The sequence below is a fragment of the Borostomias antarcticus genome (assembly GCF_949987555.1).
Source record: "Borostomias antarcticus genome assembly, chromosome: 24".
Classification (NCBI taxonomy): Eukaryota; Metazoa; Chordata; class Actinopteri; order Stomiiformes; family Stomiidae; genus Borostomias; species Borostomias antarcticus.
Genome location: NC_140257.1, coordinates 10,425,500 through 10,547,395, shown reverse-complemented (window position 1 = coordinate 10,547,395; position 121,896 = coordinate 10,425,500). Strand labels below are relative to the sequence as shown.

At 44.0% G+C, this 121,896-nt stretch overlaps 6 protein-coding genes across 7 annotated transcripts in view; 3 read left to right on the top strand and 3 right to left on the bottom strand.

The window, feature by feature from the left end:
- Window positions 1–5,944: 5,944 nt before the first annotated feature.
- On the top strand, window positions 5,945–18,510 carry st18 (ST18 C2H2C-type zinc finger transcription factor; the record flags this gene model as incomplete). Its single annotated transcript, XM_084457991.1, has 17 exons — window positions 5,945–6,212; window positions 6,953–7,087; window positions 7,981–8,071; window positions 8,168–8,260; window positions 8,809–9,020; window positions 9,540–9,721; window positions 11,432–11,668; window positions 12,172–12,284; window positions 12,952–13,014; window positions 13,367–13,435; window positions 13,600–13,662; window positions 13,889–13,969; window positions 15,496–15,717; window positions 17,657–17,745; window positions 17,900–18,003; window positions 18,082–18,225; window positions 18,370–18,510. The coding sequence occupies exons 1-17, from the start codon at window positions 6,026–6,028 to the stop codon at window positions 18,508–18,510; spliced, it is 2,226 nt and encodes a 741-aa protein (XP_084314117.1). The 5' UTR covers window positions 5,945–6,025.
- Window positions 18,511–21,934: 3,424 nt separating this feature from the next.
- Window positions 21,935–30,602, top strand: pcmtd1 (protein-L-isoaspartate (D-aspartate) O-methyltransferase domain containing 1). The gene is made up of 6 exons (XM_084457994.1): window positions 21,935–22,061; window positions 25,087–25,554; window positions 25,688–25,790; window positions 26,084–26,255; window positions 26,542–26,665; window positions 27,786–30,602. The coding sequence occupies exons 2-6, from the start codon at window positions 25,248–25,250 to the stop codon at window positions 28,181–28,183; spliced, it is 1,104 nt and encodes a 367-aa protein (XP_084314120.1). The 5' UTR covers window positions 21,935–22,061; window positions 25,087–25,247; the 3' UTR covers window positions 28,184–30,602.
- Window positions 30,603–33,222: 2,620 nt separating this feature from the next.
- Window positions 33,223–52,137, bottom strand: sntg1 (syntrophin, gamma 1; the record flags this gene model as incomplete). Its single annotated transcript, XM_084458229.1, has 17 exons — window positions 33,223–33,405; window positions 33,785–33,895; window positions 34,333–34,425; window positions 34,617–34,769; window positions 35,339–35,410; window positions 35,784–35,900; window positions 36,813–36,851; window positions 45,699–45,828; window positions 46,525–46,655; window positions 47,573–47,655; window positions 48,145–48,247; window positions 48,549–48,590; window positions 49,008–49,051; window positions 49,137–49,194; window positions 49,347–49,403; window positions 50,103–50,237; window positions 52,111–52,137. The coding sequence occupies 17 exons, from the start codon at window positions 52,135–52,137 to the stop codon at window positions 33,223–33,225; spliced, it is 1,578 nt and encodes a 525-aa protein (XP_084314355.1).
- Window positions 52,138–63,749: 11,612 nt separating this feature from the next.
- On the top strand, window positions 63,750–65,778 carry snai2 (snail family zinc finger 2). The gene is made up of 3 exons (XM_084457997.1): window positions 63,750–63,880; window positions 64,134–64,655; window positions 65,152–65,778. The coding sequence occupies exons 1-3, from the start codon at window positions 63,802–63,804 to the stop codon at window positions 65,331–65,333; spliced, it is 783 nt and encodes a 260-aa protein (XP_084314123.1). The 5' UTR covers window positions 63,750–63,801; the 3' UTR covers window positions 65,334–65,778.
- Window positions 65,779–109,132: 43,354 nt separating this feature from the next.
- ube2v2 (ubiquitin-conjugating enzyme E2 variant 2) lies at window positions 109,133–114,015 on the bottom strand. The gene is made up of 4 exons (XM_084457998.1): window positions 113,995–114,015; window positions 112,660–112,805; window positions 110,200–110,325; window positions 109,133–109,807 (listed from the first exon to the last, which is right to left on the bottom strand). Exons 1-4 carry the CDS (start codon window positions 114,008–114,010, stop codon window positions 109,661–109,663), a joined length of 435 nt encoding a protein of 144 aa, XP_084314124.1. The 5' UTR covers window positions 114,011–114,015; the 3' UTR covers window positions 109,133–109,660.
- Window positions 114,016–114,672: 657 nt separating this feature from the next.
- Window positions 114,673–121,896, bottom strand: part of mcm4 (minichromosome maintenance complex component 4) — an 8,078-nt gene continuing 854 nt past the window's right edge. Inside the window, exons 2-17 of one of the 2 annotated variants that reach the window (XM_084457988.1) lie at window positions 121,544–121,621; window positions 120,131–120,286; window positions 119,790–119,953; window positions 119,569–119,670; window positions 119,364–119,459; window positions 118,826–118,921; window positions 118,488–118,626; window positions 118,092–118,312; window positions 117,824–117,944; window positions 116,791–117,050; window positions 116,176–116,541; window positions 115,926–116,053; window positions 115,606–115,813; window positions 115,295–115,523; window positions 114,948–115,081; window positions 114,673–114,814 (exon numbers count right to left, since the gene is read on the bottom strand). In XM_084457988.1, the coding sequence (XP_084314114.1) occupies window positions 114,719–114,814; window positions 114,948–115,081; window positions 115,295–115,523; window positions 115,606–115,813; window positions 115,926–116,053; window positions 116,176–116,541; window positions 116,791–117,050; window positions 117,824–117,944; window positions 118,092–118,312; window positions 118,488–118,626; window positions 118,826–118,921; window positions 119,364–119,459; window positions 119,569–119,670; window positions 119,790–119,953; window positions 120,131–120,286; window positions 121,544–121,621 (2,594 nt within the window). In that variant the 3' untranslated portion in view covers window positions 114,673–114,718. Of the gene's footprint in view, window positions 114,815–114,947; window positions 115,082–115,294; window positions 115,524–115,605; window positions 115,814–115,925; window positions 116,054–116,175; window positions 116,542–116,790; window positions 117,051–117,823; window positions 117,945–118,091; window positions 118,313–118,487; window positions 118,627–118,825; window positions 118,922–119,363; window positions 119,460–119,568; window positions 119,671–119,789; window positions 119,954–120,130; window positions 120,287–121,543; window positions 121,673–121,896 lie in introns of those variants that run through there. The other variant, XM_084457989.1, reaches the window with a different exon arrangement.

The window sequence follows — 121,896 nt, the reverse complement described above, 5'->3', positions numbered from 1 at the left end:
CGTAATCTACAGTGTTGGGGAGAGTTGTTTGTCTCAATAGGCTCTAGTAATCAAAAGTAATGAACCTATTATGAGCTGGACCTTAGAGGGCACCGGCGTGGCATTAAGAGTGTGGCACATAAAAGGTTTATTAAAGGAAATTAAGGTCCATCACTGCCACACCTGCTCCCCTATTATAAATGTATGACAGGTCAGTGCCTTCAATCACAACAGCAAACCAGAGAGAGGAGTCATGTTTCCCATTACCAGGGAAAGTAACAGCATATCCTATGACTCACAGATTTCGCTGGCCTGTGACCACTATACTCTGCCATCAGCCTGGAATAATTATGTTTAATAGGTTTTATTTGGGATCCACACAAGCAATGGGTGAAGGGAGAGTGGATGGATTTTAACTACTATTTTGGTCACTGTGTGGAGCCACCACCTGCACTTTAATGTCATTATTTTGCATTATTATGCTTTTCTCACCTCAGAAATGTTTGTTTTTTGTAATAATCTCTACATGTTGTTCACACACTAACATGCTGTATAAATATGGTAGACGTTATACTGTTGGGAGGTTAATAAATATTGCATCCTCCAAAATAATTTCGACCCTGAGGGTCCTCAAACATTTGATGAATCCAGCATCAACTCAGATTGTTTTGTTTCATTGTCCAATCTCACACCTAAAATCTCTGTTTGTTATTTCTCATGATCATTTTTTTGGCACAGATAAAGATTAACGATATATGCTTCATCCACAGATGGACTCTGAGGGTGATGAAAACACACTTCAAACATGTAACAGCGGCCAAGGTGCGTAGCTCGGACATCTGTACCATGTACGAGCGGCCGTATCACCAGCAGAAATGAAGCTTTTTAGCCATTCACACATATTCTCCACTCAGCCATGAGACGGGAGGAGGGGGGCGGGGTCAGGTCAACAATCCAACTTTACAGCTGTCAGTTTTATATATCATCTTACCCATCTGAAGAGCACTGTATTGCCATTACATTATTCAGAGGGGAATTACTTCATTACATTGGAACCCTGGCTCAAATTAGTTAAGGAGTGCATATATATTGTGTGATTGAAAGCCTCTAGACCGGGTACATCATTATGCATGTGTGCAGACCCTCTGAGGCCTGCATGCTCACTCCAGAGCCATTACTGTGTCTAGGAAATTCATGGGAGCTTTATGATTGGTTGTGCTTCATGGGAATACGGTGTAACCTGTGAATGAGGTTTGCATGGGCCTCTGGGAAAATCGATTTACCCTTTTTAGATCATGTTGTCAAAGCTGTCACAAGGACGAGCTACTGTAGGGGTTCTCTGGTCTCATAAAAGGCAGATTGAACTGGACGCTTTTGGGATCAATTAAGAGGCCCCAAGTTCATCCTCTTGATTAAATCCAAGCCTTTTATGTGTTAATAACATAACAATGTACTGTGCAAAATATCTTATTATGAAAGTGGATTAAAATACTCTTTTGATCAGAAGCGGCTAAAATGCACCCAGTTGTGTTCAATATCAGACACAAACCTGCGAAACGAGAACCCCTCTTTAACACAAGTACATGTAAAATTCCCTAACGTCTCATCCAAAAGTAGGGACTTTGATCGGGGATGTGTTTCAATAGACAGATGCAGACAGGGCCCGAGACGCCCACTGTAGTGGAAACGCAAACACCACTATTTACCTGTCTTCCCTCTGCCTCTGTTTACAGTTCCAGCTGAGCGTGTCCCTCAGGCTCCCAGGTAAGGGTTCATGATCTCCCTGCGAAAACACACACTTAAAGACACCCTTTAACTCACCCCAAATTGCCGCTCTCCTTCATGGTGAAAATAGCAATCCTTTTTCAGTCAGTGGACGAGGCACCACCCAGTATATTGCAATGGTCTTTGGAGGGAGGTCTAATTTGCTTCGCCTTCATACTCTCCCCTCAGCCTGTGTGTGTTATGTTCCCGTCATTAAACTACAACCGGCGGCATCTAATCCGGTTTACCGGGGCCCATTTTTACACCAGCACCCACACACACACTCTACGTTTTGAGTGCCTCAGTGAGCCCAGGATATCAACATGTACAATAGAGAGAGTCAGCCCGGTCATCCATCGGCCGTTGCTCATTGCTCTTTTCCTCTGTTCTGCCCCAACCCCGCCCCACCCCCCCTCCCCCCCCCAGCACATATGACCCCACGGCGAGGAAGAGGAGCGCCCAGGAAGGGGTGCAGGGCGCCCCCGTAAACAAGAGGAAGTCTCTGCTGATGAAGCCGCGCCACTACAGCCCTAGCCGGGCCTGCGAGGGGGACAGCGAGGACCTGGCACGGCAGCGGGACAAAGACGAGCCGGGGAGCGCCGACACTCCAGCAGGTAAACAGATGTCCTGTTGTTTTGTCTGTTTTGATGAACAATTGACGCTGAATTTTAAAATCCCATCTGTTGCATTCATATCGTCCCTCCCCTTGCTCTCAGCCAGCAGCCACGCTATCATTGTGCACTGGAAGTGAAAGACTACGCTGCCGGGTCTACAGTAGTTGTGAATTGCGTCCTGAAATTGAAGTTTTGACAGCAATTCTGCCTTGATATTATTGGCACGCTTCCCCCCTCCACTTCTCACGCAGCCAGATTTCAGACTCCTCATTTGCTTTGTGTGCTGTTGTTTTTTAAGCCTTTGAAAAATGGTTGAATAGTGTGGAAATTAAAAACAGAAAGGTTGTTTGCTGTGGGTCTCCCTGATCTCAATCAAAGCTAATGTGTGTTCTTAGTCGAGTTGAGTAACAATCACATATGCAAATGAGGTGCAATGAGCACGTCATGGGCATCCATAGACATTTCTAATTTATCATCCAAAGTGTCTTATTCCCCATGTGTACAGTAGTCTGCATACATTGCCTCCCTATCAAACAGCCACATAATAATGTTGTCAGCAACAACTGATGTTAATTCTGAAGTTTTCTTTTCCAATGGCAAAATATGTTTATTTCCTAATGAATTGAATTTTGGACATTTTGGCAACAATACCCAGAGTCTGCGTGTGCATTCTCACTCACTATAATCTGCACTTATTTGGTATATCTTTAACAATGTAACTAAGCAACAACCATAATTGTCCCTTTCGAAAGCTTTTGTTAGGCCCTCTAACACAGTCCAAATATACGTAATTAGGCATAATGTCTACAGCTCATTATAGTACACATGTGAGTAGTTAAATGGACCTCGCGAGCAGCTCAATAAATTGTGTGGATTCATTGCAAAAGGAATTTATTTGTATCTGGGGTGCATGTTACATTATATTATCATGATAATTCCGATTTCAACATCAGTCTTTCTGTGAAAACATTGTGTTTTATTCATCCCTCTCTCAAGCTATTATCAGTTTGCTATCAGAGATTTGCTTTACGGTCTTGCTCTTTGTTACACGGTGAACTAAGTCAGGCTCCACTCATAAAGTCATGACCTTGGAAGAAAGAGACAGGAGGAAACGTGTTTGGGCTGCAGCAGGTTAATTGTGTAATGGTGCTGGTACTCATTATTTGTGAAAAGAATTAAGAATTGTGTAGTGGCATGTAGTTTACTATATGGATTTTGTAACAAAAAGAGGGGAAAATAACAGAAAGAGGGAAGAACAAGCCACTCGTTTGGCTCAGCCTCAGCCAACATCCCACCCTTCTGCACAGCGCTAGTAATGGCTATTTTGGAGTACAAATTGTTCACCTGTTCCAACACACAAACCACAGGAGGGATCCAAGTTTTTTCCCCCCAGTCCTTTCAGTGCACTCTGCGCGTGTGTGTGTGTGTTTGTTTGTGTGTGCGCGCGCAAGCGCGTGTGCATGTGTGTGCATGAGCGTGTGCATGTGTGTGGTTCAGGCCTGTGCATACATCTGGACGAAAAACAAGTTTTCTCTCACAGCTCCACCAATTGTAACTACGCATAACTGACTAACTTTGAATCCTTGTTGAACGCTGGCTATTTATCCACCTCTGTTGAGATCAAATAGCTCCAGAAAAGGAGTCTGGATTGCAAACCATGTCATCTGTGACTCAATCCAACAATTTTTGAATTATTGCATTCAAAGATTCACCACATATCCAGAGTATTCTCCTTTACTTGCCTTCCTGTACTTGATAAAAATAACATACACTATCCTACTATGTATACTGTACAGTATATAGGCCTACCCATTCTGCACAATAGGCCACAAATCCATACGTTTCCAAAGCCAGTTCTCTTTTGTAAGCAAGCAGACATCATTTATGTCAGAGCTGCAGAATTCTGTTGGCATTCAGTAGCTCTTCTGGGGGGATTAGGGTGTTGCAGTATAACTAGTGTCTGCATGTTAATGCCTGTAACAGCTTCATCCCTAGCCTTCGGAGTGTGATCCAAAACGATTCCCAAATCTGTCAGCCACCTATCCAATGCCACTCTTTTCTGTGGGCTGCTTTCGATTTGGTCTGTGATGTTTAGCCATTTAAGAGGATAGGATAGACCTACTTATAATTCAACTGGTGTAAAAACCTGCATGACCCTAAGAGCTTTAGAATGAGAATAGGTTTCAGTGGTTTTGGAGGATCAAGCTTGCTATTGTTGATCATTGACCATGAATTAATCAGGTGTACTCAATAATACACCTTTTGAAATGCATTGTGGGTGCTAAAAGGATTCTCTTACTGTTCCACTTTAAATGACCAGACTTGATAAACATATTACATGTCATGTGGAATATCCTGTATTTCCCACTCAATTCTGGTGCGCATTAAACCTTTTAATATGTCAATATCATTGGAGGGGAAAGGATGAAAGGATTCCTTCATCACTGGAATGAAATAAGTATAAATCCTTTCTAAGTGATATTTCAATCACAATATTATAATAGTACTGTAACAGATTCACTGTGCATAACTTCATTGCATTGTTGCATGTCTCTCAAAAGTTCACATTATGACATTTCTGTTGTGGTTGGAGATACGTTCTTACCTCCATCTTTGCACATTGTGGTGCTAGTAGAGACTCCTTTGTGGTGCCTTTATCTCCACGTTCCTTCTGTCTGTGATATTGGTTCTGACCCTGAACACAAATACGGGCTCTTGAATGAGTTTCATGTGACTGGATGAATTTTAATATCAAAAGAGCACAAAGCCCTGCTTGGCTTACACTTGGAAACTACTTAGAACTCATGACAAACAGTGCAAATCCTGTCATATTCTGTTCCTTCTAAATCCATATCAACTTGTGTTCTGATTGGAAATTTCGAAGAAGACAATCTTGTCTTTCATATCTAGGTGTGAGTTGCTAGTTTGCTTGCATAATTTTTATTACCATACTTTTTCCTCCAACCCTCTTAAAGGTAATATCCAACTAAAAACATGTTTTAACATGTTAAAAGGGAAAAACTTCAAATGGCTTAGCAAAAGATTGACAAAGCACATGCAATATTGTTGTTCTTTCTGTGTGTAACTCAGAATCCATGAAGAATGTGGCCTCAAAACAGTTTTTCAACCATAATTTATATTTTCTTTACTCTTGTTTCATAGATGGAGACTTAGATATGCTAAACAGAGTCTCCAACAGAAATGGCTGCCAGGATGGGCCAGCGAAGCCCCAGGATACCTTCGGATGGTCTGAAGTTGTGACAGACGTCCCCCCACAGCGTGAAGCTGCTTCCTGTGAAGAACGCGCGGAGATGGGGGAGCACGTGAACGACGAGGAGGACCAGGACAGAACGAGTGGTAGCGCATCGCCACAGAACACCCCGTACAGAGACAGCAGGGAGGCCGAGTGGGAGCCTGCGGAGTTGGACGCTTCAGACAGCAGCCCCTCTGAAGCCACTGAAGACCTGTCAATGAAGATCAACCAGCACATGAGGGAAGACCCAGACTCAGACCTGAGAGGGTCCATCGGCCGGGCAGGCCCTTTCCAGGCAGAGGCCCTGAGGTACAGGCCATCCCCCAGTGAGGAGGACAGCGAGGGGGAGCCCGATGTGGAGAGGCCCCCGCGGCTGGAGGCCTGGGCCCTGGGCCTCCAGGAGAGGGCTCTGGAGATGGACAGAGGGAGGGTGAACCTGAGCCTCCTGGAACAGGCCATGGCCCTGCAGTCGGAGCAGAGGCAGGTCCTCCACCACGCCTACAGGGAGATGGACCGCTTCCTACTGGAGCAGATGACCAATGAGAGGAGACACCAGAGGCTGCTGGACGTGGATACAAGAATGAGCTATCATGGAGGCAAAGGTACACATACTGATTATTACTAGGATATCATGTCTGAGATTTCAACTATACTGTATTTGTAAAGTAATACGTATATGTAGGCTTTCATTGTCATGGCATGTAGAGATGACACTTTTCCTAGAAGCTTAATGTTTACTGTTTATACAGTGTGTATATATATATATATATATATATATATATATATATATATATATATATATCTTAAGTACTAAAAACATTTTGCCAACAAGTGAAGTAATAAATTGCCAGATTAAAATAAAAAATTACTTACATTTCTGATGAAATTGCTACTCCTCAGAATATTGGATTTTGATAGGAATCAACTGGATATTTAACCATGATGACTATAAGTCTTAAATCCTTCCAAAGCACCTCTCATGTTTTCCATTGATTCTTCAAATGACTGCAGCTAAATGTGTAATCCTAGATGTAATCTTTCGATGGATGTGGTGGATGGCATTAAGAAGTGGATGCCCCGCTTTGAACTGCATGCAACCTTAACTTAAATGACAGATTAATAGAAGCATTTGGAAAAAAAAACCTTCCTGGCTTTTCATGATACTGAAATCCGTACTGTATGTTTCCACGCTCTGTATGTCCGCACCACCGGCCATCTCATGTATTTACACTTTGTGTTTCTCTATTAATTCATTCATTTTTTTCTCCCCAACTCTCCCCAAAAAGGCATTTCTCAAGAGAATATTATTGACCTGAGTACTGTAAACTCCCTGTGCCTCCAGACGCCCAGCGGACAGATAAGAAGGATATAAGGTGCCCGACCCCTGGCTGTGATGGAACCGGACATGTGACGGGTCTGTACCCACACCACAGGAGTCTGTCTGGGTGTCCCCACAAAGTCAGAGTGCCCCCGGAGAGTAAGTCATACATGCACACATACTGTAAATCACTCCGTATCACTCACACACACATACAGTAACACACACAAACAATACATGAAGGAAACATATTATTTAAATCCTAAATAACATGTTGGTAGGGTGGTGGTTATGGCCATGCAGGCCTGTATGCAGCACTATACAGAAAAAATATGATGTTTGTGAGACACGTCACTTACAGCATGACCCCTCTTTTCTCCTTCTAATGTTTGTTGTAATTACTGAATATTGAACATGTTTTTTTGTTCAATGGGCGATGGTTGAGTCGTTTGAATGTAACATAACAAACATTCAACATTAAACAGTTACGTACGTTACAAAAGGAACAGAAAAAGCAATTAACTTTTTCCCAAGATGAAAGCAGGTGCTTTTTAGACTGGAGGCTGTATTTGCAAATGAAAGGAGTTTCTAACACCATCGTCCAAAATACACAACTCCTGCAAACTAATTGAAAAATATGTGCAGAAAAGAGAAGTTCCTTCGAATACAGAGTGCAACTCTATCAGTAAGCATTTTATGGGAATAAATCAGCTGTTTTGCGTAATACTCTTCTTTTCCATTAAGCTATTTACTGTACACACAGCAGCACACACTCATACAATAGAGAACCTTATTAGCTAAGGTTGCTTTTGTCTCCATTTGTGTCTGTGGGAACTGACAACTGTAACCACGGTTTCTCTATAGGCCCAGGACATCCACAATGTTAATTAGTTTGACCGAATCCTCAAGAAATAGGCAGCATACTGTAACTACAGTACGCTGCTTGCTGAATGCAATCGTTGTAGATCCATGATCATTGTCCAGTCTTGTCATGTTGCCGCCTTATAACGTGATAACGGAGCTTCCTTCTTCCCTGGTCTTCTCTTGGGCAGTCCTGGCCATGCACGAGAACGTCCTGAAGTGCCCCACCCCCGGGTGCACAGGGAGGGGCCACGTCAACAGCAACCGCAGCACCCACCGGAGGTACAGCCCCCGGGGCCGCCCGTTAGAGACCGCAGCACTGTACACAGGCAGGTCCCAACACCGGACTAACGCGTTTGACTTCCTCACCCCCCTCAGTCTCTCGGGCTGCCCCATCGCCGCTGCGGTCAAGGTGTCCAAACCTCAGGAGGAGAGCCCCAAATGTAGACAAGCGCCCGACCGATCACCCAGGTACCGCTGCAAACCGCTCGGGAGATTGAGTTGATATGAGGCACGAGTGTGCAGGTGAATGCCAGGGAACTCTTGAGATCGAAGGAGGTGTGTTATTCAAAGTGTATGTGGTGGAGGTGGTTAATAGCCACTCGCGTGATGTGGCGGCCGCACTTGACTTGTAAGCCAAAAATGTCCCCTTGCACTTCAAGAAACACACATTTCAAAGCTTCGCCATTTCACACTTGAACAATGCTCCAGGGCCTTATCAGATGTCTTTATTAGGGAAGGAAAGCAACAGAACTTTTGGTCCTTGTGGGAAAATCACAGGCAGAATGCCCACCCATGCTAAATTAATTAGTTTGGCAACATGACTGGGTGCCTAACACACAGATCAGTTCCAAGTATATATGAGTGGATATTGATATGATCCAAACCATCATGTTTATGACTAAAATACACCAGCACTTCTTCATAGCAACCTGCAGAATGTTAATTGAATCTGTGCATTTTATTACCGCAGTCCCCCAAAACCAACCCCTCTTGCATTTTAACCTCTCTCCACCCAGACCTCTTGGCCTGATAAAGAAGTTTGAGATGAATCAGTTCAGCTATAGGTTTCCCCATCCAGTCACTGCCTTGCAAGCCAACCTCAGCAAGGACATGGACAAGTACAGCAAGATCCGCTTCGACTACGCCAGCTTTGATGCACAGGTCTTCGGCAAACAACCACTGATGGCGTCCGCCCAGGACCAAGAAATCTCTTCACACTTTCCTGACTGTGAGTTTCGCACATTTTATTAGATTCAAATGGATGCATCTGCTGCACCAATAACAGCATGTTATGGAACATAAAAGAGATACTTCTGTGACACATCTCTCCCCTGCCGCGAATGTTCAGCGCAATAGCACCCGGGGTACAGCATGTGTACGTATATCAGCTGTCCAAGTTATACAGTTAGCCTACCGTTTTACAATGGATGCCCAGCCCATATGGGATTGCAAGCCACAATTTCAGATACAGGTATCATTTACAGTACAGTGAAGTGCTCACTTGAGACCTTCTCACACAGACAACACATACAGAACATACTAAACAGCTTGATTAGTGGCACCCTACGCTCTGATCAGAGGAAGATCAGGACAAAAATAAAATAAATAAGAAAGTATACGGGGTTATACAAAGTTATACTGTAGCTAGAGTTTCAGTTAAATACACGGAGCAATAATCATTTCCTTGCACGAGATTTCTCATTTCCAATGATAACTCATCATCAACATCCTGCGTCGTGTCCCTCAGCACCTCTGCAGTACCACGGCTTCCTGGGGGCCCCTGGAGGTCACAGCCCATCCAGCCAGTACAGCCAAGGGGCAGAAGCGCTCCAGACCACGGCCGCCACCACCGCCATCCTAAACCTCTCCACCCGCTACCGCAACAACATGGAGACTGTGACCGGCCGGCCCCTGGCATCCTCCACAAAGGTAATCAAATTAGACCACTTGGAAAGATATTTATTATGGTCATTTTAAAGGAACTCTCATTTGGGTATAAAAAGAAAAACACATCAAAAGTGTTTTTGGCAAAGGGAAGCGTGTCTCTGGTGGCAGAAATACAAGAGGCGTCCCCTTAAAGCTTAAATGTACAGTACACAAAAGAAAATCTGTATAATCAATTCAATCAAAATTCTAATACAATCAGCCTTCTTTGTCAATTACAATTAGATGCTTTTTAGTGAAACATGCTAATGTATTTGGCTCCTACTTTCATGGTAATGCACAACAAAATGTGAAGGCCTGTATGAAAGTGTGACTCTCATGCTGCAGATGGTGTCAGGTATTTTGCTTGGCGATATATTATCCAGGATAAGCTGTGTTTCTATCAGATGGTCTGTAAAAGTATTCCATTTGATTAAACCAATCAGCTGAAGGACTCATTAGCTGAAATCATTTATTCACGCAAAAGGGGAATCTCCATTGTGTAGCTTTGAACTTTACAGTAGCAGGAACATGAAAATGAATATAATTTGGTGGCCTTTCTGAGCATTTGCTTTGACAGATTGACAACTGAAATTAGTCACAACACAAGGCCTCTGAAAGTAATTAGTGGTGGAATATTGATCAGATTCTGGGAGACGGGAGTGGTACAGTACATAGATGATACAAGGTTTCCACACCTACACAGTACCCTACAGTGGCCCGGTTCCCGAGCTTGACGAGCCGAGAACATGGCCGTGTACCAGGTACCCGCCTACAGCATGAATAAAAACAGTGTTAGCGAGCTATTTATCTGCTCTTCTCTGCCGTTCACTTGTCCTGGTGAGGGTCTGGCGCTGGAGCACTGTATGTTCCAGCTAAAGTTGTACAGTATGTTCAGATATGAATAACCCATGGACATGGATGAGGTACAGTACACACATGAACAGGACGGCCACATGAAACATCCATGAATATTACATGTATCCTGTTTAATTCATTTGAAAGGCTCGTCTTTGTTACCAAAATAATGGTATATAGCGTTTAATGAGACCTATGTGTTGAATAATTGGTTTCAATTATGCACAGGATTTCAGCGTTTAATGAGGTAAAAACTGCTAATGCTTTAAAACCTCAGCTTTAAACATACATAGCGTTTCAGCACGGAGCTCGTAACACATGTCCGAGAAAACTTATGCTGTATTAAAGCTTTTTTTAACTTTAGTTTTAATGGTGATGATGACCTAAAACCAGCGACCCCAGCTGCCATCGTGGCCATGTGTCCTAGAAAACAGATGACACAGCTGTCACCGGAAAAACGATACACCAGCCATTATTACGTTCAACAGAAGTAACCCTGGCTTAATGCTGTACTTTGCCGGGTGTAAGATAATCACTACAAGTATTATTTAAGTCTAATGTATATGTGCAGTGCATTTTAAAGTTGCATTTCAGATTTATGCTGTAATTTTCAGCTGGGTATACACTTTAATAAATCGCTGCAGGGTTCAGGCATATCGCGATGGTGTACAGCAGCCACTCCGATCTTTGATTTCCACAGAGACAGACGTTACGGTATGTTTTGGGGTTTTTTGCCGTCTGTAGGCCGACCCCCTTTTGTCCGGCTCGTGCCCATGTATCGTGCCGTCGTTGATGTGGTGCGACCGGTGGTGTTGATGTGGTTTGATGTTGACGTGGTGTGACTCTGTCACCCCGCAGGACCTGCCCATCGAGGTGGACGAGAACGGCACTCTGGACCTGAGCATGAAGAAGAGCAGGGAGAGCGTGAAAGCCCCACCGAAGGTGCCTTCGGGAGACGCGCTGTCTCCTCTCGAGTCCGGTCTGCCCAGGGGAGGTCCGCCCGTCAACCCCGCCCTCTACCAGGCCCTGTGTGAGAGAGAGGGGTGGGATGGCCCTCTCAACTTCAGTAAAGCACAAATCATGCCGGACAGAGAGGTAAACACACAGCTTGTTTACCTCGCAGGTGGTCTAGTGTGTCAAAAAACAACAGCCCAAGACACAACAGCTAACTCATAGATACTATTCAGGGGTGGGTGGCCTCAGACCCTGTATGGCAATTCATCACTGTGTGATTCAGTGGAGGGTGTTCTTTACAGCTGGTATCTCCTCGACCTATGCTAAGAGAATATTGTCTTTGTAAGAGAAAAAAGATTCAAATCCAAATGTTTTACATCACGGAAATCCCATCATAAATACTTTGTGGATTAAATGTGACTTTAAATGGATGTGATTTACTGTGAGTATCCTCAAATAAAATCACTCAGTCTGACGCAACCCCCGAGGGGCTTGTGTTTTAACAGTATTACGGGGACATTGTCATTGATAATTGACTTTTAGGGTCATTGTGGATCCTGTTAAAGACTTTGGTTTGGTTTGCTTTGGTTTATTTGAAAGTTAAAAAGGCTTGCCAGGTGGTTAAGGAGCTGTGTCTCTCTCAGCAGGAGGATTTTGACGAAGCGTCTCTGGATGACCAACACTACCCCAGAGACGCAAGCATGTCCAGCCCCAAAAACAAGCTGCTGCCCAGAGATGCCAAGAAGGAACTTATGAGGTATATTGCCTATAGATTTTTGCTCTGTTTGAAGGGGGGGGGGGCAGGAATCTTGAGGCGTCTTTGTCCGGTCATCTGTATATAATGTGCATTTCCCTTTAAAAAGGCCAGTGGACAGATGGTCAGTATTAATAGCAAAAGTGTAATTCCAGACCAGTCCATTGCTTAAATAGGGCACTATATTTTAAGTGAATGAGTTAAAGCTCCCTGAAATTCACTAGCTTATAGTCTATGATATTATTGGCTATCCTATTGCCCATGGTATATTACGTATCATTGTGACTGGTATGTCTGCAGGTTCATGTGGAGAGGAAATGTATCTTTTTAAAAGTGAGTTTTTACATGTACACACTGTGCGTCATCATAACGAGCTTACTGTACCACTCTTGACTTTGTAGTTAGACTGCATGTTCTACTGGTTAGGCTCTTGAGAGTTGCTTTACGAAACTGTAGGATTCAGTAGTCTACACAGCACACCCGCACCCTGTAGGAACAAATATCTGACACACCGAATCCCATCAGAGACTTGGCTGAGCTGAATGTTGGGCATTCAAATCTTTTCTACTAAATTTCCCTGCTGTACTAACTTTCCACCGGTGCTGCTCGGTGTCCTGTGAGAAGGTGAGGTGAAGCTATCAGAGGTCCTAAGTGCTTGTGTCCTCTGCAGCTGTCCAACCCCTGGCTGTGACGGTAGCGGCCATGTTACAGGAAATTATGCATCACATCGAAGGTAATTACACACCAATTAGCACCAGCTAGTAACTAGCAGCCTATAAGAGGGTACCAATTGTTTAATGCTGATAAGTATTATATATGTTGCTGAGAAGGAAAGAGACCATTTTTTGTGTATTTGTAATTTTAATTTTAAAGGGGAAGTTGTCGTTTTAAATATGTAATGGAATTTAAGATGCTACTTTTAGAAATTAAATGTCAGTTACTATTATTCAAAAGGGTTAAAATCTTAATGTATAGGGTTTAGGAACCCATTTTGCACTATGTTTCAATCGTCGTCTGGTTTGAGATCCGCTGTGATCAAATCCTGTAGGTCTTTGAGGTGACTGTCAGCTCTCTGTCCTCTGCAGTGTGTCTGGATGTCCCCTGGCTGACAAAACGCTCAAATCACTCATGGCAGCCAACTCTCAGGAACTAAAGTACGTGTTGTGAGTGATTATCTGGGTGTGTGTACATTATCTACTGGTGCAGCACCAGTACATGTAAAAGGTTTGCATTACATTCATGCATGTAAACATGCCGTTGTTGTTACTTAGCTACCCCGTTTAAGATTCACCTACCATCTGTACCTCTCCACCTGCAGGTGCCCAACACCTGGTTGTGACGGATCTGGACATGTGACCGGGAATTATGCCTCACACAGAAGGTAGCCTTTCTCAGAGTGTGCAATGGTTTGAATCTCCCTGTCAAGGTCTTTTTTTGTTTACTTCAGGCATTTTACCAGAGAAAGTGTAAATATATAAGAACCATAATATTTTGTTTTGAAAATTGATTGATGACATGAGAAGTTTGATGACATAAGATGTTTTATTTATTTTAGACCTACATTGTGTTCATTACTGCTAAACCGTATTGTCTCTAATCATTTTTAGTTTGTCAGGATGTCCACGTGCCAGAAAGGGAGGCTTAAAGCTGACACCAAACAAAGATGAAAAAGAGGACCAAGAAATGAAGTAAGAGACTATTATTAATTGCAGTAATATTTATTTGCTTCTTCTAGTCTATGTTTTTTTCACTGAAACACTTGTGGTTTTGGTTACAACTGAAGCTGAATGAATGAAATTATCTTCTGCTGCACAGCGGGCATTATACCCGAAACCCATTAAGTTAAACAAAGAGAAAATAGTTCTACTCATAACATTACTACATTATCCCTGAAGGATTAACAACATGTTTATATGACGGGTAATTCATTCACTTGTCTTTATCAAATTTTGAGCATATCAGTTTCTTAAACAAATACAAGAAAACTAAAGTCTAAAGTATGAGTGCTATCCTTGCAATCATGCTATTCTCAGATAAAGGAAATGTTTCATAAAGAGCTCTGATGTTGTGGTCAAAGCTTTGCACTCGTGGAAAGCTTCAATATTCCAGATTTCCAGTTTTCTCAGAAATAGTGCCATTGAAAAAAAAAATAATGTAATTGATTCCTGCTGAAATCCAAAGTAGGATGTAACCCCTGTTTATACATCTGGACACAGATTTTTTTTTCTTTTTAATTACTAATGCAAGGCCAAGAGATTAGGAATTAGGCTGGAATAGATCTCATACACATTAAGAGAGCGCGAGAGGGAGAGAGAGAGAGAGAGAGGGAAGGGAGGGGGGTAAAGCTACAGAGCATCTGTAATGTTGCTATGTTATTGTAAATTGTAGGCCATATGGCCATGCTAGCATGGTCCTGATGCCTTGTCTACCTGGGATTGGTGTACAGTAAGTAATGGTTATGGGTGTTGTTTTGTTCTCTACAATATGTGCTGTAGCACTACTCAGGAGCAAAGTGCCAAAACAAGCTTTCCACAGTAGCACTCTAGTGCACATTCACCATTTTGTATCATCTCAGGTTGCCTGTCACCTTTACCAGTAAGGGAAGGGGTCAGTCACCTTAAAATTACATTCTTTCACATGAGGGGGATACGTGACAATTATGTCTAATTCATGTCATTCCATTACTGACCTGCAGAAAACAGCCTACAAATGCAATTACCCAACTCTTAATGATATTCAACAAGACTTGTGCTTATGTTTTGGAGTACAAACACCAATAACCACACATTGTATTCATTCATTGTCGACTACATTTTTAATCAGCATTTGGCTGGATTAATCAACATAATGGTTTATCGAATCTTCCGGTCTAGTTAGTGAGGGAAATTCATGAAACTACGAGAAACGCATTTTGTTTTGAGCACACTTGTTTTGTTTTGCGGATCTAAGGGTTAAAATTCTTTGCTGTTTTTCAGTATTTTACTGTATGTTCTAACATTTACATCTTACCTGAACTAAAGTAGATATATTGTCATTTAGTCTACCTAATCAGGTTCAGTTTATTGAATATTGGATTTCTTGTGGACTAAATCATAAATCAATCTTTTATGGCTACTGCATATTATGAACTGAAGCAGCACAGCATGCGTTCCTTAGGACTGCAAGGTAGCACAGTACAGAATACCCAGTCTTACTCCTGTGTTGTCTCTGTCAGGTGTCCAGTGATTGGATGTGATGGACAGGGACACGTATCAGGCAAATACACATCGCACCGCAGCGCAGGCAGCTGTCCTCTTGCTGCCAAGAGACAGAAGGAGTCCTCCATCAATGGACTGGCCTTTCCCTGGAAGGCCTGTAAGCAGGAGCTGCCCCACTGTCCCCTACCAGGGTGCAACGGCCTTGGACACGCCAACAATGTGTTTGTTACCCATAGAAGGTAAGGTAGCTCGTCCTCCTAGCCTGATATCAGACAGAACTGTCAACTCGTTACACTCCGTTGAGAACTTCAGTCTGACATTGCCTCCACTCTTAACAAGTTCCATGGGGGAGGGAGATTCAATTACAATGCCCCTTTTGATGCATAGAATAGACAACAAATGACAACACGGAGATAAGTGAAATAGTAATGTAATTGTCGTAGTATGCTACTGTACGAACGGGAGGGGGGGGGGGGGGACTACTTTGTTACTTTGTTTCTATTAATGTACCACCTACTACCAGTCGGCGTCCTCTCAAGTAAACTGAGTTCCCATAAGCTATCGCTGTGGCACCTCTCAAGTCACATTGTCCGAACGCACAGCTCCACAATGTTCGACAACAGCTTGCGTTAGTTGCGTTACCTTATTATTGCCATTTCATTTCACTTCATTATTCACTCGGAACAAGCTCCGGTAACACTTTAGAATAACTACCCCTTATAAATAGTTAATAGATCATTCACAAACTGCTAGTTAATGAGTTATTAATGATGTGTTAAACAATTGTTAATAGTCGGTTAGTGATTTACAATTATGCTTTATGAATATTCAATAGATCATCCAAAAACATTTAGTTAATGAGTCAATAATAACATGTTAAATGTTCTTTAATAATTGTTTAATGATTTAAAACTACACCTTATAAATAGTTAATAGATCATGAACAAGCGATTAGTAAACAACTTACTAATGACTTGTTAAGTATTCGTTAATAGTTGATCCACCTGCAGTTGGCCCCATCTGGCCTTCCATCAGGGGACCCACCTAAGACAAATTAATACATGTTTAGAACTGAGTAACAAATCATTAAGCAAATCTTAGTAAATATATTGGGACTATATTCTAAAGTTGCAACTATTCCTCATTTACTAACACTAGTGCACAGATGGATGGATGGATGGATGGATGGATGGATGGATGGATGGATGGATGGATGGATGGATGGATGGATGAAGAAAACAACCAAGAAGGCTCCAGGGGCACTGTACACTAATATTAGTAAATGAGGAATAGTTGCAACATTAGAATAATGGCCCAAACATGTCTATAACTCATGAACATGGTATTATCATATTAACTGACCTTTTACAAATTAGTTGATAATAATTACTTGCCAATTTACTAATATAAAAAAATTGTAAACATCAGAAAATGAGAAATTGCAACTTTAGAATAACATCACAATATGGTCTATAAACTAATTGACATGGTCTTAAGAAATATATTTACTATCCTTTACATAATGATTTGTTACTCACTTCTAAACATTTATTAATTTGTCTTAGGTTTGTCCCCTGATGGAAGGCCAGATGGGGCCAGCTGTAGGTGGATCAACTATTAACAAATACTTAACAAGTCATTAGTAAGTAGTTTACTAATTGCTTGTTCATGATATATTAACTATTTATAAGTCACAGTTCATTAACCAACTATTAACAAACATTGAATAAGTCATTAATAACTCATTAACTAACAGTCTGTGGATGACCTATTAACTATTAATAAGGGATAGTTGTGTAACATTAACTGACTATTAACAAGTATTTAACACATCCTTAATAACTAATTAACTAAGACTTTATGGATGATCTATTAACTATTTATAAGGGGTAATTATTCTGTTGCTGCCTTGCAGCCGTTTTCTGAGATGGGTGTTGCTGAAGAGAGGTTCCTCAGCAACACCCATTAGTTCATCCCCTAACCAATCACCGCACACACCAAAAAAAAACAACAACAATGATTGGCCTGGATGGAATTCCAACCGAGAAATCACTCTAGACGAGAGCCTTCCAGACCCTGAATCACATTTCGAAAATTGAACTGGGCATGTGATTCAGGGGCTGGAGCCAGGCCATTATCTCTCTGTTTCTGACCATCTCTTTCTCTGTTTTCCCCAAGTTTATCTGGATGCCCACTAAACGCCCAGAGTATCAGGAAGAAGCTATCAGGAGAAGAGATGATGACAATTAAATTGAAAGCCAGCAGTGGTACGTTGTGTTGGTGTATAACTTTGTTATTTGTTAATTGAATTTATCTTGGTAGGCATGACAATTTTGACCTCCAGACAGTTTATTTGCTGAACTAACAATGATACAATGTCCTTAAACTGAACAAAACACTGCTTTTTCCCGTTTCAATTAGAAGTTGACAGCAAAGATGACATTCAGCACTTGGATCATGAAATCAAGGAACTGAATGAGTCCAATCTGAAAATAGAGGCTGATATGATGCAGCTGCAGACCCAGGTAAGCATCAACACTGAGGGAATGGGTTGAGATTTTGGCCCATTTAATTTTACAGTTTCTTCTCCTCTCCGAAAGCAGATTTCGTCTATGGAATGTAACCTGAAGACAATTGAGGAGGAAAACAAGATGATTGAACAGCACAATGATAGCCTTCTGAAAGAGTTAGCTCGCCTCAGCCAAGCACTCATCAACAGCCTCACTGACATCCAGCTTCCTCAGATGGTACAGTAAGCCTGGCCTCTGCCCCTTCCTCTCACTCATTACATGGGAATCTGATCTACTGTTTTACAACAGTGAACATGATATTCCAATCCATTGTCATTATTTGTGTTTGTATACTAACAGCTGAATATGTTTGTATTTCAGGGGCCCATCAGTGAACATAATTTTGAAGCCTATGTGAACACATTAACCGATATGTACAACAACTCGGAGCATGACTACTCTCCCGAGTGCAAGGCTCTCCTGGATAATATTAAGCAAGCTATTAAGGGCATCCATGTTTGAGCTGTATAGCTACCAAGAGGTTTCTTTGACTTGGGATAATAGCACCTGTTATCTCAATTTTCTGGAGTGCTGGCTTGGTTGCATGTGTAAGACAAGGCTTTTGGAAATGTGTTCGACATGTCTCTGTTAATACACTGCACTGAGAAAATTACCAGCCGAGATTTGTACTGCTTTCAACGTTTTTGCATTCATTTGATATGTTTATTCTGGTGAGATTTTACCCCCTTGCACTTAATAATTTTAAATTGTTTGCTTGATTTGAACCTGTATTTACTTAATTCTTGTCACTCTTATATTATTGCTATTTATTATCTTTGTTCATCAATGTATTTATTTCAAGAAATGTTTTATTTATTCCTATGATTGTAAATGCTAAATATTGGGGGAAATCCATTGACTTTCTGTACATTGTAAATTACAGCACATTCCAGTTTCAATCATAGCTGTCGTTCGCCATCTAGTGGTGATAAATCTATATAACTTCCTCAAAACAATTAGGATCTCCCTTGAAGGTAAAAACCTACCAAAATAATACATCATCAATATTTTGTAGCCTAATTGTTGCTTTTGCTTTCTATTTCTTATTGAAAACTGAATGTATGGTAAGATGAAATAAACGCTAAAGATCAAAAATGCAATGCAACTGTACTGTACATCCCTGATCCATGTTAAAGGCTGACTGCAACTACAGTAGTAAGTTGTACTCAGTCCTTATCAAAATGCAACATTGTTCTATTTCATTCAATAAACTGAATGTCAGATTCAACTTTGCATAACTTGTTCCTAGAATAGAGCAACTGACAGCACCAAGAAAATCAAAATCCTTTGTCAAGATGTCTTTCTTTTTCTTGAACTATATAGATATTAAACTGCCTTCTGTGCACAAAGTGTGCATATATGTGCCTAAATGTAAATGAATACAGCAAATATCCAGTAATATGTTTTGTGTTAGGACAGTATTATGTGGATGGTGTCTTTATTATACAGTTCAATTCTTTTCAACTGAGGAAATGTTCTTAATGACTGTTTAAATGACATTTAAAATATCCAAGCATTGTCTCAGTAGCTGTAATCTCAAAGTCAGGTCTTGAAGTATCACAGTTGAGATTGGGAAATTGAGTAGGCCTATTTATGTTAAAATTTGTGTCACTTGGAAAAATAGACAGGGTCTTATGGGAGAATGAAACAACAACACAAAAACTTACTGTAATTTTAAATTATGGTATGTTTTAATCAATCAAGAGAGAATTATTGAATTATATCATGCGGGCTTATTTGTGGATGTGCATTTCAGTTTCTGTAAAGTTACACATCCAGTATTTTGGCTATATATAGGAGAAGATTTGATCAGCATTTCAACTAGTAAATAATGCCTATACAACTTTTAATACAATACATTAGTTATATTACACTTTCACTCATTGCAAAAAAAGACAAACATGTGATCTTGGTAATTATTGTTTCTAACCATATTGTAAATTAGTTGCACTTTCACATTTGTAAGTTATATTGCCCTGGGGAGTCAGAAAAATATAGTGTTTTGAGCCATTGCAATTGATGTCACAGTAAAATGTTATTTTTAAGATTTGCATGGATTTATAGTTTTATCAAGTTTAAATTAATTGAGTTTGACTCAGTTGATTAATTTCTTGCAGAGGAAGCAAAGAGCATAATGCAAAAAAGAAAAAAGAAAGAACAGCCAAATTGAGGACAAGTGTTGAGGTATAAAATGACGTATGTCTTTATCACAATACTCAACATATTTTAGATCCTTTCAATCTTAAAAAAATGAATCAATTTTTTTTATTTATAAATTCTGTTGGTTTTCAAGTTATCATATTTAATTCCTATACCACACATTGTTTGCTCAGGAAGTTTTGTGAAGAATATTTATTTTTCCCTGTTAGTATTTGATGTTTTGTAATGTGAACTGGACTTTTTTTGTGGAATGATATTAGTATGATGAAATGGTATTGTATTTTTTTTCATATTCATTAAAATGTAATGCTTTTTCAGTTCAAGTAGTTTGTAAATTAAAGTTCCTATTACTTTTACTATTTCATAATAAGAAGATATGCGCTGTGTTGTACAGTTTGTGTATGGTAGAAATAAACTTTTTAAATGGTTGTGTGGTTCTCAGATAAAGCAGTGTGTTGCCATAAAATATTATCATACACCATAGTCAAAATCTATTTCACAGTTGAGAATAGCTTCTGTTATGTGCAACAGTTATTTGAATGTCGAGAACGTCTGACAAATGAAAATGGACCCCACACGTTTGCTTAGCCGACTGTATATCACAGTGGAAACATTGTAGAAATAAACCATGACTGCACTGAGTGCATCAACAGGGGCCCAGTGCCTCCACAGCAGAGCCTGGGGGCCTGGGTCCACCTAGTGGTGCATTTAAAGAAAACACGCCAGGAAATGCAGCTGAATATCATGCATGCATGAGCAACAATAAATACCTCTAAAAAACCTGTTGGATGTCTAGAAAAACTGAAACAACCTTGGCACATATCAATGCTGCATCTGCTGTAATGAGCCCTGCCAAGTATTTATAGTAGTGTTTATAGTTTTCAAGGAAAGGTGGCTCACGTTTCATACAGGGAAATTAGGGTAGCCCATAACTTATCTAATTTGGCTCGGACAGACGGTCACCTTTCCTTAAGAGCTTTCTAGTGCGTACATCCATCATACACCAGTAGCCTACAGGCTAATGACAGTTCTGACAGGTAACAGTTGGGAGCATCGCTTTCCGAACCAGCAGGGGGCTGAGTGCCTAAAATAAGAACACAGCAATGGGAATACTGTAACGTGACCACTGTATACACTTTCTCAGGATTCAGGTCAGGATATGGACTTGCCCTCAGTAGCCCTGGTCAGCTATGTGACCTGGTAGGCCTGGGGACAAGCTCAACTCACATTTAGGGTTCTTGACATCACCCTGGCCATTACTCGGTTGTATTTTAGGAAAATGTTAGGTCTACATGTTGTTATTGAGCCATTATGAATGACAATAGCCTACACCCGAATGATTCATTCTCCCTATCATGGCAATTGAATTGTTGGCCTGAAACCAGCAACCTAAATTTAGTTGCAAAAGATTAAGCAAAGACAGATGATCTCAACTCCATCTCAGCCTTTAAAATCGGGGAGATAGTTGAGAAATGGATATGCACGGGCTATTGGCCTGGACTGATCACAACTCATGTAGCCAGCTATATTGAAGAAATGTGCAGGTCGTCAGTAACTGTATCACAAAGTTAGTACAATGTCAGAAAATACTCATCTGCCCATCACATATAGCCTAACCATAATCACACTTTGAGTATGTAAAACCACGTGACATGTGTTTACATCCTCAGCTGTTCCGGGTGAAGACGGACGGGTCGCTGGTAGCTGGTCATCAACAACTAGAAAGCTGCAGAACAACACACATCCTCGTTCACCCGCAAACGCTGACTAGGCTAGCCGGAGACTAGCTCAACCTCACCAACCGCCTGGGAAACAACCACGAAGTACATACACCCTATATGGGATTCGTCGCTGTAAGTATAAACGAACACATTTCTCGAAGTTAGGATGAATTCGGCACTATTTGAGCTTTGATGTTTTCAAACCATCTGTTTTCTAACGCGTTAGCTCGCGCTAGCTGGCTCGTATGCTTTGTCTCGAGTTGGTGACGCACGCGGATACTTGGTTAACGAGGCCTACTTGTATGCAAAAGCATCCAAACAACTCACTTGTAGTTCTATAGTCGGAGAGACTATCATCTTTATAAACATTGTGCAAGTTGTCAAATTCGACACAAAGACTACCGTGGTTCGTGCTTGCTAGCAGCTAACTAGCTCTGCCTAGACATGGCTCCTCTCTGCCTAGACATGGCTCCTCTCTGTCCTAGACATGGCTCCTCTCTGCCTAGACATGGCTCCTCTCTGCCTAGACATGGCTCCTCTCTGTCCTAGACATGGCTCCTCTCTGTCCTAGACATGGCTCCTCTCTGCCTAGACATGGCTCCTCTCTGTCCTAGACATGGCTCCTCTCTGTCCTAGACATGGCTCCTCTCTGCCTAGACATGGCTCCTCTCTGTCCTAGACATGGCTCCTCTCTGTCCTAGACATGGCTCCTCTCTGTCCTAGACATGGCTCCTCTCTGCCTAGACATGGCTCCTCTCTGCCTAGACATGGCTCCTCTCTGTCCTAGACATGGCTCCTCTCTGTCCTAGACATGGCTCCTCTCTGCCTAGACATGGCTCCTCTCTGCCTAGACATGGCTCCTCTCTGTCCTAGACATGGCTCCTCTCTGCCTAGACATGGCTCCTCTGTCCTAGACATGGCTCCTCTCTGCCTAGACATGGCTCCTCTCTGCCTAGACATGGCTCCTCTGTCCTCTCCAGTCTTCCTGGGAGCAGGACTAGTTGTGAATGTGATGGCCCCTGTGCTGGCCTGGAATGTTTAAATGGCAGTGAATGGATAGGTGGCAATATAATAATTGTTGTGAGTATATCAGCAAGCTAGCTAGCTAAGGTCCACCATACCAACAGTGTTGAATGTTGCTTTAAATTAGCATTTAGCTGAATTGTTGATTCCGCTAACGTTAGCTGTCATCGTTCGACTGCTCAGTCTTTGTTGTGTGGCTGCTTTCGCCTCGCCACTACTGCTGCTGTCGCTTACTAGCATTACACACCCGTGCTAATCCATCATCTACAGTGTGAAACGATCCATCATATCATCTAGCTTTTATATGTGACGCATACGTCTCAAATTATATAAGGCATTACTTTGGGTTCTCTCTGGTTCACAACCAGTCATCCATTTCCTGTTGTTTATGTTTTGTTTTTCCATCACACGCAGTGCAGATGAAGGCGGGGAGGCTCGTAAGATGATTGGCTAAAGAGCTCCTACCCAGTGGGCGGTAACTGTAGCACCTCACTTCATTGGCTCTGAATTCTGTCAGTTGACGCTAGCAAATACTCATTACCAGAGCTCATAAATGTTCAACCTACAGAGTTTTAGACGTTATTTGTCAGTTACAGTTTATAAAGTCACCATGACTAGTCAGGTAGTCAGTTAGGTCCACTCAGTTTTAAGAGACTGTCAGTCTTTTATTTATTAAATATGCAGAGTGACGAGTGTCTGAGGAACTGATTAGCACTGATAATACTGTACTGTAAAGACTAGCGATTACAATAATTCAGAATTATAATTCGTTTAATTTCCAATGTACCTGTACTTGTTACACATGGCAAATACACTTTATATTCTATTCTATCCATCTGGATGTAAACCTCTTGTTTACTACCCCAGATTGGTTTTTTTAACCCCTTTTTTTTGTTTTTGTCAGGGTTACTCGACATTAAATGTGAGCGGAAAGTAATCTGAAACCCAATCAATCATCACCCTGTTTACTTGACATTCTTTACTGAGCAATGAGTCGCACTATGTGGTGCCAGCTTGGAGCATCGTGGCCTCATTACAGATAGGGTTTCAGTGCGTGCGTGTTTCCGTGTTGTCCCCAGATCTGTTACACGTTTCGTCGTCACCCAGCAGGTTCAGGGGGTTGCCCTCGTCACCGAGTGGGATGGCAGCCAGCCTCCCTGCCTCTCATTCCGGGGGAAGGCATGTGCTCCTGTTCCCACGCAGCATACACGCCTTGAGGTTCACCTCGGTCCAAACTGTTTGAATTTATAAACAGTCCTACTTTTAGCTAACTGTAACAGTCAAAGAGGGGATATTCCTTTACAGCCCAGTCTCCGGCTGATAACATGCTTCTTTTTTTCTTCTTCTGAAGATTACCGTTGGTAAGACTGCAGTGCAGCACTCAGTCGTATGCTCACGAAACACCTCGTCTGACCCATTTCCCCGACTTGTATTTCTGCCGCAGAAAACTCTGAGGACCCACCTATGCATTCCAGGGAGGGAAAAAACTAGGGCAAAAATGCCACTGTACTATCTGTGTTGAAATAAATAAATCAATAAATCTTTTCTTGCCTGTGCGAGAGAGAGAGAGAGAGAGAGAGAGAGAGATAGATGGATATGATGATGGATAATGACTACACCGCCAGGCCCAACCATTACAATGTCACCTCTGGATTTGGTCTTTGTTAGCTGACTCAGACAGGGAGATGCTGAGGAGGCATAGAGAGAGAGAGAGAGATTGAAGACTGTTTTCCATCCCTTCTGCCCGTCTGTCTCCATAGAGGCTTGTGAGATTAGGCCTAGTAGCTCCTCACAGGACGTGCTCATTAACACTATGCATCAGTTCTGTGTTAAACCCTTTTTGTGGAAATCATTTGTTCGCCTTCACACAGACCTAATGGATGTAATCTTTAATTTGCTATGATAGGCTCTAAAGGGCTGTCGGATCTCTCATGAGAAAACGCAGAGGCGGTTGCTCACTAGCGTCTTGGCAGTATCTGTGCCCGTACATCAGTTTTACTATTGTTCTTAAAATAATAGACTTCCCCACGCATTCAGCTGTGCAAACGTCTTAATGATTTGTCCTCCCTACCACATCCATGATCTGTAGTGACCATATCGCTCCTATCTGCGTCCCCCCCCCCTCCGTCTTCAGAATTTCTGACTCGACCATGATCTGAGGTGGCCTCCGGGGAGCTCCGCCGCCTCTGGATCTTTTTGAGGGCGTCACTCCGTTCTCCATGCCACACTGAGCAGACAGCGCACTCCGCCCGAGGACGAGCTCAGCACCTTGGTTCACCGCCTCTTCTCTTCGCCATGGGAGGAGCTGTGAGCGCCGGGGAGGACAACGACGACCTGATCGACAACCTGAAGGAGGCCCAGTACATCCGCACGGACCGCGTGGAGCAGGCCTTCCGGGCCATAGACCGCGGGGACTACTACCTGGAGGGCTACCGGGACAACGCCTACAAGGACCTGGCCTGGAAGCACGGAAACATCCACCTGTCCGCCCCCTGCATCTACTCCGAGGTGATGGAGGCTCTGAAGCTCCAGCAGGGGCTGTCCTTCCTCAACCTGGGCAGCGGGACAGGGTACCTCAGCACCATGGTGGGCCTCATCATCGGTAATCACCTGGCTTTTCCCTGCTTCGTCTTCTTGAAAGTACATGCGTGTGTGTGTGTGTGTGTGTGTGTACTCACTCACACGTGTTAAAAATGACAAACGTGTCAGAGTTCCTTTGTTTTGTTTTTTTGCAGGTTCATTTGGCGTGAACCACGGGGTTGAGCTCCACAAGGATGTGGTCGAATATGCCAGGGAGAAACTGGATGACTTCATAAAAAATAGTGACAGCTTTGATAAGTGAGTTGATGATTAATCAGAATGTGGCTAATGTTATAGCTTACAGGGATGTAATGATGCGTGTGCTGAAACTATGAAACTACAGTTAATATGATGCAGTTCAGTATTCCTGCCAATTTTCCATCTTTCTTCTCCCCATTGCCTGGATGCTTTTGTTTTGCAAATGGAATACATTTTAATAGGTTTTTATTATATATTTTTCTCAGGATGGGGATGTAGCCTTTCTGAAAACAACGACATGATTTTTCATGATTGTCAGATGTGATTTGTGAATACTTCTTCACCTATGACAGGTTTGAGTTCTGTGAACCGGCCTTTGTGGTGGGGAACTGTCTCGAGATCTCATCGGACAGTCACCAATACGACCGCGTCTACTGCGGGGCCGGGGTGCAGAAGGATCATGAAAATTACATGAAAATCCTGCTCAAAGTCGGCGGCATCCTGGTGATGCCTATTGAGGATCAGGTGAGATGTATTAAAGTGTCTTGATGGATAACGTGAGATGTATGAAGTGAGAGGTGTATAGTGTCTGAATGATGTGGAAAATGGCTGTTACTCCTACTCCTGAGGCAAATTATCCATTATGAAAATGATGAGTGGGACCATGTCCCTGGTCCTTCAACCTGCCAGCTGCCGATGAACAGTAACCTGCACTGTTTGTTTTTTGGTCTAAACTGGCTCCTTCTCTCTGCTCCTGGTGGAATGGAGCTCTGATTGATTCACATGGGGATTCTCTTGTCTCTCCTTGCAGCTGACCCAGATAACCAGGACTGGCCAGTGTTCCTGGGACAGCAAGAACATCTTGGCTGTGTCGTTTGCCCCTCTGGTCCAGCAGAACCGAGCTGATGGAGACAAGCCTGATTCTGTGGACCTGCGTGAGTCTCTCCAACCACTACTCTCTGGGAACCAATGCTCATGACAGTTCTGTTTTTGTCTGGTTTTGCATTGTTTATTTGAATAGTAGAGTAAACGTCAAAGCCAGTTGAAGTTGAAGATCAACTTGAAGATTAGATTTTTTTTTCATTCCGGGGAAAAAAGACCTTTGCTTTTACTTTAAAGGGGTAGTGTGCTATTTTGGACTTTTAGCCCTATTTGTGGTCTTTTACCATGAACCTGACACATAGAGACCACAATTTCACTGATCGTTCCAGTATTGAGCTAGCTGCAGTTTTTTTTGTATGCTATTACTGGGCTACAATGGAAGTCAATGGGGAAATATGTAAATGTGTTGGAGAAACTATAATGAATGTGCTTTTCCGAGGCAGGAAGCACAGGGTGTAATCGCATCAGTCTCAGGATGCTCTCCTGTGAAATGTATCGCAGTCCTAATATTTTTACGTTTGGCATGGCTAGAACATGAGCAATCCCCTGGTGCTTGTTTTCACTATGTGCAAGTCATGCCAACCACCTACAAATATTCAGACTGCGATACATTTCATAGGAGAGCATACTGAGACTGGTAAGATTACACCCTGTGCTTCCTGTCTTGGAAAAGCACATTTAACCTAGTTCATCAACACATTTACATAAGCCCTGTTGACTTCCATTGTAGCCCAGTGAGAGCCTACATAAAAACGGCAGCTAGCGCAATACTGCAACGATCGGTGAAATAATTGTTTAAATGTTTTTATTAACCTTTATTTAACCAGGTAAAGAAGCTTGAGATCAAATAACTCTTTTTCGAGCAACACCTGACCAAAAAAATGATGGTCTCTACAGTATGTTTCAGGTTCATGGTAGACAGACCACAAATAGGGCTAAATGTCCAAAAAAGCACACAACCCCTTTAATAGCGCTCCCTGCGGATGGAGCATAACTCTGTACTCTGTATAATTATGTACTACATATTGTCATGGTGTGTTGTTTGTGCTGAGCCTTTTGAAGTGTGGTACAGTATGCTCATATCTCTCACCCACACTGAGTTACTGCCCCAAAATGACCTTGCCTTATTTGGGAGACGTTTATGGAGCTGATGTCATCTTGGTTTCCCCGTAGCCCCTGTGAATGTGAGGAACCTCCAGGACTTGTCTCGGATCTACATCCGCCGCACCCTCCGCGACCTGACCAATGACGAGAGCGCGGCCAGGGGCCCGGCGCAGAGAGCGCCCCAGAAACGCAAGCGCAGGCGGTGCCGGCGGCGACGCATCAACACCTACGTGTTTGTGGGCAACCAGCTGATACCCCAACCTGTGGAGAGCGATGAGGACGAGCGGATCGAAGAAGAGCACAGGGAGGAAGAGGAGGAGGAGGAGGAGGAGGAGAAGGAGGAGAAAGACACTGGAGAGATCCTAAAGCCAGAGGAGCCACAAGTGAACGCACTGAGGGACAAAATCATGACTTTACCTCTGCCTGAGTCGCTTAAGGCCTATCTGTTGTACCACAGAGAAAAATGACTGATGAAGCTCAACGCGGCATTCGTTCCGTATGGATGCAAGGCCTGCTGAGACACGCTCCCTCTCTTTCTTACTCAGTACAGATGTAGCGTTATTTTCATTCACTCTTGATGATAAACCTGCAACGGAGAGAGAGACTTAATGGGTCATCATGGATGACGTTCTGATTATTATATAATAAGATTGTTTAGTTAGTTTTACTTTTACGTTGTTTTGAATTTGTTTATCCAAAATGTAGTTAGAGCCTACTCAACGGAAATCCTCTCAGACTTTTGAAGGATTCTGATTCTACCACACTGTTAATAGTTCCGCAAAATTGTCACAAATCAAAAATTGTATAAACAATACATTTCTATCTATATTTGTTAAGAAGAATTAAAAGATCAAAAGTTTCACTGCACCTTTTTTAGAAGCTTTAAACTTGTGCTATACGCTACCTGAAGATTTACAAGGTTGAACTGACATGAAAAGGCATGTGGATCCTGTCATCCCATCATCCTATTTGAGTCAAAAGACTAGTCAAGCGTTCTCTCATTAGTCATTAAATATCACTGTTCTTTTTTCTCACTGTTCAGTAGTACTGTAGCAGTGGGGCTTTAGAGCCGATTGGTTTGTAATTTCTCATTCAGTGCATCTATAAATGTATTTAAGGTTCCTCTGTGGGATAGTTAAGTCCTTTTGGCTTTTTATCCCAAGTAACTGGCTTGATATGAATAGGCATTTTAATTTGGTTATTCATTTTATGGCCTGGTTCCTCCACCAGACATCTTTCCTTTTCTGCTGACACTCAGAGTCTATAATCGCACCAGTAATCAGGCTGATGAATCTTGTGACAAGTGTTCTTTCATACATTTCTGAAGACTTGGAACAGAATTTCCCACAGAATTTTCGAAGGCTGAATCTTGAAGATATGGAAGCATTTTTCTCAGTCCAAACAGCTCGGTCCATTATGGACATATAGATTAGTAAGTCACTTAATAACCCTCTCCTTTGCTTTGAATCTTCTCTCATGCTGATTGTCAGACTGGTTCACATCCCACAGTTGATCGTTGGAAGTGATGTCCCACCTGATCAAATATGAAGCTAATTCTCCTCTTGGTGTGTCACTATAATCTCATGAAATAGGAACCCACAATATCATTAACTGTACTGCTATTCAATTTACAGCAGTGGAAACTGGGGTTTTGGAAGCTTTTTTTGTCTGGACTGGTAGTCAATGAAGCACCTTATTCTATCAAGCACCTTATTCTACAGCCCTCTATTGAAAAGATCTCTGCTTAAATGAATGTGGTCTTATTGGGGATTAGATTACTGCCTGAGACAGTGAAATATGGGTCAAGCTTTGTGTATCAAATTATTAATTTCTTCTGGAACACCCCTTAGTGATGGCTTTTTAAGTACCAATACACATTGTCACGTTGGGATCTTCATTAGGAGTGTAGATCAATGGCACAGCAAATGGGACTTCTTAACAACGGCGTTCATAATTATGGTGTGGTCTCAACATTCCTCGTAACGTTTGAATAGATAGCATGCCATTGAAGTCACATGTATGTATCACAAACCGGGAACTTCTTTGATCTTGCTTTAACAGCATAATTTAGTATCGGTATTCCAAAAGTTGTAATGAATGTTGTTGGTTTGTTCTTAGTTATATTGTGTATACCTGTAAGTATGGCATTCAGTAGTAGGTGGATCTGAACCCAGCCTGTTTTTCACATTGTATTGTTTTTGGTAAAATCATTAGGATTTGGTTTGATTGTTGTAAAGTTTTCCTTCTGTATCTAGACACTGGGAGATCTGTGTGGAGATCAAAAGTCCACTGCTGTTTGTTTCATGGGTAAACATACTTTTGCCTCTTACCTTGCATCTTGTTCTGGTGATGTAAACAAAGTTTGGGGATATAATGTTGTTGGTTGTCCTGTTTATTCAAATAATACAACTGTGCTTTGTGGGGAGGTGATATATTTTCATCATGATCTGTATGTAGCATTTACACCCTGTGAAAGCATTTAAAACAAGACATGTTGCAGTGATTTCTTTTAACAAATAATGAGAATAACTTTTTTTAGTGGTTTATCTCTGTCTCGAAATTATGGGGTAACAATGTGACTTATAATTCTAGTAAAATTGAAATCAAGATGGACATTCTGTAAAGCTGGGGATCTGATATCAGGAGCTTCAGGTCAAACCTTGCACCAAAGTTAATGGGACTGTCATGTGTGGATTACAGCTACATTTATAGCATTGATCACAAAAATGATCCCCAGAGTAAAGACAATTTCCTCACTAATTTTATGGCCGAATGTTCAATTATTTTTACGAAGCCAAAACTATTGTTCAGTTATTCTTATCAGGCCTGTTTTAATTTTGAAAATGTTAATTTTGAAAATGTGTTCTCTCTGTACACAGTAGGCAAATAAAGGTCACAATCTTCACATTTGGCTTGTCATGTAAATTATCACTGCTGGAAAGTCCTTCATAAATTTAGATTATCAGTATGCCTCCCTCATTCAAGAGTTTTCTACTTTCACCTGCCCAAGTCAGTCAAGAGTCAAGATACCGCCTGGAAAAAACAGGAAGAATTTCTTTTTTTTAAGGTCGGACACATTATAAAAGGTTGTATTTAGTAGTACACTACATACAACAAATACACTACATATTTTGTAAATAAAACAATTATCATTTGCCAAAAAAATGAAAACCAGCCTTTTAGTCTTTTAAGAGTTGTCTTTAAAGTCGCACTGAAATGAAAAAAGCATTCTGTCCCATTTTGGTTCACATAATTGGTCATAGTGTTCACCTATTCAACGATGTATGCCCAAAAAAAGTACAAAATTCTACATTTGTTGTAATCTTATATCAAAGTATATGATCTCTTACTTCCTGGAAAACGGTAGGTCACGGGCAATGACGACAACAGGTACCTTAGATTTTAGGCCAATCTCACGACATCCACCCGTCAATCAACGCTATCCTTCTATCGAATCTGTCTAAAGTTCTTAAAACCCGTGCACTTGTCAATGTTCCAATCAAATTCCTCTACATGCATAGCTTGTTTGCGTCGGAAATACATCAAACTGCGGAAGTTAGATGATCTCAAACGTCCATTCTGTGGTATGTCAAAGCACATGAAGCTTCACTCTAACCTCCTTTGCATAGACTCTAATGCACCACTTTCCTTCAGACACACACACACACTGTAATCTTGACTATGCACACTCCCCTGACCCCATTTAATTTCCATCCTATGAGTTTCCTGAACCATAGCTCACTCCTTTGAAACACTACCAAGGGGAATGGTGGCTAAGAGCATGACTTATTTGACTCTGACTCAAACATCTTTCTCAAACATTTTAAAGGGTTGGTAGTCATGACTATGAGCTTTCAAAACAGAACTAACTGAATGTACTTCATGGGGCTCTTTGGGCTACAATGCTAGGGCTTGATATAAAAATAAATATTCAGTCTCACATTTTTTTTTAGGTAACTTGGTCCATAAGGTAAATGGCAAAGAGAACAAGAAGGTATAATCTATTTATTCTGGGGCGCACATCAAATTAACAAATGCAATAATCCCTTAAAGTAATCCCTCTAGTAATAATCACCTATATTAATTTAACCCTATAGTTCATTTGGATGTTATGTATAGTATAACATCATGATCAAGCAGAAAACATAACATCGAAGGTGTCTTCATTTTTGTAAACTATTTCGAAGCAAATGTAATATGAATGCAGAATATAACCACACATATTTTCTGTTTTGATTGCAGCACTCAATTATAATTATAGGTTTCCACTTTTTGTATTTGGCCCATAATCCAGGTCTTGACCAGGTTGAGTGTGGGAGGGATTACTGTGCTCTGAATGCCTTGATTAAAACCCCCTCTGCCTCTGAGTCACCACAGCCCTGTCCTCCACAACAATATAAACCTGGGTTCCTTGTGTTTCAGGAATTTCATTATTGTGCAGGATATGATTTTTTCCTCACTCTTGTTATCTCCGTTAACGTCCCTGTGGCCAACAAATAATCCTGACTGCATGAAAACAGAGGCCAAGGTGTTTTGGATTGATTCATGTCAACTTTGTCTATCAATATACTGTATTGATTGACGTTTTCAAATTAATTTGGTTGGTGAAAAGGGACAGAAATACAAGCAAATAGACCGTGACACTGCATTTTATAACATAAGCAATCATTTTCAACATACAGGCACTAAGAAATTGTGGTAAGTAATTTGATTGGGGAAATATTTTAAATTGAAAGTTACTGACATGTATTGACAGATGCTGACAATGCTAACTGACCACTTTTCCCATGTACTGTAATAAGTCTTTTTATATCTTCTCTTTACAGGGAGTCAATGCTACAGTATATAACAAAGCATCCCCAGCATTGGTGTATTCTGCCATTTCTATATTCTGCATTAGAAACAAACAGAAAGAGGGGGATCTAATTGATCTTTATTGAAGCTGCAAACTGGTTTGCAAGTGTCCTTGTAAGAACAAGAAACTAAAATCAAATTCTACATTTGACTTGTTCTAAAAAGCCACCAAACCTCATGAAAATGATGTAGAAAACTCATTTTCACCTTGATATTACAGCTACATGTATGCGATGTTTATCAACAAGTGGTTTACATGTGAAAATCCAATGAAATATTTCAATTCAGAAACGTAGAATCAGGCCACTGTCCACTGGCTCCAGGAACCCCTGGGCTGGACACGTTATTTACATACAGTTTGATGTATCCAATGACCCAGCGTCCTGTTAACAGATATTCTCCTGTTCTTTAAAAACATCCAATAGCATCCATGTTGTTATGGGAAGAGTTCTTTCAATAAAATAGTTCCACTAGTGGATGGTGTTATCCTCGTTGACTGCATGGCCTTGTAGAGTATACAGAAGCCCACTAATCAATGTTCTTGTCTGTTTCACCCCATAATATAGTGACTAAGTGCAGTGTCTTCTTTCCAGAGGGGTAAGGTGGGATGAAGGTAGCTAGGGGTTCCAGGGGCAGGAGAGAGCAATGTCTGTCAGGTGGAGTATTTGAATTTAGATGTCTGTGCGTTACTGGAGATGCTGGTGAGAGTATGACCCCCACCTGTAGTCACGGTACCTTGACTCTCCACAAAAATTGGATCCAGGCAAGCAACTTTGGCAGCGAAAAATGCATGGATACAGTGTAGCACTGCAAAGAGGTTGGAAAATTCCAGCTCCTGCGAAAGACAAGGGATAGCGGTATTTAAATTTCATTCAGGATTGCTCATCACTCTCAAGTTCATTGGAACCCTTTATTAAACTGAAATGGTAATGCACTTTGTCTTGGCGTGGGTGGCTCTGCTCAAGGGGGCAGACCAACCCTGCCTGAGGCGGGTTTACACTTACATGACCATAATAAAGTTAGGGAGCAGGGAGCAGAACAGAGAGGGTCGAGGCTGGGGTCGTGGTGGGCAAGCATAAAATAATAATGTACCAACAGCATTGCCTGCAGTTTTTCACTCTGACATTCATCTTGACTTCCAAGTCAGTGCCAAGAAGAAATCAGAAACAGAATTAAAGAAAGAAAGAAACCAACAAAAAACACATATCCGTTACCTTAGCTTCAATAACTTTAGAATCCGGATTTTGGAACAGGAACTTGATCTTGCTCTTTCCATCATCGGATGATCCTTTCAGTTGAGAGAACTTGTATCTCCAGAGTACAGCCTGTTAAAGGGCACAGGGTTTCATATGTTGGAATCCTGCGAGGACAGGATAGAAGGCGGTCTCCCCTTGGGGATCATCTCATTCAGGAGTCTCCTCCCGTGGCCTGCTCTACCATGGCAGTTTGAATGGAATTTGTACTCATGGAACAATATGGCTGCCATTGTTTCTTTTTGTCCACATTGTGTGTGTTGCAGAGCAGTGGGGTAGGTATTGTGTCACTCAGGTTTGGAAACAGGCCAAATACAACAGCAGTCAGGAAGGAATAGGATATTCGGGCTGCAAGGAACCAGCCATCTAAACAAATAAACTGTAGGCGCAGGTGGCTTAAAATAGCACAAAGAATGTGGTTGCATTTCGATTCTTTTTGAGGAACGTAGACATTCTTTCCCTCGTCCGCCACAGGAAGTGGTTAACATGCAGTATTATCATTCACTTACCTTCGATGCGGCATCGAAACAAACGAAGCCCATGCTGAAGTCTATGGTCAGTCCCATCAGGTGGCTCTCCATGATGCAAGCGTACGTTTTACACTGTGGGGCCAAGGGCACAGGACATCAACCATTAGAGGCACACGGACAGTCCAACCTTCACCTGCTCCATAAAACATGTCATATATGAACATATATCAGTGTCAGCGAGAGAGACGCCAAGCAGAGACTGTGCAGAACAGAATGTCACATCCGCTGGGGCGCGTCTCATCACCGCCTAGAGATATACGCACTTGTATTCTCTCCACCTCCAGGAAAATAGCCATCTGAAAGGCCTTCTCCCACGTCAGCAGCTCGCACTCCAGCTCCACGCTGAAGAACAAGTCCTCCCCGCACTCCGTCTGAACACTAAAGCAGTGCTTCCGCTTGTCTAGAAGGTCGTTGTCCTGAGAGAACGCAGTTAGCCAGGTTGCCATGCCGATCACGTACAAATGATGGCACTGACTTGACATAAGATGATGTGACTGTGCTGCGGAATGTTCCGGCATCCACAAGCAGCAGCGGTGGGGAGTTGTACTTGGTTCTTTACATGGGTTATCTTTATTTATTTATTTATTTGCAGTAATGACAGTGCTTTACTGTACGTGCAGGTTTAGCCAGTGTATGGGAACCCTCATTCTTTTGATTTCTATCTTTATTTTCGGCCTTTTCATAGAAACAGAAATAGATACAGGACCGGTGCTCTAGTTCATCTAAAATGCTCATTTAAAAAGCAAATCTTTTTGAGAAAGACAAAGGGAATTGTGTAAGAAAGTGGGTAGGGGTTGATTTGATACTGATTCTAATAGCATCGTTAAGCTAATAGTATGAATTCACCGTGGGTTATTGTTATCCATAGGGATTTTCCCTATTCACTGACTGTACTAGTTAGTTTGGATTTCTTCGATGACGGCTTCCTTTCATGGATCGATTTATGATCCTGACATTGTTTACTCCCAAAAAAAGATGGTCTTACCTTTAAAACTTTGCACATGATCTCATACACAGTGAAGCTTTTCTCAGCTCTGGTCCAGTCCCATGTTGTCACCTGTAACATTTCGCAAGTCTTTCTGTAATACATGCACTATAAATAGGTACAGTAGTCAAGGGAAGGTCCCCCACAAGCTGAAAATGTTATTATTACATAACTATGGTGGGAGCATGGCTGGCATAGCATACAGATATCCTGTAAAAAGCAATCAAATGAAGATCAGTGGTATCAGGAGAATTGTGGTGTTAATTCAATCACTGTACAGCTGGATGATATCATGGATTCAACATTGCATATAAATGCTATGTTGTGTGTTTGATTCGCTTACAGCCGGGTCAACAATGGAATATTAATCCATGTTTGGATCATTCTGACTTTTCTGCAAATGCTGGTTTAAAAAAGGATGGACGTCATGACAGTGAACACCTACTGGGGGCGCTGAGAACTTGAAGAGTGAGGAACCTCTCAAGGCAAGGAACTTTGGTGAGTACATTCGGTCCTGAACGGAGTCCTGCTCCTTCTCATCCACCCAGCCCATGTAGATAATCTGTCAGGGAGTGGGATGGAGAGGAGAGACAGAGAGAGAGATGGGGATGGAAGGCAGTAAACAACAGTGTGAAGAAGGTGGAAGGGGTTGGGGGGGGCAGGTGAGGCTAACCACAGCTTGGGCATCAAAGAGGAGGGCAGACCAAGCAGCTCTGGTGAAATGTTTGTTTATATCTCTCTGTGGGCCCTATGATGGATGCCAGAAGCAACTGAGGGAATAGATTCAGGAGGAGTGAAGATGAGGCAGTCTCTTCTAATGTACTTCATTTCTTTGAAGATGAGTTGTGGAATGACTTCACTCTTTATATGGGAGCTGTCACATTCATTATAAAAACAGCAAAACCACTTTCCTTGTCTGGACTGACAGATTAATACTGATAGTGAACTGAGCAAGCAAACATTAGCTAGTCTTATTATTTCTCACTGGTTGGATTTTAATGATGTAAACCATTTTCTTCCTTTACAATAGTTGCCAGGTCAGACAGATGTCTCACACCAATGGAATATTAATGAAAGCTGCATCTGAGGCAGAGTTGCTGATCCTGATTCGTGCTAAGCTTTCACTCTCCCACTATTATTCTACAATGCAAGTGTAACGAGAAGGGTAAAGTATAGTAGTCGTCGACTAGTGAAACTCACTCCCTTAGTATAAAGTATGTGCTAACGACCCTGCCAAGAAAGATGTCTCTCTTGGCATAGTTGTTAGCACATCCAACTTGTAGATGCAAGGTTATAGGTTTGCATCCCACCCTGGGCAATCCCTTAACATGGGTCAGAGGAACGAGCGACACAGAGAACACAATGCAGAGTCAAATTAACACAATGGAGAGTGAAGTTGTCACACAAGTTAGAAAATAATTAAATATCAAGACCTCAGAATTCAGCAGCAGTGGATGTTTTGAAACAATCTTACCTGCTGATTAACTGGAAAGTTTCGGTTGATTTTCTTCACCTGTTAAATGAACAAGACAGAACAGAATCTTCAGTACCACTAATAATTGATGGGTAATTAACAACAAACATTAAGCATCACGTTTACTGATTAGCATACTGAATCAAGATATAAAATACTGGTAAAAAAAAAAAAAAAAAGATCAATTCACAGCTGGCCTGCCTTCCAAAAAACCAACTATAACGCTGCTGTGCAGCACCGAGTCGGGGGCGGACATTTTGCAGAGGAAGAAGAAGGAGGAAGAGGAAGAGGAGACGACAAATGGCAAATACATGAGGGTCTCTGCCCAGATCTATATTATTTAAAACCTCATAAATTAAAAATATCTTTAAAATCATGTGTCTCAAATCCACACAGTGCAATGCCTGAGTAGGTATTAGTATGTTTATTCTGCATCACCCAGGGTTTGAACTCACAACTCAACCCAAGGATCTTATTGAGCTATCTGTCAAGTGAGAAGCTTGGCCTTTGCTTGGCTTTCTAATAAAACTTAGTTTACTGTAGGTTCTAAAAAAGAAAGTTCTCAAACAAACTTAAATCACACATGAGGGGTGAGGCACCCTCCAGATGCTTTTCCCCAGAGCTCTTCTGGCCTGGGTTTTTCTATTGTTCACTGGGCATGCTGGCTAATAGACCTTTCCGACCTGTCAATCACACGTAGAATAATAACCAATAAGGTTGCCTGATTTCTTAAGACCACTCCTCTGATGTCCCACAAACAAAGCTTGTCCTGTGTTGTGTTCATCAATTAGACATTAGTAAAAAAAATAAAAATAAAAGATTCTTAAAACATACAGAAAAACTATGTTATAAGAAAACAAGTTGTACGATACTCCACAACTCCCTCCACACATCAGTTCCCTGCAGCGCCGACACAAAAAGCTACAAAGCTAGTAACATTAGGTGCTTGATGTACAGCAGCCAATTATCCTGTAGCTGGATGATAACAGATCATTCTCACACTCAACACCCAGCATCAACTCTTAAGTTATGTTCTCACCTGCTCCTTCCAAAATCCAAATCTCATGGATATATCCTTGTGCAAAATAGTTCAGGCCTTTCTGTAGAACTCTCTTAGACAACGTAGTGTAATTTGGCAAATAACATACAGCAATATTATCAAGAATCCTCTTGATAGAGAATCATCAGGTATATGCTGTTCAGTGGATATTTTATTATCTTGCTCCAACGCTCGCAGAATTTGTGGCCTGAATAGAAAAGGTCTATTGCTCTTGCTCTATTGCTATTGCTATTCTACTCAGGTGTGCAGGTCAGCCTAGGTGCAATCACTCCCACAGCCTGAGGGATCATGGGAGCTGTAGTTCAGGGATGGGCGCCCATTTTGGTTTGCCACAATGTAATCTATCTATCTATCTATCTATCTATCTATCTATCTATCTATCTATCTATCTATCTATCTATCTATCTATCTATCTATCTATCTATCTATCTATCTATCTATCTATCTATCTATCTATCTATCCATCCATCCATCTCTGCTTAGTGACAAACTGGGAGGGTTGAAATGTTTTTGGCTTGTCTTGCTTGCTTGTACATTGTGTAATGCAGGTGTGCTCAATCAGAGACAATGCCTGAGAAATGTCCCACCATGTTATGAACATCTTGTCATCTTTTTTCATGAACAGATTTATTGAGTATGAATTTGCAGTAGCTGCATACAGTAGTGCTGTTTCCAGTAAAACATTTTGATGCACTGTGGGCTCAATTTTTGATATTTAAAAAATCTGGAATGGATAGTTTGTGGAGGACAGTCTGAAAATGCAGTGTAGCAAAGAATGCGTGGAGATGAATTAGTTTTTGAGGAAAAACAGAGTGACAAGTTTCATAATTCCTGGCAGTTCGAAGCATATAAATCTTACTGCTCACTTTGGCCGACATTTTTGTAGTGGTTCTTAAGTGATAGCACATACTGCTGATTTGTTATGGAATTTCAAAGTTGTAAACTTTTGACAGTTGCTGTAGCGCCACCATCAGGACTATTGGCCCATAATGCCAGTTGAGGGCTTTTGCCATAGGGCTGGACCTATACAGTATACATCTACATAGGTCTACTACATATGTGTCACGTTTGGTGATTTTCATGCATGAGAAGGCTGATTTCCTAGGAAGAAGAATAGCAATAAAAGAGGGATTGGCAGCTGAGCTGAGTCTGGAGTCAAGCGCCACAAAACATGGGCAGAGGGGCAGAGCCAGCGCATTAGCCTAGCTTTCAGATCTGGCTGCATTTGAACATTATTTCATCAGTGAGCGTATTTTGACGACTAAATGAAAAACTAATTTAGGTAATACACTTAACCATTTGTGCAATAAAAATCTCAGTGAAGTGAGAGTTAACGTGGAAGAAAGTCAAGTCAAGTAAATCGCACCTTCTGTGCCAGATATGCTACGACAGCTCGCTAGAGTCCAGGCTACAAGGCTAATGGCACTCATGACTTTCCAGGACAAGCCGCTGAACTGCTGTTTATTATCTGTATTGACTTTGACTGTGGTTATTGTTGGTGATTTTAACATCCATGTTGACAACCCTCAGGACAGAGGGGCTAAAGAACTGTGTTGTGTCCTTGATAACTATGGACTGACTCAGCATGAGACGGAGCCCACACACAACAAGGGGCACACTCTGGACTTGCTCATCACCAAAGGTCTGAATATTTCTAAGGTTGAGGTGTCTGATGTTGCACTCTCTGATCATTCCTGTGTTTTCATTGAGAGTACTATCTCCATGCACACAAATGTTCAAACAGAGGTCATCACAAAATTGTACATCTCTGAAAACACCAGTGAAATATTTACTAAAATTACAAATATTATTGATGTCATTGTGCCCACTAAGGTGAAGGTGGTCTCTGGTAAGAAAATACCTCAATGGAGACACATGCTGGGCAGAATAGAAAAAAGGGAGTGTCGAAAAGCTGAATGCAGGTGGCGGAAAAAATATTTCCATGTTCACTATGACGTCTATAAAGAGAGACTTCGCATTTATAATTTGGAGCTGAGAAATGCATGGCAGTCCTTCTTTTCTGACATCATCACCAAAAACAATAATAATGGACATGCTTTGTTTGCCACCAGCGATAGGCTAGTCTCGGAGCCAGACGCTCTACAGAGGAGAGAGTCTGGACTTCAGCCGCTTAGAATTTGTAAAAGGAAGTTCTTAAAAAAACGCATCACTTCCGGTCTGGACTGTCTACTATTCTCTACAGAATTTTGACAGGATATCCGCCCGTTTTTTCCCCAACTTCCTTCAACAAAATTTTGTGCCTGAATACCTGACGTAGTAGACAATCCGGACCGGAAGTCGACTCGTCTGGCCCGCGAGACTAGCGATAGGCTAACAAACCCTCCTGTGTCAGTAGCCTCTGAACCTCTATCCACCAGGGCCTGCAATGAATTTGCCTCATTCTTCACTGACAAAATTCTGAAAATTAGACAAGCAGTCAGTGCCTCCATATCAGGTACAGGATATGTGTTGTCCCAGTGTTCACTTAAAATTAATACCATGACACAATTTTATCCGATCAACCATAAAACCCTGGAGGACATTATACAATATCTGAAATCCTCCTCCTGTTGCCTTGATATTCTGCCTACAGGCTTTTTAAACAAATGTATTTAACTGCATGGCCTCTGATTTAATACAAATTGTAAACACATCTCTTCTTTCAGGTGTGTTCCCACAAACCCTGAAAACTGCAGTGGCCAAGCCACTCTTAAAAAATAATAATCTAGACACCTCACAAATGAACAATTATATGCCCATATCAAACCTCCCGTTTTTAAGTAAAAAAGCAGTTTTTCAACAGCGAACAACTAAACTGGCACAAAATAATTGTTTTGGTGTCTTCCAGTCAGGATTTCGACCACAGCACTGAGACTGCTCTTGTAAAGGTCTTCATTGACATCCATTTAAACACAGACAATGGCAGAATTTCAGTCTTAGTATTAAAGCCGCAAGCAGCTATACGGGGTCAAACTTCAAGCGACCACGCTGCAACAACCACGCTGCATCGACCACGCTGCAACGACCACGCTGCAACGACCACGCTGCAACGACCACGGTGCAACAACCACGGTGCAACAACCACACTGCAACGACCACGGTGCAACAACAACACTGCAACGACCACGGTGCAACAACCACACTGCAACGACCACACTGCAACGACCACACTGCAACGACCACACTGCAACGACCATGCAGCAACGACCACGCAGCAACGACCACGCAGCAACGACCACGCTGCAACGACCACGCAGCAACGACCACGCAGCAACAAATGAGAGCCACAATGAGCATTCGCAGCAACGAATGAGTGCAGCAACGAGAGAGCGCAGCAACAAGCCCATCAACAGGCCACACTATTACAGCACATTTGAGTTATAACATCAATGAAAATACAATGAAAGTGTGATGGGCATGGCTTTGCACATAGTGCATAATGTACTCCGGTCCCTCCTGCACCACCAGCACCAGCGCGTGTAGGCTACTGACCATGTAGGATAAGTGCTAGAGTCACGCAAATGCTTTTACCTGGTGCAACATGGTAGTGCCTTCTTCGTATCCAGTGAGTTTAATCTCTCTGCCAGTTTCTCTGCCATCTTGGATTGGATTTCTTAGCCGTTAACACCCTATAGGGAGACATCCACCCTAAACATACGTGTGAAATTTCAGACCGATCAGACTTACGGTTTATGGTAACCTTTATTCCTTTATTTTATTTTTCCTGCATTTTGTTTTAAAGCTACATGAGATATCTCAGCACTTTGGCGGCCTCTCTGGTCGTGATAAAATCGGTACTGCGTTTTAAGAACCACACTTCCCACAATTCCCCACTCACTCGCTGTAATGATGGGAAAAAATATGATAACAAACGTGCATGGAGCAGAGTGGATTGGAAGGTTGTAGCTACTTCAATGGACTTTCTGGAAGGATGGCTTCAATGCAGGTAAATACCAGTCTTCTTTATTCTATGTCCACGTAGATAAATTTGCAGGGCGAAGTGTTTGTTGTCTTCCTGATATTGTGACACGCAAAACACGCTTCCACCACAAGATTTCCCACCAGTGTACTAGTCAGTACACCAAAATAAATAAAAAATTCACAGGGTCTCATGCAGTCTCATGTCACGAAAACATTTTTTGGGGTCTTGCTAAGGCCAATTCATAAACTAATAGCACGTAAAGATCAATATTGAACTACAAAAAAGTTCTAATTTAGCTTTAAATGTCCTTTTTTTTTCTTTTTGCATTCCGTTTTATATGACCTTTTATGGGTTTCTTGCATTTTGTTTTGATGCTTTTAATGTCTCAAGAAGCAGCTTGTTGCTGAAATGTGCTATACAAATAAACTTACCTTGCCTTGCCTTGCCTATATGAGAATTAACTTTTGTAGGTTTTGCCAAATTTTCAACCTGCAGCCAAATCCATCATGGTGGAGACTATGGCAAATGGCAAGTTTGTTCCACATGAGGAATGACGTAAGTTTACGTTATGTTAAGTTTCATACATTTTCATCTATGGGCAAATCATGGTGAGTCTTTGTGGCTTAGTTACTCATGGTCTGCAGTTGCAACATGCCGGGTTATAGCAATTTTGGTTGAGGACTTCAAGGGTTAGGGAAATAATAAAACCAACTATTACAATAGGGTTCTACGCACCTTTGGTGCTTGACCCCTAATTACTAGATCTCAACGCTGCATTCAACACGGTTGACCACAACATATTACTAGGCCGACTGGAAAACTGTCTGGAGATTTCTGGCACAGTGCTAGACTGGTTTGAATCCTACTTGAAGGACAGGGACTACTTTGTGTATAGGCAATTACAAATCTGAACAGACAAAAATGACCTGTGGAATTCCCCAAGGCTCCATTCTGGGGCCTCTTCTGTTCAACATTTACATGCTCCCACTAATTATGGAAAACGGCAAAATGTTACCATAGCTACGCAGACGACACACATTTATATCACCATAATCCCATACAAGCGCTGAGTAATTGCATTGAACAAATCAACGATTGGATGTGCCCAAACTTTCTTCAACTAAACAAAGATAAAACTGAAGTAATTGTCTTTGGAGCCAAAGAAGAATGATTAAAAGTCAGCACTCAGCTTCAATCAGTAATGCTAAAAACCACGAACGAAGCCAGAAATCTCGGTGTATTCATGGACTCAGATCTGAATTTCAACAGTCACATTAAGACACTTACAAAGTCAGCCTACTATCACCTGAAGAATATATCAAGGATTAAAGGATTTATGTCTCAGCAGGATTTGGAAAAACGTGTCTATGCGTTTATCTTCAGTAGACTCGACTACTGTACGGAGTGTTTACAGATCTCTCTAAAAAATCAGTCAGACAGCTGCAGCTGATTCAGACCGCTGCTGCTCGAGTCCTCACTAAGACTAAGAAAGTGGATCCCATCACTCCAGTTCTGACGTATTTACACTGGCTTCCTGTCTGTCAAAGAATTTACTTTAAAATACTGCAGTTTGTTTATAAAGCCCTGAATGGTTTAGGGCCAAAATATATTTCTGATCTGCGGCTACGTTATGAACCATCCAGACCTTTCAGGTCATCTGGCACAGGTCTGCTTTCTGTCCCTAGAGTTAAAACAAAACAGAAAGAAAAAGTGCTGACAAACGTTTCGGTCATGCGACCATCATCAAGTGAACATTTTTCCAAGTCTCTAACCAAGGAGTTTTCTTTGAAACATTTTGAGGTGTGCGAGTTCTCCCCTACTTGAACATTTTGATCTTCATTAAGACTACCGCACCCTCTACCAACTATTCAAAGAAGGACCAAGAAAGGCGCAACAGTCCACCCCTGTCTTTCTTGAAATGTGCTATAAAAATAAACTTGCCTTGTCTTGCCTAGAGTACAGGACTCGTTAGCAATACTTGAAAAGTGGAAATCTGCGGTCAGTGACCAGAGGTCAAATCAGCCTCTCTGCACAGCCTACTACTGTATCTGCACAGGCCAATCAGCATCTGGCTGAAAATCAGATCTGATTCTCATTGGTGTCCACGAATATCATAGCTTGTTCCCAGAAGTTCTTGCCGGAGTGAGAGCTTCTGGGTACTCAGAACACCACATCCCTAACAAGACGAAACGTGGTCGTGGTCAATGATTCATGGTCTTGTTCATCCCCTAACCCCCACAGAAAAAGGGACCCTGTTGAACTTAAACCACTTCATGTATTCAATATATGTACATTGAAAAATCTGTCATTTCCACAAGGACTTGAGGCAGTTCCAAAAAAATAAATTTGGCTCTGCTTGGAAATGAAAGAGAAGGGGAGCCACCAGGGGAGCGCTGATTGAAACATTCTGTTCAGATCACAGGTACCAGCTCCTAATCCACACCACGCACCAGGAAGCAAATTATACCTTCAGCACAAAAAAACATCATCACATGTAGGGGAGAGCAATTTAGAAACATTCTATTTTAAAATACCAGGTGTAGTCCCAGAAAAGAAGACATAGTCATCAACATGACTGTTTCAGCTTTCATAATGGAGATTGGAGCACTGCATTTCACTCTGGCCAATGTCTTTGGCTGTGTCATCTACTGTATGCTGAGAGACCACACTGAACCTTTCTTAACAAGTCTCACAGCCAGGATGCCACTTAAAAGGAGATTGGCATTTTACTGTAAGAACCATGCCGCACAGCCCCAGAACTCTCTGCCTTGCGAGGACAAAGCTCTGCCAGAAATACCCGTATGCCATTGGCATTGTGGTCAGGGTGACCCTGACTTAGTCCACTCAAAATTAGCCAGCACTCCATTAGGCCTCGGAGACTCTTGTGTCTCTTACACAGCAGCCCTATGGCCACATTCTTATTACATTCCTACAAGATTTGCGAGGTGTTTAAAATGCTCTTCTCTACGTTCATGCCCGGCTCTCGGAGGAACGCCAACTCAGGACGGGTGGAGATTTATCAGAGCATAGACATCAGGCGTGCATTGCAGTAGCTTAGACCCCCTGGTCCTCATCAAGGCCTAATGAGGACACCATGCGACAACTAATATGGTGATCAGAGAGCGAAGAGAAACAAACTCAACTCTGTCAGAAAGATGTGGTGAGGTCCACCCAGCGGAAAATAGCTTGTTCAGGACTACACACACACACACACGCACACATACACACGCACACACACACACTAGCGTTCCCATGCACGCAAGAATGCACCCACATGTACAGGACTACACACACACACACACACACACACCCAAACACACACACAAGCACACACACGCACGCACGCACACACGCAGGCACACACACGCACACACACACAAACACTCACACACATACACACACACACCCATTCTGATCTTGTTTGTCGAGCACTATTCATCTGACAACGACAAAAGGCGCTAACTTGTCCCCCACATACCCAGAGCGAGTTTATCAAAGATGTTCAAGCTGAGAAATAGAGTACTGTCTTGCCTTTTCTAGTTCTTTTTCATTTGTTTGGCCTCCCTTTGCTTCATACAGTGATTAAAACTGTATTGATCAGACAAGTGCACTGCGTGGGATTTGGAAGTGGTTGCAGAACAATATTAGAAGTGCCAGCGACATTAATGAGACATTGGGCTCTAAAAATAAGTCACTCCTGCACTCAAAGTGTGAAAACACATTTGTATGCATCTGCCTAATAAAGTGTTGATTGAACGATGCAGGTATTTGACTTAACTTGCACAAAACGGACTCGTAGAGAATGCCCTACTTAGGATTGAAACAGATGTTTTTTTAAGGAGCAAAGGCCATCTTTTATTCATGTCTTTCTGCACAGTAATTACAATTAATGCTCCATACTCACATTGTGCTTGGTGAGAGCCGATATGTTGCTTGCTATTGCTTGAAGCCAATCCAGGCAGTCTTCAGCAGTGGGGCACTGGATAACCCCACTGCTAACCCCATCCACTGCTATGACCTGAAACGCATTCTTCCTGCAGAAAAGGACAGTACAACTGTTTAGAATACTGTAGAGGATTTTGGCAACCCTTTTCTGGCGGTAGTAATTGTACTACACATTACCTAAAACCGTTCTAGGACTATGGACCCGAGTTTGCTGCAGCAAAACTAGTCAAATCTGATAAATGCTTACTGCCATAATCAGAGTACTGTGTTTTGGAAATATAATATTGGTCTCCACAACATTATTTCATGATTTCCCTGGAGAGGTGGTAGTCATTGGACCGCACTGCAAAATGTCATGGTATCACTGATACTTTAAACTTTGTTGGTGGTGCTTTGCTGTCTGTTCTGAGTTTTTTTCTGCTGATCTCATATTTTGCATCAGCAAATTGAAGCCTTTGCATAATTATCACAATGTGGGTTTGATGGAGCTTTGTTTTGACAATACCCATTTTCCATACCCTAACTTAATTAAATAAAAGGGTAGCAGCGTGTGTACCTCCATACTGTACAGAGATCACTATTGCCAGGGCTGAAGACTGCTTGGTTCGAATGGCCCAGATTTAGGGGACAAGTGATCTTAACACTATGGCCCTCAAGTGGCTGGCCAGGGGACACTGGCTCAACCAGCGAGTGAGGCCAGCTGAGCCTTCAGCGCCGGCGCCCAGTCGTAGGGAAGCACGCTCTGGAGCGCCGTTTTGACAACGAGGGAACGTCGGGGTGGTCACCTGCAGACGTCGGAGCCCGGGACGTGCTGTGAGAGGCGTGAGTGGAGCAGGGGGATGAGCCGCAGGTCCACCCATCTCTTCTCCCAGCGCAGCCCGGTGGACGTGGTCCAGGACGAGCAGGAGAGGCTGTCCTGATGGAGCCGGGCGCACGAGAGGAATCACTCATCACGCCACAAACATCCGACACAGCGGCCGCGTCGAGACAGCCGGCGCCCTGGCCCCCTTGCGCTAATGTCCTCGCAGCCTGTGAGTGCCCTCACAGGCTGTGTGTGAGCAGGCATTCAGGATTGTGTAGAAGTACTGAATACGCTTTTTTTTTGCTCCCCTGGAAAAAGAGCTGGAGCATCCTTCTGCAAATAACTACGACAGGAGAGTTACAACAAAGCCCCAGAATATGAGACGACGATAGGAAACTAGATTGTTCAGCTGTGGAATAAAATTGTCTGGGCATTGCCTGCCTTATAAATATGGATGACATGGATCCGCTACCAGGGACTGTGTGCCTATATAAATGCTATATGTAATGTTGTAGTGATATACATACAATATATGCTCTAAAAATAAATGCTTGAAAAAAAGACTTGTCGTGTCTGTTTGACAGAGCTCCAGAGGGAGCAAGGCATCTTGGGTTGACATAGTCTGACTGCCTGCCTGTGTGATTTGATGCTCCGGTAACATTTTTTTTAGAACGAAAGAGCAAGAGCCTTAATCATGTTTTGGGCTTTGCTCTTATAGCGAGTGGTGTAAAGGTTATGAAGTTGAGGTAGTTCTGTGAGAATTACATTGCCAAACCGCACTATGGTACAGAATGTAAAAACACTTGATGGTACAGTGATGAAAGTTCACGAGAGCTCTGGTGCTCACATCAAAACTTTTGAGATGCCTCGGAAAGTACAGTCTCTACTGTCCTTGCTTGTGGATGCACTCGGTGTTGAGAGACTATGGGAGGGTGAGATGTGTGCCAAGAAATCTAAAGCTGTCGTCAATATCAACAGATGTCAATATATGTGGGAATGCGATTGTGATTTTGTCGGGGGAGAGACAGTACCGTATTGTTAGGGTGGTAGTTGAGGTGCAGGCCGCTGTCACACAGAGGAGAAGACGTCCCACTACTCTGGTCACTGGGGACGCCTGGGAGAGGACAATTGGAAATCAACAAATCACACACACACACACACACACACACACACAGACAAGCACAGCGGTCAAGATCTATTTCAACTGAAAAAAAGGGCATCCAGCCAATAGGACTACTTGTGAACCTTGGTACATTACTCTTCAAGATGGAGTACTTTTCAACAGTGAGGAGCTTTATTCACTTTCCTCTTCTATCAATCTAATGAGTGTGCGTGGTTGAATTCCAGCCCAGCTTTAAACCTGCCTAATTCAGTCACGGGACAGACTGATCAGGAGGACCATGATGGGTGTCGGCTGTTTGAGAGAGACGCATCAGGGCCGGCCTCGGTAGAGGGGGTTCCCCTAGCACACCTGGCGTGACTTCATGAATGTGCTGAAGCTAATAGCGTGGTGCTAGGCTAGCCCGTTATGTAAGCCAGCACCCCCCAGTACCTCTCCACGACTGCAGTTGCAGAACACCTGCTGTTGCTAAGATACACATACATGTGCAATCTTCGCAGAGGGGCAGCTTGAGGAAAGCGGGCGTCTTCTTGAGGAAAGACACAGTCAGTGTCACTTCTTCCCCAGCGTTCCTCAAAACCTGCACCTGTAATGAAACGTTTGGAACGTTTACGACGGAACAAAACAAAATCTCCCAGTCCGTTTCTCGTTCGGGGTCGTGTGCTCGGATGACGAATGGTGTTCGTCATCCCTCCCGGCGAGCCTACGGGGGCAAATCTGGGTCGGAAAACCTCATGTGCCGTATATAGATGATACAGTAAAGATACAGTACAGTGCCTCTGGCTCTGGCCCTGGCTTTTACAGGTGCTAAAGATCTGGATCACAGGGTGAAAGTAGATTAGGTGAAAAACGTGAAGCCTGAAATATGAGATAAGTTGACAACTTACCACTTCCTCATGGCGATAGCTTCTCACATTTATTCCATTTATCTAGAAACAGAATGTTGTGATGGTAAATATCCAGGAAATACTGTGTCATCACACTGATAAGGTGCTTGCAAAACAATGATACATGCACCAGGTTTCACAGTAACTATTGGCTTGACAGAAAACAAAGAATTTCTGGTGAACAATGAGCTAGCATACTCAGCGGCCATGAGAATCTCCATTATCATTCTCTAAATGGATTCCTTGGCTTCGCCTCAACCTGTAGCTCAGTGAACTAATGTGTTCTTTTTTTTGTGTGTCAAGCCACGGCAGATTGCGAAGGAATCGTAATTGGACAGTGATGCGAACACTGGCAGACACAAGGCATATGATCAATCAGCCATTGAGATAGAACGTGTACAAAGTAATGCCTGGTGATGTACAGCATACAGTGAAACATGAATATTACATGACCCCTACCTGGAGGATACCATCCCCGATGAAGAGCAGCCCTGAGAGTTCGGCTGCAGAGAACAGAGAGTGAATATATGAGTGAATAAAGCCACGACATGATAAGGAAACAAATGTCAGGCTGAGTGGGCAGCTTACCCTTTTGCTCTTTTGATATTTTTGAAATCACAACAGGGATCTTGTGTTCTGCCCCACCCTGTGACAGGAGTGCAGAGCGAGAACCAGACAGAGAAAGATAAAGTACATCTTCTCCCATGCCCCACAGCTATTAATCCATTTTGACGCAATTGCATTAGGTGACTAAATTAAAAGATTTGGAACAGATTAATCAACTGAGGTGCTAATTACCTTGATACTCAGGCCAAAACCTCCAATCGTCTGTCTTCTAATGGTCACAGTTCTCTCCTAGAAAGGGTTAGTCGGTTAGAATAGAGATAATACTGTAAGTTCGCCTTGGTAAACAGAGTAGGTGTGGATGTTAAGTTCACCACGATATAGAAAAATCCAACAGTGAACCTAATGGGCTAGTTTCTGCTGCTTACGGTTGGTCATCAGACAGACTAAGCAAGTGTGTGGCGACTGTGCAGCCAGGCTAAGGGCCTGGAGGTCTGATTGTATAGCCAGGCTAAGGGCCTGGAGGTCTGATTGTATAGCCAGGCTAAGGGCCTGGAGGTCTGATTGTATAGCCAAGCTAAGGGCATGGATGTCTGACGAATGGCCCCCCTTGTCCAGTTTATTAGTCAGACTTATGCCTTTTACCATAGCTCTGGAATATCACGCATTATACACCATGACAAACTTGTCCTTGTAAATGGAACACCCATTCATGCGAACCATGAATTATGACCTCTTGATTAACTGAAGTAGATCCACGCTCCCACATGGTCATTCAGTGCATTTTCAATATCTTTATATTGTCACCTTCAGCTATGTATTATTGATTTCTGTGTGTGTGTGTGCGTGCGCGTGTGTGTGTGTGTGTGCGCGTGTGTGTGTGTGTGTGTCTATGTAGACATAAATACATTATTCAAATGTGTGTCAACCTTCTAAAGGACATGTTTGATGTCAGTGGGAAGTGTTCCCTGGAGAGGCTGGGTTACTCACGCTTGAGTAGAAGGGTTCTCCAGACACACAGATAACATCCTGCTCTTGAATGGTCAGTATGTCTTTAGCCAAGTGCAGTCGAATATTGAACGGTTCCTCATTACCATCTTGCAGCAAATAAATCCCAGTCTTTGTCTGAAAGCAATCAGAGTTACCAAATCGTTCATCACGCCTCCATGTCCGACCAAACTCTCAATGAAATGAAATGCCAGAGACTTTTCACAGGGCTAACATGGTCATTGTGATACAGGCATTGGTTACGCGGGAGTATTTTCTCTGTCTTCTTGGCTTGTTCATTGGAAAGGTTGTGACAAGACAAACGTCGACCTGCCAATGACGTCGCCTTAACAGTCTTTTGAAACCTACAGTATGCTCTCATTATAATGAGTGGAAAAATATTCACCGTGCTAATTTAATACATCATCCATAAAATGATCCATGTCATTCTGTCAAGCATTCTAAAAAGAAACTGTGGGAAAAAAACAGGCTCCCCTCTGCATCTATGTACTGTAAGTGTACTGTAAGTGTACTGTATGTGTATGCGATGTTAAGCCTTGAAGAGCAGGAAGAAGTGCATATCCCATGATCCATTGAGAACATGCTAATCCACAGAAATTTGCATTCTGCATAGCAATTTCCTCGCTGGCTGATTGGAATGCCTGCCCTCTCCTTGAGAGTATGCTTAGGTCTAAATAAAAGCAGCGCCACCTGCCAAGATTACTAATGAAAGAATGCACCAGTCAGCATCGTTGATGATAGTGGACTATGCGTGTCATGCTTGTCACCGGTTACTGTAGCATGGAGATGTAGCAAGGTTAGATGCGATCTCAATTGCACCGTGACATTTGTAAGTTAGTATGTTTTTCAACTGCTGGTGTGAGAAAACATCAGCGGCACTACAATGTGAAAAGTGTAACAGAGAGACAGTAAGCCTACAGTACTGTATGTGAGTGTATGTAACAGAGAGAGAGAGAGAGAGGGAGGAGGGGGAGTGGGAGAGAGACACTGACAGAGAGAGAGAGAGAGAGAGGGAGAGGGAGGAGGGGAGAGAGACACTGACAGAAAGAGAGAGAGAGAGAGAGAGAGGGAGAGAGAGAGAGAGAGAGGGAGAGGGAGGAGGGGAGAGAGAGAGAGAGTAACAGAGATAGAGACATGACAGAGAGAATAAGAGAGAGAGGGGGAGAGAGAGAGACTGACAGAGGGCTCAGAAGTTAGTGTAAATTAATAGTCTTAGAGTCATTAAATGTAGTTTAGATTATGTAGATAAGATTTAGTTATAGGATTGTATTGTTTGTTGTGTTTATTATTTTGGTTATTAAAATGTATTATTATTGTCCCCCTGCCCCAGTAGTTATTGTCCACAGTAATTGATAAGACCATAGAAGGGCCAGCTTTTGATGGTGACCAGCCCCTTTAGTTTAATTTAAGATGAATACATATATATATATATAGAGAGAGAGAGAGAGAGAGAGAGAGAGAGAGCGAGAGCGAGAGAGAGAGAGAGAGAGAGAGAGAGAGAGAGAGAGAGAAAGAGAGAGAGAGATTTAGATTCATAATTTAGGATTCTACAGCCCCCTATAGTTGGTAGCCCGGGTTAGAGGGGGTGTTCATGAACCATGCAGATTCTGTACCAAGCCTGTACTATGTGACTGAGTCAGACCCAGCCTGGCTCTGCTGGGCATTGTCTGGCCTGCTGTAGTACATGAGTGTAATTATATTCACTTTCATCATCAATCTCCCATTGTAATCCCCTCAATCATTATCTACATCAACTCCAATCAGATACTGTGTACAAAAATAATTTACACAGTGGGCGGCCGACATAAGCGATTACGAGGACCTTTTAATGAGCGCCAGATGAATTCAAAGATTTCTTATCCAGGAACACCAGGTGCAAAGGTTAAGATGAGTCAGAACCTGTCAGAACGGGCCATCATAACAGATTCTGGCACGGGCCAATTTGCTCTGGTTATCTCGCAAAGTCTATTCAATTCAAATTAGACGGTACCTCTTCATTTGAAGTCTTGAAATCCATGTGCTACTGTGCAGTGAGGGAAACGGCCCTGCAAAGAGAAGAGGAGAAACTTCTGAATGACACAATCAGCAGTGACATGGCTCTGATCAGTAGCAGCCATTATTATCCAAGCACTAAGTGACAATGTGCTATTTCATACAAAAACACAACAGCTAGCAAAGACTTCAGTTGGGTCATCTTCCACCTGGGGTCAGGAAGATTAAGTTGAGTAGTCGATTTTCATCCGAAGTTGCCTCTTTCAAGCGGTATTGTGCACATAACTCCATTGAGCAATATGGGAGGAAACCAGATACCATTAAACGTTAATGAATTATTCACTGGCTAAGGTGAGAACCCAAGTATGTTAATAAATGTTTCAATATTGAATTCATTGGTCCCAGAAGGTAATCATGTTGCCAGAGCTGTTGCCTTGTTGGGGGTGAGAGAGCGACGGTAAACCCACCAACTCACGAGGACCGATCACACTAGAAGAGAGAGCTGGTAGCTCACGCAGGAAGTTTGTTGGACACATACAGAAATAGAACATTAACACACTGCACAGGGAACCATATGTCTTGTGTCAACGTATATTAGTGACAGAGGAAGCAGATATATGAAGCTCTAGCAGCTGACCTCATTTGTCAGTTGCTGACAAATGAAACCAGCTATTCTTAAGTACACTTTTCACAGTGGGCTCACCTCAGCAGAAAGGCCCCCGGCTCTTTATGTGGAGAGGTCTGGCCATCAAGCAGGGAGGCGGGTGCTGGTTCTACTCCGGACCTCACAGGGCATGGCTCTGTGGTGGGGGTAGAGGGGGGCGAGGGGGAGGGTTGTGGTGCTCTGCTGTCCCTCCCCTGGTGACGGCGCCCAGGGTGATCTGTGGCGGTGGTGGCCGGCTGTACCGCCCCCTGGAGCAGTGAGTGATGGAGCCAGGTGACGGTCGAGATGCTGCCTGCTGCTCCCAGCGCCAGGAGAGGCTAGGCGGGTCTCCTTTCATCCAGTCTGGCGCAAAACCACAGAGATCCAGATCACCACACGCACTGAGAAAACAGACGAGACATGGGATACCATCTCCATTAGTCGATGGAAGAGTAGGGACAGCCAACCCAATAAGCCGAAAGCAGACTGTCATCCCTTGAATGCTACAGATGTCTAACATTTGCAGAGTAGGCTACAAGAGGCTGTGGCTTTGACTGTGAAGATGCTGCATAGTAACTGTAGATCTGTGATCTGGAATTCACAAGAGTAAGATCATTATTTTTATTTGGTTAGTGTAGTGAGGGTTGGGATAAGCAAGAGAGAGAGAGAGAGAGAGAGAGAGAGAGAGAGAGAGAGAGAGAGAGAGAGAAAGTGTGCGAGAGAGAGAGAGAGAGAGAGAGAGAGAGAGAGAGAGAGAGAGAGAAAGTGTGCGAGAGAGAGAGAGGAGAAGCTAGGAGACATGAGTTTCAGAGAGTCATTTGAGATAACAAGTAACCTGTCGTTGCTTGTGAATGCCAATTAACTCATGTTCTTCTTTTTTCTTGCCAACAACAAATTATTTCAAGGTGTTTTGTTGTGTGGTAATGGAATCCACTTGAAAAATCCTGCTCATTAGTATGTCTTTGTTGACACCGCAATGAATATTTGTTGAGCTGGCTGTTAGTAAGTGTTTTGCGTCTGTGATCATTGTAGACTCCTGGCTCATGATTGAAATGCGGCCTTGTATGCTATTAGCTCTCTGCATTACAGCTGAAATTCTCTCTAAAGAAAAGGACCGTTTTTTCTGTTCTCTCAGTACCATGGTGCCATTCCCTCTCGAGACAGACATCTCTCCTTGATGGAGGCAGTCATCAATGCGGCGCCATTTTTGGCTTAAACATGAATGCCTATGGTGAATCCAAGCTGAGCTAATAATGCAGTGGTACGAGCCATATGCTGGCTGCTTGGAGGCAAACATGTCTTCCTATAGGAGGTGCCTTGGAGAACATATTGACAAGAGTGAGCGATTCACTTTGCAGTGAGAACGCAAGGAAACACACCGAGCGAGCAGAACATTTCCTCCCATTTCAGCTGAGTCAGTGAAGCTCTGAGGTATCCTATCAGATATTCCCTAACCCTTTCGCCGAACAGTGGGGCTCACACGCCACTGCTGATACAACAGGAAACACGTGAAATGGTCTGGATGGTATGGGCTGTGGTGTTGACCAGTGACCACCATGTTCTGGAAGATGGATATCTGGAGTAATTTCAACTGATGGAGGAACAGCTGTCTTACTGTCTTAGAGACAGACGAATGCAGGGTTTGACTGGTTTGAAACCCAGGTTATTTTATGTTATAGGCCTAGACTGTGCTCTCGGTCTCCTGTTCAGGATAATGGGAGCTAGTCTTTCATTTGTTAGAAGGCTCTCTTTTTGACAGTGCCAGACAGTTTGACAGTCTTGTTCTGCGAAAATATAATGAGAAACGCCACCCCACCCCCCACCCCACCACCATCACCACCATAAGAAGTGTTTCTTTCATTGCATTGCCCTCTCCAAGTTCCATTGTAATCCATTCTGACACATCTCTTTTACGGTAATAGTTTCTAATGATATTCTCCTGTTGATTCAGGGAGCTCTGCTATATTAGCGCTATTAGATTTGACTGCTGCCTTTGGCACTGTGGATCACAGAATCCTCTTATCATGCCTTCAACAGTGCATAGGCATCAAAGGTACTGCCCTCAAATGGTTTGTCATACCTGTCAGATAGGACTTTCTCTGTTAGGTGAACCTGACTGCGACCTCTCTTTCCTTTGGGGTCCCTCAAGGCTCCATTTTTCATTGTATATTTTCATCTTTCATCTTTTTTCATGTTTTCATTGTATACTGTATGCTGCCCCTGGGGTCCATTTTCAAGAAACACAATTTTCATATTTAATTGTTTTGCTGATGACACACAAATCTATCTGCCCATAAAAGCAAAAATTAAAGATTCTAGAATTAGAATAGAATAAGAAAGTTTATTTGCCATGTGCAACAAGTACAGGTACATTGGAGTTATTGTCATTTCTTGTCCTTATAGTGTCTTATCAGCACTAATCAGTTTTTCATTCCATTCATACGTAAGTACGCAGGTAGACATTTAAAGGTTCCCAAACTGGCCATTTACTACCCGTAGTCCTCATCTCAGCCTTTGTTAAACTGCTTAGAGGATATAAACACTTGGATGGGTTTAAGCTTTCTCAGTCTCAGACTGAGATCATTATTTTTGGACAACCAGACCAATTGAATGACCCTGATAGTACTCTTACCCCTTTATCTTCCTACAATCGATCGCATTGTGTTGCCTCTGTATGAAATGCGCATATATATACAGTTTTATTTGATTTAATCCTTTATAAAGAATCTTGGTGTAATTTTTGACAGCTCATTTAGATTTGATAAACTGATCAGTTCTGTTGGCAACACAAGCTTTTTTCAAGACTTCTAGCCAATAAGGCCTGTCTCTCGCCCACTGACTTCAGGAGAGTTATTCATGCTTTTATTACCTTTCGATTAGACTAATGTAATTCTTTGTATGTGGGTGTAGAACAGTCGTCTCCATCGCCTGCAGCTAGAAGAGAATGCAGCCACTCATCTTTTAACTGGTAAAAGAAGTGCTCACATAACACCTGTATTAGCCTCCCTCCACTGACTTCTTGTCCACTTCAGACTTGATTTTAAGATTTTGTTGCCTGTTTTTAAGGTTTTAAACGGGATGGCACCATCCTATACAGCCGAACTATTGCATCATCTCCCTCCAGTTAGAGCACTGTGGTCGACCAATCAGTTGCAACTTGATGTTCTGAGATCCAGGCTCAAAAATACAGGTGACTGATTAGTTGCAGCTGCTGCGCCTAATCTCTGAAACAGTTTACCTAAGAACTGCCCAGAACATAGGAATGGAATTTTTAAGTTATTGTTAAGACCTACCTCTTCTCGTTAGTTGAGTTAGACCCCTCGACATAATTTATTATGTTGATTGTTAATTTCTTTTATGTCTGTTTTGGTATTTCTGTTCAGCACTTTGGTCAACCATGGTTGCCATGGTTGTTTTGAAATTGGACCAATCAGCAGTGTCTATTTTCTCGTGTTGTTTTGACTTCCATCTCTGCTGATAATTTGCAAGACAACCCCCCACCCCACCCCCCACCTTCATCATTTAGATTCAATGAGATCTAATTAGTTGAGATATTGTACTATTTGCAAATGCTACAGTACTTCTGCTTTGAGTTCAGTGGTACGGTATTGTGCATTCTGCCACATTTTTGTATCCCTTTTGAGCCTGACCAATGTTGCTTTCCTGGTCCGAGCCAGAGAGTATTGTGCCAGAGGTAAATTAGTGATGGACACATTTATGGACCAGCTTCCTGACCTTCCTGATTGTGATGGATGGGTTTTGGCAAAAGTAGTGGCCAGAACAATCGGATCATTTCACAAAACAGTCCCTATTGTATGCCTGAACATAGAGCACACAGATGTTAAATAAACATAACACACATATGTTAAATAAAGGACATAATGGAGGTGAGAGCATTGTTGAGATACAAAACTAATGTAATTAAATGCCGTTAAAGGGGTTACCTGGTACTCTCTGGTGGTTTTCTTAGCTGTAAATAATTGATGGTCTTCCATTAACAACTTATGATACCATCCTTATGAGGATACCATGCCAGGTCCATAGGCACAGTCTGAGCAAGTGAAGCATTTACTCTGGCTGTCCCAATTAACATCAATGAAAAAAACTAATTGTTATTCATGTTCATTACAGTCATATAATGGTATGTTCATTCATAAACTCATTGTTATTAATGTTCATTACAGTCATATATGACTGTATGTTCATTCTATTCGGTTTAGAATCTACATGCTAGTCAAGTATGCTTGCAGGGTAAAACTATACCATGAATATATCATCGTGCACACATAAAAGAAGAACAACCCTAGTCCAATGCAGTATGGGTAGGCTTGATAGAAACCAATTTGAATTGTCAGAGGCAATCCTCCATTACTTTCTGAAACATTTTGGTTACTTTATGAAAAATTGGATTGATGGCGGGGGAACATTAAAAGACCTGAAATAAAGGGCTATGATAGTGATGACAATTTCAAAAAGTAATTTGTTTAAGACAGTTGGCAAATTTCTGTCCGGGGAAATAAGTTAAATGCAATGTGCGATCAAAGGAGAGGGATGTATGCAATTCTATTAAGCTTGAATGAAATATTACAGTGCTCTCATTTAGTACACCTACAGTAATATCCCTTAGGAAGTCTGTGGAGTTGCTCCTTGCTTCCACTCTTTCTGCCACCATTGCTGTTATGCCAGTTATAATCATACATGCCTCAGCATGGTTTTACCTATGCAAGGCCTTAAATCTGACTGCTGAGTGGTGTTCTAGGACAAACTAAAGCTACTGTACAATCCCACTGTAATAACTTAAAAACACTGTAAAAACGTACAAGAAAATAACAAATAACACAGTACACTGTAAGCTACATCATATCAATATTTACCCAAACACAGTGACCAAACACTGTTGGTGAAAACCTGAAATACAAAGGGAGAACACAGAGACAAAAACTGCTTACTGTAGAAAAGCAATTGGCTAACAGGGTTGTGCAAAAGGCCGAGAGCAGCTAGCTACAGTAGATGTCAAGGTACCAGTGCTTACTGAATTGAATAAGCAGGCTATATACATTAATCAGACATGACCTAAAATTGTCCAGAGTGGGTTACTTACAGTATACTGTAAAACATCCAGCAAATACTGCCAGCACCAGACAGAAATCCATTGGAAGAGGTAAAACAGCTCATCTTTAGTCAATGCCTTGTTTGTTGCTCTTTTGTCACTTGCTATTTCAGCTATTTCAACCAGTTTGAGTCATGGTGCAAAAATGAACCCAAATGAGAATCATTCCCCCTGCCTGATCATTCCCACCATAAGAGCTGGTTTGCATTTGGCAGTCAAAGATTTAAGTTTATAGCGCTATGACAAATAAAATAAAGCCTTGGCATCTCCCCCGTTAATTCCAATCAACATGGGGCGATTCATACGGATGGCTGACCGAATCTGCCCAAGTACATAGAAACAAGAGGTGTGATATACAGTAGGTAGACTTCCCTCCAAGAGATTCAAGATTTCTTTGTCACATGTACTGTACATGCACTGTGAAATGTTGCTGCCAGCTCCAAGATTATGCTCAATACAGATAAACTCCAATACTCGAATGGAGTATTTACAAGTTACAAATTTACAAATTTCACAATAAGTACCATTTCTGTACAGTATAAAGATAGGGGTAAGATAAGATAGATACCAGTCTGGGTGGATTATGTATATGCTATAGGACTATATGGAGATTAACAAACAAACAAACAAACAAACAAATAAATACATAAATAAATAAATAACTGGGGGGCTACTCCACCGCACAGCTGCAGGGCTAGGCTGGAATGCGGACATCCAATTTGCCCTCTGAGTATACAGTAGCATTGACTGTATTTTCTTCAGGAGCAACAATGACTAGACGGTACCACCACCCAACACCTTTGTTACAGTGATGCCTTTTCTGCCTTTTCACAGATATTATTCATTTCATTAGAGCTCAGCAGACATGGAAGACACAGTAGTGTTCATCCACAAATCCTTACATATCCCATTCTCAGTGTCCACATTAGTTATTGGCATATACAATATGCTCAAATACCATTAGTAGAGCTACAGCCTTAAAGCAAATAGTACAGTAGCATAACACATGAATGATAGTGCACATTCTCCATAGCCTCTTTGGATTGGTTTACTAAAAGACTAACAGTACATAGCAGCAACATGCATAATTCATGCCAATATGTGGATTCACTGTTACTAAGTATGCTTCTGGGGATAGTACAGTATATCCCTAATGGGCAATGTTAATAAAGATTATTCTGTCAGCATTTTTCCAAAAGGCCCAGTGGTAGAGCTGGTAATTACTGATAGCTGTAGAGGTTAGTAGTTAGCCTAAGCTACTCATTGGCATCAGTTGTGTTGCCTTGCAAACGTCATAAATGGAATCTGAACAGCTCTCAATCAGTTGTTCTTGTGCATATTATAGCCTATCTGTATAAGAACTTCAGCTACATAAAATTCACCACAGTCCTGTAATTAGTTCTTTCTTACCCATGATAAAAAGCAACTTGATGTGATGTGGCAGTTTCTCTAACAGCCATCCAATGCAGACTCCCTACAATTGGGAGTTGAACAAGCACTGCCTGGTCTGCTGTCAGGGTGACATGGTCACCAGCTTTCATGTCACATTTCACTCAAGCCTTGTCACTTGGCCAAACGGTCCGAATGATTTATGCCATAAGATGTATGGGGGAAGGGTGTATGCTCCAAGCACAAAATTGTAAGTGACAAGTCAACATCTTTGAGACCTCTCAGACAGTTTCCTGCATGTCCTATGACCGTTGAACAGTGTTCAGCTCAGGCTTCTCTCCATATGAATCCATAACCACTAGGCCTCCAAAAGCCTACCAAAATCCTGCACGATAACAACTAATGTGGTAATGATTATGGTGGAATGATAGAACGTTGTAAATCAGGGGTAGGTACGTGACCGGAGGAGGTTTCAATACAAATCGTGTCTACTCGAGCTTATCCTATTCATTCATCTTCATTAGGTATTCATTCATGTCCAACTCAAAGCCATTAGCAGCCATTTAGACATCCTGTCAAAACTGACCTTTTCAAGTGATTGAGTTCGCAAGAGTTTGCATTTATTCACGCAAGACATGAGACTGACAATGGGATAGCTATATGATTCCCAGCCGCAAAGCTCTGGATCTTGTGTGTTAAACAGCAGGCGATGCAAGTGTTGCCACAGTTGGACATATCATGCCTTGCTTAGGTTGCTGTAGGTTGTTTTGTGTTAGTTTCTGGGATTGCCAGTTTCAACCATGTTGAGTAATGAGGTATCTGGCAGCATGGTTCGTGGCATCAGAACTATATTTAGTTTACGTGTATTTCAGTAGCAGCAACAGTAGCCTATTGATTGTGCTGTGTGGCTTCTCTACTTCAGCCATATATCACTAGAGATGAAAAGGGTTCTGACACTGGGGGCGCCTAGGGCAGTGTGCTGGCCACTGCAACCTCACATTTTTAAAGAAATTATCACTGCTCAAATAATGGCTGGCCTGGCTTCTATAGTCTATATTAGCGATAGCACTAACTATAGCCTACACAGAAGTGAGAGTCAGATAGTCATGATAGATGGCTACTAGCCTATATTTAATTAATTAGTAAGGCTAACACTGAATTCTGGTGTATAAAAGCACAGCCTAGCCTATAATTCAAAGCAAATTAAATATAGTAAATGTTAACGTATTTAGAGGTCAGTGTTGCACAGCTTGGCTCCAATTACATTAGAATTACATTTATTGTAGCCTATAGTAGCATAATGTAAACTACCCAAAATGCGAGGCTGACTAGTGAAATGTTTTCAAATTGAGACCTTACCTGATTTTAGTAACAGGTGGTGATGTAGTATTGGACACTCGGCCCCTTACATAAATCCCTCCTGAAATGAGTATTCAGTGTGAGTAACGGATGCTAGAAATATCTGCGAAATCATATCGTATCCTTGTGGCACCAAATAGCCCACGGTATCCAGTGCACTGAAGCAATGTGCAAAATCCGTCAAGAATCCCGCACTAAACATGAAAAACATATCTCCACATCGCAGATAGCAGGGCTGGGGTTTTCATTCCGTCGACATCTCTAGGCAGGGATGTTTCACCTCTCCCGTGCGCTCAGCTCTGGTGCGAAATATGACTGGGTACAAATCATATGCGATTTGTTTCAAGTAATGCCAGTCGAGTCAGTTCTTAATTTACTTACGGAGCACTCACGCTACTCACTGTGCATACATGTTGTATTCATTTAGGCTACTTTCACCGTTGAATAAGGACATCTATTGTGCACATGAGTCCAAGCTTAACAGTGTCCTCGCAAAGAGCGCTTCTGCCAATTACTCGCGAGCACTGCGGTATGAATTCGTTAGGGAATGAAACCCGGGGCTCAAATCAAGCTGCGGTTGAGAAACCACCAGCGCAAGAGCGAATTGAGAGCCGGCTTCATGAAAATTCCTGACTGGTTTTCAAAGCAGCTGTCATTTGCCTATACGCATCCCCTCTAGAGGATATGTCTTGTAAACACCCCGACGAAGTGTCTTGTCCGTGCTAATGTGAGCAGTCAAGACTCGGTGTGAAGCACAGCAGATCAGAGAAACTCGCGTTCATATCTTCAATAGCCTATACATCGAACAGCTGTGTTTTTTTGCATTGAGATATGGTTTCCTGCGTGAGCAGCTGTGCAGGTGCGGTATAGGTAGGCTATATTAGGCAGCCTCTAATTCTAAAAGTAAGTTGAATACAGACCTATGACGAAATAGGGAAAGCACTTCTGATAGTTCTTATGACTGGACTAGTAACATTAATTTTTTTAATCACACGTGTGAGGAATGTAAGAAGCCTAATAATTAACACAGTTTCTCAATATTAGAAACACTGTTTAAAATAGGGAACATTTAAAGGGCCCTTCGTGAAGCCGTTGTGGAAAGTAACTATTCATGAGCGTACAGTAATTGTTTTGTGTAGTGCATTTGATTCCAGTCATTCTGACGTGGGTGGCTGGGTGGTGGTGGTCATTATAATGTCATATGTGTCAAGTGTGGCCCTGTGACTGATATAAAGGCAGTCATCAACCATGGAGAAATAGGTCTCCAAAAAGCTCACTCAATATGTGAGCAACACACACACACACCAACAGAGATTCCAGCACCTGATTCACATCCATGTGATCCAAAAGCACAGCATCAGTATGACAAACTGGGTATTGAACCTGTGTAAGAAACAAGGTCACATACTGTGTGCGTGAAAGCCTTTTTCTCTAGTATTTTAGCCCTGGAACACTTCCCATGGCTTCCACCTTGTAGGAATAGAATGTATTAGATCTACTTTTCACGGATGAATTATTTTCCCTTCAGCTTACCTTCAGAATGATTGTCTAAACCAATATTTACAGGAATATCAATCAAGCGATCAATCGGCTGCCCTGACAGATTTAGGAGGCTGCGGACCAAGCTGAAGCACAAGCACTTCATCTCTCTCTCTTGAGAGCAGCACCTGTACTTACCCATGTTGTTATGGTGAATGCGAAGAGCTGGAGCTGGCTTATTTCTCCATGGTTGCATTTGATAAGTCCATTTACTTCAGGGTCCACCTCACTCTCGCGGATATAGGCTAAGGATGAGTGAAGATACACCATTGATTATAAAGAAAATCTCACTTGGAGCACAATGTTTACCATCAAATTATCACAAAACATCTCCTCCTCCTCCACCACCACCACCACCACCACTCACCTACCTTGTTGGTCGTGTGTTGGACAATATGCTCACAGGTGGTGAATCGTGGAGGTATTGGGGTGAATTCAGGCTGCATAAGTCATAGCTTTGGGGACATAGATATAACAACACCCATTAAATATGAAGCTGTTTTGGACAGATAACCCATTCTACCGTTTATAATTGAATAACCGCACAAAGGGAAACCATTCATCATCTGCAAATTATGTTGCATAGATAAGATTGCCTGAGCCAGTTCCCAACTCAGCGCTGCCATACTGTAATGAGGTTCTCATATTTGCTGACCTAGCCAATCAAACAGGGACCTACTTTTAACGCTGCCCATTTAGTCTTCCACGGGCTAATTATTTTGGGACACATCAACCCCCTCCCTTCCTTGTAAGCTGAATGAACACAAGGGGGCGTAGAGTGCTAAGTTTCCCCTCTTCCTTCCCCTCAGCGGAGGTAAATGTGATTAAGCTGTTGAGACTGACCTTGAAAGCCAACTATAGTTAGATTTACATTCTAAGGAGGAATACCTTATTGGATTATTGGCAAGGAAATGCATGATTTCCTTCATACACTCACATCAGAGAAAATCTGTCACTGGACAGACCATGCAGCAGAATGCCAATGTGGAGAGTATAATGTAGTCAGTCTCCGTCTCTCCTTGAGCCTTGCACTGCTATTAGTTTGAAGAGATATTGGATTATCAAATAGCCTATCAATTAGTTCATTATTATCACTTCACTTACAATCTTCACATTAAGCGATGTAACCCCTACAGCAACAACATGATTTCTTTTTTTATTAGTTGCTCAGATATCATTAGGCTATTCATTTTCAGCCTCCTCCTTGTTACAGCATGCAATAAAACTCTCATTAGAAACAACCTGCACATTCCAGTGATTGTACTGGTATGTCTCCCAATATGAGTGTCTTCCTGCAAGCCCATGCACCATAGTTCACCAGACCCAATTTTCCAGCCAACACCTGTCTAGCTACAGAAGGTGGTAATAACCCCGCCCACTCGGGACTGTACTTGAAAGCGCGTTTTAATTGGATTGAGGAGCGCAGATATGTAAATGACTCTGCGTGACTCCTCCCATGCACCTGATGGGGAGTATTTACAGCTCCCTACTGCTGCCCACTGTACTGTTACAACAGCGCTGCGCTACACGATGACACTTCCTTGGACTATGCAATAAGGGATTTTCGTCCACACAGTGTTTTGTAGCGTCCAAAGGGGACCGTTATATTTACTAAAAGTTTACCCAAAGTTTCACTTTGATTTTCCAAGATGCCACGCTCGTTTCTGGTCAAGAAACATATTAATTCTGCTAAGAAGCCAAATTATAGTGAGCTGGAAAGCCCCGGAGGTAAAGTTTTCAAAGTTCCTTGTTCCTGAGTAGCCATGTGAATAACATGTACACGTGCTGAACTGTTACAAGTTAGCAAATTAACTGAGGCAACGTAAACATAGGCCTACGTGTTTGTTTCATTGTAATGTATCTCATATTTCAAAGTGATTGCCTCTCTATCAATCTGTGTTATTCACTAAGGACATGTTTGGCTGGTGTTGTCAGTGAATTTACATCACGAATCTTATACGTTTTTTGTCTCTCTTTTCAGTGTTCATTTCGCCTTATCTCTACAAGGCTCTACCCTTGCCTGTCATCCCTCAACCGGAGATCCTTAGCTCAGTGGCTTACAGTCCGATCACGGTATGGACTACCAGCAACTTGCCGCTCTCCCCACTTCCAAGCGACCTCTCTCCCATCTCTGGATACCCCTCGTCGCTGTCCGACACCTCTTCCAAAGACCACAGCGGGTCTGAAAGCCCAAGAAGTGATGAAGATGAGCGTGTGCTCACCAAGTTCTCAGACCCTCATGGAGTGGACGCTGAAAAATTCCAATGTAGTTTGTGTAGCAAGTCCTATTCCACTTACTCTGGACTGCTGAAACACAAACAGCTGCACTGCGACGCCCAAACGAGGAAATCATTCAGTTGTAAATACTGCGAAAAGGAGTACGTTAGTCTTGGAGCTCTTAAAATGCATATCAGAACTCATACTTTGCCGTGCGTCTGTAAAATATGCGGCAAAGCCTTCTCCAGACCATGGTTACTTCAAGGACACATCAGAACACATACCGGTGAGTATCTAAAAAGAGAATTTCTTTAGAGGTAGAAACACTGAAGATGTCTGAGTGTCCTATTTTTTAGTTAACGAGATGATGTTGTAGCCTATGCAAAATTATAGGCTAACAGATGAATGGCCTCTGGAAGTCAACTATTAGAAGTTTTGTTGTGGGGACTCTTACTTAAGTATACCTCCACATATACAATTCTGCCATTCCCCATACACCTGTCAAAACAAAGTTCAGGGATCGGTTCCCACCCCTCTTCCATTGACTTGGAACATGGATATCTTTTACAATACCTAGGACTGATGTCCATTGTATGTATTGATAGCAATAGCTTGTCCTTGACATGATTCAGGTTTTCTCACATTTCTAAACCTTTGCAGGACACAATAATTCCATGTTCAAGTGTCCCATCATTAGCTGAGCTGGGAGTGGCATGTTACTGTAGGTATCTGTAGGCCTATGTTTGTGATTGTTGACACATTTCTTTTCTCTCATCCTACAGGAGAGAAGCCATTTTCCTGCCCACACTGCAATAGGGCTTTTGCAGACCGGTCTAACCTCAGAGCTCACCTACAGACCCATTCGGATGTGAAAAAATACCAATGCAAGAACTGCTCCAAAACCTTCTCCAGAATGTCTCTTCTGCACAAGCATGAGGAATCTGGTTGTTGTGTAGCACATTGAGCTGGGATACCACCAGGAACCTCTGTTACTCCCCAGCCTTCAAGAACTGTCAGGGGACAGCATCGAGGCTATCTTCCAAATATGCAGACTTTCCCTTGAATAACGATCCATTTCATTTCAGTGTAAAAAGAAAATCAGCTCTGTCACGTGCCTTTCATTTCAGTATTTTCGCCATTTCATCCTTGACAGTGTTGAACTTTGCCTTGTCATATACCCACCTGTCTGTATTCATGCGCTCGGCCATGTCTAGAGATTTGTAATGTGCCTTCTGTAATATCTCTCTCGGAGATTGTGCTTTCTTTTATGAATGAACCACAGTTTGTTATTCCAAATGATGTATTACAACAAACTACACAAGCAGTGCACAGCCAGTGGAATATTTGAAGCCATCGTTACTCGGAGAACAAGTGCAAAGACTTATGTTGAGGGTGAAAGTTTCTCCAAATTTGCACAATCGTGACACAGTAACTATTTGCCAGCACTCAATTTAGCAATACGTTTTCAAATGCCTCAATTTTTGCCTGGCATCTATGTCTTTTTTAAACAATTGTTTGCATTTATATTTTTATATATTTGAATGTAAGTGTGACTGAGATGATTGTATATTGACAGTGCGAACTGTGATTGAATAAATGCTTTTGATATCTTAAGATACTTTTTAAAATAAAAATGTAAAAACTTTTATAAAAAATAAAAGTTTAATAATGGTTGAGTTTATTTCCATTTGGCGCCATACAATATTCTAGTTGCACAAATGATGTTCACATTCGCTGGGTCTTCATTTTATTGATTGAGTAACATCCAAAGAACATGATTGCTTCAGTGAAATGTACAAGGCAAAAATCTGCATCAAGCCATGATTGTTCCATGCCATGGAGGTGAGAGAGGTGACTCAACTCAGACTCAAGGCTGAACCTGTTCCCTGTGAACCTGTCCAGACATCAAACAAACTTGAAATTTAACACATGCCAGTTATATTGATCTGCACTTACCTGCTATAGTCTTTTGAGGACCCGTGGCCCTTTATGTGCCTGAGAGAGTTAAATTTAAATGCAAACACATTCTATTTTTCCTGTGTACAGCTATTGTTATCCTTGAAAAGAAAAGTGACAAAATGTAGACAAAATCTCTTGCCTCTGCATCCATTTCTCATGAGAACATGAATCAGATTGCTTGCTAACTGAGGTAAAGTGAGGTCTGCTGACCTGTTCATTCACAGTAGTTGGGCTCTAAAATGTTTTTACCCCTAGATTCGCATTGCTTTGACAACCTCCATGAATTCTGGGATCTATGCCACCAAGGATTAAATTGACTTCCCCAGGCTACATTTTGTTGTGTTTTTACAGTGTGCTGTCTACTTATGTGAAAAGAATACAAAAAGCCCATTATTGAGAAGAAACAGTGGAAACTAAACACTCTAACAAGCAAGTGAGTTCTAGGCTTTGACCTAATGTACCAAAGCTACTGACCTGGAAGATGTGATTTGACAAATAGACGCCGGTTTCCCAGGCTGAGAGGAGCCGAGCTCCCCTGTAGGTAGATGCTCCTCCGTGTGTGAGTCACCATCAAAGTATTCCAGGTGCTCTCCACGCCTCCTCTGATTGGACCAGGTGGCTCCAGGCTCTCGGTGCGCAGTGTGAGAGAGAAGCAGGTGCAGCTCACTGACACAGACCACAGGAATTCTACAGCAGAGTCAAACTGGGGCATATGATTAATGGTGCATCATTACAAGCATACGATGGGTGGCACCTTAAGCTGTGTATGTTCTCTGCCATGTAATAAGAAAAAAGTGGCAGTCCAAATGTCACTCTTGGTGATATCAATTCACATGAGACACATCAGGTTTCATTGGATTGCCCCACGCCATGTCACCGTGTCACTAGATGAGAATGTGGAAACGTGCTCAGTCTCATTTCCTAGGGAAGTTCCTCTTTAAAAATGAGGATGAACAGCCTGACAGATCTCAGATAGGGACAGGACATGCACTAAATATTTGATTTAGCAGTTGTGGTGGTAGTAGGAGGAGAAGAAGGCAGAGACGAAGTAGTGGCTCATTTGTTTGCAGCATATGGCTATTATATAATGTGTGAAATGAAATATTTGTAGGGGGCGGCAACCAGTAGTCCTGTGTATACTGTAATTAACCAACCTGAAAAGCTTAGCAGTATCTATTCTCAAAATGTTTCCCAGGCTTAAGATATCTGTCCTGATATACAATACATAGCCTAAAGATGAGTTAATTAATAACCTGCTGTAGGTTAGATGTATTTTAATGTGTTATCATATAAGTAGATTGAACTGGTATTCATATGGTGAATTCGCTTAGCCACTACCCACACCAATCTGATTTGTTTGTTCTATAAGTTTTCTTAGACTTATGCTATAGTCCCCACATTGTCCCATTAATAGTATAGCCTACAGTAGACTATATGACATGTATGAATGGATCTTTGACTAAACACACAATTAACAGCCATAGCACAGAGCGCTGACAGCCAGATGTAAAAGAGGGCAGATTTGTAAACCTCCTGACTTAATGGTGAACGGGGAGTATGATTCCTTTATGACCGTCAAGTGGAACAAATATAGTTAAGAGTTTCCTCTGAGGGCTTATTGTCCCAGTCAGAGCGTGATCCACCGGGCCCTTTCCAGCGCTGGCTCTGCAGAATGGAGCTGATTGTATAATTCTCTGCTCCTTCTCCTGCCTGGAGGGAAGCAGGCCTGTTTATAGAGCTCCCCGCATCTTGTTAAAGAGAATACTCTTTCATTTCCACTGTCTCCTGAAATGACCGTTTTCTTGTATTGCCGATGTCCTTTTCAGCTGTGGCTGATATATGACTTCATTTCAGTTAACCTCATGGCAAAATGAGTTGATGATTTACCCTGGGATCTTTGTAAATGTAGTCCTTCGAAGTAGGTGAAGACGCTTTAAGTAGGCTAATATTGTGTGTCAGGCTACGTGAGGACACAACTGTCTTGTATTATGAAAAAATTATTATATTATTATTTTTTGCTGTTTTGTCTTTAAGATGAGAAACAAATAAATTACTTTAGACTTGCTTATTGTTAAGATTCAGTCCCCATTTTTGCAGGGGAGGAGTTGTCCTTATAGCAGGGTCAGGGACAGTTTGGTCAACATAACATTGTACTGTAAGTTGCTGAACTGCCCAACAAGCAAAGCTGTGTTTCCTTGATCAATAGTCTGGTATTTTCTGGTTGCTGTCTTGTCGAGCAGAGGTCAGCTGTCAAAAGATCCTGTGATCATACTTGCTTGATTGTATTTTCCCCTCAATGTGCAACCCAGAGAACCTTGTGACTGCAGCAGTGAGGGACCATCTCTGTCTGTAAACAACATGGCCCTTTGTGACCGTAGATTATTTGAGAAAGTGAAACATGCCCTTGCACGCAACACTTGCTCCTCAATGTATTTGTATGATTGATTATTGGTACAATGGTCTGGAAAGGTTAATCGGTGTGTGAGGGATTCCCTTATCTATTGACGTTGGTGACCTCATTATTACTTTGTGACCTCATTATTAGCCTATTGATCATTGACTGTTTAACGTGTCTTGTTCAGATAATCGATCATTACTTCAGCATTAGGATTGTGGGCCTATACACCTTACAGGGTTTTGCGTACTGTAGGCTGTTCCATGATTTAGTCAAGCCTTCAAGCCTTTTGCTGAGTTCAGGGACAATTTTACCTGTGCAAATGCACTGGAGCACAGCTAATGTTATTGTCCATGTTCATGGCTCCCCTGACCTCCTTCTAACCTTTCTTTCTTAGTCTAATTTAATGCTTTGCAGGGATTCTGCTAGACATCAATGACTTCTCAACCCTAACTAAAGAGATCTCGTCCATCATGCGACAGTGACTACCTGAATTGCATGCCACTTAACCAATTAGAATGAATATCATCTGAATTACATGCTGTTCTGCAGAGGACCAATGCCGGCCCCTCTCTAAATATTCACTTGTCTAAAAGGGCCCGAGAGCATTATAGGACACAGAGGAAATTGTACTTTAGACTGTTTCAAGGTAAATTGTAAGCCTATGTAGTGTATCTGTACAGTTTGAAAGGAGACATGGCTGTTTAATACATGCTGTCCCTAATTACTTGTTCTCATGTGGCTAGTGAAGCAGCTTGTACTTTATACCAATCCAGATCTCAAATGAGACATACACCAGATGTTGGCAGCTACAGACGCATCCGTTCATATCCAAGTGGAGCATGGAAAACAAACTGTCAGGCGTTAGCCTCACTTTCGGTATACTCCTCAGAAAATGTGATTGGCACACATCTTTGATCCGTTATCAATATTAATTTTGAGCGCTGTTTTATCTTAGTGCTCTGCCAGGGACCTGATGGGAACCAGGGCAGGGACAGGGCCGTGGTAGGTCGGAAGGTAGGTAGCATATGTGAGTGTTTGAGAGTCTCCCCAGGGAGGCCGACAGACCCAGCCAGTGACCTAATTATGATGAATCAGAGCTGGGGAGAGTCTGGCCACTAGCCTTGGGTAAGTGGTGCTCCTCAGTGAAAGCACAAAAAGCAAAATGCAGGGGTAATGTGCGTCAGCTCCGGTGCGTGCTAATGCCACCCATAATCTGTCATTACCAGTGGGGGATATTGGAAGCAAAGGAAAAAAAATCCTGGAGCTTCTGAGCGCAACATCTGGGTGGGGAAACCATTGATGATAGCTGGAATGGAGATTAAAATAATGATTCAATGCCTGCATGGCCAGGAGACTTGGCAGGAGAATGTTTGCTCCCCAAGAGAAGTACCAGGATCAAACCCCTGTGATGGTCCCCTAGGAGCATGGTGTCTGCCAGGTCCTAGGCACTGACATCAAAGAGCAGCAGTTTCAGGGACACCCATACTGCAGCATGACTTCTCTTAACTTAATGGGTAAATAGTGAAACCGAACACTGCTGGGACTGCTGGGGCCCTGTAGACTAGCAGAAAATGTGACCTGAGGACGGTATAAGATGCCATCAGCCTTAAATTTCACACTGAGGTGTTGGGCAATGATAAAAACAACTCTTTGAATCAAACTCCCGACATGGATTTTGTCCATGGCTCCATACTGAAGAGCGGTCTAGTTTCACGCCAAATCATTTACTCTGAGCTGGATGTCGCCGTCAAATCGTCCACCCAGACGCTGCTGTCCCGGGGCGACCTGGCTCTACGGGGGCCTCCAGGGGCCTGTCAGAGATGAGTCCTGAGGTCCGGGTCTTTCTGGGGACGCTTTGGATTTCTCCCAGCTGCTCAGCGGTTATCTGATCATCCGCAGTGCAGGGAAAAGGTGAGTACGGCGAGCAAACAAAAGGTTCTTGAATAAACTAGCTCGCGGCCACATTATGCAGAGTCTTGGCATTGTGCTGAGCAGACAAGCCCCGACAGGACAGACCTCCGGAGCTGCGCCGCTCTGCTAGGCTTGGTGACTCCCGCCGTGCTTTGGAGGAGCTCATGCCCTCATGGGAATCACAGTCAATTGCTGTCTATTGTCGTCACTTGTCATTAAAGTTTTTTGTACTTGGAATTCCATGTAGGTAATGGTTCAATGATAACATGATTTAACTCACAGTCTACATATTTTCACACACGCATGTGTTGTACTACAATGTGTTCTTTCTTGTTCCAAGAGACACTCATCCCTGCTAATTGTTTGTGTTAATGATACTGTATTAAGCAAATGTGTTTCAATAAAAACATGTTTTACTCACAATTGAACTGGCAAAACGGTTTAATTATGTCTGCATAATTGAACTACAAAAACAGACTGACATAGAAATATATTACTTTCATGAGACAAAAGACAAACAAGACAAACAAGACAAATGCCTCTTCTGTGACAATTAGATGTAATGTTTTTCTATGTGGAGAGTTTGGGGTTTGACTGTAATTGCCACCATCCGGCTTCCCACGAAAAGTGGAAACACTTCAGCACTTCAGAGATTTCTGCGATAACAAACCGAAGGGGGTGAACATTTCGGCTCTGCGGGGTAACGGTGTCGCAATTACTAAAGCTCTCATGAAGCAGTGTGTCACGGCCATCTCCGCCGAGAGCGCGTCGTTTGCCTCCTCGGCTCGTGGCCGCCATCCCCGTCGTAAATATCTCTCCGTCGTTGCTGCATTCCTCGCTCTTCACCGCAGCCTTTTGAGGATCATGGGAGATGGCCTGCCCTGCCCTGCTCTGCCGTGCCGCAATGCTCTCATTCCTCTGGACTGATCACAGGAGACCCGCTCCAGCTGTGTGCAGGCTGCAGAGAAACCGACTGCTGATAAGAGGATTGAGAGGACACTGATTGATGTGGGATAAGCTCCGACTTTAAAGGCAACGGAGTAGTACCATTTGGACTGGGTTAGGAGATAATGGTAATGACATTCAGATTAACACTCATTTGGGACATTCTAATTGAAGCGACCGTGACCAGTTTTAATAAGATCACTGCGGATGTCATTGGGGGTCAACGAGACATGTGATTTCTTCCACTGTGCCAGTCAGAGGGGGAGCGCAGACCCCGGAGAGACACGGCTGCCTGCAGAGCGCAGACACGTCATCATCACCACAACAGCAGCGCTACTTGCCACAGACAACTGGAATGTTCCACTGGTATGACAGAAGGGAGTGTCCGAACACACAGGAGGGCACACAAGCCCCCCCCACCCTCTCCCCTCCTCTCTCTCTCTCTCTCCCAACCTCCAACCGCCTACCCCCACAGCTCCTTCATCTGACCCCCGCCTTCTCCCACGTCCACCTCTTCCCTTCAGAACCCCCCACCGGCTATCTGGTCAGCCACAAGACAAATGGCCAGGGCTGGCTGGCAGACTGGCGGTGAAGAAGCAGCAGGTGCTGTGCTGTCAAAAGGCACTTCACACCTCCTCTCTCCTTGCACTGCAAACCACCCCCCCCCGCCCCCCTCGTGTGTCCCAGCCACTCTCTCCACATGTGGGAGTGGAGGGGGCGGGGGGGGGGAGGGGGGTTAATTGGGGGGGGCCTGCTTTGTTATCAGCATGCGTCGGCTTTGAAGCGACCGAGCGGCCAGAATCTGGACAGTGTTTACTCAAAGGCATCCCCTTGTTGTGTGTGAGGGTGAGGTAATTACTGCCCAGCGCTGTGGCTCTGCTGGCCGGTCTCACATGCGGAGCGTAGGAGTGGAGAGCAGCAGGCTGGGCCCAGAGCAGAGAGCCTGTCTGGAGCTGGGCTTACTCACTAGGATGTGGTGCAGACAAGGGAGTTTCTCATTGGGGATCGCCTGCATGTCTGTGATTAATACTATGGAGTCACCGCTAGATGTCTATCGTATTGTAATCGTTATAGGAGTGGAAATCGCCATGGACCTCACAAATGAAAACGATACCGTTACTTGGCGTCACAATGCTATCATTGTCAACCACGGATGCTTACGGTCATGATTTTCGATGTATTGCGATTCCCAATTTGATTGGATACATTGTGATTAATATATGTAGCCTTTTAATGAGGACATGGGTTAAATGTGGGCCTATTCATAATGCATGCAAGACATGTAAACTCAGTCTAAAGAAAAACAATTGAACGTAGTAAGTAGAAATGGAATCAGGAACGTCGCGAACTCCTGTTACGTATGAGTCCCTGAAAAAGGTCCAAATATTGTCTGATAACTGATCTGCTCCCCTAGTAATCGTGTGCCAATCCTTTAATAACTTCTCCACAAAAACTAATTTTGAATGCATCTGTAGATAACGTTTCAATAAATACAGTTGAAGATTTCTAATGATCTGTTTAATGAGGGAATCTGATTATTTTTATTAAAACGTTTTAATAAAGAGAGTCATCTTCCCTCATTAAAATCTCAAGTCACACACATGCATAGCTTGCAAAATGTTTGAAAAGTGTACTGCTGCCTTGAAACTATCTCAAATTACTTCCAAATCAAAGAATGTCAGGGATTTACGCCTTTGTTACATACAATCTGTCAGAGATCTCGTTGTACAGTGGATGAGAGGACCTCATATTTCTCTTGGCTTCAAACGACTTGTGACGTCAGAGATTCGGCGTTTAGGTCAAAGGTCAGATTCCACATCATTCCGCCTAGGTCACTGGGCCTTGTGAGAGCCAGGCCCTGAGATACTGCTGCATGGACCCTGTAATCTGGAGTGATGTCATCTGGGGGGGCTCTGGAGGCTGTTGGACTGCAGAGTTGTGTTACCCCTCAGCAATAGGAATGCAAAGAGGAAAGAGTGCCAGTGAAGCCTTTCTCATGTATGGACGTTGCTGAGCCACATCCTATTTTAAATCTACATAAGATACCTACTGTACAGTATCTTTAATTTTCCATTCATACAGTAGATGAACTCTGCACTCAACAATTTGCAGTGTCATAGTCCCTTCAAGATATCTAGGGTCTCACACTCTATGTTAAAGTATTAGTACGCCAACTAATTCAACGGAACGCACATTTGAACTGGAATTCTACAAAGACTACACTGGTGTGTCATACAGTTGATATAAAAAGGGATAGAATAGATGATCTCTCCAATTCAGGGGTGCTGAACAACATTATGCAGAAGTTGTTAAAGTGACAGTGAAAGCTGTTTCAAAGGCAGCAGTCTGGTGGTGAGGGAAGATCTTCAAAGTCCTAATGACCATCTGATAAGAGTCCAGGGTGTTTTCATTGGTGAGCGCTTTGCTTTTCATCTCACACAACTGCTGAGCTTCCCTTATCACATACAACAGTCTGGAACTCTAACAAGCGATAGTGGTCTTTGGAGCTCTGGTTATGGGAGCAAAGAGTTAAAGGGATGAATAGGAGAGGTAAGGAATATAAGAAATGTAATGCAAGCAGAGCAGAGAAATGCAGGGCAGAACACAACTCACCTGTAACTCATAGAGACATGTGTGTATTTGGTGACTAAAGATCAATTTGATGAAGCAGTAGTCCAAGAGATTTTTAGAGGTTCATTTTGATTGAAAAAGTTCAGGTTTTCATTGTACAAGTAAACTCTTCTGAAACAGAATTGAAGTGAAGAAGTGAACACGGTTTGGGAGTGAGGTAAATCTCCTCTGGGTTGTCTGAGAAAGCAGAGGCGAGGTCTGACCTTGTCCTTCTTTGCTGTGGGTCTGTGGGTTTTGGGCCAGGGACAGGAACTCCCTGTACAGACACTGTGTCTGCGATCGCAGAAACGACTCCACAGTAGAACGCTTTGTTCAGTGCCACCAAGGAAAACTTAGACAACAAAAACACACACATTCTGGAAAAACGAACATTTGAGGAGGGCCATTTCTCCTCAGAGTCACGCTCGGGTTTCAGTGGTAAATAATAGTGGCATTAATGCAACATGAGTTTTAGAAATGTCTCAAGATAACACCGAGCTGGTTGTTCATAGGCCATCAATCTAAACTCACAAGGGGTGAGAGGTCATGTCGTGCTCTCAAGAAATTAGATGTTTTGGCATTGCGAAAAACCCACTTAACCACGTCGTGACCCAATACATAAGTGCTTTAACCATGGGGCCTAGGAATCACCAAATGAAAACTAAGTTCACATGATGGGGAGGTCATTGCCATGAAAAAAGTAATCACAACAATAGTCTATAAGACGTTTAGTTTCATGAAAATCATGATTAAAACGTTCAGATGTTTCAGTAGTTTCATAAGATTTAGCTAGCTAACAGTAGCATAGATCTTTTTCAGGTAATCTTAAACATCAAAATCAGTTCTAAAGAATTTTGATTGTGTATGTTGAGGTTGTTTCCTGTCAAGCTGCTACATTACTTGACCTTTCACTTGACAGAGATTCCTTTTCATTCCCCCAGGCTAAGCAAAATCTCCTAGACTGCCCCACCCGGTTCTCAATGACAGCGTGAGTCATACTGTACAAGGAAGGCCAGATATGACTCCCGAATTCTTCATACACTGGACCGGTTAAAGGGAATGTTGGGAAATCAATTCCGTCCTGGTCACCTCCAGTGGTTCTGCGTAAACATGTTCCAGGGTTCGCGTAGAAGTGTTGATTGGGGGGGTAGATAGGGCGGAGGGGGCGGGGCCTCTCGGATCCCGGCGACTAGCAGCAGGTTATCGCTCCCCGCAGCAAGCTGACACGCGCCTCCCTGCACCTGATTGTCTCATCGGCGCATTCCAGACGAGAGGACCCGACAAGCCGGGACACGGGACCCAGACACTGATACACTTGTTCTGCAGCCGCAGGTGTAGCTGCCCTCTCCTCCCTCCCTCTCTCTCCGCCGTCTCCTCCCAGAGCTAGGCGGCGTGGGGGAGCACGGCTAATCTCAGGGAAGACAGAACGGAGAGTCAGCGAGTGTAGTGGAAAAGAACAGCCAGAGGGTGCCTTTTTTTTTGTTGGTTTGTTGTCTTTTTTGCCACTTTAATGACTTTCACTGTTTTTCCAACGTGTTCATTCATGATTGATTCAGAGTACACACGGCGCAACAAGCGGACAATGCTGCACTCCCAGTGAGAACGGGGACACACACAGAATGCTGATGCTGTGAAGTGGAAATGAGGCCATATACACCCTATATCGTTGTCAGAGTCTGACAGTCATCCCAAGTTACCAGACAGGACAAGTATGAAAGCATTTGTCATCTGAGAGGGTATATATCATCCAACACTGGTATAGATCTGGCTTTCATTTCAGCATCTTCCTCTTAAAGCAAAGTAACGCTCCCTTTGCCTTAGGCTCATAGCTTCCAGGCAGAAATAACTGATTCTTTTTTTTGGTTTGCTCATTCAGACGTTGCTGCATTTATGCAGTACGTGTAACTCGTCAATTCATGCCTCAATAGATGTGTTTGCTTGTGATGCTGGGTACTCAGCCATGGAAGGGAGGAAATCACAGGAACTGGAGAATTGTGATGATGTAATTGGCAGCAGATGGAGAGGAAGATGGAGATAAAGGACTAGGAATGCAAAATAATATCGGTTTGGACACGTACCATGGGGCTTTCGTGAGCCGGAAGGGGTTCTGCTTGGACCTCTGTTTCCAAGCGACAGTGGCCCGAAAACACAGCCATTAATGCTGCGCTGGAATAATCTGACTCTCTTTTGTCACTTCTATTGAGGGTTGTTAATACTGGGAAATAGCTCTGTCTTTGAGAGGGGCTTCCAGATGACAGCTCCAGTACCTCCACCTAATCATGACTCATAAAGAACCAATTAGTAAAATCAATTGGGTTTTCAAATAGACCGACCACATTGTGTGGTGGCTGTAAAAGGCATTATCTGCTCTGTACCTCATTCCCAGCGCTAGCCGGGTGGAGAATGTCTCTGACTCCCACTGCCGCCAATAAGTCCTGGAAGCAATCTAAACATCTCCTCAAGGGCAATCTCTCCCCACGAAAGTTATTTCAATGAAAACGCCCAAAGAAGGTCAAGTGGTCTCTCTTTCTCTCCGATAGCTGGCTGACAATGGGACATTGAAAACAACAGGCCGGGGTGGAGTGAGAGGATGGATGGGAGGGGGGGAGGACAAGAGAAAGGTTGGGAGGATGCAGGCTGGGACCTGCTCCGGCATTAAGTTATGCCTTTGTAAGGCAGAGGCACTTGCCTGTGGCAGGTGCAGGGAGCAGACGTGACGCTGCTCTGAGGTGTTCCTGTTGATAGGTACCCAACCTGTCGAATTGTCAGGACAAGTTAGAGATCCAGTAACCACCCTTGCTCAGAAAGGCACTTAGAATTCATCCATTGTGGCTTGCGCTTCTAAGGTTCAGGGAGAGGAATTGGAAATTCCCGAGTGTCTTTAACTTCAGCAAACCCATGGTAGCATGCGATTGCGTTTTATTACGTCAAAATCAGACAGCCACACTGTGTTGATGCAAGAATAGGTATTCTAGTGCAGTGCCAGCATTTTCTCTTTCTTCCCCATGATCCTGTTTATTTATCTATAAATCTATATCTATATCTATATTATCTATAATGTCCACCCTCGTTGCTTGCTGATATAACTCGGCTCGGTGCCCTCCGGCCACACTTCCTTGGGTCCTATAGTTCCCGTCCGAACGACCCGATTAGCTTTCTCAAGAGCCGCCCGCCCAAACAACTTCACAGTCGACGTTACATTCCTTGAGTCCTGAGCACACACCCGACGAATTTGCAGTACCTGGTTCTCGAAATCGGAATATAGACCTACAGACAAAGGACAGACAGACAGAAATTCCTGCCTTTAGTTAGATGTTCCTGTTCTTATGTCTGGGTCGCTCTTTACAAAGGCACTAATTTAGGAATAGAGTGAAAAGGCTACATTACATTGACTCCAATATTTCTGCTCATTGAAACGCTGTGCCATTCAAGATTGAATACATTACTGTCCAAGCATGTGGTAAAGAAATGATTAGAATCTGCTAGCTCTGTGGCAGGGCCGTGAAGGCACCTGTATCTGCTGATGTCGTGGTGTAAAGCCCTCAGCAATGTAAGCATGCATGCCCCGTCATGTTGGCAGGGATTCCTGTAATCACTGCCTGACAGTAATGATGTGTATGGAGGACATCTTTGAGGGAGAGAGCGAAGAGGTTAAAGGTAAAGAATGTGGAGGAAGGATATTTTTGAAGAAGCATTGACTCAATGGGTTAGGCTACACTCTCTCAAAAATAATGTCTTGATTTGTGAACCATGAAAGGCCGTGGGGTAAATTATTCTTCCAGGTTCACTGACGCCCAAGTGTTTTCTGTCTGAGAGACCACAGAGTGCTTTGGCACAGGGGTTTTTAAGGTAGAGCTCTTAAGCCATATCAGAATGCTTCACCAGTTTGATCTAAACTATGAAATTCAAGATCCACAACCTGTTTCAGCCTGTGATGGAAAAACGTGCGAGATGAGCTGCGAGATTTGTTGTAGTCCTACAGGTTTTGAAAATCAAAGATACGAGTTCAATCCACCCATACGAAAAACATAAGAATTGTATAGCCAATGTGGGTGTTGACTGCTGTCTTCACAACATTTACCACAAAAGAACCTTTTTTGTTCACTAAGTAAAGACATAAGACAAATATTAACTCATGTATGTGAATTGTATGTTTCTTATATATTTTTATGTTACATTTTGTGTTTAATGGAAGCCTTTCCTTCAGATACTCCAAGATACTACACAAATTAACTAAGAAATCTTGTCTGTTATTGCCATTTGTGTACATATAATTTTTTGCTTAAATTATATTTAATAGTGGCAACTGATAAACTGCATGCCACTTAGATAAGGTATCCTCTCCAAATCACTTGTGGAACAAATGGTGAGTTCTCAGTATATGAGTGTGTTTGTCTTTCTTCTCTCACAGCTTTATTCCTATGGTGAATGCAAAACTTTAACAACAACTATCACCAGAGGTTCCTGGAGGAACAAAGGAGGATGTCACTAAGCAGCATCTCCCGGCCTGCCTGCTCTGTTTACTTTGCCTCAGTGAATAGCGCATCCACCACCATGGCGGTGTCAAGACAGATTAGCACCATGGTCCATCTCCCAGGCTTCCCTCTTAAAAGCAGGGCATGTCACTCAGTCTCTCAGGACGTGTACCTGCATGGTACACCTCAGAAGTCAGGCGACTGGAAACTACCTGCACAAACAGAGGAGTTTGAACTGAGTCAGAGTAAGCTGCCAACCAGGTATTTAGCAAGTGTAAAATACCATTCATCCTCTATATGGGAGGACACTATTGCATTTGGCAATTTAGTAATTTCCAGACTTCCAATATTGAATAAACGAGTATTAATGATTCCCACTAAGCCACAGATTTAGTGAAGGCTATTTATATGTAATGAGACAATTAATTGGTGCCTTGTTGTCCCCAATAAGGAAAGCTATGCGGTCCTGAGTAACACAGTTTAAACTAGCTTTTATCTGGCATCTCCGTGTAGCCTCCAGACTCATAGCCGACGGCTAAGACAAAGGGTGGCTTATATATAAGGCCACGAGCAGTTTTTAACCTGTGTGTGTGTCAAAGAAAACAACAGGAAGTCTTTTTTTGTGAACAGCCCCAAGGCAGGTGAATAGTTCATGACTTGCAACTGTATTTTATCATTATTCTCTCTGTTCTGTAATAGCCTTACACATCATTGCACTGTAAGTGTTGTCTTGTTCAGTGGCTTGCCAAAAGCCCATCGGGTGGGTGGTAGACACAGATGGCGGTAACATTAATCTTTGAGGTGGGGGGGGTACAGTTTTAGGAGAGGCCTACAGTAAACATTTGGGTCCATAAACCCATGGAAGTCCTTAATGTAGTCTCCTGGCAACATTTGGTTCAACTCCAGTGAATTTAAATGACAAATGCGATGACACCCTGTCTCCCGGTTCCTCCCTATTTAGATAATGTATGGAATTGAGGAACAAAAGGCTCTCACAAATGCCTGGCAGCTCTGGAGAAGTGCTTGACATCCAGAGGTGGTGACCTGGACAGTGGATTACCTGTCCAGGAGGTAACACGTTGTCCTGTCACCTCCCTGACCCCCACAACCTAGATCCTCTCCTGTCAGAATGATCATGTCATGGTTTTACGCACATACGCACACACGTGCGCAGGGGCAAACGCACACCTTTTTGCCCTATTGATCAATATAGCTCAGAGCTGGTGAGTAGCGCAGGTGTGTAAGTAGTCAAGGCTTGTCATGTCCGGTAGAAAATTGGCCCAATCTGTCTCCCACATGTATGTGTGTGTGTGTGTGTGTGTGTGTGTGTTTGTGTGTGTGTGTGTGTGTGACTCCTCTAGTATAATGATAGACTGACAGTGAGAGAGGCAGCGCCGCCCCAGACAAGAAGAAAAGCCCTGAATTCCAGGCCTGCGAGTTGTGAATCTGAGCAGCACAGATTGCAAGTTAAAACACGCCGTTCTAAGCCATGCAGTGTTTTTGTAAATACTTCTGGAGCTAGTGTTCAGGAGTCATTCTGCCAGGACAAGGCTAGGGTTGATTCCTCAGAACATGGTCATATTCAGTCTGGAGACCGTGCACCATTCAGTCTATGAGTCTATGCATCATAATTGCCTGTTTGTTGAGGCTGTTGGGAATGGAAACAACGGTCCACCTGCTTGAGTTTTTCGAGGGCGTCTTATAATGAAGCTTTGGCTGAGTAATGCAAACACGAATTTCCCTAAACTTCTTTGGCAGATAACTTTCTCTGCACTGCAACCTGCAATGGTGGCAGTTTCAAATCTAACGGCAAAGCCGAAATTGTCACGACAGCAACTGCTGTAGCTTTAAATGTCATTCCCATTACGTAGACGCTTAAATCCAGTGAAATTGCAGGCAGTTCCTGCTGGCTGTGCCACAGGAAGTGGATACCACCTGCCACTCAAATCTGAAACACCTGCTTCCTCAAGGGTGTCCATCGCCAGCTGGCTCAGAACCTTACAGCATTCATTTAAAAAAAAAGAAAGATCTAATTCAGACCAGAGGTAGCATCTCATCCCCCTGAACTGACATTAAAACGCACTGTCATAAATGTTTACAGTGTCTATATATCTCCATATATTTAAACTTTTATGAGACTTCCAATCCTAGCTAAACTACTAAACTATACTCTTTTTCCTAGTTTCTTCCCTGGATGTCTGAAGGAATGTGTTATTAATTCTACAAATTATTCCCATAAAGTTTTCATGATCTTTGCACTTTAGGTATTTTTGTGTCTTTCTTAAGGGTCGATAGAACACATACTGTACATGATTATTTCTTGCATTGGATTTCTTGCAATTTTATTCCATAATTCAGTCTGCCTATATCTGCCTTTCTCACATGCAGCCTGTTTTGATACGGCTATGACAGATACCCGTAGTTATGAATATCATTAGCCACGCCACAGTAATAATATCATACCTCTAGAACATAACCACAGCATGAATGTATCCCCTCTAATCTGCTTCCAGGATCTATGGTAACCTTCTCCAGGTCCCATTTCACTGTTACATTAATCTCAGAGACAGTCTCGTCTATAACATTTAATATTCAGAGGAAGTGTCTGTGAGAGACTGATGACTACAGTATGGTCATGTGTTGATCTGATCAACTTCTTTTTTTTTTTTTTTTACACGGACAGTACACATTCACGAACATTGCTTGTAAATCCCTCAGTATTAGCTGAGGCTAATTTCCAAACGTTGTCCGTGGGATTGGTCAATATCCTCTGACTACAGTAGGATTGGTCAATGTCCTCTGACTACAGTAGGATTGGTCAGTGTCCTCTGACGTCAGAGTGATTGGTCAGTGTCCTCTGACGTCAGAGTGATTGATCCGTGTCCTCTAGTGTCCTCTGTGTTGGAAATGTGATCCAGGACTCCCTGAACACCCTGGGCATCTGATCCCACTCATCTACAGGTTAACAGTGAACACAGCAGAGGACGGCAGCAGTGCTGTGCGGCATGCAAAGACACATTTTGTCACTGGCCCAGCATTTTTCTAATGGATCCTTGGCTTGACTCAGTAGTTTTATCCATGATTGATATCATAATGTGACTATGTGTTATCTTTATGTCTCACATCAGACGTGACGAGCCGGATCAATTATGCTTTAACTTTGGCAAAACAGAGTCTAAAGATGGATGAAGTGACGACTTGCATTTCTGATCGCGGACCCGCAGGGGACAGTTCGGAGGATATCTCCTGACCCAACTGCGTGCACTTCGACGCCTATGACGGTCTCTACGATTTGTCAGTGGAGGAATGAGGACACCTCCGCTGGGAGGAGAAGAGGGGGGGAGGGGGGGGGTCTGACGTACCTGGGAAGATAGATAAGGGGCTGGTTGCCACCACCTGGAGCTGTGCTGCAGTGCAGCACCTGTGGGGAACAACTGCAGTAGGGCTTTCTGCCATGCAGGTGTGTGTGTAGCCTTCCTTATCCAAGTGCCTTGTTGAAATGTTCTTGGTTGGCTGCATTTGACCATAAAAGTGAATATGTGATGGGATTTTTTTTATTTTTTTTTTTAAGATGGCTGGAATTCTGATTTTAAATATGGTCTCTTTATATACACACTAGTCACTGAGAAGCGGCTGGCTGAAAGCATAACAAATGTGGCCCTAATGTTGAAATCCCTCTTCCACTCATGACTTACTGTCTCAGTTATTTTCCCTTTCCTTTTTTTTCCAGGCCCACAGGATGTTGGTCATCATGGCGGCCGACTCACAGCTCTCCGTGATGGGTGCAATGGACCTGGGAGCGTTCCACTGTGTAAGAGAGCGGCAGGTGTGACGTCGCTTGACACTTTTGGGGGGTTGGGGGAGGTACGGACCAGTCGGGGGAAGTGGGGGAGGGGAGAGCCATACACGATGCCGGTGATTCACTTGCTTTCGGCCCGATGTAGCTTCCAAAGAAGGCAGGACCGCTGAGGTTGGTCAACAAGGCCAGGTTGTCAAAGGAAGAGAGCGTCGCAAGATCAATGGCTCGCGAAACAATGGCAAGCGAACGGCAACAAGTGGTTCTGAATCAAATTCCGCAGCGGGGACATGGACAGGAAGCTGTAGCGAGCCAGGAAGGACACTGCCCTTGCTCTTCCTCTCTGCCACTTTCAAAAATACACGCCGGCCTTCTTGCCCACCGGCTCTTTAACAAGCGCTCAGCGCCAGATCCTGTTTTCACTCTCGCACTGTTCCACTTTTGCGCAATTCTATAAGAGTGGGGAGGGGCGGAGTGTTTCAGACCAGATATGGCTGCTTCATAACTGCCGTGACAGTGTGGTCAGGTGTCCCTGGCCGCTTTGTAATCATGCAACATCGTGCTACTTCCAGCAGAACACAATGGACAAAATCACAGCTCATCAGCCTCGAATTCAGATTCGCGTACAATGTCGGTACTTATTTGTTACTGGCACGATTGCATCAGATTTACATCAAACATCATTTGTGAGTCAGTGATGCACTCAATAGCTAATGATTCACCAAGTCACTTGACATGATGAGCGTCACCCATGATAACTCAAGCCTCAGTTTGTCACATAAATCAGCCCTCGACTCAGAGTTCAGCATTTCATTGTACAGTAAGCATTTCATTTGCCACGGAAGCTTGTATATGACAAATAAAAATCCTTGAATCCTTGGGTGCACTGTGTAGTGATTTCTAGGCTAATGTGTACGGAGTGTACCCAGTTATAGTGCTTAAAATGACTTGGCAATTACCCAGTTACCTAAGACATGATGTCTATGACTGCTGGAGCACGAAACTAAAATTATCCAGCATTTTGTAAGCATTGTGAGAACAGAGACGGGAGAGTAAATGTGATACTGTGAATGTGGTAACTCTCTGTCTCTCTGACTAAGCCGTGTACTGGTGTGGTGCACTGCTTCTCTAGCAGAGGATGGGCTTCCAGCTGGAAATGTTCTTTTGGGCTTCGATCCCATTTCCTATAATCTTTCCTTATTAAACACAGCCTCTCCTGGCTCATTCACATGCACAGCACACCACAGATCCTTATATGAGGGATGGCTGGTACACAACAAAGCTATTCATCATTGTTGCTATCATCTTGATGTTTTCCGAAGGTAAACAGTGGCTGTAGGTTTGTATCAACACATCAGTACACAGTAACAGCATCAGCACATCGCAGACAGGAGCAACGAGCATGACGGTTGTAGTCGTTGTCATAGTGAATGCACCAAAATAGCCCATTAGCAACAAGCTGGAAAGACGTATGAGCCCAGAACTCATTGGGCAATGATGGATGTGGGTGTGTTACTTAATCTACATCTGATGTGGTTGAGAAATGAAAGAGACCTTTAGCACAGAAGAGATGCATAGTTAATTAATCCGTAAGGACGTCATGTTATGGATCAGCGCATATGATATCCACTTTTACTAGCAAAACATGGACATAATCAGGCTTTGTTAAAAACTGGGCTTGTACTACTCCCATATTAAATTGCAAATGGAACCATTTGAATTTACTGTAATTTGTGAAATTATAAACTAATCAACCAACTCTTAAAATACTAATCACAAACTTTTTATGCGCTTTCCAGCTCTGATTATTCATGTTTGTACCACGATAGCCAGACAATGTCCTAAAGATTTCTGATCCAAGGCACCCTTGTGGCTCAGCGGTTTCAGGCGCGTACCATGTAAAGGCTAGTCCTTCCTGCAACAGCCCGGGTTCAAATACGGCCTGGGCCATATGCTGCATGTCCTCCCCTCTCTCTCTCTCAGCTTTCCTGTAGATCTACTCTGTCCTATATAAGCAGAAATGAAAAAAAATTATCTTAAAAAAAATCTTTACAAATCAGATCCAAAGCGACTTCCCTCTTAGCTTTTTCCTACGGGGAATCCCTGAAAAGAGTTGTGTCACTCAGTGGAATCTCTCCTGTGCTCCCCTGTTAACTGGGGAAAGGCTCCAAAACACGTTTGCCATTAAGCAGATGGTGACTTGGCTGAGGGGGGAAACATTATGTGACTCAGCGATGTAAGTCCTATACGAAGTAGGGCATCCCTCATAGAAACTCCATGTATGGGAAAGATTACCCTCATAATAACATGCAGTATGTACTTGGGGAATCTGAGTATTCGTCAAAGCAGTGTCTTAATTTAGACTGCAGGAGGGCATGTAGGAAGTGTGACTACGTGAGTCAGTATGTCCATAGAGGCTACAGTATAAGGTTCTGTTTCTGACTAAGGATTTTTTACGATTACAAAAAAATAAATCAATAGAAATAAGTAACGTTTTCCTTGTCAAGAAGATGAAAGAGTACATTCATGTGGGAAAACTTGATTTGCCAAGGTCTATGTTTTTGTTCAATTAGTCAGCAAATCTAGCTACACTTTTAGTTCCAAGTCAGCTTCTGCTTTCCAGAGAACGTTGTGGAACTTTATAATGCATGTAAGAGGAATAGTGCATGTGAGAGGAAAAGAGAAGTTAGAAGTCAAAACAGAGACGGGAGACGAGAGGAGGGAAGGGAAAGAATGCTCTAGAAAGAGCGTGGCGCTCCGTATGGGAGCGCGCGCAACGGCTGTGGGTTGATGTGCATCTGTGTGTAAAACCGAGTTCGCCTTTTCTCTAACAAGGCCCTGGCGTCCCCGCAGCCCTCAGTGGGATCCACACTGGGCCCTCTCGCAGTAATCAGCCAGACTGTCTTGCTCTAATTGTTTCCAGGTTTGTGTGGGAGGTCAGGGCCCCGGAGTGCTGATCCTTGCCAAGTTTATAAACAGAGCAGTGTTTCCAGATGGCCACTGGCTCCAGACTGGCTAGCAGGTTGATTGGGACCAGAATAATAACAGGTGTAGAGCAGACAATGAATTCCTTGACACTTTTTTTTTTTTTTAACCTTGCACACACACAGACGTACCGGGACTCTGGCAAACACACTCGCACACGTCCGACTACCGACGCCAGCCCTTGTCTCTGTTCAGCGACGACCAGGGCTCATAACAGGACTGACAGGCAATAAAGTTCACTTTGAAATGAAGAGCAAAGATAAGTCAGTAATCCAGCTAGCATTTTAATATGAGCATTAAAAATGAAATATCTGTGAGACTTATTCCTATTTGACTAACGCCCAGCGCTATCTGAGGGCATAAAATATGTAGGAAGTCTAAAAATGATAGGAAACGTAGTCATGTTGCAGAGCCATGGGAGTTAGATACTCTTAGCAGACTAAATCTCCCCTCAACTCATGCATATTAAAAGTCAGAGTCGTCCAAATTTTTGTCTCTACCGAGAACTTTCTCACAGGGCTATGAGTGTTCTCTTGTTACAATACTCAATGACATTGACTCACACACAGGTTGAATCAAGGTGAGAATTTCAGCCCTAACCATAACCCTGGGGAAGACATTCCCGGCACACAAAAACATCATTAGCCGTAGCACGTCTCTTAATGCCTCTCTCAAGTTTTTGTTTACAGAACCCAGTCCTCCCAAGGTCTTTGTAAAAGCTGGAGAGTGGGGGAAGGAGAGCTTGATGGAGGGAGCAGGGAGGTGGTGGTGGGGGGGGGGTCGGGAAGGGAAGGGAAGAGAGGGAGAGGGGGGGGGGGCTTTCATCGGTTTTGCTCGGCTACACTTGCTTGGGCCAAGGTTGGCCCCTGTTTTTCGGTAAGCGTACTCCACTCCAGATGTGCAGCGGCTCCAGAGTGGCTGCCATGTACAGTAAATCGGCATCTGAGGGCTCGTCAATCTGTGGGGTAGAGCGCTGCGGTGTCGTCAGCCCCAGCCACTGGCACAAACGGAAATTTGTACTGCCGAGCTCCCTCGAGACGCAAGGAGAGACCGAGGGAGGAGGGAGGAGGGGGGAGGAGAGAGAGAGAGAGAGAGAGTGGGCGGTTTTGGATGTGAGAAGTCAAAACCGAGAGGAACCCGAAGAGCAGCGGGGGAGACAGAGGGGGAACGTTTACAAAAGCTTCTGCAAGATGGCCGCATATTCCCTTACAAAGAGGGAATGTGCTCAGTTGGCTCAGCCTCGCGCTGTTAAGCGAGTTGAATAATTATACCAACCAGGGGGACAAATCATGACTTTCACAGAGCAAATTGATTCATTGTTGAAAATGGAAACATGAGTGCGGAAGGCTTTGCTGGAGCATTTCGACATGCTTTAAATCAACTCTGCTTCCAAATACAATAAAACATGAGGCTCAATCTCCCCTGGCCTCCATCCCTAGTCAGACATGAAGGTCTGAATTAGCTCACTCAGCACCGCATGAAGAAGAACAATCGTTAACGTAAAGCATTGCAACGTGTCAAAACAAAACGTGCCCACAACAGCAGGAGAGCTGCGATGCACATAACAACTTAAGAGCCGCCGATGATGATAATGATGGGGACGACGCGGCGTTGAGCACGCCGGGCGCATTAACGCAGTGAGTCACGGAGGAGATGGGTTGATTTATAAAGATGGATGCTGAGCAGACTCCAGGGTGTCCTCAGAGCAGACAGAGACCCACCCCCCCCCCCCCCCCCCCGCGCATTCCAGCCCCGCCGATTTTCCCATGCTTGCTGCTGAGGACGCGCTGACTCAGCACCGTTATCGTCGGCCGGAGCCGTTGTCATAAGAGGAGCCACTGATGACTTACAGAGCGAAGCCCCCGAGCCCCCGGGCCAATCAGGGCTTTAGGCTTCGGGTCTCTTTGACGTCGGGTCCCGCCCCATCGCAGGCATTTCGCGAGAGGTCCCCCGCGGTGCGGAGGCTCTGTGTATAAGTTACACGGCGTAAGAAAGATTCGGACGCAGAATGGGGGACTCCCCCCCCCACCCCCCCAAAAAAAATCTCTAGTTCTTTGAAGGATCGAAATGTTCTCTCGATTCAATGTGGAAATGTTAGGGCACTGTAGAGACACGGAAGACGTGTCTGGATTGATGCGTGCGCCGGGGGGGGGTGGGGGGTGGGGCGATCCACGTTTGTTACGGGCCGGGCCGGGCGGCCACATCTTTAACCCCCTCCTCCCCGGGCCCGACGGGCCCTGCTGGTGGGGGGAGCCCTGTCCCGGCGCTTCCTGTGGGATCCCCGCAGCACTCCGCTCTGGGGGTTTTTCTCCTCCTCCTCCTCCTCCCCCACTCCCCTCCCCTCCGCCCGGTAACGAGGCGAGGCGTCAGAGGCCTGATTATTTGCACTGACCCGGGTCTGTCTCCTCGGGGCGGCCTGCTCCGGCGCAGTTGCGTTGGATCACGTTGACACGGAGGGAGAGGGAGAGGGAAGGGGGGGGGAACAGGCGCTGGCTCCAGTCAGGCGGCTCTCCCCGGCAGGTTGATGAATGTCCAGGACTTCACGATCTTTGCCACCCAAGCCAGTGGAGTCAGGCTACAATGAGTTACAGTCTCTCCACCACCCCCCCCCCACCCCCCCCCTCACCCCAACCCCACCCCGTCCAACCCCCAAACCCACCCCCTCCACCCCGGCCGGCCAGGGAGCCCCCTCAGTCCTCCCGAACCCGAGCTGGCCGGCCTCCCTCCCTCCCGCAAACACTGCCGGGTCTATCCTCCTCCTCGGCTGCGGCGTGCCCCGCCACCACCCCCCTCGCCCCCTCGGCCCTCACTGGCCTGATTCTACCGGCGGCGACGCGCTCGCGGCGGCCGGCCGCAAGCCGGCGGAGGTCTGCACCAGCGCATTCCAACATTCAAGTTGTCGCTCGATAAGAGTAATAGTTCACTCGTGTCGTTTCATTCAAAAACGGGGAGGATTAGGGGGTGGGGGGTTGGTTTAGGAAAAAAAAAAAAAGTCTTATAATTAATATGGACTCTCAAACTAAACTTAAATTTGACATCCAACTGAATTGTTAGGTACAAAAAAAACAGAGAAGTCCCATTAAGATGGTTATAAAACAGAAAAAGTATGGCGGCAGGGAAACAACAGCATTATTAAAGATTCCCCCATGCTGTTGCAGCAAATTGTTCACTATGCATAGGCCTTTCACCACAACAATGTAGCTAGAGGCCAGTAGTAGATAATAAATACAGTAGTAAGGCCTTAATTTTCACAACAAACAAAAGCTTGTTTGGCTGATAACTGTGGTATGGTATAAAAAGCAAAACATTTCTATAAAGAGGCTATGCATTTTAACACACAACTTTTATGAGAGCTGCATGATCTTGACATGACAGCAACACTACACGGCAGTCCGTCCCCCGTGTGACTGCAAAGCTACGATGAATCACTGAATGATAAACAAGCTCCCTGAAATTTCCAGTGGCATTGACCCTCCAGACCTAAATGAGATCAACGGTGAAACGTTAGATGGAATAATAATAGGCTGTAGGAGCAGAAGAGAACATGCCGCGCCATTAGAAACCCAATTATTCCTCATTACCGCGAAGACCAGTCGTTACGTTACCCACCAATTGCGATTGGCAACACTTTCGGTAATTTGATGACGCACAGATCCTGGCGCTGTTGGTAGGAGAGCTGGGGCCGTGTCTCGCCCCCCCCCCCCCCCCCCTCCCCTTGGCCCCCTCCCCTCGGTCTTCTCTCTGGGAGTCAGAAGGACTGACTGACCTGCTAGTTCTCAGAGGCTTGCTGGCTATGCCTAAGTGTGTCTTAGAGAAATCACACACCAGGGATAGTTTTCACAATATGTAATAACGCAACATTATGTTGGTCTTCCGTTTGTGCAATAAAAGTGGAATAATTACTAAAGAAGCAACAGTATGAACAAAGGGCTACTGTGCTACTCCACAAGTGGAAATTGGAATCCTCATAACATGGAATGAAATCAAATGGGAATCGCACCAGCGGCCCACACTATCCATCCGTTCGCGGCCTCCAACGACGGCGCGACGCACGGACGGTTCCCCGCGCCGCCGCCGGGCCGACCGTGGCGCGCAGGGTGGGCGGGCGTCTGCCTTTTTCAGCCGAGCGCGTCCGTAGCATCGGATAAGGGTGTAAAAAAGACTTGTGATCAGCTGACGCGGGGCAGCGTCAAAGGACGCTTTGAGTGGCCCTTTTCAAAGGAGCCACTGTCCGATCGCGGCGCATCCGTCTGTTCCCCGTTAACCCGATCTGACTTCCGTCCAACCCCCCCCCCCTCCCAACCCCCCCCACCCCCCCCCCAAGCACAGGAGACATTCCTGGCGGGGACGGCTGAATGGCGGCCCTGTTGAACGTCAGCCCAGGCGGCGGCAACAGGCGATTTACAAGGTCCCCGCTGTGCGGAACCGTGACCCCCCCCTCCCCTCCTCCTCCCCCCCCCGCCCAAGTCGCGCTCCCAGGTGACAAATAAAAACGCTATCCTTCACAGGAGCGCGGGCGGTAAGGGGCTTCACAATGCTAACCTAATTGTAGCGGCGCGATAGCAGCCAGGACGTCCCCCCCTCTGCCAGCCATTCAGAGAGCTGCCGCTAATGGGAGGGAATAAACATGCGGTAGTAAAGGGGGCCGGGATGAGGTGGTTAATGTGGAGCTCTTTAAATGGCCACTTAGCAGAGGCATTACAGCTCACGGTGCATTGTTCCACGGGAACACTATTTCAGTTTTTATTTTATGTTTTTCAGTCTTCTGCCGTTCTTAAAACGGCTCTGGACAGCATTCGCTTGACGCCTGTATGGTGACGGCGGTGTTCCACGGAGAACCTTGTTTTGTGTAGAACTTGATATTGGCAAGGGGGTTTTATAGTAGGAAATGTAAAAGAGAACACCCCACATTGTGGACACATTGATTCATTGTAGCCTATCGTTGACTAGTGGTGGGGGGGAGTGGATATACTTTTATGAACACATATAGCAAAAAGAACATTTAGCCTGCCTGTGGTCACAAGTGTCCAACAATACTACTCATTATGAAGATGGTCCTGTCCCTTGGATGAAATGGGCAGGGGCCTCGGCATGCTATCTGCGCTGTTAACGGCAGCTGTAAACCAAACCTCCCAGCAGGTCAAAGGTTGAAATGTTTGGGTTTCAGAGAGACGCCAATGGGTGAGCATGACCAGGATTTACTGTGAAGTCTGACACAGTTAACGGCCAAGAATTAGTGACCGCCCACCACCACCCCCCCGTCCGAGAACAGCCCACCTCTACTTGAGACCAACAACAGCAACACAACACAAAGCCGCGCATGAACAGATGATGAGACTAAATCAAACCAATTAACTGCATCCTTAGCAGGACGGAACGTTAAGGTATTTCCTTTTGACAACTGGTGATGCAATATTGTTCAGGGGTCCAGGCTGCAGACATGCAGGTTAATTTGGGTGATCGAATGTTACGCCACAGCGATAATGTGGAAATGTGTGCCATCTGGGAGGTGTAGGCCATGTTTGAAGTCACTGTTTACAGAGCCTGGAGAAGGCATTTCAAACAAAATCTCTCACTTTGCAGCAATGCGGGGATCTGTGTTGCGTTTCACGTAATGTGGACCTCAGCAAATGGCATGATGGGATAATTGTATGTTTATTGTGAGAAAAGGGGTAATCAAATCGGAATCAAATCAAAGTTAAGAAGAGGTCAACTCAGGTAAAGGCTGGTTGGCAGAGCCACACAGAAGACTGAGACGATGCAGATGCTTAGTGGAGAACTGTGAGGTATTGTCATGACTGAATCCCAGCGCATACATACGGGGCCGCAGTCACTGTTCTTACAGTAGACCAGCGACAAACAGTCGAACAAAGAAATTACATGTTATTGACTCAGCTAATCTCAACAATCATCATGTGAGTCAGCGTAAATGATAACAAAAAAGTGATCCTGTTACCTAAAATAGAAATTCCCAGATAGGAACTCCAGTGAACGTTGAGGTTCACTGGATCATTTCAAATAACGGTAGTCATTCTGTCTGAGATGCAACATCATGAGAAATGATGTTGGTACTACAATTTATAAATCCTTCTTCTGATATAAAGGTCTCTATATAAAGACAGGCCATATGAAATAAATTCCAGATTTCTTCAACTTGAAAAGCTCTCTCTCACCACTTCCTGTTTAGTCATTTGGCAGACAGACACTTCGGTGCGCCGGTTTTCCGTGAGGTCAGAGCACCAGGGGGACCGAGAGAATATGACGACCTGGCCTCTGAGTTCAGCACAACAGCAACAGACCCAGACCCTAACTGCCAGAGTACCAGGAGAGAGAGACAGCATTTAGAGAGAGGGGGAGCAGGACAGGTCTCTTATCAGGAGCAGGGAGCAGCAGAGATTACCTGAAGCACACACACAAACACACACACACACAAACACGTGCACGCTCACACATGCACACACCTGCTGGGTCGGTTCATTCTCACTATCTCACAAAGCATGCACGGCCAATGCCAACACACCAGAAACAACCGCTACTGTATAATTACAAAGCACATGGATGCTAATACAGTTGTAGTTCCCACAATACCATGGCGTTTTATGCTCCCACTGAGACTCCTGTTGGTCTTATCTAAGTCTGGGTTTTGTGCCAACTGTTTAATAATGATCTTTACATTTTCTGTGGCCACATATCTTAGTAGGTCACCATTTACTGCATCCACAGTATCTCTATTTTTGCGGATTGTAACTGAATTAAAAAACAACTGGTAATTGGCCTTATTTTGCACCCGTTACATGAATTCACAGGCTGACTCACTGCAACTTTTAACATGTTTTAAAAAACACAGTCTTGTTATCTGAGCAGAAGTGGGAGTAGTCAATCGTATTTTGTTAAGATTTACTATCAAATAATGTTTCTGTAGGGATTGATTGCCCTCTCGTCCTAGTGAGCGACCGAGCTCTAGATGAGGGCTATTGTGAGAGTGCTAATACAAACCAGATGTTAAACTTGTGTCCTCAAAATGAATGGGCCTATTGGGAAACCGAGGCGAGTCTCGGGGGACATTCCACTGGAGGCTAAGCTGATTGGTTCATATTGAAACAACATGGCCAAGATAAACGGAGAGTGGAAGAAAGGGGGTCTCTGGACGCTTGAGTCTAAAATAAATCATTAGGGCTAAAGGAGGAGCTTAGCTCATCCTCTAAGGAAAACAGTGAGTTTTGCAAGTGACTGACACACATGATGACTGTGGCGCCAGGCAACCTGGGTCTACGGCCCAGTTGTGGGCTGCATGGGAAGTGGGGAGCATCAGGGGCCGGGCTTCCTTTGTGCTGATGTCACAAGGCTGCTACTTTTTCCAAATTGTTCTATTTATTTTCCCCCCACGGCTTGACTGTCTTGGCGAGAGGCAAAACTGAACTGAAATGGTCTTGTTGGGAAGTACTTGATGAAGTACGGACATGGCATTTATTTGTGCAAACTGGAGAGAAGGGAATTCTTCAAAAGCAATAATGTGAAGTATGATTTGTCTTATGAATGTCTCCATGCATAACACATCTATATTCATTCATCTATAAACAGTTTTTTTCTGAAGAAAAAATAAAACTGCATTTATATATTATACTTTTCACCCCCTTTTTTTAATTGTTATTTTTTAGGACCACAAGCGACAAAATGTAATTGGAGTGAGATCCAAACAGACCCAGCAGGCTAGTGGTGATTTTTATTTATCTTTCCAAAATCAATGTGTTTGTGGAGTCTCGTAACAGCCCATTGGCAATTGGAGTCAGGGGGCATTTTCAACACAGGAAACTGCTCTGTGGCCAACACAGCTTGCCCTCAGACTGTCTCCACAGACCGCCCCCCCACCCCCTTCGCTCATATTACCCCCATCAACTCTGACCGAGCTATCACAACACGCCGCTGGCTCCAGCCGGGCCAGTGCCACTATACTCTGCAAGCACAGCTTTAGATGAGAAAATGGTCTCATAAGTTAATATAATGGTGATAGTAATTAGCATTAGCCTGGCGCGCAGGTAGTTCCTGGTGCCATGTCCGCCGTGTCTCAGAGGAGTTGGGGTTTACAAAGTCTAAGATCTAAAAAGAGAAGCACGCTTCCACACAATAGCTGGAAAGTAGGAGTGCAGCAGTGCTTTCCTCTGACAGCGGGCCGGCCGGCCTGTTTTGTAAGCACTTCCATCCTGTGAAAGCCCCTGGTAGACCTCCACCTGCTAGCTAGTGAGCTAGGCCACAGCTCGGGGAGGGAGGCGCCTGCGAGCCAGCCTCTCCCCCTCATTTCACTGGCGCCAGCGCTCAATGGGCCCTGCACTTTGATTATTTGTGTTAACAGTTAATTTAGCAGCACAGACACATGTGCCAAAGCTGGCTTCACTTCCTCATGCATCACCAACAAATGTGACTTTTATGAGTTCCTTTTCACAGGGCCACCCCCCTCACTCCTCAGCTCTCCAAACCCTCCACAGACTGACACCCCCCCACCCCCCGTCCTGTCCCCTCCCATCCTCCTTCTCCCTCCCCTCTTTCCAAACCCCCCGCCTCTCCTTGCGCGTTGGTTCGGTCCTAATCTCTTCCACATCTTGCATGAGAAGAGTTATTTCTGGCTCCTCTGTTCCCAGTGTTTGCATTATCAGGAATACATTTCATGTCAATTTATGTCTGGTTTATACCACAGAGGGTCTTTCTTAGGGAGATTTGCACTCCAGTTGAAAAGAAAGTTTAAACCCACAGAAAAAGGCTATGTCACATTTTGATACCATTTTTCCACTGGGATCCGGGCTCACCAAAATAACTACTGAGGCAGAATTAAAGGAATACGTGTTTCATAAGCCTACTTATAGTCACAATTACAGGCAATAAAAACCCAGTTTATTGAAAGTTAACCTTTGGTTTTACTTCTGGTTGTATACCCAAGCCCTTCAGAACCACTGCACTTTTACCATAATGTTTACGTTTCAAATATTGAGATAAAGCTGATACGAGTATTCAGAAGGATAACACCAACGACGCCTTCTCCCTTATTAAAATCGCCACAGCACATTAAGCAGCTATTCTCTCCTGGGGGTGTTTTGTGTTTCGAGACGGCAGCTTGGATGACTATGCCGATGGCTAGTTAGCTGTAAGACACTGATACTTAAAAGACTGGGACCGAGGAGTGCTGAGAGAGCAGAAACTAGCCGCACACACATGAGCTCATGCCAGAAGTATGCTAGCAGAAGGCCACAGGAGCCATGGAAATATTTGGACATCTTTTTTGTTCCTCAGTTAGTCTGCAACCCAGTGCATCATCTTTTATGGTAGGAGGCGCATTTTTCATGTGGCCAGGGCCTGGTTTCTCTTGTTTTCATTCGAGGACTGTATTTCAACCACTCAACATGAACAAAATGTGACCCCTTCTGTGAAGCCGGGCATGGCCCTCGGATAACCAACTCTCCTGTCATACCACATACAGTACTGCCATAATATATACGAATGCAATATCCCATGACGAATCTACAAGCAAGGCTCTCCCTTGTAAACATGTCTTGTTGGTCAGCTAACTGAAAGGGTCAGTGTTTGATCTTGCTTGAGGTAGTGCAGTGTGTATCCTGTATGCTATGATTGGTTCTAAACACATGAGAATGATGTCATCTTATTCGCCTCATGAACACCAGCCTGACTGGCTACATTAGGAGCATGCAAATCTCTAATCTCATCTCCCTTCTGAACATGAGTAGCATGCAAACATGTATGACTTAAGTCTGTGTCCAGGGGGCATTCTATGAACACAGCCACTACTGTATGTAAGGATGTGTTGTGAAGACCTGTCGGACCTGCATGAGCTGAACCCTCAGTATCAGCCTTGGTCATGGACATGGATGTCACTCCAGACTTGGATGTCTCTCATAACCTTTAAATCCATTTCATGATTCCCCTTCCCTTCCTTGCAAGCGTATTCCATATGTCTCTGATCCCTTAGGCAAATGTGAAAGCACAATTGAGTACTAATCAATTGAACGCCGGAAAATAAAAAATAAAAACCCCTCGTATAATTTGCTGCACACACCCACATGTTCAAAGCAGAGATGACAAAGCCAAGCGTCGGGGGATGCTGAGTATAGTCATGAGGAACGCTCTGGGAGACAGCAGGCTCCGCTAGGGCCCAGCAGCACACGGCCCAGGATTCCCTCCTCTTCCTTCCCAGCATTGTCCCACTTCCTGTGGGGCCGGGCTCTCCTCTCGGTGGTCATCGCTGCCACAATAGCGCCAGCGGCCGCCGGGCACGAGGGGGTGACTGCGGGGACGGGATCAGTCAGCCTGACAGGATGTGACACGCTTCTCTCAACAATTAATGACTGCAGGGCCGGCCTGACAGGACACGACGGGCGAACCTGACTTCACAGCCGAGGGCTCCCCGTGTGGCCGACACCATCACACCCCAACTACCGCGCTGGCAGAGAGTGGCGATTTAAGGGTTTTAAAACAGGGGGTGCAATGGTGGGGGGGCGCAGCACGACAATTAATTTTTTATATTAGCTAATTAACCACTTCCATGAGCAGTTTCGCTGTACTTTTCACCTTGTTCACCGCAGGTCTATCGCATGTTCAATCACAGCAAACAGGCTAGAGATCGAAAAATTCTAATTTTACCATTAAAAAGAGGTGTGCTGGCTGTTTGTTAGTTTGCAGCTCCGCCTGGCCATGGCTAATCCCTAATAAAGGCTAAGCTTCACTGGCAACAGCAGTAATTGCTTCATTATAGGAAGCTGATGCAGCTCCTTCACCTTGGCTTTGGGTGTTGATAGAGGGCTGTGAGTTGAGGAACTTTTACTCTTCTTGCTAAAAATCGTTTTGCCATTACTTGCTCACACTGTGCTAATAACATTGCGGGAACATGTTGGACAGTACGTTGCGTGTGGGAGTTTAGAGGCCATTACACGGTTATTTGATCAATTTAAAATTAATAATTTAATGCACCCCCTGCAATAACAAACAAGTGCACAGTGAACCTGCCGTTCTCCACCCATGATGCATGTCATCAGCATGTAGGCCTACAGTTGTTGAATGTGTGAAGTGGAGCGGACTTTTCTAGTTGATTTATCTGTCGAGCAGGTATATAGGTCCATCATATTTTTTGTTTGGTCTAAAATGTAAGCATTTATTCCAAAGTACTGAACTAAAATATCAGTGATTATAATAAATATACAAATAACCTCAAGCGATTTTAACTTTCTGTAGGACAAAAAATACGTAATGAAAATGACAGTAAAAATAAAAGGCTGTGCAATAAAATGGTTGATAATACTATTCATTTAAAATGTGTTCACAACAGTTTCCTTTCAGGAGTACGTCCTAGAAACACGGTCTATGCCTTCCTCTATTGTCTGTATAGTGTTACTGCCGTCATAGTGAATCTGCTCAATGCATTCTACAGGGTTTAAGAACAAGCACCAAAAGAGCCACTAAACACCTGAAGCTCTGAACTCTGAACTGATTTAGAAAGTAGAAGAGCTCCTGAGTAGAAAACACTATACTTTTACTGAGACACCAAGCATAGTTTTTAACGGACAAAGCAAAATGTACTTGGCAATGGGAAAAATGAATTGTGGTGAGCGCCCTCTGATGGTGAGCTTTGTTACATGTGACGGACGCACGACCGGACCCACACACTAACATACAACACGCACGCCACACACACTAATGTACAGGGGTCAAATTAATTGAATTAATATCCCCCCTCAATTTCATTGGTTGGGGGGAAATTGAATGCAATAATAATGAAAAGCTAAAGTTGTCCATGTCTTCAAGGCATCAGGAATAACACCTCAGCACAATTCAGTGCATAGTAAGCCACTGTGGGTAAACCAACAACACAGCAGTGATGAGACCGTCCAAACAATCTCAGCATGTTGTACATTCCTTGTGACCATAGGGCTTAGGGTAAGAGCAAAGGAAGCAGGCCTGTCTGTCTGTAGAGGAGTTTGCTTACCATGCACAGTCCACTCAGTATTAGTAATAATATTACTGATGGCACCGCTGAAAGAGAGGGATTAGTGCCTATACTGCAGGATAAGGGTCGTCGCCTGGCTGGTATACATTTGGGATTTAACTTGACTTTATTTAAACACAGCAAATGGGAAGCCAAAAATCTTTTTCATTTAAGAGCAATTAAGTGGATCCCAGAATCCCTGGCTCCAGCACGCCGCCCAGCTTTTTTTCCCTGGTTTTATTACCCATTTCCTCTCCCTCGCGCCAGCAGCAGGAATGCTCACTTTTCTCTCACAAAGCCACATTTCCAATGCCAGAATCACACAGGGACCACCATGATTAAGTGCAAGCCAGTGCTTCCCTAAACATGCAAGACATTATAAGGCCCCAACACTAGAGGACTGTTGTGTTCCTACATTTATGCGAGGTAATTAAAAACATCCAGCGGTAATTTAATAGTTCCCGCTGAGTAGAGACATGAAGTCTACGGACATTTTCTCTCTGTATAAATAACATGGAATGCAAAGAGTACACAGATTGTATTTGTTCATCTTTTTTTTCTTGACTTTTGAAAAATTCAGCATGAGATTCTCAAACTCTTCAGGCAATAGACACAAAGGAAATGATGCAGGTTCCAAAATCTATTTATTAACATATTTATCAGACTCTGTGAATCCAAGTCTCCCCCCTGAATTGGGGTTGTCATCCTGCGAGCCTTACATTCCAACAAGCATAAGCAGAAAATAACCTTAAGCATGTCTGAGGCATATCTACATGTGGACCGCTCTGTGAAGTGGATGTCAATAGCCTGGGGAGCCAGGAGTGTAACAGACATGTGGTTCCAATCTGTCCCTTTTCTCACAGTGAGAGGAGGCCATTCATGTACCTCACTGTAAATACAGCACTTAAACACACACCAGACGCCCGTTGTTTTCACAGCACAAAAACTGAATATGTGAGCAATTCCCAGCGGGATAAACAATGCTATTCTGTTACCGACTGAAGTCTTTTTTTCTAATAAAATATAGATAAACAACTACTCTGAACGAGAAACACTGGGACTCAGTCTCTCATCTGCTGTTCCACATGGCAGTGTTGTTGGAAATCTAGGCTGGACATCCTTGGTCCCAATTTCCCTCAGTTTCAGACAATTTTTACATCATATATTCTACAAGCATGCCCTGGCTTATTATATCAAATGTGGCCTTTGCTGCAGAGATAATTTGCATAAAGGCAAACATTCGGAGAATCCAAACGAATGAATTCAAAAAATGTGTTTCAGATGGAGAGAGACATTCTTGTATACGTTCCTCCCATGGCCGTAAAGAAGACAAAGCTTTTTACAGTATGAGCAGAACGGAGACATGACCTCTTGGCCCTGAGGGGCAGGAGGTGAGAACTCTGGGAACTCACTGAGGAGCTGTGGCTCCAGCAACCAGCCAGTAGACGAGCCTCATGTCTTCCTCACCACATTCCTTCCAAACTTAGATCACTGAGTGGTCTCAGGCTACATTTAGCCATTCCAACCTAAACCAAAGCAACATTTGCTCATTTCTTAGTCATTTCTTAGGTCCTAACAGTGGGAGATTGCACGGATGAAAATGGAGAGAGGTCTCTTGAGTAAAACCTGTAAATCTGAAATAATCTCACTAAACCTGCAATCCAGTGTCTTGCGGAGAGCCATGAGAAAATAAGAAAAGGGATTAAGGTGATGTCTTTGTTCAGGTGCCTGAGTTAGAAATTCTGATTATCTTGACGGGCTGGAGGTTAAATCAGGTATATGGATTTGCCACCCCCAGATTAAATTAGTTTCTCACAACTCAAGCATTATGCTACTCTCAAATGTAAATATTTTGGAGGATACATGGAGTGTGTGAATAAATTCGCAGAGGCAGGATATGAAAATACATGAGGCCTACTTGAATTGCCTAAAGGTATATTTCTACTGAACGCCAAGCAAAATTTTCAAAAGATTAGAATGCATGAAAAGTCAATGGCAAGAGGCGAATGGGCGGCGTTAACCACGGTAAAGTGCAAGTGAAGCGAAATAGGTGCATCAAGCGCATTACAAGCCCCCAGGAACAGCTCTGGGCTGCGTTTCCCAAAAGCTTCTTTCGTTAAGAGGCTCTTGGGCCATTCATTTAGAGCGTTCTGATTGGTCGCTGATTGGTCAACTGAATGGGCTAAAGAGCCTCTTAACGAGAGAAGCTTTTGGGAAACCTGGCCCAGGGCTGTAAAGCAATTTGGCGTAGTGGCCAAGCTCTGTATTACAAGTCACATGACTCATTTGGGCCCAAAAATACTTTCCCCCCATGGGGAATGAGACGGCTGGCGAAAGAAACAATTTTTTTTCTGTCCATCACTCGAAGTCAAAAATGCCTCTTTGAATTATCAAGTTTTAAATCATTGGGTCCATTTTTATTTAGAAGCCACCAAGCGCCGGTGTTTACAGTTGTTTCATTCCCCATGTATGTCTATGGCAGCGTTGTGGTCTCTGGGAAAAGGGGACAGAACCAGGCCAGGCCTGGCTTATGTGTATTCAATCAATCAATCAAAGCTTTATTTGTATAGCGCATTTCATACCCAGAGGCAACACAATGCGCTTTACATTGAACAAGGGAGGTGGGCAGACGTCCCACCCCTACATATTCCAGAGGGAAGCAAAAAAAAAACAGTATCACCCAGGGTATACTTGGGTACACATAAGTGAGCTGTAAAAAATTCTTCCCTCACCCCTCTCAACAAGGCGATCGAGCAAGCTCCTGGAGTATGTTTGTCTACCGGCTAAGAACATTTATAAAGCAATAAATAACATTAAATTACATTTTCAGAGTAAGAGAGGCTAATAACATCATAGCAGAGACATGGCAAACACTGGTGTGTGGTATTGGCTGGCTTGTTTCTGTGCAGGACTAGTAGGACGGTAATGTCTGATAAATAAAGACGGGTCTTGTCACCTGGACACATCAGTTCCAATGCTTCCAATGCTAATCCAGCACAATGAGAGCGGGATAGCCAGTTAGCTCATGGGCTCACAACAACTAGCAGCAGCTTCCATAACATTAATGGTAGCAGTCAGTGGCTAAAGCAGTTACACTGATGATAACATAAAGTCATCCACACCGGGAACCCCGGTCTCCTGGGTGGGAGTCCAATGCTCTCACCACTACTCTACTTGTGCAGTGGAGATCGGCGGGTGGGTTTGGTGTCCTTCTTCCAGTCCCTAGTGTGGGTTGGGGTTAGAATATGGGTTGGGGTTGGGACAGGATCTGATCTATAAGGCAAGGGGTAAAGGTTGGAGTGAAAGGATGAATATGTGGAGGTTTGGGGTATAGTCCCATAAAGTCATCCCCACCGGGTCTTCAACCTGTCTCCAGGGTGGGAGTCCAATGCTCTCACCACTACTCTACTTGTGCAGTGGAGATCGGCGGGTTGATTTTGATACCTTGGGGTCTTGCACAGGGTCTTCTCCGACATTGTTATTACTCCCAATGCCCCCCAACCCCCTCCCCCTGCACACCCTGTACACACTCGCAGATAGGGAGAGAAACTACGCACGTAGGGGTCAGTGGCGTCTGGTTGGTCCTAGAACCAGGTAAGCCAGGACCAACGAAGCACGATTTTTTGGGGGGTGTGCTTTCAAAGCATGCCCTGATGGGTTTCACAGCACCAGAAGGGCGCTGAGCATTGCTATTCATATGTTAAAACATACAGGAAAACTATAGTAGCCTAGGCTACTGATGTTTTTTTTAACACATCAACAAAGGCCAATAATTTGAGAGCGAGCGAATAAGAGGGAAATATTTAGGCCGAAACAACCAAGCTTTTAGGGACACACTAAATAAACCACAGAGCCATTATATGACAACAATGGTCAAGCACCACGAAGAGGAATGACAGGACGATAAAATACACCCCCTTAGGCACAGCACTCAATAGCCTACTCCCCTACTTCACTAATCAGTGTTTAGGCTACTAGCCTACTAGGCTACTAGGCGTATTAACCTACCGCTCCAGGTCTTGATTGCGTCTTGATTTGATTTGGTCTTGACCTCCGTAAGCTAGAATCATTTTACCTGGCCTTCAATGTTAAGTGAATAATGAGCTAGTAAGACCGGTGTCAACGGACCGTAAAGTGGACTGTAGGGGGCGACGGAGCACTACCAAAATGCTATACACGGATGAAAATGAAGCAGAATACAAGACGCATTTAAGTCAAAAAGTCTGAAAGTCGATTTCCGTGCCTTCTTTCACTGAAAGAAGGCGCAAAAATCAAGTTTTTTATTTGGATTTGTATGGGTAAGCCAGGCTTACCCTGGCCTATAGGAGCAATCGCCACTGGTAGGGGTACCAATAATTTGCAACACTTGGGACAATTTAATTGTTCCTACCAAAACGTAAACAACTATAATTCCACACCAAAACGAAGTTCATCACAAGAGTACGACAACTTGTGCTCAAACACCACAACGCCTTTTAACAAACTGAAAATAGCCCTGCCAGTGCTAACCATCTCTGGGCTACTGTATCACATTCAGAAGCCATCGTTCTGACACCATAAGGGGAAGCTTTTGTCAACGACATGCAACAACAGGTCGTTATCTCTCACATAGCAGCAAATTCACACACATTGCCAAAATGATCAATCTGAAATGCATAAAGACTCACCATTTCATTAGGTGTTGCTAGCCGTTAGCCATCTCCGACTCCCCGGGCCTTGAGTTAGCAAGCTAACACTAGCTAGCGTGTTAGCTAGCTATCATTAGGTTTCATTTCCTGAACTTAGCTTTAGCTTAGAATGCAGCCAGGTTATGGGTTACTGTTTACTTCAGATATTACTCTACATTTCAACCAGACATTCCAGTGAAACCAGGTAGTCAAAATAACTTACCTGATATAAAATGGGCACCGCAAACGCTTAATGGCTTGTAGCCACAGGCGACTCCAGTTCTGAAAAGGCCGGTTTCCTCTTGAAATTAATAAAGTTTGCCACTAGAACGCTGATTTGTACACCCGTAGACGCAACAGCCAGACATCTTGATGGTATATAAAATACTAGTCTTTCTCACAATCTTCGCATTGCTAGAGACTATCCTCTCGGCCACAGCTGACCTGGGAAATCTGTGGAGTCTTTTTGTTTTGATGTTCTGGGACCACTGCCTCTTGTGGTAGCAACATAGAACTGCAGGTCAACAACAGACTGCAGGTCAACAACGGAGGGGAGGGACAACCCAACATTCGCTCTTCTAGGTGCGCTGGCTTACAGCCAATGCACAAAAACACTACTGTGTATGTGAGTTGGCCTACAGGAAGTAAGAATCTTTTTAACTTTTTCGGATTCATGCGGCTGGGCGTCCATCTTTCATTGTCATGTTCTTTTAATATGTGGTGCATTTGCTTGAGTTAAACAATGTTCAACTCAAGCTATAGCCAGACATGTACTACCATGGAGCATTCTGGGAAACAATTTTTAAAGGACCAGTGTGGGATTTCTAGCGGCATCTAGTGGTGAAAATAAAATAATGGTAAACATTTTTTGGGGTGGAAATTGAATATAACAGGGCTTGCCATAAGCACTGGCCCGCTGCTGTCTTGAACACCTCCGGGCCAGTAAATAACACTTTAACACACCTCGGGTCAGTGCAAATATTACTTTGAGATCATATATATATATATATATATATATAAGACAAAACAAATTCAAGCTCTTAAGTGAAATAGCTAGCTAACTAGCTAATATGTTTGAAGGTTTAGTTCTTAGTAATTGCTGACTAGACCCTATCATCACAAACATTGACTTTACAGTACATGTACTTGTATCATGTCATTCTTCTGGGGCATGATGATGATCAACCACTTGTAGAAGCACTCTTCACTCAGTGACAAACCACTGATATCTGATTCTATAAAATGCTTGCCCTGTATGTCCTGTTTAAGCGTTAGCAAAATTTGGCTCTATCTTCCAGGCTAGTGATACAACATTGGGGCCAGTAACTTTGAAAATCTGCATGTCAAGCCCTGTATAGTCTCGCATACGGTGCGACGGTGCTCTTGCAAAATAGTCAGGATCGAATCTGATTGGTGCCGAGAGAATCTCTTTGCCCGAATCAGATTAATTTGCATCGCCAGTCTCACCACTGATTGGGCAGTGTGACAACGAATGACAAGGTTTATTGCCAACACCTACATCCGTTGAGTCAGACTAAGCCCTGTATAATATTCATGAGTATATTTAATTAGTGTATAATCTATTGAAAAACATAATTGTTGCATTTCCCTATCTTAGAATGAGTCATTTTATATACATAGGAGAGCGGGCCCTTATTTCCCGGATGCCGCCATGTTGTTCTACAGAGGCATTTGCAGGAATAAACGCATTTTGAATGCACCGCACGGGAAGATGGAGAGCAATTTCCTGTACAAGATAGTGTAACTTGGAAGGATGGAAGATCATAGCTATTATTCTATTAAATTAGCTTCCTAGCATTAGTCTAGCTACTTTGCTAATGTTAGCTATCTTGTATTACCATTCTAATCCCAACTCACCACCAGATGCCACTACCACACCCTGGGCTGCTTTAAAGGGACAGGCAAAAATGCAAAAACATGCATTTTCCCTTTACTACTCCTTTAACTGAAGGAAACAGGACCGCACAACATTGTTCACTTGCTCCTCAAAACAAAGTTCAGAGCCAAAAATTACACCTAGGTTCCTAGCAGACTGTTTGATGTTTGAAGACTAATTTCATTTCTGAGATTAGCCTGAACTAATTTAATAGACCCTTTAGGCCCAAAAACAATAATTTCTGATTTACCATCATTGAGTTACCATCATTGAGTTCCATTGGAGGAAATTGTCGGACATCCAGCCTTTGATGTCAGAAATGCAATTATTGAGGGTGTTTAAGCTGGCCAGATCACTAGGATTAAAAGGAATGCATAATTGCGTATCATCCTAATAACAGTGAAAAGAGATATTGTATTTGCGGATAATATCGCCGAGAGGAAGCATGTATATAGAAAAAAGTAACGGGCCCAAAATAGATCCCTGGGGGACACCATAGTTCATACGAGCAGAAGAGGAACAACGATTACCTATTCCAACGGAAAAGGTTCTCAGATAGGAGGATAATACGGGAGCATTTGTCATACACTCAAGGTCCAGTGAATCACATCAGGTAAAATATACTGCAGCCTCAAGTAAGAAAAGCAATTATGGAGACAGCACCAACTAGAATGGTACCTACTGTAGTAAAGAACTACCTACAATACTTTAAGATGTCAGATGCTGTTAAATCACTGTTATATTCAATTAGTCAGGGGGCGAGGCAGACACCTTCTTGTGGTGCACCCCGACAGTAGCTGTGATTAACCACTGCAAGCGAAGCAAAGTCTGCCAACTGAGGGCCATCACCCGGGCTGGTGTTCAGCTGCCACAGGCAGGGAGGGTAGCCCTGCCGGCTCCCAACACAGAATTCTACAGCTGAACACCGAAGGGCTCAGCCCCAGTAAGATTGACGTCATTGAACACCTGGCCTACACCACAAAGGCCCATGTCATCCTCCTCCAGGAGACCCACTGCTTAACAGCAGATAAGCTAATTCTCCCAAATTTGGCTTTAGCTGGGTCTGTCCTTGCTACATTCATCCACTAAAGGCTAAACTGGACTCTCGCCGACCAATCCCGACTGGCTCGGGGATTGAGTGGTTGTGCGTGGACGTTGCCGGCTTTAAAATTGTCAACGTCTACAAGCCTCCGCCCTCACAAATCACACCAGCGTATCTCAGTCTTCCCCCACCCGTCTCTATGCAGGCGGCTTACATTGCTGGCATGAAGAGCACCAATACACCCGACGGAGAGAACCTGGCTGCTTGGGCAGGTAACAACAGCCTGGCCCTGTTGTATGATCCCAAGGGCGCAGCCAGCTTTGTCTCCGGTCGCTGGAAAACTGGGACGAATTCTGACCTGGCATTCGCGAGTGTCGGCGTTGATAACCGGCTCCCTGATAGAGGCATGGTAGGAAAGTTCTTGAGATCCCAACATCGACCATCGCAGATAACCATGCCTAAACTCGTGGACCTCGTCCCGAGCGAGCCGCTGAAGCAATGGAACTTCCGAAAGGCCAACTGGAAACGCTACCACCTCCTTACCCATAGATCCACGAGGTGCCTCCCACCACCTAACACTAACAACATGGACGAGGCATACCGGGAACTCTGCGGCATACTGTTGAAAGCGGACAAAAAATCCATCCCAAGCGGACATCACAACAGCTACAAACCGTGCTGGGATGCGAAGTGCGAGAGTCTCTACTGTGCCTTCCTCCGGGCCCCCCCCAGGAGCTGAGTCAGACAGGCTTGCTTCAGCCCTGCTGTCAAGACTCAGCCGAAGGAGGCAAGAGCGCTGGGAGGAGGCCTTAACTCCATCGACTTCTCACACTCCAGCCGCAAGGCATGAAGCATCCATAACAACCTCACTGGTAGGTCCAGACACTCCCCCCGTCACTGCCCCATCTCTGCAAACAAAATGTGAAAAGTGGGACATACAAGGGCAAAGATCGCGAATCGTCATGTCTTGTGGCAAAAGTGTCTGACCTCTCGAAGGCCACTCCTAGCAGCGGTAACATCTATAGTGAATTCACACTGGAGGAGTTCGCTGCGGCCCTCCAGCATGTAAAGCCAGGGAAAGCTCTGGGGCCTAATTCTATCTGCCCGGAGCTTACACTGCATGCCGTGCCTGTCTTGAAGTCCTGGTTAAGAGCGCTCCCTGCTTGCGCCAACTCAAAATCCCCAAAATTTGGAGAAGAGCCCTAGTTGTCACGATCCCTAAGCTGAACAACCCTAAGGGGACGGCAAGAATTACTGCCCCATCTCCCTGCTATGTATCCCCTTCAAAATCCTCGAGCGCCTCATCTACGCCCACGTTGAACCAATCATCTATCTGCTACTGCCACAGGAGCAGGCCGGGTTCCGACATGGGAGATCGACCGTATATCAAGAAGACATACAGGACAGCTTTTCGGCCAAAAAGAAGGCCGGAGCCGTCTTTATAGACCTGACGGCTGCCTACGACACCGAATGGCACCGTGGCCTCACCCGCAAGCTGCTCCGTCTGCTGCCGGACAGGCATATGGTCAGCATGATCATGGAGCTTGTCCGAAACCGCAGCTTTACCCTGACCACCGGTAGCGGACAGCGAAGCAGGTTGCGATGCCTTAAGAACGGCGTCCCACAGGGATCTGTTCTGGAGCCCCTCCTTTATAACATCTACACGTACAACCGGCCGTTGGGACCGGTCAGACTGGTCAGAAGATTTTGACAGCTACAGCGATAGCGTCATAACAGATCTATTTCCGGCCACCGTAGCAGTCCTGAAAACTGTCGTTGCTTAACAGCGGAGCCTCTCCAGGGTCTTAAGTCGAGACACCCTTTTGTGCTTACCGCACGGGATTTCCTGCAGCAATGCAGAGATCTTAACATCAGTGAGGCAGGATGGACGGACACCACCTGGCATGCAGAGTGGGAAGCGAACAACTCCAGACTCTGTGATTTTATCCCAGCCGCCGGTCCTTCCCCTACCGGGATGGACTTACCTAGACTGGCGTGGGTGAGGCTTAATCGTCTCCGGACCGGCGTCAGACGCTTCCGCTCATCGATGCACAGATGGGGGTTGGCATCCTGTGCGGCACCGAGGAACAAGCCGCAGACCACGTCATCCAGGAATGTCCGATAAATCAGACACTCAACGGAATGCGCGGCCTGACGGTAGTGGATGACGAAACAGTGACGTGGCTCCTGGAGGTGTGCCCGGATATATAGCCCGGGTGACCCCCTCACCTAGGTTCGGGGTGGTAAAAGGATAGCCCCTCAGCCCCGAGCCTGGAGGGAGAGAACGAAACCAACCTACCCTTAAGACGAAAAAAGTCAGGGGAAGAAAAGGTAAGGACACAAAACCACATTTGGATTTTAAGCGAACTATTCCTTTAACCTTCTGTCTGGTATCTGTAAGAGGGTGGAGATAATCACTGTGGGAATGTTCTGAATGACGCCTTAATTATATTAATTAATATTTCATAAACTGTACTTGGAACAAAAAAAGCACAATATGGACAAATAAGGACACGGCCTAACAATTACACGGCACTAAAGGTAGAGCCATACCTTCCTTTGGCTCAGTAAAGCTGCATGTGTCCTAAACAATAATGTCACCATGTACAAATGGAGCCTGCAGACACCCACAGCATCACACTGCTGCTGCCTTTCAGAGCAATAACGTCCTCTAGAAACCTCTGAGAAGAGAACACCTCAGCAACATGCACTAGTATGCAGCCCCCTCTAGGGGTTGGTGTTTGGGCTTATTAAATACGGCCTGAAGTCAAGACATGGATAAAAGATTTCCTACCTACACATCAAAGCTGTTTTCTTAAGAGCATCAATGCAAATTTAATATGGCAAGTAATACCAGTTCAAACAAAGACTTTTGATATGTAAATTATATAAAACGGATGGATTCCTAACATAGGCCTATACTGACTCAAGCATTTTTCCAGTGTATATTTAGGTTGTTTTAATATTCTGCTGTACTGCTGAGATGTTCGTGCTGCTGCATAGTTCAACACCAGTTCAATTTACAATAGAACTCAAAGAAGACGTACTGTAGCTCAGTTTTCTTCAGTCCTTTGGATGCTATTCAATGTAACCACTGTTTATGTAAGCCTATCTGTTTGAAAAGTAACCTATAAACAAATACAGTGCGTGAACCCAATGAATGAACACATTGTTTGGAACACATTAGAAGTGTGTATGTGCCATTGCTGGTCCCTGTTCTATTGGTCATGGCGTGTTGTGTCCAGTGCAACGTGGGCGGTCTAATTCTGCAGTGATGCACTAGCCTCAAGACGGGACCAGCTGTTTCCAGCCAGCCTCTACAGGAGATGAGAGATATGGTCAGAAGGTCAATCAATCAATCAATCGATCAAAGCTTTATTTGTATAGCGCATTTCATACCCAGAGGCAACACAATGCGCTTTACAGAGAACAAGGGAGGTGGGTATACGACCCACACCTACATATTACAGAGGGAAGCAAAAAAACAGTGATCACCCTGGTGATCCACCGAGGTCATCCTGGCCCACTGTAGTGGACGCTCAGGAATCACTATACTCCATCATCATCGCATGCTACACTATCCGCCGTGCCTTTACTGTTAGGACACTGACCTCTGCCATGCTAATGGTCCCAACAGTATATGAAAAAGGGTTGCCATTTTCCATATCCTGAGTTAATTCCCTCCCAGGACGCAAGATCCATATAAGATCTATGAAGCAAAGAAAGAAACTATTGAGTAATGCAGGCCAACTGTTCGCATATTATTAGACCAAATTATTTATTGTAGCAAACGCTAATCCATCCTAAAAGCAATTGCTTTGGTACCAGTAATTAATCATTGAGCTCATTTATGCATACAAAGCTTCATCATAGCATGTGCTCAAGCTGTCATGTTCAATAAGAACCAGATGCAAAAAAGTACTAAATAGACTGTTTCAGGAACAATTTAGAGCCAAGAATTAAACAGCTAGTAGACTAGCATGTAATTTAGATTAATAACATAAGTAAATTCTGTTTAAAACTACAGTCAGACAGTGAATTTTATTTCAGAAAACCACAAATTCATACACCATGTCCTTTTTAACAGTTAAATGCAAGGTTTCTTTATTCAGAACAGGCTTCAATGTCTCTTTATATTAAAGAGCAGCAGAACAAACATATTGGAATTGTGTCAAATACGCACATTTATGTATATATAAAATAAAATAATAAGTCACACATAGTGTATCTTTTGGCTACAGCCACATTTCAATATTCATATATTCCCTTATACCTGGTAAAGGGAATATCCCTATACACCTGCTAAATTTGACTAATTTACAACTCAATCAATTCTAACTGTTCAACTCTGGTACAGCCTTCACTAGGTGCCATGCTGCTCTCTTAAAGCCAACCTTTAACATCTCAAACATAAAGCTTAGTGTGAAAGTAACTGATTGGGGAGGAACTGCTTTCTGCACTATTACACTTAAATCCACTGAGTCAGTGCCTTGCTGTAGCGACATTTGTAAATGAGTAATAAGAGTCCAATGTTGCGCTTGCAGGCAACTGTTGTGTAAAGTGAGCATATTTCATGATGATTACCATTTCTAACAGGTGGGTTGGAACAATCACTTAAAATTAATTGCTGTAGGTTTGTCCTTCTGGGGGTTGTGTAAGCTTCATATTCTCTTTTGACATCATTAGACGCCTTAACTCATGAAGAACAAATTTAATGCTAAAAGAACTTTGCCATTTTGCTAGAATTGGTATGCTACGTGCATCCACCTGAGGTAGAGAGTGGAGGAGAAACAGGAAAGAAAAACAGTCAGTGAACATACCTTGAGGAGCTCTTAGAATGACAAATCAGGCATATCTATTAAAATAATGTAATACCACAACAATGGATGTTAGTATTTTGTCAGTCTTGATATATAGCCGTTTCCGCAACTCAAACAAGTGTGATGTGCATGCTAATTACATGCAAATTAGCTAATGTATCGTGATCACACTTTTCTGGGGTTGTAGAAACAGCTATATCTATCAAGTTCTTACCCACCAGCAAATTATATATTTTTACATCGTATGCATGGTGGATTGATGGGAAACAGACAATAGATTTTTCAGCAATAGATTTTGAGTAAGTGCTCCTTTAATAGGTAAACCATAATTTAACTTACCATCCCATTGGAATTATTTACCCCATTCATAACTATTTTTGTTACAAATCTAAAGATGGGAGGCGACTCTGGGTACTTAGGTCCACATTCCACATTCAGACTGTATATCCTGTTCTCATAATTTGTCTGGAAACAGAAGGAAACATTGAAAAGATGAGACAGAATAAGATTAATACTAACAGTGGATAAACATTTTCTTTCCCTTTTTTATTTTGCTTTACAAGATTTACAAGATATAAGTGAAGCCTCTCACTCACATGCCTCCATAACCAAAACAAAGCAAACAGAAATAAGAGTAGTGAAGATGTATGGTTCCTTCCCTCCCACCTTGTCCGACATTGTAAATGGTTATTTTTTAAAGGAAGTGATAACGTACAGACACATAGTGACAGACAAGATGGACAAGACTGAACCAACAGACCGGACAAGACACACCTGACAGACAGGACGCCAGAGACAAACAGACCTCGCCAGTCCTAACCTCACATTTTTGGTCCAAAATGAAAATCTGTGGTTTGTTCAAGCATAATTGACAACAATCCAATTTACTTCCTTACCCATTCCAGCCATGTAATACTTAGTTTCAAAATGTGGCACTGATCGGCTGCCATCTTCTTTTATGGGTGTTCGTCATACGCAATCAACACAAACCATGACTCTGGTGTTTGTGTCTAGGAGACAGGACAACTTGAAAATGTTATGTCCAATGAGGTTTCCTGATGTGGTGAACATTAACCGTGTGTGTATGGCATGACGGCCTTTGGAGCATTGAAAACAGAATTATAGCAAAGTTCTGTGCAGTGGGCAATTTGTTGGTTAATGGCAATCTGTGTATGTACTGTAGGTTTTGTGCGTATGTGTATGGGTGGCAGCCTGTGTGCACCATGTTACAGTATTTTTAATAGTAGGAAAACAACTGTTTTTTCCCTAATTATGCATGTTTGTATTTGGGGTACTGGGAAAAGATGCATGTCTGACAATGCAGTCAAACAAGTACTGTTCTCCTGGCAACCGCCAAACCCAGACTCGTCCATCAGATTGCCAGATGGAGAAGCGTGATTCGTCACTCCAGAGAACACATCTCCACTGCTCTAGAGTTCAGTGGCGGCATGCTTTACACCACTGCATCCGACGCTTTGCCTTGCACTTGGTGATGTATGGCTTGGATGCAGCTGCTCGGCCATGGAAACCCATTCCATGAAGCTCTCTACGCACTGCTCTTGAGCTAATCTGAAGGCCATATGAAGTTTGGAGGTCTGTAGCGATTGACTCTGCAGAAAGTTGGCGACCTCTGCGCACTATGCGCCTCAGCATCCACTGACCCCGCTCTGTCATTTTACACGGCCTACCACTTCGTGGCTTATTTGCTGTCGTTCCCAATCTCTTCCACTTTGTTATAATACCACTGACAGTTGACTGTGGAATATTTAGTAGCGAGGAAATTTCACGACTGGACTTGTTGCACAGGTGGCATCCTATCACAGTACCACGCTGGAATTCACTGAGCTCCTGAGAGCGACCCATTCTTTCACAAATGTTTGTAGAAGCAGTCTGCATGCCTAGGTGCTTGATTTTATATACCTGTGGCCATGGAAGTGATTGGAACACCTGAATTAAATTATTTGGATGGGTGAGTGAATACTTTTGGCAATATAGTGTACGTTCATATCATACAAGCATACACATGCATGAGTCACAGGTTTCACTGCTTTGCTCGCCAGCATTGCTTCCCCCCTCACTTGCCCACGCTGGGTTCCACCTCAGGTCTTCTGACTTCCCGACGCAAATACATTCGACAACCTTACATAAACGGCGCTTTAGCCAGCTACGCCACCGAAAAGCTAGCGACTTGATGGCACGGGTGGGTGGTATTTATACTGAGGAGTGAGTTTAACCGATTGGTTAAGCATGCTCATACGGTATGTGTCCATTATGACAGGGCTGTCTTTTAAAAAAAGACAGGCAGAGCAGCACTCCTTGATTGAAGCACAGAACGTCTGATGAAGGCTTTCTAGCCTAAACGCGTCAGCGTCACCAACTGGCCAAAAAAATGGTGAACGAGAATGTTGGTCTCTGTGCTTCAATTTATATGTGCTGCCCTGTCATAATATGTCGTTTTTGAGTCCAGCACCGTACTCTACAAGGATTTTAGAGTAGCGCGCCCTACCTCCAACCTACTAGTATTTGTATCCAACTGTATGTGGCGTATGGATGTATAAGAATGTGTGTGCATGCATGTATATTGAATGTGTGTGCATGCGGTCTGTGTGTGACTGAAGGCTCCAGGAGTGTGAGCGTGCATGAGTGTTTGTGTGTTGTGTTAACATGCGGCGGTTCATTCACTGGCAGGTTTAGGTTTGAGTGGTTAACATGCTAGCATGGTAAAACATGGGTCTTCTGGAGACAGGTCACTTATACTCTAGAGACTAAATGTCACAGGGGGTTGTTTGTTTTGCTTACACGTGGTGGTCCCAGAATCATGCCTGTCCACCGGGTGAGCGTCATGTCGTCGTCATCTTCAAGGCCCCAGCTGACTGTGCCATCCCCACCCTTCTGGCCTTCCTCCAGCTCCTCCAACAAACGAAAATTGCGTGGGACTGTGATTCCTGAAAAACATGGATGCAATAACGAACAGAGTGACCAATACTATATCAGACCAGTCAGGTTATGGAAGGTAAATGGACTGCACGTATATTGCGCTTTTACAATGGCCTGTCATTCGCACATTCATTCACACACACACATTCACACTCCAGTGGTGACTTCTCACATGCGAGGTGCTAGCCTGCTCATGGGGAGCAATTTGGGGCTCAGTGTCTTGCCCAAGAGCACTTCAACATGTGGAGAGGAGCCGGGATTCAAACCGCTGACCCTACAATCATTGATGACCGGCACCACCTCCTGAGCTAAAGCTGCCTCATCTTAACTAGACCTACAGAACGTAATCCTCATTTCACGACATTTCACGACTTGACACCATGGCAGTTGTCACAATCCCTTTCTTTAAGAAACACAAGAGCACTTGGCCAGGGTTGTGTGTGTGTGTGTCAGTAGGACTGCACGCTTTACTGCGCAGTGGCAGACTGGTCAGGTAAGACAACTGCAGCAAATTCCTAAAATAGAGAGAAAAGTCTGGTATGATAACTGCAGGAGTTTCATCATTTCAGGACCACACCTGCACTGGCCGGCAGGCTAGCGCGTAACGTATGAATAAGCTATCCAGCTACTAGCTACTGCAGCCCACCCCTTTGTACAGTGGTACGCAGCAACGATACGGATGTAGCAAACAAGAAATAACTTACCGTTTTAATTTTGGGCTAACGCAGTGTAGTGTTAGCCAACTAAACTAGCCTAGCTAACCAGATGGCAGACTAACTAGCTAGAGGTAGCTAGTCATAACATAGCATTAACATTACAGAGTAGCTAGTGCTAGCTACCATATCGGAATAACTAGCCGTTTTAAGTAACTAGGGATAACAAAGATAACGTTACCCAACCGGTTTTGTTTAAGGTAGGTTCATCCCGACTCCAATCACAATCGCTAGCTAGTAAGCTGTGTCTATCCAAGAGGTGTGTCGCGAATGCACCACTCAGTTTCTCTTTATTGCCAAGCTAACGCGGTAAGGTTGCCCATGCCAGCTCAGTACGAGTCCACCCAGTCAGGCATTGAACTGGCACACATTAGCTAGCACGCTTTCTATCTAGCCTCGCTATTTTAGATACATCGTTTGAAACGTCTTTGGTGCCTTTCGTTGCATTATCTAAAAAAAAAACCTAAGACCGAGGCAGACAAACCTGAAGGGACCGCCATCTTCACGTACATCAGAAGCGACTAGAGAGCACAAGGAAGATACCGCATGAGTTTCTGGGCGGAGCAACCCATGTTGACAAGGATCCGATTTCAATGCATTTTGGTTTAAAATCTATTAAACCTGCTGAGGCAGCGTTCCAGACTTCTACTCAGTCTTGTCCATTATAACCTATAGTTTAAAACCTAAAACTAGACAACGGCTACTTTCTATTTTAATCAATTTATGGAAAAAGTGAAATGGCATAACTACCGGTGAGGTTAAAATGACCAGCGATTCCATACAGTGCTTCCCATAATTACTACATAGTTTGGAGAGATCTCTAGCAATCTCACCCTTGACCCTATAATAAGTGTATGAGGGTTCTAGCTTCTGGCCTTGACTGTGTGGGGCCATTGTTGCTTTGCCCACGTTACTTAGGATGTATGGTATATCCAATTTGTATGGTATATCCAATTTGTATGGTATATCAAATTTGTCGAACAATTCAGAATCTTCACAAATTACATACAAAAGCATTTGTTTATTGTTCACCACAATAACTCCATAGATGGAAAATCTTAATCTGTTATGTATACATTGCTAGTTCTAAACTTTGAGTTTTCAACATTAAAGGCAATCGTTTAATTTCGAACATCATTTACAGCTCAGCACAGAAGAAGCTGGGGCAGGGGTACGGTGTGAATGACTGTACATAAGAGCAGGGTGCCTCAGGCCAGAAGACGAACGGTCTTTCCTGTGACTGTCAGATAGTCCTCATCTGCCAAGGCCCGAAGTGCCTCCTCAAACATGTCCTTTGTTATAGCCTGAAAGGGAAGCAAAAGAGGGAAAATACATTAAATTACATTAGAAATTACTCATAGCTGGATTGTGATGTGTGCGTTATGAGTTAGAACTGTTCTTAAATTCGAGTAAAGGCAGGAAAAGAAAGCCACTTACAGCTTCAGACTGTCCTCGGAGGTCATCAAACAGTTGCTGGTATTTCAGGGCATGAGTCTTTCCCTTAGACTGGATCAACTTCTTCAGGGCCTGGGCAACTTCCTCTTTGCGTTTGCGAGCTGTGGCACTCATTCCTGTGGTCAGAAAACAAGCCTCCAAGTCAAGTCGGGCACAATTCCTCCCTGTTCTACAACAAATCACAATACTTTTTGTATTGTATTGGAGTCTGATTGAATATGAAGCTACTGTCACTAACTACAACCATTTAAGCTTTGGGTGAAGCTGTCAACGTTATCGTTGATGGACAAAGCACTGTATAAGACAGCAGTCACTGGTGCATAGTATACCCGTTGTGAGGATAGAGATGTCCACAAATCCAGTCCTGGGGTCTGTGGCCGACTGCTTCAGGGCCTCGCGGTGCAGCCTCTTGGCCTCCTCCACATCGATTGTCTCCACCTTGTCAGAGAAGCGCACCTTGGCGTGAGCCTCTGCCAGGCGGATTAGGGACTCCAGCTGTCTGGGGTAGGCAGAGACCATGCCCCGGCCACTGCCAATCTTCCTCATGTCCACATAGGCCTGGGAAAACAAACAGTCAGGGTCAGCTGTTAACACACAACAGACACAGATTTGGGGCAATGAACAAGTGAACTAGATATACCTCAATGAGCGCCTGACTAGCTTCTTCATTCAGTCTTGGAGTGATGTAGGTGCGGGCGTACGCGATGTAGTCCTTCAGCACCGCCATGTCCAGGTACTCCTCCTCGATTTGCTCCTCACTCTGGTAGTACAGCGCCACCAGGTGGTGAGCCAGGCGGCGGTCGTAGGCCTCGTCTTGGGGATCCAGCATGAGGAATATGAGGTCGAATCTGAGGAGGTGATCATTCAAGAACAGCGGAGAGATTGTTTTGTCGTCAGGTCGGCCAACGTAAGAATACAAAATTCAATATGCAAGCCAGCTTTGACGCTACTGCTATTCACCTTGACAGCAATGTGTGAGGCAGCTGAATGTTCTCGATGGTCGTCTTCTTGGGGTTCCACTGAGATTCCACTGGGTTGGCAGCTGCCAAGATGGAGGTACGGGCATTCAGCTGGCAGATGATTCCAGCCTGAGCAGCCAAAAGAAACAAGTGTCAGTGCAGCTTCCCATAATATCCATAACATATTGTTGAGCAACTCAAAACACATTCCAACTGACAATCGGTTAGTTGGTAGCCAACCAAAGCCTCACCTTCGCGATGGAGAGCGTCTGCTGCTCCATGACCTCGTGCAGCACCGAGCGCGTGCTGTCGCTCATCTTGTCGAACTCGTCGATGCAGCAGATGCCGTTGTCGCTGAGCACCAGCGCGCCCGTCTGCAGGACCAGCTGCCTGGTCTCCGGGTCCTTCATCACGTAGGCTGTGAGGCCCACGGCGCTGGAGCCCTTCCCGGATGTGTACTGACCCCGGGGCACCAGGTTGAACACATACTGCAGCAGCTGGGACTTGCTGGTGCCGGGGTCCCCGCAGAGCAGGATGTTCACCTCGGCGCGGAAGTTCCCCCTGCCTGTCTGGCTGAAGTCCTTACGGGTGCCCCCGAACAGCTGCAGCAGAATGCCCTGGAAATAGACGGGACATCAGAGCAGAATACCAACAGAAATAAGTGCCGTTTCAGTTATTTACCACTCAGAATTACGGGATGGATGTCAGTTTGCCAAGGGTATGATCACAGCTGCATTTCAGTGGGATTAATAATGATCGCAGGCTTTCGAATCCTCACACCGCGACCCCTCGTATCGGCACGGCTTCTGTACTTTGTTTCGACTTGAGATAAACGGGGGGCCCGCCGGCCTCCCGCGCGCACACACCTTCTTGATATCCTCGTGCTCGTAGATGCTGGGCGCCAGGGCGGAGGCGAGGCGCTCGTACACGTCGGGCTTGGCCGCCAGCTCCTTCAGCGTCTGCACGCGCTCCTCCGTGAAGAGCTTCTGGTCGCCGTCCTCGTCCAGCCTGTGCAGGCGCTTCTCGTCCGTCTTGCGGAAGTGGATGACGTCGATGTGGGTCTTGTACACGGACTTCACGTTGCTCTGGCGGGGGTTCACGCGCATGGGGACGGCCCTGTAGATGCCTGCAAAGGGGACCGAGGCGTTAGGGGAACGTTGTCCGCGTAGCCAAAGCAGGAAAAGGGAAATGGCTTCATATTAAAGGGGTAGTGCGCCATTTTGTATATTTAGCTCTATTTGTGGTCTGTCTACCATGAACCTGAAACAGAGACCATAATTTCACTGATCGTTCCAGTATTGAACTAGCTGCAGTTTTTAGGCAGACTCTCACTGAGCTACAATGGAAGTCAATGGGGCATACGTACATGCGTTGAAAAACTATGATAAAGGCGTTTTCCGTAACGGGAGGCACAGGGTGAAATCTTACCAGTCTCAGTATGCTTGCTTGTGAAATGTATCACAATCCGAATGTTTTTATATCTTTGGCATGGCTTGGACATAAGTGATCCCGTCGCTTGTTCTCACTGCTCCCATGGAGGAATATGTGCAAATCATGCCAAACACCTAAAAATATTCAGATTCAGATTTCACAGGAGGGCATACTGAGATTTAAGATTACACCCTGTGCTTCCAGTCTCAGAAAAGCACATTCATCAGTTTTTCAACGCATGTACGTACGCCCCATTGACTTTGTAGCCCAGTGAGAGCCTGCATAAAAACTGCAGCTAGCTCAATACTGGAATGATCAGTGAAATTATGATCCCCATGTTTCAGGTTCATGGTAGACGGACCAAAAATAGGGCTAAATGTCCAAAATAGCACACTACCCCTTTAACAGTATGTATATCACAGCTGATTAGTTATGTCAGTCATTTATTCATGAGGCTAGGTCACTGACCGGTGATGTTGATGCGGTCTCCTGGCTGGACCTTGTCCACCAGGTCGTTGTGCGCATAGACGATGGTGGTGTGAGGGGTCTGGCCGGCGGGCATGTCCTCGGGAGACTCCTGGATCTTGATCTGAGGAGGGACGAGGGACATCGCAGAGACGGTATTAGACAGGGAAACCAGAAGAGACCAGATGCCAACACTGATTATTAAAACTAAGCACTCTGGGTGGCGGGCATCACCCGAGGAAAGCCTGTCAGTCAGAGCGCCGCGCCTCACCATCTGCTTGTCGGAGAAGGCCGAGCGGTTGTGGACGAGCGCCAGGCTGTGGGTGTTGTTGCAGTGGCGGCACACGGCGGGCTCGGCGATGCGCCCGCGGTCCACCTCCACGCGGGTGCTGTAGGCGCACACCTGGCACTGGAAGAAGGCCTCCTGCATCTCCGGGATCAGCTGCGAGGTGCGGATCACCATGCCGCTAATGGTGATCAGCTGATCGATGTCTGGGGGGGGGGGTTGGAACACAGATGGGATGAGCTGGCTCAGGCCCATAGCTCGCATATGCATCAAGTCGACCAATTAGGGATCGCCGCCAGGTTTAACTGTCGGCGCGGAAGGCATTAATGAGCGTGACTCACTCTGCGGGGTTTGTGTGACGAGCCGACGCAAGTGACTCACCCTCGGGGTTGAGGCTCCTCATGTTGCGGGTTTTCAGGGCGTTATACGGGCGCACCTGGATCTGGTGCTCCAGAATAGAGTCTGGGAAGCGCTCGAAGAAGAGCTCGTTAACGGCCATGTCAAAGGTGGGGATGACTTCCTGTGAAAAGAATTTGCGAGTGAGAAACATCGCCCTCTTCCATGTGGCATATTCACATTACAAAAAATGTGATGTAACATTTAGACACAGTGATCCATGTTATATTTTGATGAAACACCATTAAAGGGACTAGTATAAACATGACAATTTGATATTTAAAACCATGAAACCATCTGGGTGATCATTGATGCTTGCTTACCTGGGGGTAGGAGATGAGCTGTCTGTAGAGGTCGGCATCAAAGGACTGCACATGTCCACAATTCACGTTCAGCACCGGGTCTCCAACAACACTGATCTACAGGGGGAAATTAAGTGTGAACATTCCAACCAACTGGCAATGCATTAGTTATACGGTAGTCTGACTGGACGGATGTGGTTTTTGGGGATAAGCCTTGTCATTAGTCTATTACTGCGCAATCAGTGACAGCCGAATCTAATGTCCGCCCAATCAGACTCAATCCAGACTATGTGAAACAACAACCTAGCAACCGCTCCTCTGAAGACGATCGTGATTAGTTTAAAGAACTGTCTCCAGCGCTAGCACAGCATAAACTAAGTGTGGAGATCTGACTATGCCACGAAGTGAGGGGGTTTGACTATGCCAGACTAGTTATACGGTAGCTCATTAGGCCCATGGAGACTCAGGACCAACGGAGCCATTCTTCCGCCTACAATGTTCATTTATAAAGGCTAATGTGTGACAATGTGAAAGCTATTGGGGTGCGGGGTACTCCTACCTCCTCCAGCTTCTGCATGTAGAGAGGCTCATTCAGGTCCAGGCCAACATTCTCATCCTCATTGGAAGTGGGATCAATGAATCTCTGCAGGAACCTCTATAGACATATGAAAAAATAAGTGAAGTTAAAATGATTTCGTTTCAGATCAAAACTGGACAGATTTTACATTTGTATTCATGAACACGGCATATGCATCCCTCCATACCTGAAATTTCTCCTTGCACGTTCCTACGTTAACGTCAGTTCCCCAGATGACCAGTCTCTGACCTGCTGGCTGCTCATTGGTCACTGCACCCTCTCCAGACAGCTGTGTGTGTGTGTGGTCGGGGGGGGGGGAGAGAGAGAACAACGTAAGCTGTGACACATCCCTCCGATCGCGGTCGAAGATTCTGACGCCGTCAGTCGCGTCGACTAAGCTCCGCTCACCGGCTCGGATTGCAGGTCCACCTGGGGGGCCTTCCTGACCGAGCCCAGGTCGGGACGCTGCCTGGCCGGGGTGCCGCGGACGCTGCTGCGGGGCGTCCCCTCCACCCGGGAGCTGGGGGTCCCGTACATCAGCGGGGAGCTCATGTCCACCTCGCTGGGGAGAACTGGCAGGGCGGGAAAACGAGAGGGAAAGAACCACGCAGGCGGATTAAACTACAGACAAACACCAGACACGGGCGCTGGGAACAATGAAGTGCTTTTGAGTAAATTGGGTGCAGGGCCGGAGCTCCCTGAGTGGGCGGCGCCGCGCCGACGGCGGCGGAAGTGGGGAGGGAGGCTACCGGAGGGCCGGGGGCTGGAGAACAGGGAGGCGTCTGCGGCCGCGGGGCTTCGCACATCTGTGGCCGGGGACGTGGGCATGGGGGGAAGGTCCCCGGCGGAGGAGTCCAGACCTCGGTGCCTCTGGGAGGGAGGGGAGAGTGGGCCGTCGCTCGAGGCTGCAAAGACACAAGCTACAAGGTTATAGAAAGCATCAGGGCTAGCCTAATGCTAGGGTAAACGAAGTGTGGAGATAGGTCTGGCTATGCGAGACTACTTCCAAGGTGCCCTGACAACCCGATTACAACTGGCTACAACAAATAGAATTTTCAGGAAAACATTAGCTACCATGTAACTGTAGGTTGCACAGCAGGTTATATGTCTAGCTTATACATCTAAAAACTCTCTGCCATCAACACTTGTGAAATAGTATAAGTGTAATGTTCAAGTTCAAAGTATTGTCACCAGGAACGTCTGGTTGGCGATTGGACGACGCATCACCAAAGGGAAAATTGGGATTTCCCCCCCATCCCATTCTACCAGTGTTACACTAGTAGCTAGGACACTCGGTCCTGCTTCTGAATACCAGTCCAATCAGCCCCTTTCAGACATTACTTTTCCTGTTCCATCCTGATGGCAGCATGCATCATCTCTCAGAGAAGGGGAAAAAGCATGAAACATCAAAGATGTATATGGACAGTTGCCTGATAGTATGTAGGGAGTAGTATGTAGCAGTAGGCTATGTCAAATCAAATGAAATAGGAAGATAAAAGGTAGCATACTCCCACTTTTAGATGTAAATGTAAGAAGTAAATAGTTTTATCCATTGCACATTATCAGCCCCAGTAACACTGCTCTTTATTCTGGATTTGCTGCATCTAAATAAAATGTAGGTCTGTGATAACTGAATCAGATGATGGTGAGAGTCTATTTTTCATTAATGCTAACGTAGTCTTTACATGCAAAGGTGTATTTAGTAACCCATCTGTTGATGATCACTGTGGAATGTTAATCCATTTTTCATTCAAGTTAATTTATTGTAGAGCCAAACACTATTCAAGACTGAAAATTTGCTCCAGGATGTAGCTGTCCACAAATATTGTAAGCTATACAGGGCTATATAACCTAAGGAACAACCCTTGTCTTTTAATGCCATCTGGTTACTGGTGGTATTGCTACGTGAGTTGACAAGAAAAAAAAAGTCAAATGCAATGTGACAATGTCAAGCTACTAACTGTAGCTGTTTTAGGTTAATTAGCCCATTGAGGTCACCTTAACCATCATCGCAACAATTGCCCCTCCTGAGAGATTTGGCAGGAGCCGCTGTTCTGCCGATCTATGCTCACGTAACGTAGTTGTCTTCTCATAACGTTAGTTAGGAGTCTAAACTTGAATGATGTTTCAGATAGCTAGCTAATGGGAAGTTGTAAACTTACGAGTGGGTGGATTGTCGCTCCTTCCACGTTTACGGCCACCGGGGGTTGATGTTGGTGAAGACATTGTTGTTCGAGCTCCTTAAAAATAAAGTGGTATTTTAGCTGTTAAAATGTGATGCTTGACACGTGTCTGACGTTAGATAGCAAGCAACATCAGCGTTATTTTAAACTCCCAACTTCTAACAAAGAGCCATGATGCTCACAGTGCATTACTCGAGGAATTAAACCAGGAATGAGGCAATCGTTTCCATGGAGTTAAACGGATGTACTCTTTCTGTGTGTGTATTTCATTGCGCGTTGACTAGATATGAAAGTTGCAAACAACTTATATAAAATTGAGAAGTTGCTCATCT

Coding starts and splice junctions, on each gene's coding strand:
- pcmtd1 (XM_084457994.1), top strand. CDS start 25,248: ATGGGAGGAGCTGTGAGCGCCGGGGAGGACAACGACGACCTGATCGAC. Junction 25,555..25,687: donor CATGGTGGGCCTCATCATCG/GTAATCACCTGG, acceptor GTTTTTTTGCAG/GTTCATTTGGCGTGAACCAC. Junction 25,791..26,083: donor AATAGTGACAGCTTTGATAA/GTGAGTTGATGA, acceptor CACCTATGACAG/GTTTGAGTTCTGTGAACCGG.
- snai2 (XM_084457997.1), top strand. CDS start 63,802: ATGCCACGCTCGTTTCTGGTCAAGAAACATATTAATTCTGCTAAGAAG. Junction 63,881..64,133: donor TGAGCTGGAAAGCCCCGGAG/GTAAAGTTTTCA, acceptor CTCTCTTTTCAG/TGTTCATTTCGCCTTATCTC. Junction 64,656..65,151: donor ACACATCAGAACACATACCG/GTGAGTATCTAA, acceptor CTCATCCTACAG/GAGAGAAGCCATTTTCCTGC.
- ube2v2 (XM_084457998.1), bottom strand. Junction 110,326..112,659: donor TGATTCTGGGACCACCACGT/GTAAGCAAAACA, acceptor TTCTGTTTCCAG/ACAAATTATGAGAACAGGAT. Junction 109,808..110,199: donor TAAATAATTCCAATGGGATG/GTAAGTTAAATT, acceptor TCTCTACCTCAG/GTGGATGCACGTAGCATACC.